Source organism: Gavia stellata, chromosome 3 (assembly GCF_030936135.1).
Source record: "Gavia stellata isolate bGavSte3 chromosome 3, bGavSte3.hap2, whole genome shotgun sequence".
Taxonomy (NCBI): Eukaryota; Metazoa; Chordata; class Aves; order Gaviiformes; family Gaviidae; genus Gavia; species Gavia stellata.
In genome coordinates this window covers 65,542,927-65,687,105 of record NC_082596.1, presented here as the reverse complement: position 1 = coordinate 65,687,105, position 144,179 = coordinate 65,542,927, and the positions used below count along the sequence as shown (strand labels likewise).

Sequence of the window (144,179 nt, the reverse complement as noted above, 5' to 3'; positions counted from 1 at the left end):
TATATCCCGGAGTCCTTGAAACAGGATGTGCGTCAAAAATTATATGTCTTGCTCTGCACTCTGGAAGTTAATAGTTGTTTATTATTCAAAGTAGGCTACTGAAATAAGATCTCGTAAAAATGAAATCACAGTTCATTTCCATAGCTGAAAATGGAGCTCCTCGCTTACTGCAGCTGGAAGAGGTAAAGACAAAGAGAAGTTTATTGTAGGCAGTTCCCCCTGGTTGTTCAGAGCTAGCTGAGACATGAATGGAAACCCCAGAAAACCCCTCACTTTGTACTTCACTGGTTATCACAGATTTTAATATTCGGGGCGGGGGGGGGGGCAGCTGAAAGCTCTTGCTATGGGTTGATTATAATGTCTAGTAAATCATTGCCTCTGATAACTTCAGATTAGCTATCCCTGCCTTTTTTATACTGTCAAATGCAATTAACTATTAACCACTGCATGGTCCACCAATATTTGATTACTCTGAACTGGAGACAAGCTGTCTATAGGCATGTGCATGTATGAATGTATAAACACACATTAAAGGAACTAGGTTCTTTACGATGTTCTTAAGTCGTGTAGACAAAATAATATGGAAAGTGCCAATACTGAGGATGTCTGTTCACTCAGCCCTTATATGTGTGCTTCATGGTATAATTTTTAATTGCACAGCCACATACTAATTTTATTGCAAAGCATCATTTAAGTTTCAGGAATTAGCAGCAATTCCATATTTTGCTACCTTCAAAGCAGTTTGTTATCCCATGCCTTATTTACTGTATGCTATTCAAACGCTTCTCTCAAAAAGGAATAATTAAATTCCTCACGAGATTTTCTGTGGTGACCAGTTCTGCAATATTTGAACGCTTCATGAACTTAAATTAATATACCTCCCTTTTAGCAGTTGCTGTTGGAACTCATCCCAACCTTACTGCTCTGAGTTCTTAGTATAGTGAAATTTTGGCTTTGCCCCTGTAATCTATCCTAGAATAACACACTCGAGCATGGAATAGTGAGGACACTAGTCTGTAACTGAGGACGTGGCATATGTGGTTCAGTCGGCTCTACCAGCTGTGAGAAACCTGAGCATCCTCAGTTACAGCAGAATCTTCATAGAATTTAGCGACTCCAATTGAAGAGGTAGTGATGGAGCATGTGCAAACTGTGATTTTTAACAGATTTATATCACAGCCAAATGTATAACGAGAATAGCAAAAGGCAAAGCCCTAACATGGGGAGCCTCTTCAGATTTTTCAGACTCTGGCTTCAAATTGTAGAGGTGCTAGAACAATTCCCAGAGAAGATCCAGAATGTTTCAAGATGGGCAAAACAACCTGCTTTCTGTTAACCTCACTCTCAGAAACAGCTAAATAGTTTAGGCTGAAAATTTCATTACAATTTGAGCCCGAATCAGACACTGCATGCAAATTACAGCAGAAATGGCTAAACTCTGATAAAATTTAGCTGTCTGCCAAGACAGGCTTATAAAGGCAAAGTGTCGGGCAATTTTGCCTTTTAGCACTCTGCATATACACAAATGTAAAAACCTTGTTACGCGTAATGCCATGCATGCGATATAAATGTGTAGGTGCCATGTGGGTGCAAATGTGCTTGTGCAAATATATGCCAAGATCAAATGTTTTGTCATGTTCAAGATTATCACCTACAGATAGTCACTGCATGTAATTCGGGATCAGTTATGCAAGCACACAAGCCTACTGCTTGTGAGCCACTCGGCAACAACGCTACCTCTGACTCCAGTAAGAACAGGACAGTCAGGATTATAATCTTATTAAAGGAGAATAGATTCAGAAATCATGTCCTACTTTTGTTAAATACAGCACTGGTAGGTTACACAGATTGCTTATGGTTTGAAATGCTAGTTATGTAGCTGGCTTGGAAAAAAGATTTGATTCATTTGAGAAATTCTAAATAATACCATTAACAGAACTTTCTTCCTTAGGCCCATAAATCCAGGTATATATATATAAAAAGCTTGTGTTTATCACCTGTAAAGAAGCTCTTGTCTTTTACTGCAGAGAGCCAAGTGTAATCGCCATGAGAGGAAACAACCCAGTTCAGCAGCAGCCTCAGCAGGAAAGCTGACTGCCAGGTGTGTGAACTGTAAGAATATCTGTGCTAGCTATGTATGCACCAAGGGTTTGATTTGCATTAAAACAGTGCTGAGTTGGAGGGAAAAGAATGAGAGAGAGGATAGGTAGCCACCTACTCCACCACCCCATCTCTGCCTGCTGAAGAGGTTTGGGTTTCACGGCAGAAACACAAATACAGCGTGAAGCTAAATAATTAAAGCCTGGCATTATGGGCCAAAGTAATTTCTTATTATTGGGAGAGCATTTTTTTTGTGCGTAACAGACAAAGCTTATTTTGAAAGGTTTTACATGCGTTCCTAAGAGAAAACATAATCTCTTCTAGCATTTGCAAAACTTATATTACCCAGGGGAAAAAAAAAAATACCCGACACCCCTGAGCACATGGGCTTATCTGCAACCTAATACTGTTATTGTAAGGGTTTGTACAGCTCACTTCCTGCCTTTAGGCTTACACAACAGGATATTTAAATTACAAAGACAATGAAGAAACGAGGCAAAATGCTCTTGATATTAAAAATATTCTAGTTGCTTTACTGCTTTAATTGCCGATGAAGTGACTCGCAGAATTAATGAGTAAACACTCCTAGAGTTGCGCTGCCTAAACAAACTCCAGGCAAATTAAAGGCAGACAGCAGGCAGGTTCAGGGTTTATCAGCTGTCCCACTATGCTGTGAAAAACGTATAACTTAGTATTATAATGGCAGCCACTACCCCTTACTACTGTTAACAGTCTGTCACTGTTTCCTTTGTTAACTTGGTCTTCAGAGTTTAATATCTCACCTGTATCAAATTGCGTCAGGTCGAAACTTGGCACACAGGTGCATCTGCATGGTATGCTTTCTTTTTTTTAAACAACAAAATTAAATTGTATCAATCAGGGCTGGGGAATATATTTTTTTTTTTCCTTTACTTTCAGGCACTGTTTACTCACCTCCCAAATCTGAACACAAACAAAAGTTTAACTTTTCACTGAAAAAACCCCTAAGTATTATTCAATTGGTCCATTGAATCTTTTGGTTCCTATTCAGTTTGTATTGACGGGGCTACTTTTATCCTAGAGGTCTTTATCCGAGTGGGCACTTCTCGGCTTACGCTTTCCTGATCTACCACCCTGGAGTACTAATAGAAACCGAACTAACCCTTACTGGATTGCCATTAGACCCTGTTTTTTGTCTGGCTTGTTTGTCTTTGGGACAGACTTTGTGTTCTACTCAAACTATAGCTGTGTGACTGCCTCTCTCCCATTGCACAGCCAACTCAAGAAACGTGCAAAAAAGCTTCGGCAGAGATTGCTGCGTGGATATAATCCTTGCTACGCACTGTGTTAGGTAAAAATGCCAAAACACAATTCCAAGCACAGGTACCACGCGTGACTTGTGCCATGCCTTGCTCTGCCTGGGTCGGAAAAGGTCTCAGAGTATTTCATTACGGCAGTAATGAGCGCAGCTGTCTAAAAGTACCGACCCATTTTGCAACTACAAAAAATAAGGCTCAGAGAGAAAAACTGACTTATTCAGCAAGTGAGTGGAGTGCCCCTCCAAACGCAGTACATACAGCTGCAACAGGGGTCAGACCCAGCAGAGCGCCTTGCGAACAGGGGAGAGATGCGCTGTTCCTGCATCCCAAGTGGCAGCGATGCCTGGGGAGAGGGGAACATGGTGCACGCTGTACCTCAAGCAGGTAGGCGCAGATGCAGCCGCAGCCAGCCAGTAATCTCCTGGGATCCAGATCAGCCACGGCAGCTCTGCCGGGTGGCGCGGTCCTTCCTCTCTTCTCATTCATCTGCTCAGCAGTGGGCTCTTCGACCGGGCCTGCCCCTGCGCTGAGACCCAAGCTGCGCGAGGTGAAAAGGGGACAAGTCTAACAAACCCTTGGTACAGACTGAGTATCTATTCGTGCGCAGCTCATGCGAAATTCAACGTGGATTAATAGTCGGAGTTCTAAACCCGTTTTGCATTAGCGATGAAAAAAATGCGCTAGTATGTGGATGAATGTAACTCATTCATGGGTTTATGGGCCCAAAGGTCAGGGAGTGGAGGACTCTGCAATAGCTTTGATGGTTACATTCTTCCATTCATATCTCTGATTAAGTTTAAGTGTAAAACTCACGGAATTTCCCATTAACTGTACATCTGAGGAAGCTGCTGAAGGCACTTATGTGAGTCCAGATAAGCAGAAACTTTAGGTTATACGAACTAGTCACACATCCCCTTGCTTTTGATAAAGCAGAAGGACAGTAGTAGATTGTATGTGTGCTAAATAAACGGCATTAGATGAAGTCATGCCTTTTTTGGACATTTTCCACTTCGCATTTGAAAGTCAGGAGGATTTGAAAAATCACATTTGTTTTGAAATATGGTGGGAAATGATTAAATAAGAATGTTGCTGTCAGTCTCTTGCACGCAAATCTTACAGGGTCTGGAAATCACCAGTGAACTTCAGAGAGAGTTTTACCCTTAATATGGACTAAACACATTTGGTAGTCAAAGAGAAAACACTTGGCTACCAGACAAGCAAATACTTCCTTTTAAAAATGTTCTACTGAGCAACTGAAAAATGAGGTAGTTCATGCAAATATCCCATTCACCAGCACTTACTTTATAACGGGATTATGGCTACTACGCCTGCCCTACAGCAGAGTGGTGTAGACTCTGAGTAGAAAACTCTTGAAAGTAAAGCTAATGCAGTTACATACTCCTCGCAAAAGCACTTGTGCTCACTTTGGTTCAGTTGGAAGGGGCCACACTGAAATTAGGAGTGTGCTAAGGTACTGTTAATGCTCTGCCACGATGTCTCCTCCAAGAGGCAGAGGTGGGAACAGAGCAGGTTTCAGGAGCAGATGTCAAGCCGGGCGGTGGGCAGGGGTCTGCAAAACCAGCCAGCTTTGTCCCGGGTCCCACGGCAGAGCAACTCCCCACCCCCTGGCTGAGATCCCCCCAGTCGTCCCTCTCCAGTTCTTAGAGCTGAGGGCAGTGGGGGGAGCATGGGTTCATGTTCAGCTGTTTGCACCAGCTTCCAGTTGCTGACCTCACACGGACTCGGCACTGGGACCACCATCACGGTGGCTGGGATTACATGGCAAGAGAGCGCTGCCAGAGGGCTCCTGGCCTCTCTTCACAGTCCCTTGACCCCTTCTTCCCATTCGTGCCTTACGCTGCCTCTCCTACTGCAGAAGTATGAATGCATGTGTTAGGTCAGATATACCTAGCGGAGCCTTCAGGGAATTAAGCACCAAATGGTGAACCCAACTCTCTTTAATTCTGTAAAACAAACAAACAAACAAACAAACAGAAACTTTAGCTTAGTGACTATGCAGGCACACCAAATGGAGTTGCCAGTACACACTCGTATGCATCCTTCTCCTCCGGAGAGACAAAACATTGGCTTGGACAGTACCGACAGCATCATTCTGTGAGCATTTTTGGCAGCGTTGTTACCACACTTATTTTGCAATGTATTATTTTTATTACACCAAGTCCCACCAAAATAAATAGGATCCTGGACTCCTTAGATGATAGAGGGATTTGGCATGAAATGTTCTAATGTCTTAGGGAAATATATGCGGGATATTACACGGCAACATACTTCATAGCAATAAAAGCAGGACTAGCGGTACATCTTGTATTACGAGAACATTGTTGTGCTAGTGATGTGAAGAGCAGATCTACCGCATTTGACTTTATTAAGCGTAACCCTTTCGTTATATAAAGCCCCTAGGAGCGAACAGGATGCTTGCACCATTGATATTAATGGGATCCTTTGCAATAAAAACAGTACTCAGGAATCTTTTGCACAGCAGAAGGAATCTAAGAGTTGCTGGGGTATGTGATAACTGCTTTATTGAGTGAGTACATTGCCGCTTTTGTCAGAGAAGCAAATGAAAATGTAAATAGGAAGAAAAAAAAGATGAGGTATTGCTCCACAAGAACAACACTCAAAACGAAGCAGTATCTTCCAAACAGTCTGTTCATCTCCTTAGGAGGCAAGATAAGTATTTTAGAATAAAAGTGCTGCTTATTCCCAAACAAGGCACCCACGTAGGGAACTGCTTTAGTTTGGTTATTCTGCAAACAATTCTGATAGCAAAAGCTATGCCAGCCGGCTTCCTTGGAGAGGAGGGGGGAGGAGGTCTTAACTACATTAGGAGCCTTTTGTTGGTCTGATATGGCTATATTCCCTGCCGCACTGGTGTTCAGCAGGGTTTCTGGGATAAAATAGAAATCCAAATACCCCTTTCTGTCTGCTTGAAAGTTTGTTCTGATTTGAACAGAATTTGTGTACTTACCAGACAATTGAATGGTGTAGTTTAACACTCGGCCTTTTCTGTGTTCCTTTTAAAACACAGGGGGGGGAAAGCAAAGGGGATTATACTGTAGGAAACAGAGAAGCAAAAGTGCACGTTCAAAGTACGCTGCATATGACTAAAATATCTTCAAATCCTCGCCACAGAAGTTTCTCAAAACCTCGCCGTCTCTAAGTAAGGCCTTTGTTGACATGAGTGCCTCACTTGTTACTGAATGCTCTGGCTTTATTAGCTTTGGAGTTTAACGGAGGAAAAAGGCAAATGCCTCGCAAAGTCTGTAGCGGACCGACTTCCCTAACTCACTTCTGTCTTTCGAACCCAAGGGAAGCAACAAACTAGAAGCCTTCTGCAACTTTTTGTTAAAAGTTAGGATAATTTTATTCTAATGATCCTGGGCATTTGTTTCAGCCCCTTTCTCTCAGTAGAACTAATTTGCTCAGTTGATTTGTGAATCCAAACATGGAAAAAGGAGTCATGATTTTTTTGTGATTTATGGGGAAATTAGAAAAGTAGCCAATTTGGCATGAAACTGTACAGGGAAGAAAAATGGTCTATCAGCAATGAAAGAAATAGTGGAAAGTTTTTGGAAGAGTTCCCATTCTCAAAATAATTTTCCCCAGAATTGTGCATCTTTATTATGACTTACACTGTTGCAAACTACTGCACCTTCAGACGTAATCATTGTAGCTTTACACATTTTTAATTTATGCCAGTTCAGAAATACAGGCTGGAACACACAGTTTTAGGAGCAGCAGATACAGAGCAACATCTTAGCTACCCGCCCTAATCTAGTATTGCATGATTTGACTTTAAGAGGTGGGCAGCAGTGGCTAATGCCACACATTGTGGGCAGCAGTGGCTAATGCCACACATTTCTGATTCAAATGAGATCCAGAAGGTGGAAAAAAGGTTGGGGAGCTTCCGAATCCTGAGTTTTTGTCTGGCTCACTGAAAGGTTAGAAGGCACTGGCAAACTTTTTCTCCAGGCTGTGAACAGATTTGTGTGGATGGACCTCAGTATAGGTTGCAGCATCTGTGCAGTGAGGTAATAAAATCTGGGATTTAGACTTGAAAGCATCTCTATTTATTATTTGCTAGTTCTTGTGTGCTTTCAGCAAAATAAATATCTGATTCTGGTTAAGTTTTTCTGTTTCTTCTGCTGCTTGTCATTGCAGATCCACATCCTATGCCTATGGCATATTATGTTACAGCCAACCAACTAACTTCCTCTTAAACATGTTACTTCTACTCTGTTGCTCGTGATATTGATGGCTATTTTGACCTTTGCAGTTCTCTAATTACTGAAGCCTTAAAATAGTACACGTCAGGTAAAATACTCTCTTTTTGAAGTTCCTTTTTCCTCGCATGCCTGAGCTGAAAGACCATCTAAACCAAGATTATTCAAACACTTAGACCAATGCACAGAATGTCAAGGGAAATTTTGTTAGCAAGAACAAGCGACTGTTTTGTTCCACTTTTACTTTTGAGGCATTTTTTACTCAGCAGACGATGAGTATCTTTTCGATGCATTTGCCATGCTGTTACAGAAATGGTTCAAAGCCTTCCCCTTACTAACCTCCAGAAATGAACACTTGTGAAACTATTTTTTCTGAATTCCTTTATTTCAAGTTTGTGAAACATCACCAAATTACGTGTTGTTTTGCAGCTAGCAACCAGTTTCCTCGGTTATATCGAGCGGCACATTCGCTGTCTCATCAGAGGTCATTTTTAGCTATTGTACCTCTTTGTCTGGTCCAGTTAGAAAAGTGCACAAGCACTCCAGTACTATCAGTTATGCTTGGAGGAACATAAGAAGGGGGAGGGGGAGGGGAGGGGAGGCAACACAAACTCAGAAATAGCCCATTTCTTTGCTTCGAGAGAGCGCAGCCCGCTAAGAGCCAGGTCCAGCCTGCCAGAAAACCAGCGTACTGCAGTATTACAATTGGTAGCCAGCATGAAACAACCCAGGCCACAGAAATATGCCCTCCCAAAGATCTCTTAAAAAAAAAAAAATCTCTTAAAAGTGGCATCCTTATTGAATTTGTCTTCCTTGAAATTAATTCTACGTTGTGGCCTAGTTCTTTTTTATTCCTGAAGCTATTATGGGCCACATCTGTGGAAGTCTGTATCAGCTATTCTGAAACCAGCTGCTGCTGAGATTCTTTCAGTTAAGCTGAAATTAAGAACAGGTTTGTGGGCTCCCTACCTGCTGTGAAGCCGTGATGTAGTTTATAAAATTACATATGGGTGAGAAAATCTGACTGCCAGGGCTGGAAAAGTTGGTACTATATACGTACAGCATTCGGCATGAACCTAAAATAACCGTGTACGCTGAGACTGTACTTACTTTGCAATATTAACTTTTTCTGCTCTCTTCCTCAGTGTCTTTGTAAAAGCCATGTTGAATAACACGATGTAAAAAAATGTGGGTTTGAGAGGATCAAAGCACAAAAATCAAAATCAGGCTATATCCTAGCAACTGTGTTGACAGTAGGGGCAAATATGAAAGACATTAGAGTTAAAAATGTTGATTCTTCAAGAAAAGTCTCTGGATAATTTTCTGCCATAAGGAATAGCTCATTACATACCATAAATAAGATGATGGAGACAAACACTGATCATCTTTTATCATTAAAGCAACTCCATTGATAGCAAGGGGACAACTTGTATGAGGAGAAGGTAAAGAGGATATGACCACATCCTGACACCCCACACAATTTGTCATCAGATATGCCCAAGTTGCTTATTATGGTTGCACGTTAATAGATCCTTCAGATCCCGAAATATGCGCAGCTCTCCGAATGGAAAATTATTTTCCAATCTGTTTGCTAGATTCGTGCCTGACTAAATTAACGGGGCACAAGAGCTTGACCTCCATGCAGACCCAGAGTACACCGACACGCAAAACTTCACTGGATCATGGTGTGTTTTCGTAGTACAAACTGTGGATGCAGCCTGACGCTGCACAGCTACCGAGGCACGATTAAAGAAGAGCAAAAAGTTTTTGTGGTGCACGTGAGAAGTCGATGTATTTTATCCAAGAGTATACGCTTGTTATTGATTGAAACCATTTTGTTTCAGAGTGAAATTTGTGCCACCCACATAAACTCTGAATGCACACCAGTGTTAGAGCGGCCCATTTTAATTGGAGTCAGAAATGTTAGTTTCTTGTTAAAAAGCATCACTGGGAATGTTTCTGTGCAGCGATCTGCAGATGTACATGGGTATTACAGCCGCCCGCGCCTTCCAGTTCGTAGCTTCTGCGCGTGCTCTTTGTATTTCCGAACACACTAAGAAAAAGTCTGGTTTAGAATGCAGAAGACTAATACAAGATCATTTGTCGTCAGGCTTTGCAATCTCTTTTTTTCTGACCCAATCACACTTTGAAAGCAAAATCTCTGGTTTGGATTAAGATAGATAGATACTGTTTTATTGGCAGAACTGGCGAACTAAGTAAAGCTAAGGGCTGTGCTTAGAAAGGGTTGTTGAGAGACAAATATGACACCAAGGAAAACGCTAGTCTGAGTCTTGAGACGGAAAGACAGATTCCTTTAAAAAATCAAGAGCCTCGAGCCATCCTGGATTAGCATTATTTAGATACATTCTCTAAATTTCAGATAGATTTGTAACAACAAAAAATATTAATCGGCACAAAACCTGAGTAACTCTGAGCAAGCATACAGCAAAAGCTAAAGCAACTGACTCCTCTAGATTACTTTTCACTGAAGATACTGTGTATGTGACATGTATACACGCACACATGCACACACACACATAAAACGTAATCCAAAATTGGCTTGCTTGCTTGCCTTGAAGTATTTATATATGCTTTCAGCTCTGCTTTTAGAGAGACAGCCTTTTTTCCTTGCTGCTCTACGATGGTGTTTCTGGGGAACCTTTTCTTATCTAAACTTCCACCAATCATTCCTCAGGCTAAGTTATGCAGACAAGTCATCGCACAGATTTTCATCAAAATGCCATTTTCCTTACTTGAGAAAGCCTGGTCCCAAATGCTGAACAAATAATTTATTAGACCATAGCAAAAGTAAATAAATGTTTTCCTGCTCCAAGTATTTCATTAGCCAGAATTATTATACATGCGAGTCTATAAATAGCAAAACACGTACTGAGCCATTAATATCGCTGACATTCTCATACAAAATACTGTAATTTAAAGAATTTGAAACAGGAGGACATCTCCTGGAAGATTTCTGGCAAAGATAAAACGGGTAAACAGTGTCTGCAAACAGATTAATCACCCATGGTAATGGTACGTTACTAACAATTTGAAAACTAAGAATATCTTCTCTACTTGAGATTTCTAACGACATCGATGACATGATGCAAATACATTTTGCGTATCTTCTAAATCTGTAAATTCTTACACTGTTCCAGTTTTGCTTTTAAAACCCAGAAGTGCTGGAATCAGCAGAAGAAATGTGAGAAAATCTCCTATTTAAAATTACATGGACAGAGGAACTCTGCTAGTGACTTTCCGTGAAATTAATATACCGCTTGATTGTTTTTAAAGTCTCTGCATCTTCTGAATTTTTAATCGCCTTTCCATTAAAGTGGCATACCCCTCACTTACTAGGCTTGAGATGGGTTCTCCAGTCCTTTCACCCCTGTAGCCTCAGTATCCTATTTTTTTATAGGAACAAGGAGAACAAGACTGGGCCCTATGGAAGCAAATATGGAAAATATTAAGCATTTCAAGCATTACTCTATCAAGTAATACAGCAAGCACCGTGTTGTGTATTCTCATGTTTTACTGTCCAACGAAGAGAATCTATAGAGACTATGAGAGAAAAGGAGTAGGTCGTAAAAATCACATTTTTACGTAGAGGAGTTGGGAAGTCTCATGCACCTTTCATTGCTCTGACTTGTCAATTTTCGCCATATGGAAATTATTAGCTTAATACTGTAGTTCTAAATACTGCCCAGGAATGCTGATATATAATGGATTTCTTACTCTTTGTGTAAAGAAATGCTAAACTACTATATAAACTATCTACACTCCTGTGCTATAGGCATGTGCCCAGGGTGAATTCTTCAGGTTTAGAGAGGTGGTGTCTGCCCTGGTCCACTTGCAGGTAAATCCGGCATCAGCAAACTCGGAATTCCCCCAAAGCACTGCAAACCTGGAGTAACTGGGAACACAATTTGGCCTGCGATTGAAAAAGTGTGCAGGAAAGATGCTGATGCAGAAGGAACAAAATGCAGACATTCCAGATACATTATTTACTATCGAGGCATTTAAAAACACTACCTTAATGTAACGAAGCTGCTTTTGAAGGACTGGCAAAGTGCATTTTTTAAAGCGCGCCCTCTCTACATTTTGACCAGCCGCTATGCACGTCCGGTAATTTTTTTTTCTGTGCATTAGAATTACATTTGATTGTCCCAAATACATCCCACTCGGGCATTCATGCTGAAAGCAGCAACAATTGTCAATGACCTTTAACACGCCTGCTATTCAAATTAGTGCAGATCATTAATCACACATAGCTTACATTTTATGATTCGTGTATCCTTCATTACCAACTTTCCCTCCCGCGCGCTGCCCCCCACCCCCGCCCCCTTCCTTTATTCCGAGGGTTCTGGTAATAAGCAGTGGAACGGGCAGGATTTAAAGCCTCCCCCCCGCGCCCCCCGCCCCAATTTTGTTTTCTTCTCTTCGCCGGCGGTGCCGCAGCAGTTCGCGTCCCAAGTGCAAGACGCGGCTGGAGGGGGGCAGGCGCGGGGCCGGGGCGCCCGCGCAGGACCGGGCCGGGCCGGGCCGGGGGGCAGCCCCGGCGGGGGGCTCGGAGCCGGGGTGCCCGGCTGGGGGGGCTCCGCCGGCCCGGGGCGGTGGCCCAGGGCGCTCCGGGGCGTCGAGATAACGCCGACCCTCCGTCAAAAGTCCTCCGTGTCAATTCTACGTCATCGCACATTACGAGACAAAGAAAGGGGAAAAAAAGCCTCCACACCCTTGATGTCTAGTACCAAGCTTTAGCAGATTAAATTAGGCTTCCCAGCCACAGACTAAACATACTCCCCTCGCCTGTGGCACACGTAGTCCGCGTGATCAAACGGAGCGTCGCAAACACGCAGGAAAACAAGAATGGAACTTTTCAGACATAGGAGCGGTGGTGGGGTTTTGTTGGTGGTTTTTTTTTTAAAAAGCCATATGGCAGATTGATTTGTTCGGAGGTCTTTCAACTTCCCCAGCGTGGCTGTTGAACAGTATTCCTCTTTGATCTTGATTGAGGACTTTAATGTTGTTGTTTCTGCGCATTTCAAGAGATCCATAAATATTTTACCAGTGGAATTCGCCCCCCCCCCCCCCCCAAAATAAGGGAAAAAAAAGTTTCTAATAGAAATGCATCTGGGGCAACTCCAGCCCGCACCTTTCGCGGCGGAGGTAGGTGGGAACCGGGGCGGCGGCGGGCAGGAGCGCGACTCCGCGCCCGCACAACGCGGCGCCCGGCTCCCCACCCCCCCCGCCCCGCTCCCGCCGGGCCCCGGGGCGGCGGCACCCCGCGCCCCAAGTTTGCGCGGCGGAGACAATGGTCGCCGGCGTGCGGGCTCCGCACCGGCCAGAGACCATCGCGGCCGCCGGGGGACGCGCGGCGGCGGGGCGGGCGGGGCGCGGCGGGCGCGGGCGCGGCGCGCGGGCGCGGCGGGCGGGGGCGGCGCGCGGGCGCGGGGCGCGGCGGGGGCCGGCGGGCCGCCCCCGCCCGCGCCAGTGGAGCCGCTCGGCGGATCATGTGCAGCTGGCTGCCGCTCGCATGCGGCGCATGGTTTCACCTTCAGGGCGGCGGGTGGCTCGGCGCGCCCTTCCCCGAACGTTGCCGTCGGCAGCGGAGGAGGTGAGGGGCGGCGGGGCGGGGGGCTGGCCCGGGGGGCGGGGGTCCTCGGGGCTGCGCCTCTGGGGAAAAAAACTTCGAGCCCCCCCCCCGCCCCCCGGGGAGGGGGGACTGTCCCCCGGTCATCGGAGCGCCTCCAAAATGGTAACTTCGCGCTGTTCCGCGAGGAGGAGGAGGTCGGTTTTACTGCAGTGGTGGTGCCGGGGGGGGGGGGGGGGGCTTGCGGGCTCTGGGAGCCTTTTGGCTTTGTACGCTCCGTCAGGGGCGGGGGGGGCGGACTGCAATATTAATCCATTAAGAAACAAAGAACAAATTGCCTCACTTTAAAGTAAAATGCTTCTGCTAATGAAGGTGGGTGATGGGTCTTCGAGCCCCGAGTAGCCACTTAAATTATTAAGTGGGGTTTTTTTTTCCCCCTCCCCTGATAATACTGATTCAGCGTGTGTCTGAAATGCCCGATGTGCGGTTGTGTGTCCGCTCCCCCCTTGTTTTCGAGCTACTCTCCGCTCCCTTGCGAGCCGATAACTGCGTGATCCCCGTTACAGAAGTACACAGTTTATCAAAGGAAGTTGGGGGTGGGCGGGCAGGGAGAACAATTATTCCCATATAGACAGCGAGAAGGGCTCGAAGGACAATGTCTCCGTAGCGATTATTTCCAGAAGAGGAAAATAGACCATTTGATGCGGGTGGGGTGGGGAGAGAGGCAGGGAGTTTAATGTATATGTTAAAAGGGGGGGGGGGGGATCGAGGGAAGGGGGGGAAGGAGAGAGGGAGAGAAAAGAATAGAAATAATGCAGTCCCAGACATTTTGTGCTATAAAAGCTTTCCTCCTCCTCGTCCCTCCCTCCCTGCCCCCGCTACTATCTCCGGTGATAATTAGCATAGCGCCTAGTCGCGATCCCAATGCGAATTAAGTACTTGGGCAAGTTGAGGAAAGTTCGGATGGGTAAACTTCGCTGTGAGGGAGGAAGGTGGGGTGTTAAAACAGGCAGTACGTGTGGGGAGGCGTGTGGAGCATGACAGCCGGCCGTTGTTTTTCCCCTCAAACCAGCTAACCTCTGCAATTAACTGCTGGAGACAAACCCTGCGTTTTAAGCCGAAAAGTGTCGGTTTGGAGTCGGCACCATTTATTAGGGGCGTTAATAAGCTCCCCGCAGCAGACAGGGACCTTCTGGGGAATGCGCATTGTGTGTGCCCACAGCTTATCCTTTACGTTGCCCCTGTGGATACGGAGGCGCTCGGGCACTGGGCGTTCGAATATAATTTTGCTCGGACTGCTTTCTAAACATTAATTCTGGTCTTTATTTAATCCAGATGCAGGGTTCCCCTCCCCTCCCCCCCCCCCCCCCCCATTTGCTGCCTTATTGTTGGTTTACATTTTCTGAAAAGGCGACTGGTGTAACCTGTGGAATTTGAAATGCAAATAAAAGCCTGTGGGAGTTGAGGCAGAACAAATCAGCATTTATAAAGTGAAAAAGATTTAATGTCTTTGAAACCATTGCGAGATTTTTTTCTTTTTTTTTTTTTTTTTAATAAGAACTGAATCGTGACGTCAGGTCGTTTGGGAAAGATTTTTTTTATTATTTTATTTTTCATGTCTGAAACGCGGGTATGCGAAGTGCTTACAGGAAAAACAGATTACAAGATTAACATCTGTTAACATGATCGTTTATCTCCAGCCAAAAATAGGTCAGTCCTTTCTTAAGGAAACACGATTGCTGGGCGCATGATTAAATAATGAAATTAGGCAGATGAGTTCATAAATTAGACGCTGTGCCGACGTGCGTTCGGATCCGACCTGTGACAAAAACGCGTAATTCGGGGTCCGCCGGAGAGCGGTGCGAGGTCAAAGTCCCTTTTTGGGGAGAGGCGCAACTCCCGCAGCCGCCGCCGCCTCCTCCCCCCCCCCCGCCGCCGCTCCCCGTCGCCAGGCGCTCCCCGCCGCCCCCCGGCTCGCCCCCGGCCGCCGGCAGCCTCTCCCCAGCCGGGGAGCCGAACTCTTTCCCTGCGAGCGGAGAAGTTTCCTCGGCGGGGCGGGGGGGGGGGGGGGGGGGTGCCGCGGCTGTGGGGGGGGCCGGGGACGGAGGGACGCGCCGCGGAGCCCCCGCCCGCTGGCGGTCCCCGCCCCGCCGGGGCGGCCCCAGCCCGCGGGCCCGCCCCCCGCCGCCGCCCGGCCCCGCTCGGCCCCGGGGTGTCGGGGCGCGGCGAGGTGGGACGAGGAGCCGCCGGGCCGCTGCCTTCCTTCACCCTGCCCCGGCGCTGCGCGCATCCTCCGCCCGGCCTCGTTAGTGACGGCCCCTCGCAGTGCCCCTCTCAGCGGTGGGGTTGGGCTTTTTTTGGAAGCGGATGCAAAAGCGCCCTTACGAAAAATCTCCCGGGCCTGGCGGTGCCATCGATAGTCTTATTTTTTCAAATTCTGTTTTGAGGCGGATGCGCTGATTTCTAGAGGGAGATGGCAGCTCTTCAGATTTGTGCTCTGGGTGCTCTGCTCTGGGCCGGCTCCTCGGCCGCTGGGGAGAGGTCCCCGAAGCCTGCCCGGCAAAGGGCCGCTGCGCTTTGGCCCCCTGCCACGGACTTTATTTCATGCTTGCTGCACTAAATGAGTTAACAGCCAAAGGGTTTTTCATTAACTCGACTTGGCAGCCGTGTATTTGCTTGGCTCCCCCCTCACCCCCCCCCCAAAAAAAAAAAAAGCATAATTTTAAGCAGAAGCTGAATGGCAAAATGTGGGTTGCTTTTGGGGGGTGTGTGTGTCTGTTTTTCCAGCTCTTCTGTCAGATTTCTTTTGTGCCCCCCTCCCTGTGCATGGCGTGTGGGTGGGTTGATAGCTGCGAGTTCTATTTCACGGGGTGTGCGTGTCTAGGTTTTTTGACCGTCGCTTTCTTGCGGTGCGCCAAGGCCCCGCGTGTCCTGGAGGGGACCAAGCAGGAGGATGCTGACCCTGAGGGAGGGCAGTGACCTGCAGCTGCTTCCCCTTTATCCCCCCCTCAGCCCCACGGGGGTTGTGTGGATGGGGCCGAGGGGGACCTGTGTACGTACATGCTGGGGGGCAAGCTTTTGCAGGCAGGGCAGGTGCATGTGGGGCCGAGGGGAGTTGTTGCACGCGGGACAGGGCTGTGCAGGTGTGTGCATGCGTGCAGGGCTGGGGATGGGGTATGCTGCATCGCTGCGTGTGGGCCAGATGTGCGTGCCTGCAGATTGGGGGGGGGGCTGGGTATGCGTGTGCGCCCCAGGATGGGGATCGCTTGGGTGCGGGTGTGTGTGCGCATGTCTGCAGGGGCGGGGGGGTGCTTCATCGAGGCAGGTGCATGTGTGTACTTGTGAACGTGTGTGTGTGTGGCGCTGGGGCTGTGCCCCACGGACGGGTGTGGGTGGCAGTGGGCGCTGGGTGCAGCCGCAGGCCTGCTCCTCCAGCGAGGCCCCCGCTCTTGCCCCCAGGCTGGCTGCTGCTAGCGGGCTGAAAATAACTGTGTGGCAAGAGGTGTTGGGTGTTTTGGGGGGAGAGCAGTGCCGGGGAGGGGTCGTGGTGATGGGAGCAAAGGTTCCATCAAGGTGGGGAGTATTTTGGGAGTTTCGCATCTGTAGGTTTGTCCGCGGCAGCTGGCTGGGACGAGTTGCCTCTCGGTGAGCACTGCCGCTTTGTTTCCCGCCAGCGTGTCCTTCAGCTCTGTCACAGCAAACCCACGGCCGGCCGGCCTGCTCCTGCGCCGCTCTGTGCACCCCATCTCGTCCTGCTGGGCGGTGAGGAGGCGTGGGCCGCGGTGGTTTTCAGAGCTTCCCCCCCAGTAAAACGGGAAACTGAAGTTGGGTAGGAGCACCTGTAGTGTAATTAGTTAGGATGCAGTTATTTCAGGAGACATCCTTAGTTTCACCAGAGTACCTGCCATAGCCATCTTGAATGAGCTCTGTACAATAAAGTGATCTGAGTTACTGGCGTGGTGTGCACCTTCACTAGCTCCTGGTGTAAAATATTTTTCAGGTATCTCTAATAATTCTTGCCTGGGGTTTGGTTTCAAGTCTTTACTTCCTATAAAACTGAGTGATGTTGAAGTGACATCCAGTAGCGATAAGTACTATGTGGTCTGTGTGAACCATAGGGCATTATAATCCCATATAAACTGTTAGTTTAATATGCAAAGATAATGCTTACAAAAGAAAAAAAAGAGAAAAAATAAGCATCGGTGGAAAGAACATTGTCGTAAGGAATGATCTGACAGAAGGGTACCCAAAACACATTTAGAGAGAGGGGTGGTATTTGTTAGCACGTCTCCTATCTAAGCTCAGCACGACCCTTCTAAATTGCTGCACGCAACTAAAACAATATGCATCAAGAGCTGCATACTGTCGCTGCATGGATGTGAACGACTACTTCTCTGTGCATCATAGAAAAGAAAACAGTTTACATGACTGAGGTGAAAGCTACCTATTGTTATTTGCAAGTGACCTCGGTAACAGTATAGCTGGCTGGCGTGGAGCAACAGCAGTGACATTCAGCTTTTGTAGATTAAAGTTTTCCTGTGACAGTGGCTAACGTCTTTGCTTTAAAAATTAGGCTCATCATATGTTCTTATAGTTGGTCATAGTATTGTCTTGTCACCAAGATTTAATAATAGCAATTATCAGTACAGAAGTGGTCGTTGAAGGGGTGAAAACGATTGTGCCATTGTTCTGAATCTCTGCCTGTTCAACTGCCCTTAAGTGCAGCCATCCCTCATTTTAGCAAACAAATATGTTTATGTCCTAACACTTTACAGATCTCCTATAGAAGCAGGGACATTGGCTTCAGTTGTCTGAAAAATGAGTACCCTTTAAAATGCACCTTGCTGTGGGCGCTTGTGTGGCTGGTACCAAGAGGGAGCAGCCTGGAAGAGTATCATCGGATGAATGATGTCATCACCGACTCTTGCAGACTTTGGGCAGTCTATTTATTCTGATTGTCTTTTTAAAGGTCTTTACGTGGAGGTGGCTTTAACAGAGTTATCTATAGTTAGCTGTGATCTTAACTGGCAAGTTTTACATTGAGATCCCACCTAATGGGGGGAATCTATATTTAGTATGATCCAAAACCTGTCAACTTTGAAAGACCTCACTTCTGTGAAGACTTAAATTCATGCCGAGTACTTCCAGGATTTCTTTGGAATTATATATAGTACACAAAATGAGTCAATGCATAAGCTTTTGTGAGACCAGTGACGAAGTCTATATGCATGTACTCAAACTGGAAGGCTGGGTTTGACTATATTGTTTCTTAAAGTCATGAAAATAGAAAGCTGAAATAGGAAGTGATTGCATTTTACAGGGAGCAACTTGTCCAAGCTTGCAAATTTTACATGTAAAATGTGCCTGTTTAAGTTTTTGAGATACAAGTATGAATTTGTAGATACATACCTTTTAAGCCTGAATGGGGCATTAAATTTCTGTGCAGGAAGGGGAAATGGACTACTGCTGTTTTTCATAGCTGTGTGGTGTTCCTCAATTGGGTAAGAGTGTGTACAACCATTTTATAAATTGACTTGTTGCTTGTGAACCCAGTGCTGTCCCCTAATAAGCACGCCTGCCATTCCCGTTGACTACTGGGAGTTGTGTGAGGGTGGCGCTGGGTGGAATTACAGTTTCTGTATGTGAGTCTGAAATCCTTAACAATATTGGCAGTTAATCAGCTAAAACTTACTAGAGTGGGTGGGGTTTTTTTTTTTTTCTTTCTTTCCTTTTTTTTTCTGTAGCCAGAAAATACTTAATCCAGGTAATTAATCACTGCACGGCAAGAAAAAAAAAAGGTCACATTTATTTGATTATATATCTGCAAAATAAATATTTGAACCTTGGAGCAACATTGCTTTTTCAAAGCAGACAACTTACATGCTGCAAATGTTTGTACACTTCAGTGCTAGGATAAAGCTGTTCTGGCTCAAGTCAGTGAAGGCAAAATTCTGTTTTTCAGTAACCCACTGTAACTGCGCAGTAACTCTCTGGGCGTCATCACTACAGTACTTGCGAGTTAGAAAGAGTTAACAAATAGCAGTATTTCTTGATTGTCACTTCTATGTTAAAAGTAAATGAGATTTCCTTTCCTTTTCCAGCAGGAGTGATTCTAGTAAATATTGTGTTAGTGAGCCTGCATTAAAACATGCTAGTGGATTATGGTCCAGGTAGTTAACATTGCCATGGCTTTCATTAGGATGATGACTTCATTGCAAATGTTTACTTTCATTACCTGTTAGTCAGCAAATGTTCGGTCTCTTGATCAGCTGAACCTGCTTTGCTATTTGAAGCCAATGAGCTCCGTTTTTTTGATGTGATGATTACTCAATGTCGGTTATTCATTTTTTGATGTTGTTTACATCTTGGTTATCTATAGAGGCCCATCAGCGTTGTTAACACACTTCATGTTAGCAGTTTCTCCTTGCGTTCCTGAAACTGTATTACGGCAGCAGTGCTTATGCAAACGGACTCAGGGCATTAAGCATATGTTCTGAGATTAAATGAGTGTGCGGATGGACAATGCTTGCATCTCTTAAGTTGCTGCCAAACTATTTATTGCCTAATAAGTTCTCGCAGGTATTTTACAGCAGTAGCACTGGGCTGCTGTAAGATAATTCGTTTGTTTACCGCTCCTGAGTTGTGAGCTAACATTGCAAATAGTGCCTGTTGCAGGGACAGTGGGGCAGCAGCTGTTCGCACGGCGACAGCGTCACATGTTCATGAAGACACTGCTCTAAGCTGTTTTTAAGTCTTTACGTCGCGTGGGAACAGAGGGTTTTTACTCTGGATTCAAACCCACCTACGTTCTGATGACTACCTAAAATCCATTTTTGCTAAGTTTTCATAAAGCGATTGCTTATGGAAAAGAATTTAATTTGTATCAGCAGGATATTGCATAGCTTAACGCTTGTTCAACGACATCCATGTTTCATTATGGGCTGCTACAGAAGCCAAAGGCCAGGCGTTGCTGTTGTACAGTCGTCGTAAACCCACGGTAACTTTAGTAGAGTGACTCTGAATTTACAGGGCTGTGTGGGGATGAATTTAGCACACAGCACTTAGCTCCTAATTAAAGCTTATAGTATTACATCCGTAATCAGGGCACTCTTAGAATCTCTAAGAAATTACTTTTTTCTTCGTCTACTCTTCTCCCTTTTCTTTCTTACCATCTTGCTGTATGGCGCTGGGAGCTTGCTTCTCCATGTTGGGGCTGTCATATTTACGTCCCAAAGGAAATGTTTTCCAGCAGTGTACTCCAAATTGCAAAGTATAATAATTTTGTGGCTCCCCAAATCTTTAAGGCCAGTTTCTAAAACGATCTAGCTTTTAATCTTCTTTTCAAAGTAAAACAGAAACTGCAAAGCATATGTAATTACAATTTGTAGCTATTTTTAGACTCCTGACATGTTTCATTTATAGTATAATGATAAAAACAAATACTCGGCACAGAGGCTGGACAGACAATTTTCAAACCAAAAGCATCAGCTCCAGCTACCCTGCATGTATTTCATACATGTTTGCTTTGGACCTTTTTTTTTGTTGTTGTTCTTTTTGGTTGGGAGTGTACCGAAACTGTATGTTTCAGTAAATGACTGGGGGGGTGCAGAGAAAATGAGAGCTCTGTGTATCTGGCAGGTCCTGTTGGGAGTGTTTGCTGAAAATCGGATCATATGTCAGTGAGGTTTTAATGTGTTGCGCACACACGCACGCATGCTTTGCTTTTCCAGCAGGTAAAATAAAAGAAGGACGGTGAGTTGGCTTGTCACTATTTTTACACTGCATGTAAGTGCTCATGTTGGCTTATTACAGGGATGAAGCTGACTTAATAGTAATTTTTCCTTGTCTTTTTTAAAAAGATGGTGAGCAGTGAAGTCACATTAGTTCTCAGTAAAGAGAGTGACTGGTGGAAATTCAGGTGTTTCAGTCACAATTGTAGCCTCGCTTTAAAATAATCACGTTTATTTATTTAAAAATAGGTTTGGGAAAGAAATTAGCCATGTTCTTTGTTTTTTTAAAAGGGTAACGTGTGTGCACTCACCATATGGTAGCATTTAACTCATATTGTATGAGCTGACAACAAGTCACATTTATGCTCTGATTTATTTCAGTGTTTCAGAATGTTCTTTTTCTGAAATCTAGTACAATAAATGATGCATGTAGGATTGTGCAATGTAACTGTGTCTTTAGCTGTTTTGCCTCATTGTTATAATGATACCAGGTTCATGAGTAAGCAATTTCTTTTTTCCTCTTCTGAAATAATTTCGTTAAGAAATAGTCGGGCTCTGAATGTTGAAATGATTTGCAGGAAGAGTTATGAACAATAGCCAGTGACACAGTCTGTTGTAAAAGGATCGTGGGGCGAGGTGTTATGGTCTCTGCTGGCTGAAACTAGAGCTGCTCCTTTGATGGTTGAGGATGTGCTTGGAAAGACTTTCTCTCCCCCTCCCGCTCCAGTCTTTGCACAGAGGTTGTTTAGTTGTCTATTTTGATGGATGCATTCTGGCTTCCCTTGCAGTAGACTGTGAGGCACCTGTATTGCTGAGCTGGTACCAGTATTGGTAGCCACAAGTATGATAAAACCATGAATCAGGCAGATTAAGGATTGACTCAAACCATGCAATTAGGGAAATAAGGTCTCTTATTTTCCCTTTGGATTTGGAGCCCCTGGGAGTTGTATTTTCAGGCTTTCTTCCCCCCCTCCCCGCCACCCTAACTGTGCATATCTTCAGGGTTTCAGGAGATGGGGCTCTACTCAGAAGTCCCAAGGCGCGCAGTAAATAGGAGTTAGCCCCATATGGTGCGTCGCGTGAGAACTTGCAAAAGTCAGTGGCACTCCTCGGTGAGGTACCAGTTGCTCACCATCTGTCTCTTAAAGTTGTTTCTTTTAACCTTGGAATACAAAAATATTTCAATGAGGTTATTCACGTGTTTGTGTGAAGTGTCTATAAGCGTACCAAAAAACTGCTAAGCTTCTAATTTCAACGTGGTGTTTGAATACTAATGTATACCAATTAGAAATGGCTGACGTTGTAATTTATGGAAGTTGAAAGGAGCATTAAACACCACCCTTCCAACACTAAATACAGCTTTTCCTCCTGTGTGTAGCTGCTTACATGAAACCAAGGGTCTATCTTCCAGATTGTTGTGCTAGCACGTTGATACATCCTTGGATAAACTAGAAGTCTGGTGTATTACCATGTCAGCCCCTTGGCAACATCCTGTGTATAACTGTACCTTTAGCTGATTAACACAATACTTTTTTGGTGCTGTTTTTAATGACTGCGAATGCTTATTTTAAGACCGTTTTAGAAAGCTTTTTCAACACTACTGAGAAAAGCTGTACGAAATCTATAAATACTTACTTTAATTAGAGTTGCTCTATTTGTCTCTTTTTTTTTTTCTTTCCCCCCAGATAAATTTTACCTCTCTAATGAATGCTGTGATCTTCAATGCATAATTTATATTGACGTTAATAATGGTACTTGGGAGAATGTTTTAATGCCAGTTTGAGAAAACATGACAATTTATGTTGATAACCGTGGTCCCATTAAATTTGAACAGATTTTAGTAGAGGGAGCCGTGACTGTCGGTGGTATGATGAAGTAACCCACTTCTTCTCATTGTGGCAGGCATATTGGAGAGTTCATCTTATCATGAACGGTACATACCAGGTGTCAAGTGACATGCCAGACACACAGCTTTGCTTCTGAATGACTCTTTCCAATTAGAAAGTAATGGCTTTAACGGGATCAGCCGAGTAATCGGAGTCTCTCAGTTCTCCAGTGCCAGGAGGTGTATATTTGCAAATGTTATTTATTTATCTGCTCTTTAATGAGTTGCAAAATTGTTAGTAACCTTGGGTAAATTTGGGGGGGGGGGGGGGGGGGGCGGGGCGCATGGTGGGATTAATGGTTTAGCAGTTGGGATTAAAAATAGTCTCAGCAAATTACCCTGTTGATACTGAAGCCAGAATCTGTTAATGGGGTTACAAGAAGATTGGTTTATCAGTCATTTATTTTCTAGGTTGATTAGGGATTATAGGTTGCCATGTATTTGTATCACAAAAGTAAGTAGTGTAAAAGGCTAGGATTGCTAATATTTCACGTTGAAGTTTCATGCACTTAAAAGGAGGGTGTCTGGAGCTCAAAAGCATCTTCTAGACTGTGGGCAGCCTTTTCCCCGAGATTTTGGTGCTCTGAAGTGGATGTCTAAGGAGCCTGGGTATTGTAAAGGGGTTGGCTTGGCTTGTTAGTAGTCTGAAAAACGGAGTGAAAGCAGTAAGGTAATCTGTGAAATTCACGCAGGCCACTAAGTACAAAATTCTAAATGCCTGTTGCTGAATTGTCTGCTGTTATGTCTCGTGCTGTTTCAGTGCAGAACCTAGGGCATTTTTTTAGTTACGGTAATGTGTATGATGTGTGCAGTCTGTGCAATAGACTGATGACTTCTGTGTGTCCTGTTCTAACCTGCAAACACACTGGCTTCATGCGTACCCCTGCGTAACAAAATCTTTTAACTCCCACCTGTATATTGCAGGTCACGTGTTTGTCTCTGAGCTAGGCATAGAATTGCAAACCAGGACGTCCCCTCTGAGTCTTCATAGAAGATGAGAGCCACAATGGAGTCCTTTAGCTATTGCTCTTGTCTTCTGCTGTCTAGCTCAGGAGACGCTGTGGCTTTCACACCCTTTGCTACCTTGTCCTGCGGTACACCTTGAGATAACCTAGTGACATTTATTGGCTTTTCAATACTTGCCAAGTGAAATGCAATGAAATGGCAAGTGAAGATTTCTGCAACTTTTCAGCTAGATCTGGAGCACTGGAGAAGATTGGTGGAGAGACTTGTAACTGTTGTAATTTCCTTGGCTCTGACAGAAAATAAGGGGGAGAACAAAAAGTTTAAGAGGAGAAATGCTGAACTGGTTTGAAAGAGGATTGGAAGATACTAGCTAAAGAGGAATCTACTGGGGACTGGCCGGTCTGGCAGGCTGAGGAAAGGGAAGGAATTGGGGTCCTTGAGAAGTAAGAAATAAGGCTAATTCCTTACTCTTCTAAAGCCTAGGTCCTCTTCTCCCCTTGCAAAAAAGCTTGTCCAAGCCTCCTGCAGGCTCTGGGACTGGTGTCCAGTGGTCAAGGCTTGTACCACCAGACTGGAGAGGAAGGCAGATGGTTATCCCCTTAACTTGGCTCTTCTGTGCGTGAGTTTTGTGCTCCTGGAGGATGGGAGATGGGAGAGAGAGCGTGACGAACATGGTGAAGGCTGAGCAGCCCAGGGCAGTGTCAGGATCCAGAAGTTGTTGGAAGTTTGGTTTGAGTCCTTTCTGTTCCAGGTCGTTTTGTAGACCAGCGGAGGTTACTCTGCGGCGCGTAGGGACCCCTCGTCGATCCTGCTCGCTCAGTAGGGTCTGAGAACACTGCTGTCAGAGTTGGTACTTCACCTGCACAGGGAAAAAAACCACCTATCGCTCAGGAGAGTCTCTGTCCTCTGTTGTCCCCATGGAAGAGGACACACTCTTAAACTAAACTCTCTTCAACATTTAAGAAAAAGGACAAGATGATCAGAAGTGCGAGTCTGACAGCTAAGAAGATGCTAGACATGAAACAGATTTCTGTTGTTGTTACAAATGCAGTTTATTCTGCTTTGTTTAGTGTATTTTACACTTCAGAAAAGAGAACAGTATTTAAAGGGCTGAAATCCCAGTTTCTCATTGTAATATGCAAAATGAAGTTTTCAGTTTGAATTTTCTCATTAATATTTCAAAAAGAAAATATCTATGTAGGTATAGGGGTATGTGAATGTGGAAAAAATATATGAAAAATAATTTTATGGAGGCACAATAAAAATGTTCTTCACGCAGTCATCCCTACTGTATTTCCATGCTGTTAGGGTCTAGTGGATTTTGACTAGCGTAACTCCTGAGTTTTCTCTGGAGTCTTACAGCGGCTCTGCGAAGTTTATTGAAGACCAGATACACAGAATTACTCCTTGTGTAATTCCACCCACAAGGTTACACCTTGCGTTTGGGATAGCGGAGCTAAGCCAAGATGAGCTGGTTGACTTGTAAAGACGTTTCAGCTGTTTCCCGGCTGGCATCTGCGTTGGTCTCCGCAGAGGCAGTGAAGAGCTGGTGTGGGCAGCAGCTGTGGCAGAAGCTGGAGGAGAGGAAAAGGCAGGGTGTGAGGAGCTGAACACAGCCTTAAAGGAAAAGAGGATGTAACAAGATCATACAGAAATAAGAGGGGAGAAAATCGGTGTTTGGAGGAGCCGTGGATGTCCAGGAAGGCTGCTGATGCTGGAGAACCAGTTTCCCCGCTACGTAGGATCACTGGGTTTCTGTAGGTGGGTGTCTTTGTTCTTTGTTTCATCAGAAATCACCATGGCAGGAATCTGGGTTTATCTGTGTTAAAGTAGTAAAAGGATCGTTGCCCCTCGGTGATGCTTTTCTTCATGAGTGGTGAGGCTGAGGTGGCAGCTGGAGCTCCTCCAGTCATCATGTCCCTGTACAGAGTCTCTGGATGTTGCTGTGTGGGATGGGTTAACATGGTCTAACTGAGATCTTACTTGTTTTATTACCCATGGCACCGGCCTGTCAGGTGGTCTCTGCCATCCCAGAGCAGCATGAGAAGGAGGCAGGGAGCGGGCAGAGCTGTGTGATGCCTAGTGTTTGTCTGGTGCCCACCATGTCCAGTCTTGCTCCATCATGAGGGCTCCTGGGAAAAAATTGTAGTGCACATAGTGGTGGTGTTGGGGGTTATGGAGAGGAGATGTTAAGAAGACAGGGTTGGCCAAGCACGTGTGTTTGCTTGAGTGTGATGTAACTGAATTTTTCTTTTGTGTAGTTACTTTAAGGGACTTAAGACTTCGTGCTCACTGCACAAATCACTGTTTATTGTAGACCCTTTTCCTGTCCCTCTGTCCCCCAGATCTGCTTTGCTCTGTGATCCCACTTTCCCAGCTGCTGCCCACTTCTGAACTTGAGCTGGTGTCAACATTCAAAACCTGAAGGTGGCAGAGTCTCGGGACGAGTGGGTGGATGTGGCATGTTGAGCATGAGAATTTTTGGAGGAGGAGTATGAAGTGGAGCAGGTTTGCGCTCAGGAGGAAAATGGGAACAATCTGAGTGTTGCAAGGGGCCCGTGAGAAGGATGGGGCTATGCCGAGGAACCGGGCTGTTGGCACAGGAGGGCTGGGAGGGTGGCAGGCAGGATGCTGACAGCCACCTAAGGCTGATTAATTTTTAGCACTGGCAGAAAACTTCCTTGGGAAACAAAGAAATTGCTGTGAATGAATAGAATTTGTTAGGACTAGCTAGGTTTGTGAAAGATGCGTGTCAGCAAAACCAGCCATTACAAAAAAAAAGCTCTTGGGAAGTCTGTTGTTCGTCCTCCGTCTTTTCTGTGAATACTCATGAATTTGTCCTGAAAGCACATTTTCTAGACATGACTTTTACTGCTACGACCTTAACTCTGATTACTTCTACAAAGAATGTGCTGGGTATAATGTTTCTCGTCTCTTAAAAGGAAGTAATAACTTCATGTTATAAGCATTATAAAGGAGATAAAATGAGGATATGCAGCAGTTCCTTTTTCCAAACTTCTGTAGTTGTGTTCTGTTCCTTTTGCTACCAGTCATCCTCTAAGTCAAACCACAACATGACGATCAGGTAGAGGTGTGTGGGAACACGCTGGGCATCTGTTTTTATCTGACACAAAGTCAGTGGTTTAGGCTTACAAAAGATTATCATTTATCAGGACAGTATAATTATAGCTGTTGTCATACGGTGGCACCCAGTAGCAGTGATGATCTGTTGCTGCTGTTCCGTCTACAAACACAGAGTAAGAATCGGTCCCTGGACTTGATTGTATCTTCTCTGTGTACATGTGGTTGTATGGATCCATTAATGGGTCATTAAAATTTCTTCAGAGCATATCTGCTGTCAAATTAAATGCTAATAAATGCCTGTTAATTATCTCAACCCTCATCACAGTAACAACTTACTAGAATTGAATTTACTGTGGGTTGTACTAGAGAAGGGGGGAAGCCAACTTCAGCATTTGATCCTCAGCTGGCGTTTGAATGCGTATCCACAATATGAGACAAAAATTTGGCGGCAGTCTTCCCGGTACTGAAGGCTGCCTGTGTGTTGGTGCTGTGGAAGTGCTTTCTGTTCTCCGAACTTGTGTCGTTTCTGTGCGGGGACTGAGGGTGCCATCCAGTCCTGCCCCAGGCTTGCAGGAAAACAGCACCATGGGGCTCCGGTTCCGCATTGCTCTGTAGGTGCCTAGAAATGCGGCCAATGCCAACACACCTGGGTCGTCACAGAAATTAACCTGCCAGCTACCTGGAAAAATAAGGGTGTTTCATCTGTATGTTATCCCTTTTTGTACCTTCTACAGAGGGGTAGTAGTGAAAAGATGACTGTGAAAAATCATGCAAGAGATGGGAGTAGCCAAGGAGGAAAAAGTTTGGCATGCCATGTACCATGGGTGTATTCATTTGAGTACAGCGCTTGCCTGTGGGGTGAGGTATTGTTTATGCAATTTTCCTCCACTGCAAAGATACTCTGCTTTTGCAAACAGCAATGACAACTTTTTGGTTTTGGTAATTCAGCTTATTAGTAAGAGCTGTGTCGCATAGTAAATATGCACAGATACAAAGCTCACTTTTATGTATTTTGTGATCAGTGCAGCTGGGAGTAAAGCGGTGCCATATCCCATGGACATATAAATGGCTTTGTAATTTCTTCTAGACACTGGTCAGAAAATGATCAAATTTGCTTTAGGACCTTGTATCAGCTTGACCCCAGAGACTAAGCCTTGCTCAGTTACTCTGAATTTCATTGGTGTTTCTCCACTGACTTCAGTCGTGTTAATCTAAACTTACATTAGCATACATGAGACTGGAGGTTAGCATTCAGTGTGCTAAATACGTATTGTGGCATAGAAAGCGTAGCAGGATGGAAGGGGACTGAGCCAGCAGAAGGAGAGATGCTAATGGCATATATTTTGTGCTTCTGTATGCTTTACTTCAAGCCTGTACTCCCTGAGTCATGTTTAGTCCTGGTATAGGTAGATATAGCCTATGTTGAGGTTATTCCTACCTCAAGGTCACGGCATAGGGTCATTTATCTCACTTTCTGACTGCTTTTCTCTGTAACTCATACTGCCTTGTAGGCTGGTGATGATTTCATGGCTTTTATGTAGTCATGTCTGCTCCTGTGCATGTTCACACACACACATACACACACATATGCACACACACTACTACAAAATAAAACCTTCAAAGCCCTCACAGAATTATCTGTACTGACATCTGTGAGCACTTCTTACTCATCTGAGAAGTCTCGATGACTTCAGAGGTACTTTCTCGTGAGTAAGAGTTTGCCAGTGCTAGCCGTGGTTACCCAGCCTGATCCCATAGGGTGGTGTCATGACTCAGTCATTCTACGCTTGGTATTGCCTGGGTGCGCGCGCGCACACGCGCACACACACACACAAAGTGTTGGTATTACCAGCTCATTACTTGAAAAATGTGAAATTGTTGGTTTCACTTCTGTTATTGATGCTGGCCATCTCTTTAAAACCGGGCAGACAGAATACATACAACCTCATAGGTACAAGTGCCCCCTTGGCCGTGCGTGATGATGTAGAACACTGTGTGTTTATGATGGCGTGCTGTGATGCGCTTCTGTCCCCTTGCTTCCCCTTCGTCCTGGTGAACTGGATTCTCCTCGACTCTTCGCCATCACTACTTACTGAGGTGGAGATTTCAGGGGTGCAGGTCTGGCCAAGTTGGTCCTCTGTGTATACAGGACATATACCTGGACACTCTGTGAGTATATTTGTTTAAAGTACAGGTTAGTTGTTACGAGAAAATTCTACGTGACTTGTTAGGTAATGGGAAAACAAAGGCAATATTGTCATGATGATGACTTTAGAAACAGATTGTATTCTGTAGTTCCTCAAATATGCCAGAAGATGCCTAACTAAGTATTGTTAAAAAACATACTTGCTCACTAGAATAGCAGCGAGCGTATGATACAGTTAATGCCAAACTTGAAGAATGCATTTTAATACAGGGACTTAAGAATCCTGTAGTTGTTCAGTATTTCTGCTTCTCCTACTTTGGTAAAGAGCAAAAGATTTCCTTTTTTTTTTTTTTTTTCTTCCTTCCCCTACTTCCAGTTTTGCAGAAGTAGGTTGTTTGTAGTCCTCTGTAGTGTTGAGGTTATACATTAGCAAGCATCATATTATTAACCCTTGCAAGTCAGTGTTAATTTTTTGTAATGTAAGCATGGTACATGCCTATATGTGTGAGGGGAAAAAAGTCACAGATTTATTTTAAAGCTTTAAAGGTGGATAAAGCTGTAAAGGTGGCAAGAACCAGAGTGTACCCTAAGGCATCCTTACATTGCCAGTTAGGATTTGAGCTTTCATACAACTAAATTTTATTGTCTAGGTTGAAAGCCAAATTCATTGAACCAAATTAATCTCTGGTGCGTTTCCAGTGTTGGCAGAGTTTAACCAGGGACAAATGTAGTTGTTTGGTTAAACATTAAAGGATGTTATTGACTTGATATTTTTAAACTAATACTCGAGTGAGCTCAAAATTAAATAGGTTTTGAAATTTTTTTCATGGTGTTGCCAGTAATAAAATGGATCTAACTTTATTTATTTATTTAATCAACATACTTGCCGTAAGTACCAAGCTTGTAATTTAACACTCGTCCTTGGTCTGGCAAGCTGATCCATGTAGGCAGATGCTAGTGGCCACTTGGAAACCTATTGAACTTACTGCAAAGATTTGCTCATGTGGGTCAGTGTGCACAACCAGGGGTTTAGTTTCAGAGGCAATTAACGATTCACTATTGCCTAATTTTAGAGCTCAAATAATTGCTTTGCTTATTCAAAAGAAGAAACTCTGCTTCTCTATGAAGCGTTCCTAACTAGGGTGTAAAACCAGGTAATTTACGTTAAATGGCAGGAGAAAGTTTGTCTACTGCATGAAACTGCTATATTTATGTATCAGTGTAATCCGTCCATTAGTTCATGGCTTCAGAGTCCTCCTGGAAGTGTCACAAATCCTCAGTGCCCCCGAGTGCCAGATTTAGCACTTGACGCTCAGATGTAGTTTTCAGATCTGTAAAGTGTCTGGATCCTTGCAGCTCCCCACTGGCTGTGTTTTTCAAGACGCTCAGCTCAGGTGCTTAGTACCCTTCCCAAGTCAGTTGTAATTTATGCTCAGTCAGAGGGGTCTCAGGCAGCCCAGATGACAGGATTGTAATTATCCTGAGGGATGCTGTTGTCCTCAAGGTGGCAGCTGCCCTGTCCAACTTAAAAGCCTAGTTGGGTATAGAACGCAGTATCAGTGTGCAGGTTAGCCCTGCTGCTGCTGCAGGCTGGGGGCTCAGGTCCCGGCTGACACTTCCACTTGGATGCCTGCAGGAAAGCAGAATGCATCTGCTGCACGTGCAGAGTCAGGAACTGAAGTAGCAGGTGGGAGTGTTCGTTGCCGTGGATTTTTGTAACAGCAATAAGGAGAAGGTGAAAGAAGGTTTAGGAAAGCTAAAATGCTGACTTGGGTAAATCACAGAATCACTGAGGTTGGAAAAGACCTGTAAGATCATCAAGTCCAACCATCAACCCAACACCACCATGCCCACTAAACCATGTCCCACAGTGCCACGTCCACACGTTCCTTGAACACCTCCAGGGATGGTGACTCCACCACCTCCCTGGGCAGCCTGTTCCAATGCTTGACCACTCTCTCAGTAAAGAAATTTTTCCTAATATCCAGCCTAAACCTCCCCTGACACAACTTGAGGCCATTTCCTCTAGTCCTGTCACTCATCACTTGGGAGAAGAGGCCAACACCCACCTCTCTGCAACCTCCTTTCAGGCAGTTGTAGGGAGCGATAAGGTCTCCCCTCAGCCTCCTCTTCTCCGCACTGAACAACCCCAGTTCCCTCAGCCGCTCCTCATCAGACTTGTGCTCCAGACCCTTCACCAGCTTCGTCGCCCTTCTCTGGACACGCTCCAGCACCTCAATGTCCTTCTTGTAGTGAGGGGCCCAAAACTGAACACAGGATTCGAGGTGCGGCCTCACCAGTGCCGAGTACAGGGGCACGATCACCTCCCTACTCCTGCTGGCCACACCATTTCTGATACAGGCCAGGATGCCATTGGCCTTCTTGGCCACCTGGGCACACTGCTGGCTCATCTTCAGCTGGCTGTCAACCAGCACCCCCAGGTCCTTTTCTGCCGGGCAGCTTTCCAGCCACTCATCCCCAAGCCTTTAGTGTTGCATGGGGTTGTTGTGGCCAAAGTGCAGGACCCGGCACTTGGCCTTGTTGAACCTCCTACAATGGGCCTGGGCCCATCGATCCAGCCTGTCCAGATCCCTCTGCAGAGCCTTCCTACCCTCGAGCAGATCAACACTCCCACCCAACTCGGTGTTGTCTGCAAACTTGCTGAGGGTGCACTTGATCCCCTTGTCCAGACCATTGATAAAGATATTAAACAGAACTGGCCCCAAAACTGAGCCCTGGGGAACACCACTTGTGACCGGCCACCAAGTGGGTTTCACTCCATTCACCACAACCCTTTGGGTCCGGCCATCCAGCCAGTTTTTTACCCAGCGAAGAGTGCACTTGTCTAAGCCACGAGTCGCCAGCTTCTCCAGGAGAATGGTGTGGGAGAGTGTCGAAGGCTTTACTAAAGTCCAAGCAGACCACAACCACAGCCTTTCCCTCACCCACTAGGCAGGTCACCTGGTCATAGAAGGAGATCAGGTTGGTCAAGCAGGACCTGCCCTTCATGAACCCGTGCTGGCTGGGCCTGATCCCTTGGTTGTCCTGCACATGCCCTGTGAGCGCCCTCAAGATGAACCTCTCCATAATCTTCCCCGGCACTGAGGTCAGGCTGACAGACCTGTAGTTCCCTGGGTCTTTCTTCAGGCCCTTCTTGTAGATGGGCGTCACGTTGGCAAGCCTCCAGTCATCTGGGACCTCCCCTGTTAACCAGGACTGCTGATAAATGATGGAGAGTGGCTTGGCAAGCTCCTCTGCCAGCTCCCTCAGCACCCTTGGGTGGATGCCATCAGGCCCCATAGACTTGTGAGTGTCCAGGTGGCATAGCAGGTCATTAACTGCTTCCTCCTGGATCATGGGGAGTTTATTTTGCTCTCCATCCCTGTCTTCCAGCTCAGGGAGTTGAATACCCTGAGGATACCTGGTCTGGCTATTAAAGACTGAGGCAAAGAAGGCATTAAGTACCTCAGCCTTTTCCTCATCCTTGGTGGCAATGTTCCCCCCGGCATCCAGTAAAGGATGGAGATTCTCCTTGGCTCTCTTTTTGTTGTTAATGTATTTATAGAAACATTTTTTGTTATCCCTTATGACCGTGGCCAGATTGAGCTCTAGCTGGGCCTTTGCCTTTCTCATTCCCTCTCTGCATGACCTAACGAGGTCCTTGTGTTCTTCATTTGCCTGCCCCTTCTTCCAAAGGTGATAAACTCCCCTTTTTTTCCTGAGTCCCAGCAAAAGGTCCTCATTCAGCCAGGCCAGTTGTCTTCCCCGCCGGCTCTTCTTACGGCACCTGGGGACTGCCTGCTCCTGTGCCTTTAAGATTTCCTTCTTGAAGAAGGCCCAGCCTTCCTGGGCCCCTTTGCCCTTCAGGACCGTAATGAAACAATTTAACAAAGGCAGTGCTGACATAGCATAGGTTAGATCTTCTTGCCCCATTGCTCCGCATGCCCCGTCATGACAGCAGGAGCCGGTGTAGTAGGGAAGCGCATTGCTGCTCCCCTCGCCGAGTTTTTCTGCTACAACCCCTATACGGATGTCTTTTGGCCAAAAATTTCTCTCTGGCATCTTTGTAAGAAGCATGTTTTGACACTGCCCGCTTGCATATGCGCTTAGGGGGAGTCACTGCAGTTGTCAATGCAAAGACGACTCTTCTCTGGTGTGCAGTTGGAAGACTCCAAGGCAAAGAAGTCAGTGAGAATTACTTGTTCTTATTTAAAAAATTAACTAACTCTTCCTCCTGAAAACAGCATAAATGTTACAAAATTATGTATCAACATTGGGTTTATCTGGGGGGAGGCAATTAGTTTTAATATGAAATGTTTATTTTGGAAAGTTTCAGGTGAAGGACATCATATTGCAAGTTGAAAAGGTTTAGGCTAATCCAAAATGGTATTTTAACATTTTGAAGGAAGTGCTTGCTGAAGTGTCAGGTATACCCATTTTAACCCAAACTTGATACTTTTTCATACACGATCAGTTTTACTTAGTTGTGTGGTCTCAGTAGGAATGTGCAAGTATTAAGCTCATAAAGAGATCCTCTTGCAGTATCTGGAGACATGTATGGACACGGAATCCTCCCCATTGTGTGAAAGGAGAAAACTTTCAGGCTTTGGAAAGAAAGTTCACACTCCAAGGTCATCTTCAGAGAGCAAAAAGTACACCCTCTTGCCCAGCCAAAAATAGAGGTGTGGGGTTTTGTTTGTTCTTTTTTTAAGCACAACGGTATATGGACTTGGGCATGGAGATGGCACTTCACCGTGACTTGTTGGTGGAGAGGTGACCTTAACAGAGCTCCTGGGCTGGGGTGGTTCCTCAGCCTGCTGTACCCCTTCTTTCAGGAAGGGGTTGCTATGAAATGGCTGAGTTGATATTGAGAGGTGTGGTGGTTATCTTTTGTTTTGTTTTGGTTTTTTAATCCATGTGCATTGTTTCTTTTGTGGTTGTGACACTGATGCCTCTGAAGACCAGGTCTGCTGAGAGACTTCGTTAACATGCTAGATGTCCTGTGCAACTCTGCAAGGGTGAGGAGGAAAGGATTTGGTTGGGGTGTAGCAATTGGCAAGTATGCTAAAATGTGATAAGGCCAACTCAGTGCAATTACCAGGGTGCAGTCAGATTCGTTTGTCCTGTGCTTAGTTACTCTTCCTGTGGTTACTGGCAGGTGAGGTATCCTGTAGTGTAGCAGGCGTCTGCATGTTTGAGCTAGGTCATACACTACCCAATCTTACTGGTCTAATAATCTGGAGAGGTTTTACAGCATAACAAAAAGACTTTACAGGCTTCTTCTGATTAACAAGATCTGTCTCTTAAAGCAGGGGATTAAGATGTAATTATTCTGTATTTATATAACAATCGCTTGTAGTGGTGTATGCCAGGTAGCTTATATAAACTTTTCCTTAGGATTTTTTGTTACTTCATTTTTAAAAGCTATTAGGTGGCTGAGAAGTTGGTTTTACGTTTTTAAAATAATATTTGACAATAAGATCAAGCTATTTTTTCCCTTCTGTGCATAGGATGTGACCATAGCAGTGGTGCAAACTGAAATGAACGCATCGTTTGCTTTATGCTGACCCAGCAACATGGAAGCTGTGACTTGCTGGAGTGCCTCATGCTTTCTGGGTCACTTACCCATCCTTTCAAGTCAACGGGGCAGGCTTCTGGAGCAACCTAATCCCATAAAAAAGAGCCGATGTCCTGTGGTGGCTTCGTTTGTCGCAGCGGTCGTGCAGTGGAAGGCAGAGCCCCAGTGGAGGGGCAGAGGAAGGAGAGGTGGAGACCTGGGGGCTCTTATGCCGCAGCTGTGGGGAGGGCAGGGCTATGCCATGGAGGTGGTGGCTCACCTCTGCTAGAAGCATTGAGACGTTTTTGTTTGAGCTGGGGAGTGCTTTGAAGTCTTCTGGTGGAAAGACTGCCTCCTCGCCCCCCGTCTTCACTTTCAGGTGGGTAGGTTTTTCTACCTACACTTTACCAGAAGTGTAGGTTTAGCTGCCGTGCTTTACAAGAAGATGATGTTTCCTGTGGCAAACAGAAATTGCATACAGGAACCCTTGTTTGATTTCTCAATTCTGAGTCTCTCTGTTCTTTCAGAAGAAAAGGTTTGATGCACTTCTTTTTGTTTCACTTGTTAAGTTTTAAAGATTCAAATTGTACTATGCAAAACCATGTAAAATATTTAACTAATCAACTTGGCCAGCAGAGAAGACCTGAGGGAGTTGGGAGGTTGCATAGGAAGAGGAGATAAAGATAGCTGGCAACGTAAAAATAATGGTGCAGTGAATTTAAGGACACTTTTAACATTTTTATGCCAAAACTCGGACATAAATTTCATTTCAACTGTTGACTGACACAATCATTGCCCCTGTTGCACCAACTGACTAACTGAGAGGAAAAACCTGAGTATCTCCTGTTTGTTGATGATGTCTTGGTGACCTCATGCACTTACGTTCCTGTTTTCTTCCGTTGGGGCCCGAACACATGCAGCTGCCTGTGCTTTCCTCCATCCACAGGGGGAGAGGCATAAACGCCGGACTTCATCTCTGTGCTGCTGCCCATCCTTAATTAAAATTGTTACTTCATCCTCTCAGTGGGTAGAAGTACATCTTTGGACATTGAACACTAGCATCTTAGACTTCAGTTAGAAGTGTAGGCAGCCCTACCTACCTCGGGCTTGTAAAAATTGCTACCCCATGGGTTTTGTCAGGTTTCCTTCTTCTGTTTCTGTTCCTTCTTCAGCACTTGAAACTTGCTGCTGTTTGAATTTTGAGCGTGAAATTTTAGTTGCTAAATAAAACTTCAGTTATTCCTATGAATTATGAGGGAAGCAGTAACACCTTCCTGTTTCTTACCATCCTGGTTACACCTGCTAGGAAACTTAAAGGAAATATATGGAGCTGTCAAGGATGTTAAAGCAAGAGAGCCTTGTTCTTGAAGAGAAGAGACTTGGATGGCTGATGAGATTGCAGCCCTTGGGTGCCACGGAGAAGTAAATTGAAGTCATTATGACATTATGGCAGAGAGTGCATGATCTGCCAAACTGTCAGCGTTTGATGGACGCGGTATCTACTGACATGATGTTGCAGGAGCGCCAGCCAGGTTCTTTTCTGTCAGCATGGTGTTGATACTGCCAAGTGCCTGTTAGTCCCTCGATCTATTGCACGTGTGAAAAAAGCTGCTAATCAATACCATAAATGGGCAATTTATGTTTGGGAATTATCAAACACGTATTGATCCGTCTTCTGGTTATGCATGTGTTACGTTAAGAAATCAGTGATTGAGAGGGCTGACGTATTGTTAACAGGTAAGTTTTCTAAATTAAAACATAAATATTGGCAACGCTTAATAACTTGCAAGATATAAATAGTTTTCTGACAGCTTTCCAGCATCAGTTTCATTTGGGAGCTGACTCAATGACACCCTAAAACTGAGGGGAAGAATAAAAAAAAAAATACCAGGAAGTGATTTTTTTTTTTTAAATGTTTGGTGTGCTTTTCTTGTTTGTTTGTTTAACACTGCACAAAGTGAGCATCCCAAGGAAGTGATTTTACAACCCTGCTATGACTAAATGCCTCCAAAATGAGTCTGGAAGCAGGTTCTGAAAGTGGAGATGCAGCAGAAACAAAGGCAAAAGTTGAAAGAGCAAACGCCGACATTATGCAACATAGCAGATGAGAAATGATTCAATAATGGTTACAAGCATTCACACAAGGGGGGGGAAAAACAGATTCCCACTTAACAGTATTGATTTTACATTTGAAAAATGAACTGAAGCTTATTGCATCCAAGTTGTAGAGAATGCCATCCACAGATACAGGGAGAGGTACGACGGGGAGGTTTTTGCTATGTACTTAGACAGCAAAGTAATACAGGAAGGATTAAATGACTTCTCAGGTGAAGTCATCCTCTATTTAATGCTTGTTGAGAAAGCACTGGCATCTTGTAGTGTTGACTGACTGTATTTTGGAGGGTTAAGGATATTTCTGCCACTGTATGAGTGATTGTTAAAAAGATGATCAAAGCTCCAGTCTTCTATTGGCATCCTCTGATACTATTCTTTCAAAGGGAGTGTGCTTTTTATTTTACTGTGTCATAATTTCTAGGGTTTTGTGGGGTTTTTTTTTGGTGCGGTAGTTTGTTGTCTCTAGAACAATGCACAAATTAGTTATTCGGACAAAACCTGTTAAAATATGGATGACCTAATTATAGACTTCTATATTTGTACTCCTGTGTCCTGGTATTAAGTATTCCCTTATTCAGAAGAGCTGAGTACTTAGAAATCCCATTGCAGTGAACGGGAATTGCAGTAATAAGCACTTTGAAAAGCAAACTCTCCTTGTTAAGCACTTAAACATGATGGTTTATAGAGATACCTGAGACTTGAAAAGTGTTTGCCTAAATTAGTAACCTAGTTAATATCTCCAGAGCCAGTTAACTATTTGAAAAATATTTGCACATCATTTGGGAAATTCAGGTTTAATTTTACATAATTTTAAATATTGTTTTTTTTTTCTTAGAGCAGATGATTAGAATTTGATCAAGTGTTTTAAATACTGCCTTTTTGGAAGAAATTTTGAAGTTTCACACCGAAATCTTTGATTTTGCTTTTTGTTAAATCTTCTGTGACATGATTCTACTCACACTTAATAGGTATGAGTAGCTTTGAAAATATGTGTAGCCCCACTGGACTTATTCAGATTATTTGAGTGTGTGAAGTTGCATAAGTGTTTGCAGAATTGGGCCTTGTGTAAAGTTTCATTTAATGACTTAAGTTTCTTTTTGTTCCGTTCTTAATAACTTTTTTTTTTTAAAAAGATGTCTGAAAACCCTGTATTTACAGCACAGCCTACCCTCTGCATTCGGTTTCAGAAAAGAAAATAATTTTAGGTCAACTTTTGTTCCTGTAGAAGGAAAAAAAGTAATGTGGAAATAGAATGGATTTTGGCTTTATGCATGTTTCGTCAGTGATACAATGGATTCATTCATAAACCTTTAATAAGATGTATTTTGATATTTTTCCTCTCATTGTAAAACATAGGTACAAATTTTCCTGGAGAATAATAACACAAAAGCCTTAATTTAGAGTTATAATTATGAAATTTTGACTTCACCATTTGGAGCAGTTTAATGCTTTTATGTGGAATGAGGAGACAGATGAGACTTTCTCTAATGCAGGCTACTTTAGGACACTAATTTATGTGCATCAGATACTTTTATTCAGGCAATATACAACAAAATGTGGAAATGCTAAGACTACATCTTTTAGGAAAGCATATTTATAAAATAGCAGTTTTAAATACATCCTGTAATACTGCCATACAGTTTGGACACACTGTGAGGTTCAGAACATCATAGATTTCCTCAGACAATGTAAAATACTTGTTATTAAATTTTAAACAGGATTCACTATGTATCCTTTTAAACAGCTGTTCTGGGTAATACCTGGAAGTTTAAGGATTTCAGATGCTTTTTGGCTTGCTCTGCAGAGACAAAATAGGACATTTTCAAAGTAGCAATTAAAGCATACTGAACCCCCATGCACTAAAGGGTAGACCAAAAAGTACTTCCTTCAAAACTAACTCTGTAACCTCTCTCCCTCACTCCCTCTTCTTTTTCCACCCTCTTTTTTTTCTTAATTTTATTCTCTGGTTTTTTTTTTCCTTTCTGGGTATGAATTCTTGAGTACTTACCACTAAAGTATTTGATTAACCCTTATACAAAAAAGCAAGTGAGGAGTCTTGCAAAAAGCACAGCTGAAGTTTTCAAAGGAACCTTCAAAATACGATGCCTATGTCTACTTAGAAAATTTCAATTTACGCCTCTGTCTTTGCCTATTTAACTGCTGCACATCTGTGCACATGCAAGTATATGAAATGTACTGTATTGTAAAACTGGCTTAACATCTCCTTCAAGTTAAATGTAGGCATTGAGGAAAGGTTGCTTTAGGCTCAGGTTATTTTACCAATATTCTACACTGAACTTATATTCAAAACCATTACTGCCTGTAACAGTTTGTGGAGTTGGAGCAATGCCTGAGTGAGAAGAGATGTCTTCGTGTGGCTGGGAGCAAGAATGAGCTGACCTCTCAAAGACATTTTGTCTGTGGAACTCACTATACCAAGTTCTTAAAAGAGTAAAACATTACAGCTCAGGCTAACTGATGGAGAGGTTATGACATACGACTTACGGCATAAGAGCTGCTCACAGCATGAAGCGAAGGCTGCACCTTTCACCTTTGAATAAGGATGCAGTTGCCTACTTAAGAATTACTTTGCACCTTCTAAAGTTGCAGGCATTGGTCTTGTCTCTCATGGCTGTTCTTATGATGGCTTTAGAAAAAGTATTTTTTTTTCCTATGAATCACTGCTATAGTGGCTCAAATTTTAAGGAAATGTCCTCATGATTGTGCGTGCTCTGTTACCTTGGTATCAGATATTAACAGCATACATCATAAAATGACTTTTTACTCCAATAAAATTGATTTTTAAAAACCAAGTGCAGCAGTTAAGCTCTAGGTCAGCCAAAGTAAAGCCACAGAGTGCCTGCAATGTCATTGAAAGTACACTAGCTTGTATGACAATGAGTGGTGACCTGGCGGCACTTGCACTTGATTATCTTCAGAAAATTTTTTGTACAAGAGACTCCAGTTTATATTAGAAACAAACACGGCAGTATTAGGAAAGCAACACACTACTTTGCTCTGCAGTTTATGTCTCATGTGCTTCATTGAAGAATAGCTTTATTAAAACAGTCACTGCTTGCAGATCTTCTCCAGAAAGACCAAATCTGAGGCTTTTTTAAAAATGTTTGGTTTTTTTTTTCTTAATGATGAAACAAGCAGAAGCAGGCAGACTCGCTGCATGTTGCTTCTCCATTCATGGAAAAGATGAATTCAGAACTATCAAGCCAGTTTCCTGTTTAAATTGCTGGGGTTTTTTGTTGCCCAGAACTGGAATTCAGATGAAGCAAGAACCAACTATTTCTCTCTGACCTTGACATGTGTTTGCTTTTCTTGGCCAGCTGAAAAAATGTTAGAACAAACTTCATGTCAAGACACTAAGAGAATAATTAAAACCTTGCATGTAGTTTTTCAGTTGTTGGTTGCATTTCTTTAGGTAAGTGATTCAAATAATTACAAATATAAATAATCATTACAGTCCCGGGAAATCTTCCTGTGGGTGCTAGAATTGATGGGTGAAGAATTGTGATTTTTTTGTGCATGTTTTGTGATAGATATTTGATCGTTGTAGAGACTCTCCGTGGACAGATTTTACTGTGCTGAATGAATTAAGACCAACTTCTGGCTTCAGCCTTTGTTCTGTAAGGTACTTTGAATGAGGAGCGCCTTCAGTGCTCAGCAGCTGCATTTCTTGCTTTAGGGCTTTCGCCAGTGGAGAACAAGAACAATAACGTGGCGAGAACTTAATTGTAAAATGCATAGATGTTGTTTCACTTATTTGCTCAATAGGCAGGAGACATGGGAGTATGAACCAGTGAAGCAATAAGCATTCTTCTAATAAAGAAATGTTTACGAATAAAATAGCTTTTAAATTCAGGATTTCTGTACTGTGCTGAAGATATGTTGTGGTTTTATGCCTTGGAGCTTAGCATGTTTATGTCAAAGGGCTATCAGAGTAGTTTAAATATTTTTGAGTTGCAAATCCCTTATAAGGAAATGTAAGGTGATGCAAGCTGATCGTTCAGTTGTGCTTTCCAGTTATTTAATGTATACGGAAACATAGTTCACTTCAGCTTTGTGAAGAATATCAATCTAAGAATATCAGTACGAAATGTGAGTCTCTTCTCAAAGCTCCCCACTGTGCAGTTAAAGCTAAGCTGGACTGTAAGTCCTTGTTTTTGCAATAGAAGTAGTTATAATGTAGTATCTCACAGCCTAGCAACAGCTCCGTATCAGCATAGCTCACAGCCTTAATTAGGTGCTACTGCACAGGCGTGGCAGCGAAGGGTGCAAATTATTGCAAGCAAATCCCCAAATTTGCATGTGTTGTTTTCGTTTACAATGTTAATGTAGATGACAAACATTATTAACGTCGGGTAATTAAACTGCGCATCTATAACTTTCTGACATCTCTGCAGTTTGTTTTACTTTAGGTTGCAGGAACCATTATGAACTCTGAAAAAGCTGTAAAGAGAGGTTAATAGAAGTTACTGAAAACAATTTGAGATTCAAATGGGAAAGCCTTTAAAATTATTGCTCTCTCTCTTATTCAGATATTTACATATATTTCATGGTTTCTAAGCTACTTTTTCGAGGGCTTATATAGATTCTGGGTTAGGAGAAATACTTCAAAATTACTGTTGGGCTGAGTGTTGATTATAGATGGGTCTGACTCTTTTTAATGATTTAGAGTTGTTATTCAGTTAAATTAGACCTTGCTGCGCTGATACACATCTGGTCATTACTTTCTTTTGGCAGGATTTCCCTAACAGTTTGCATTCATTAACAGCTACCAAGTGACTCTTAGAAAATAATTAAAATTTCATTTGATGGTATTTGTAATACGATGGCTGTATTGTTGCTGGAAAGTGAAATCAAATGCTTGTTAGCCACAAAATCTCTACAGATGAGTTTCACTGTTTCAAACAGAGAAACTACTGGTCTCACAGTGAAAGCTGTGAAGGCTGGTGTGTGTGTGTGCAAATGCCCTGATAATGTCCTCTCTTTCTTCATAGTAGCATGCCATTCACTCAAGAAATCTAATGGTGTTCGTGTACTGAAGCCTCTTAAAGCTTACAACATCTTTTAAAATGTTGTTGCTTAAGAAAACAAAATCCCTGCGATTAATTACGTGTGTATTTTCCTTGATTTCTGTTCCTGCCCTTCGGGTGCAAGACACCTGAGTTGGTCACTTGAGTCCATTTGATGGAGGCACAATGAGGATGTCTCTGCAGCTCCTTGTAGGCAGTCACGGTGGTGTCTGGTTTGCAGTAAGGAAGTCGTCTGTGTTCCTGACAGCCTGTGCGGTGGGAAGTTGTGACACAGAAACAGAGCAGGTAGCAGAGTGGGAGGAGATGTGTCTGTTTTTTAGAGCTTTTTTTTTTTTTTTTCTTATGTCCTGGGGAACCAGCACTATTTGCCTTCCCAGCTTGAAAGTTGTATTGCCAGCTTTTCTAGAGACTGTTGACCTCCCGCATACGTTCATAAAAAGGCAGGGAAGGGAGTCAGCTTTACCTTGGCGAGGCATGTTCCCACTGCTCTGCCGGAGATGCTGGCTGCGTGCTGGGCGGCTGCAGCACTGGCTGTTTTGCAACTCGCCGTGAAAGATAAGGCTTGCCCTGAGATTCTGCGGTCTCATAAAAGCGACTCCCCACCCTTCAACTGGAGGTGGCTGGACTGTAAGATCTGAATGCGGGGAGGCCTTCAGCCTTTTCTTGTACAGCAGCAGATGGCTTGAGATTTGTTATTAATAGTCACGGGAACATAAGAGGGTCTGAACTGGGTCAGGCTGAAGGTTCGTGTTCTCCAGCATCCTTCCTCTGACAGCGCTTGGTGGCAGCTGCTTGGGGAAGGAGCGTGAGAGGTGGGACAAGCCTTTGGTGGTAAATCCTTCTGGGGTACTCTTCTAGTTTGACCAGTTTGCAGCTCAATGACTTCCTAAGCTAGAGGTCATGTCTGTCTTTTCTGGTTTCTTAGCCCTGGGTGGGCTTTTTTTTTTTCATGAGTTTGTCCATTTGCAAATGTTGAGCCTCATTTGAAGCAGTTAGGTAGTGGTGAGGCGCTAGGCGAATTGGGAACTTTCTTACAGTTTTGGGCACCTTGGTTTCCAGCTAATCTGCACCTCGTAGGCTCAGGCAGGGTTTAAAAAGAAGTCTGGTGCAAAAGGAAATAATTCCAAATGTGTAAGGAAGATAAATGGCAGCCTTGCACTTAAAACCGAGAACTGAAGGGCTGTTGTCTCCCTTCCTGAGCGGGTGTAAGTGTCTGCTAAAGTCGGTGCAGTAAGTCAGGATGGACACCCATCTGACTCAGGTTAGAATTTGACTCACAGTTTGTAACCAAAAAAAGCCTTGAGTGTGCCTAAACCTCCTGTGAGCTGACGATCTCTTTGTTAGCTCTGAGATGGAGAAATCCTCATGGAATAAAAGAGCTATATAAAACTGCTATAATGGGGTTCCCAAGGACCAGTTGCCTCACACAAGAGGCACCATGTTGCCCCATGGTCATCAAACACTGCTTCAGAGGCTGGACCAGCCTCAGTGCGTCCAGTCATCTAGAAGGCAACATGAGGAAGCATCTAGGTAGCGGCATGAGACCACCCTTTGTACCTTTGGTTTGTAGTCTGCAGCTTAGGGAGGAACATCGTCCTCATAGATTTGAAGGTGATAATATGGTAGAGAATAAGATGGTGAAATAGATGCTAATCCGGACCTTTATTTTCCAGCATTATTGGTGTGTCTCAGAGGGTTGGCCTGTTGACTTCTCTTCTACAGGATAGCTAATAATTTGGGTCAAAACAACCCAATCCTTTCCTCTTACTGGTTTCGGTGTTAGCAGATGCTGCAGTTGCCTTTAGTTGTACCCAAGACAGACCCAGTTCCGCAAACGACAAACCCAGTGAGACACAACGGGGTTTGTCTACTCCCTTAGAGCTGTCTCATCTTACAATAGTATTATCACTCTCTATTCTACTTATATTCAGGGTTATGGTTTACTAGAAACATTCTGGCAGAAGATCAAGGTATTTTTAGTACCATTCAAGGTTTTGCAATGTTTGTGCCATGTTTGCACCACAAGGCACCTGGCGGATACAACAAAGGACTTGTGTCCTGCAGGAGAAGTAGCTGGAGCCAAGGAGTATATGGCATTGGATGTCTGTCAGTGGGTACCCTGATTGTTGTATTGTTATACAGGCTCATCAAATTAAGATGGTTTTTAACACTGTATTTTGTTTTTAGCGTTCTTAATTTTGTTAAGTCTAGTCAAAAGCATTAAGGAAAATATTTATGAACATAGATCGCAAATGTTGTATACCTAAATCAAATAGTATTTTTTCCAAACTGAATAAACTCGTTTGTTTTCTTTTGCCTAATTTTTTGATTACATGTAAATCCCATGGAGTAAGTGGATGCTACACATGCTCTGTACATCTGACCATCCACTGAATGAGTATGTGGAGGGATTATTCTGTCCCCCTGCATTAGATGTTTATAGGTAAGCTAGCGTAGCCTTCTGAGGAGTGTTTTATGGGTGAAGCGGAGGAGGAAAGGAATACCACATGTTTGCTTCAGTATGGTGTTCCCACTTGTTATGATTTTGTCAGTGGAGAAGATGGGGATCATTTCCCGAAGCCCCTTTTTCTGCATTCCAGTGGTTGCAAAACAGAAGATGTAAGCCTCTGAAAACAGAAAGTTTCTCGGCTTCACGGTTGTTGGAAGAAGCTTGAGACGTGACTGAGTGTACTGTAAAAGCTCAAAAGGCAAATAAGAGAATCCACAGCTAAGTTATGTTCAAAAACCTTTCCTAAGTCTTTGGATGTATCATGATATTTGAGTGCTTGACCCGTGAGGTTTAGGGCTCTGAGTTGGCAGTACAATAATCATGGTTTTTGTTGTGCTTTCTGTGCAAGTTTTAACCATACCTGGTTTTGGATAGTGGTTTTAAGTAACACCTTGACTTTGTATGTTAATTGAATTAATCACACATGGGAAGTTCAGGAGGTACTTGAAAGCCTATTAGTAGAGAAGTGCGATAGAATGAGGAATGATACTTAGCATTTAGTAGTAAAGCTGTATTTTAAGAGTTGTGATGTTGAAAGGAGTTGTCCTACTTGATTACAAGCCTGATACATGGGTTTTATGAAAAAAGTTCCCTTGTGTTTAGAAAATACATGATCATAGATAAGGTGCTGTACTTGTGACCCCATACACAGTAGTAATAATGCTATGTGTGTTTGTCTTTCAAGAATGTGTTTTTTACTGTTAGTCAAGTTGTGAGGCTGGGATTTGCTTTTCATTTTTTTTATATGGCAAGTTTTTTCATGTGAGGAAATCTTCTCTTCATACTATAAACAGTGAGTTTGATAAATGTACCCATTACCTAAGGAAGTAAATACGGGTGTGCTTATCTAAACCTGTTTTTAAAAAAATAAAAATGAAAATCCTCTAAAGTATTAGCAAACACTGTAGCTGACTATTGTAAGCTTGCCAAAATTAGATTACACCTGACTAAAAATGTGCTTTTAGTCGGGTATTTTCGATTAGTTTTGCTTGACATTTCTGTTGAAATAAAAACCTCCTCAGCATAGATTGCTTCTTTTTATTTGTATGCTCTGTGTTTAGCGCTGCAAGTGGAGCAGCCATGGAGTACTAAAGAAAATATATAGTTGTAAATGGCTTGTTTTAGTATTAAGAACTGTCAAGTAACTGTAGTGCAAGCAGTCGTTTATATAGAGAGCAAGTATAATACTGTGCTGTTACATCATGATTATTTAGCACTCTCTACAGTGTAAAAGTATATTAAATAGGGAGTAGGTGAGTAATAAATGGGTGAGATGCAAAAAAGTGAAAGCGATAAAAAAGATGTGTAGCAAAAAATAGGAGAATGGTCTTTATGTATGTGACCAAGACAAAAGACGTTTGTGTGTTAGGAATAGCATCACAAAACATCCCATAATGAACGAGCTACGCTGTAATCCATGCTTATTTGTTGTGTAACAGGTTTAAGGACTTAGTAGTGTGGCTGAAATTCTGCTCTTGGAGTTAAAGAGTCACAGTTACGTTGTGCTTCACTAGTGGAAAATCTACTCGCTTCGGCGTCGCCCTGAAGAGTAAAGGAGTATATTTGTATTTGCAGAATGGTAAAATGTGTGATACAAAGCAGCATGCACGTGCTGGAGGAAAGTGAGTTTGGAAAGCTTTTAAATCAGATTTATAGTCCCAGGTGTAGAAAGAGACTAACCCCTGTGAGAAGAATACCTCACTTAAGTGAGACTTACCACTAGGGATCTTACACTTTAATTTAATTTAATTTGATGTTCCGCATAGCCCTCTTTTTTCCAGTTGCTTGTGAATCAAAGAAATGGAGAGAGAAGTATTTCATTTGGTGGTATGTGCCACTTGAAGCTTACTTGTTGTTATGCTTCTTGCTTGTTGTTACTAATATCCTGTAAATGGATAAAATTGGCTGGAAACCTATGTTTCAGAAAGGCAAAGGGATGAGAGGTTAGTGACATGTGATCTCTGCTTTGTTCATTTCTTTACTATCTGATGGTCTTTTTGTTTCACTAAGGGATGAACTCTGGGTAGGCAGAAGAGGGGATTAGTTTACTTTTGGGGCTCACGGGAAAGAATCTCTGTTTCTCAACTTTTGGCTGTGCCTCTGATGAAAAGAGGGACTTTGATTCTTTGAAAAGGTGAAGCTTGACTTTATAATGATAATTTGCTCTTAGAAATTATTTGAAGTCAGAACATTTGGCACTGTATAAAAGTATATAAAAGAGCACATATAAAAGATCTCAAGTCCCTGCCTTGAGGAATACACATAGCGTTTAGAACATAGCAATATGTACTACGCATATTATGCATTAGGGGGAAAAAACCCAACAAAACCAAGTGATGGATTTAATTTTGGAAAATGATTTTGAGTCATTTATGGAAAATATGCTTTTAAGAATGAATAAAAAATAATGACAAACCAGTTCTAAATGCAGTGTTGAAACACAAGGTTGTAAGGGGAAACCGGTACAAAAGATGCAGTAGGGAGAGTGAATCACTGCCCACACAAAAGAGAGTAGGGTGGAACTGTGGAGGTCCTTGAAGGAGAAGAATGGCACTTGCACCTAACACGAGAGACATTTGACCTGGGTGTTGGCATCCTTTGGGTTTTGGAAGAGCACTATGCTGTTAGCAGCACAGTTACTTGAATAGACCAGAGGGGAACAGATTATGAGCTTGATGGCTGGAGATGACTCTGTAGTAACTGAAAATAGAAAAGCCTGAAGAATGGACATCTTCTAGGGAAGAGGACAAAAGGGGCAAGGAGGAGGCTTTTAAGCTTGTGCGGAAATGCCCTGGCAAACAGGGAGCCAGTGAGCAGGAACCAAAGCTGTGCAAGTGAGGGAGAGCTCAAATGGAGGAATTAAGTCACGAAGAGCCCAAACAGGTTTGAGAGAGAGGAGGCGAAGGTGCTTCTGGAAGAAGCAGAAGCGTTGGGGAGAACTGAGAAAGCAGAGGCTGAAGAGTGAGCAGACAGACAGGGAGTAGTGGGGAAAAGAAGTGGCCTTTAAACTGTGTCCGTGGGATGGCAATGGCCAGGGAAAGGGACCAAGTGCCTAGCGGCTGCCTGCAAGGTGATCCAGAAGGGATGTGACAGGCAGGTGGTGTGCATGGATAGCTGGGGCTTGGAGGCATGGTGGATGACAGAGGAGGGGTGGAGCTGGGAAGGAGAGTGGAAGTAAGGAGGTCGGTGCCGCAGAAGTGGTGTGGCTGCGAGTGGGGTGGACAGGGACACGTGCTGCGGCGGAAGATGAAGCGACACATATATAGTAATGATGGTGTGTTGAGTTCTCTGTCGCGAGAAGTGTGTGTGGGGGGGGTGTTGGTGTGTCTATGGTACATAACCACGTTTCTTTGAAAGGAGAAATAAAGTCTGACTATAGTATTTGGTGATGCAAACAGATTTGTGTTCTTGGTGTGTGTAATTCATGTTTGTCTTACCAGTTGATAGATCTGTCTTGCAAGATGTAGTTGTAGTGTATGGAAAAATAAACAAAGGGGCAATAGCCTATGCAGCAGAGTTTTCTTCCTTGCAGGCTTGTTTGCTTGTTATCCTATGAGTGGTAATTTCAGGGGGTTTGTTTTGTTTTGTTTAAGTAGTTGCTCAGCATTTGTGTGCTGAGGCTGTAGAACAGTTTCTAAGCAGGGGTTGGGTTTTGTTCCTTTGGGTTTTTTCTGCTCTTAGCTCTGCCTTCCTGTTCCCAAGGCCAGCAATGAGCTTAGGAATGGTTTTGGGGATGGATGTCCATCCAGGCCCTTCTCTTTCATGGAGGATGTAACACAGGATAATTTTCTGCACTTGGGTAAGTTTCTGTCTGTCTTTGGATTTCTGTGGAAATGACTTGTATGCCATAGGTGAGGGATTGGCCCAAAGATTCAAAGTCTTTGATTAAATGGCAAGGGGAGGAGGCGTTACATGTACCTGTTAATGTAAGGAAAGTGAAGTAGTTCTGAACAGGGTTGTCAGTGTTTATCTTGTGATATCGACAAAGTCCTGACCTGCCAAAATCTGAAGCATGCACTGTGCAGTAATGAGAGCAGAGTTAACAATGTTGGTAAAGTGTGCCTTGAAATCGTATTTATAAGCAGTGGATGGAATCTGTTTGTCTCCTTGGATGATACATTACAGTGATGTTCCACAGAGATAGTTTGGCACTTCATACCAAAATAAGCCGGACCAACTGACAGCTGAAAGATCTGATTTTGGGTTTGATTTTTTTCTTCTCTTGGCTGGGAGCTTTGAAATCCAGAAAAAGTAATCTTGTGCTTTGTATTCATTTGCTATACAGGACTATTGCTTTCTTTCCTTTGTGTTTAAAAAAGTAAATAAATAAAAAAGAGAAGAAAAGTAGTTACCCTACTGTGTAAGTCAACTCATGCTTTATGGTAACATCACTTTTGTTGTACTGGCTATACCTGTTTGCTTTTCTGTGCTGACAGTGATGGGCCAGTCCAAGACTGAATATATTTCACAGCTGGATTTATCCCATATGTAGTGGAAGTTGCTTTTAGTGATGAGGACTACGGAAAACTCTAAAATGAATTAATGGAGTAATGAAAGAACAGCAGACGTCTTTAGAACTGCTGGTGAACTTAAGAAACTTGTAAAGCCCTCTTTTAAACTACTAGCAATCACCTGTCTTATTACCAAGTGTAAAATAAGCCTATCATCACAAATCATGCTTGTGGATGAAGTGATCTTCAGGGGTACTGTGTACCTTAGCGAAAAAAGGTGAAATGAAGGTATTTCTGAGACACTGGCTATCCACAGATTGGCCTTCAGCACTGTCCTCTGCTGGTTTGGGGCTGGTGTCACTGTGCCAAAGCTGTGTGCAGTTTAAGCAGTGCAGTGAGTCCTGAGTCTCAGCTGGTGCAGAGGGAGCTTCAGCTTGGCTGGTTTGGGATCTCTGAAGTGCAGAGTGTCTGCGCTTGGGCCTGGGCATAGTCTGCATGCTTGACATTCAGAAATGTTGCAGAGAATGGAAAAACTGTGATGGAAAGTCTTAATTACCTGCTTAAGTTCTTAAACGTTTAAGAAAGCTTCCTAAAATAGAGCTTGTCCATGTTGTTTTGTACTTCGCAAGAGCTTCCAGTGAAATGCTTATATAAAAAATACATATATAAAAATCATACATTAAAAAAAAATTATAAAAAAATATGTAACCCAACAACTGAAAATGAGGTTTTGGTGGTGTTCCATGACTTTTGTGTTGCTTCTCAGTGCTAAACAGTGCTGCCTCAGAAGGTAATGTTTAACAGAATGCTTTTATGGCTTATTGCATATGATTACCGCTCCTTGTATTTCAGGGCACAGTTCTCCCTTTCCTCTCTGCCCTTTTTCTCTCCCTCTGTCCCTTTTTCCTTCCCCCTCTCCCCCTCCTTTTAATGCAATCTTTTTACTCTCTTAAAATGGCTTTTTGAAGAGATAAGGAAATGTACCCCAAAAGCTTGTTTCAGTGCTTTACAATTCCTTTATAATACTGGGGGCAGGGGGGAAGTAAGCAAAAGACTTGCTGGTGTTACTTCAGAAAAAGTTTTTCATTATGGTAAGGTTTTAATAGTTAATCAAACAACAGTGCTGTAATTCTAAATCTGTTAACAGGTTAACGCTTGGCAACACTTGTATTTATAAGGTAATGATTTTACTGTAGCAATTTGAGCAGTAGGATATATTAGGTATAAGAGAAATTAATTTATTACCTTTAATTTCTTAATTCTCCACACAGCTTATTTCATAGCAACTTACTGTAGAAATAATCTTTGCCTTCCATTGACCTGCTGAACACATAGCTGTAGCTAGTAAATTTGCTTGGTATTAAGCATACAACTTTTTGCATTTGAGGTCTGCTATGGGCAAGTCATTACAGCACTGTATGTATGCACTATGGCACTGATGTTTGTTCCCCACTGGTGTAATTGTTAGTTGTGACAAGGAGGAATTTGGGCACTTAGGACAATGTTGCTTCGTGTAACTTTTGCTGGGGTAGGAAATAAACAATTCAAATATTTACTTTTAATTATGCTCATGTTTTTCTTGCATTCAAGTCTTGATTTACACAGCACAAAGGCATTCAGGTTTTAGCTAATGATACAGCTTCTCATTTGATACAAATTGATCTCATGGCACTGTGCACTTACAGCAGCTGAGGATGTGGTTTGTGTGTAGCTTGCATTGATGGGGCAGATGAAAGAGGCAGCAAGAAGGGGTGGGTGTGTATGTGTGTGATGTACTGCATTCCAGTATTTTATACCAGCTGACGATCCAGTCCTTATTCTTATGCAGACAATGTAATAATAATAAAACTAAGTATTTCATTGTCATGACACTGCATATAAAAACATACACATTTTTTCCACATTTTAAGATGCAAACCGAGCGGAACATAACAGAGCGTATTAGCAGGAAAATACCCTGCCCATACAGTTTGAAATCAGCCCCCAAGCTGCAGATTTAAAATGGCCATGTTACAACTCTGTAAATTGGTTTGCAGTGGAAACCCAAAAAAGATCATTAAATATAAAAGCACTTTTGAATGCTGGGAGAATACTGTGCTACCCGTGTGTATGTGCATCTCCATAGACATGCATGAACAGACAGTATCAATGCCATTGATTTGAATAAGGAGGTAATACACAGTATTGAGGTGACTTTGCTGGTATTTGTAACTGACCTATTTTTTGATTTGATACTATCAGAATTGTGGATGTTTCTTCAACTTTTCTTTTAATTTTTAGTACTTGAGAATACTAAGACGCTAAAGTAACTCATTTGGTGGGTGTGGCCAAATAGGAAAACATTATTGTTAAATTGAAGTAAAACGGAGAGCTTTTTTTGTTTTTTATTTGAACGTAAGTTGATGCTTATATTCAGAATTAGCAATACTGTTACAGCATGTCAAAATAAGAGCTTTTGACTTTTGAACATGTATCATTAATGACACTAGGAAAAAAAAACCCCACATCTGCACTAGTGCATTTCTTGGCTTTTCTAGGGCTGATCAATAATCACATTGTGTATTCATTCCCCCAGCCCCCCACCCTGTGAGGTCAACTTTAACTACTAGTCTTTATATTTCAGAAAAAGGACATAGACTGCCTTATGCATTAATAATATTATTAGTCTCAGTGTTTCCTTTGGATCTAATTTACTGTTACCCATCAAAAAATCAGTAACTTTTTTTTTTTAATTTAAATACTTTATCTGTAATTTTTCAGGAGCCCTTTTCTCCTCTTCTACCTTCCAGTGCTGTGTTGAGAGGTCTAGGTAGGAATTGGACTGAGTGAGGATGCTGAGGTTTGCTATGGTTGTGCTGTTTAAATGGATCCTCTCTTGATTGTATTGTAGCATGTCACAGTGACAATGGGAGAACAACAATTTCAGGGCCTCATGTCTGGATAGTAACACAGCTGCTGCAATAAAGTCTTGTTATGGTTGACCAGTCACATTTGGACAGTTATTTCTAATTAGAAGTTCTTACTTATGTTGCGTTAGAAAACAGTTTGAAGCAAACTGGTAGATAACTTGGATGAAGTTAGTTCATTTTCTCCTTGCCTTGAAAGATTAGTGTTGCTTTTTTTGTTTTGTCCTGCAGCCAGAATAAGTAGTCTTGAAAGAATCTTGCCTTTAAAATAAGCTTGCCTTTTTTTTTTTATTTTGGACTATAATGTAGTGGTCTCCAGCGACTGCTGTACAATAAAGGGTTATTGTGGGTAGTTCTGTCAGTGTTAGACATCACTACTAGTTTTAAGTCTTGTGATGGCATTTTGTGATTTCTGCATTGTTGTTTTTTTCCATGAAAGTACTAGTGATACTGGTTCCCTTTTATTCATTTCTTCCTATTAGAGGGGAAATGTAGTTTGTTCATAATGGATTATTGATTGGTCTGCGAACAGCAGAAGCCCCAAGGCCTTGTCATCAATGGTACTTACTCTCCCAATAGTGAATGCATCGCTTCATGCAGCTATTCTCAACCCCAGTCTGTAGAATATAAGCCTGTAATTGTTACTCTTGTGCAGCACAGTTTTTAGGGAGAGGAACTCTTCATTGTCATTATGGGATTTTCCCCCTCAATTTGTTCAAAGAATAGTCCCTTTGTTTTGACAGCAAGATAAAGCTTGTCCTGGATGTTAATGATATATTTCAATTCATTGCTTAGAATACTACAGTGTAACTAATAAAGTACATTTCTTTGTCTCCCAGAAGACAAACATGCATAGTATACTAAAACACAAAATATGTACTGAGTGGGTGACAACTCTGTTTCTCAACATAGCCCATAGCAGTGCAAAAGCAAGCTTCCCCCCCCCCCCCCCCCCTTGCTCCTGAACTGCTTCTTGAGGAGCCACAAAATATCTGGGTTATGGGGGTTTTGCTGACTTTGTTTTGAGAGATCACCTCGCTGCAAATGCCTACCTCCAGCTTTTTCACCATTAGCGTTTCTATCTTTATTTCAGCGTATTCTTTCCCGTGCTAAGGGTGTGGCATCAGCTGAGAAAGGCCTGACTCTGCTTTCACAGCCCTGGCTGCTGGTCTGAAGCCTGCTGCAAAATGTCATTAGCTCATGGAGGGAGAAAGACACACAAACACATGATGTATTTGGAGGAGCTCAAAATAATATCTCAGGGTTCAAACAGCAAACTTTTCAAATGGGAAGAGCTTCCCCAGCTGCAGGGGAGGGCTGGTTTAAAATAATTAAACAAAAAAGTATTGCAAAATGCTGCTGAAGGATTTTTATAAAGCCTAAGCGGAAATAGGCTAATAGAAATTCCTTGTTTTGTTTTTCCAGGAGCTTTTTATTTTTCCTTTCCAGTCTTGTGTCAGTTTTGGCAGGCTTAAACAAACTTCGGGAGGTCTGTTGTCAAGATTGCCGCTTTTAATAACTGAATACGTTTGAAAATTTGATGGTCTTCTACAGATGGCTCGGGATTTTTGCATAGCTTTTTACTGGGTTAGTTTGGATTACTCTCAGAAAATCAATTCAGGGCTATGCTGCCTTTACCTAATGGCAAGTTTAGTCTATACGTTGCAGAATGCCAGGATTTCCTGCAAATTCAAGTATGGGCTTACTATTTAAAGATATGCTTTTGCTCTTCTTCCCTCTGGAGTAGTCTGAAGGATGCTATCAGCTCAGGGCAGTGAAGAGTCTATAGGCTAGTAGAATGGTCCATGAGAGGCATTTCGGTAGGACTGGTGCCTAAATGAGGATGGTAGGATCGAGCCTTTAATCAGAGTGGTGGACTGATGACCCCCATGGGATCTGGGTGTTCAGAAGAAGCCATGTTCCCTCACAAAGTGAGGAGGAGGGTGTGCAGGTAGAGTGCGGCTGGCGCGTGTGGAGGGTGGTGTCTCTGCAGCTGGGAGAGAAGACACAGAGAGGAAGAAAGGTCTCTGCAGTTCAGTGAGCATGAAGGCTGGTGGAACGGTTGTGAAACGTTTTCTATCTTTCATCCACTCTTTTCCTGCACTTCGCTCTCTTTCGGCCTCTTTCCTCTGAACAGCAAAGTCTGTTTGGCTCTGGGGCAACCTGAGCCTTCTGAAATCAAGAGAGATCAGCTCTCCAGGTTGCCGTTCATTGAAAGAGACAACTTTCTCAAATTCACCTAGATGTTTACGTGCTATGTCCCATCATTTCATCACCTAGAAGGAATCTGAGTAAGATTTTTTTTTTTTTCCTACTAGATCATGCCTCATAGTGTGTTTTGTTTTGTTTTTTTTTTTTTTAAGAAATTGTTGCTTTTGGTAGAGGAACCCAGTGGAGTGATTGCAGTGTATATTCAAACCTCTGGGAGGTTGGAAGAGCGATATTTCTCCGGTGCATTTATCTTTCAGATGGGACTCAAAATGCTTACACCCAAACTGAAAGTTTGTTTTAAAATATACACTGTGCTATTTGAATAGTTCTATGTAGCTTCCCAGATTGTATGTTCTTGTTTATTACTTACTGAAGAGTTTTCCCTTCTTGCCACTACAGTCCATGCAATATGATTTTTAAAGTCAGGTTTAACTGAAGAGAAATTAAAAAAGAATGTATAATCTTCTGTATGTTGGAACAGGAGTAATTTTCTTGTATGTTTTCCTCTGTCTTCACTGCACAGGATATTTATATGTAAGAAATTGATTTGCAATTACTTTTTCAGTGTGGTATCTATTGCATTCTATTTGTCAATTTTCTTGTTGTTTATTTTCAATTTCTTTTTTTATTAATTATTTTCGAAGAGGCACAAAAGGCCCTTGAGAAGGTCTGTCTCACCCTGTGGGGAGTCCTCACAGCATACCTGGTCCTCTTCCAGAACATGCAGGTGGCATGAAGAGAAGAATAATAGGTATTTCAGAGTGCTCTGCTCCTGTTTTATTTAAAGTGCTGCTCCCCTGTACTTTTACGCATGCTTCACTTCAAGACTGCACGAGAGTCTTGCAGAAGTTGCGAGGATGATGCAGCCGTGCACCGGCGTACCTGCCGCGCTGCCAGCAGGGATAGGCTACCACAGGCTCGCTGGGGATGCCGTGGCTGATGCTGGGAAAGGCGCTGGGGCTCTGTGGTGAGAGCAGGTTGCTTTGGCCAAATGTGTTTTCTCTCAAGCCAAGAACTCTGTGTGAGTTAGTTTTTAAAACCAGAAAAGTTTTGATGCCTAAACGTTTGAAATAGAGTCGATTCTGACAAATACGTGGTTTAAGCTTGTAGGAAAGCTTGTTTTCCCTTTGGGGCGGGTGGAGGGGTGGGTGTAAAAAAAGTTTATTTATATTTGTTCCCATGTGGGTCACAGCAAAGACTCTCTGTGAGGCACGGGGTGCAGGAACAAGCCTTACAACTGAAATATCTGGCTGAGCAAAGGCATTTCTCTGCACTCCACCCCTCCTGTTTTTGGGTCTTTGTGTTTCTCTTCCACCTTGCTTTATATACCAACCTGCATGTAAACAGTGATGATGTTAAGTGCCTCAGGGTATTTTAAAGGGACTGAAAATGGCTCCCGGATACTGACCAAAATAAAGTGAATCTTGCTCCTTACAGTTCATATGCTCCTTACAGGAGAATATCAGTCCCCCTCTAGGAGTTGTATGGCATTTGGCATAGGCTGCAATGCCGTTAAAACACACAAAAGATTTTTAAAGACTATGTATTAATTTACAGTTTACATTCACTTGCATTTCCTTACGGCTTGACTCTGTGTTAGTGGGGATCTCCATGCTGTGACAGTCTGGGAGAAATCTGCAGGCTGGATGTGACTCTGCTATGGATTCTGTGTGACAAGCCGGTGCTAAGGAACTGCAGGGTGAACTTGGACCAAAGTGATGAAAAGTTACTGGCTACCACCTGAAATTACTGTGAGTTGAAACATTTTTTAGTAGCCTTAGGGTAGCTGGGGGTGGCCACATTCCATGTGTGCTGGAAGAGAATTATTTCAGAATACTTCCAAATTTGTAATTATTTCAAAATACAAGTATTTTTATCATTGCAGTCAGCCAGAAAGAAACAAGAATAGCTATGGCAAAATTTTACTCACAGAATCACAGGATCATTAAGGTTGGAAAAGACCTGTAAGATCATCAAGTCCAACCAGTAACCCGACACCACCATGCCCACTAAACCATGTCCCACAATGCCACGTGCACACATTCCTTAAACACCTCCAGTGATGGTGACTGTATCACATCCCTGGGCAGCCTGTTCCAGTGTTTCACCACTCTCTCAGTAAAGAAATCTTTCCTAATATCCAGCCTAAACCTCCTCTGGTGCAACTTGAGGCCATTTCCTCTTGTCCTGTCACTAGTCACCTGGGAGAAGACACCAGCACCCACCTCTCTGCAACCCCCTTTCAGGTAATTGTAGAGAGCGATAAGGTCTCCCCTCAGCCTCCTCTTCTCCAGGCTAAATGAGCCCAGTTCCCTCAGCCACTCCTCATAAGACTTGTGCTCCAGACCCCTCACCAGCTTCGTCGCCCTTCTCTGGACACGCTCCAGCACCTCAATGTCCTTCTTGTAGTGAGGGGCCCAAAACTGAACACAGTATTCGAGGTGTGGCCTCACCAGCGCCGAGTACAGAGGCACGATCACCTCCCTACTCCTGCTGGCCACACTATTTCTGAGCAGAAAAGTAATCAGTGTGGTCTCATTTACCAGTTGACATCTTCCATCCCTTGTGCCGTTTTTGATGTTGAACTAATTGTTTAATAAGTAATACCAGGGTGGAAATTATTAAGCCAAAATGTTATTTTCTATAGGTAGGATTCTTTACAAGTGTTATTTTCCTCATTTTGAAAGTTCAGTCTTCCGAATTGAAGCTTTTTTCAAAGTTGTCATTTTTATTATAGTTTTGTTGCTTCTTTCTGATGAACACTGGCTTTGCTGTTCTGCAAAGAGCCCCTCTAAAAGAATTACTTTTAAGTGGCACTCAATTGATGTGAGGAGCGAGTTGTAAGGTGTTCATATATGTTTGTGTCACTCAATTTACCAAAGCCTAAGGGAGATCTCCGCACACTGTGTAAAGCCAACTCAGATGGGGTGAACACCCTTCTTCCCCCTGGAATTTCTGTCTGTGGAAGATCAGACTTGAAATTTTGTGAGTCTTAAATGTGTATGAATTCAGAGAATTCAAATCTAGGAATACTTTATTTCAGCTTTTAAAGTTAACGAATTGTGGTGCATTGGCCAAGCTAAAGTAATAAAGATGAAACAACTTTCTCAGAATATTTTGGTGAAGACGGTAACAATTCCATTAAGTATTTTAGACCTATAACATAATTCGGTAATGTTTTAACTCTGACTTTTTCCCCCTTCAGGCCTAATTTCATATAGGGCTAGGGGGATCTCCTGCGAGCAGCTAATATCCCTCTTACTTAAAGTAATGCTTTCTTCATATCCTCATTTTCATAACTAGGTTTCATTAATGAAAATGCTATAAATAATTAAAGTGAAATATGTCAAGAGTAAGCACAGGGAAGTTGTGGCTGAGTAAACAAAGGGACTCTGAAGCTTTGGATTTATATGTGCCTCAACTGCTGCATACAGCAGTTTGGCTCTAAAGCTCTTCTGAACTTTCAGACAGGAAGCACTGTAGAAAGTTGAGTTAAAATGGGACCTACATTTAAAAAAAAAAAAAAAATGTTGCTAGTCTAAAAGTCAGCTAACCAATAAGCAGTGTTCTCACTGGTGTAAACTGTAGAAAATGCAGAATGTAGAAAACATTGTAAAAAAAAAAAAAAAAAATAGCTGGAAAAATCTGTCCCCAGAGTTTGCTATCTTTTTTTTCTACAATTGTGCAGAACATTTCAGAAGAAGCTGTTGCTTGTTCATGTATACTATTGTGTTAAATGCAAGAAGTTACGCTTGTGTTTCTTCTTATGATTTAATGAGTTTTAGGTTTAGTCTTTGATTACAGGACAATATGGGTTGTTAATTGGCAGATTTAGATTACGTGTCAGATAAATAAGATGCTACTCTGAATTGTTTTATTCATCAGTATGATTTGTATTTGCTGTTTGGCATGTTCATACCTTCTGCTACAGCCACAACTTCCAGTTGCTGCCATCCTTTATATACCCAGGGAGTTTCTTCTGAGGCTGCTCCTCAATTTGGTTTGAAACGGCTAATATCAGAGATTAATTTAGATATTCTTGTGTGTACAGTTCTTGCTCATATGGACTTCTGAGTTTGTGATCTGATGCGATTTTTTTTGTTTGTTTTTTTAGTCGTAATGAATTAGTCATAATATAAAAATGCTTCATTCGAGAAATGAAATTGCATTTGTAATGCATCCCGTAGATACTACTGTCAGCTCTCTGAGGAAAAGGTAGTTTGGGTGGATGCTCTTGATAACTCTTAACATGCTGAACGGATACTAGATATGCGGAAAATCAAACCCAGAAATTAATGGTCTTGTAGCAAATGAGGAGGTTAGATTAACTTAAATATAATGAAGTTATTCTATAGTGTGTAACTGAGATGAGCATTGCATCAGTTCTGCCTTGCTTTTTGTCAGGCTCACACTGGTGATGTGGTTAGACTATTTATTTATTTACATATTGAAGAGACTCAGAGGTGAGTACAATAAGAAACCTTGAAATTTGCAACTGTAGTTCTGTAGCTCTTTATTTATTGAGTCATAGATATCAAATGACAGATCTATTAATATATAGTCGTCTTACTGCTCTACATATTTTTAGCTGTTTTAAGAAGCTGATGTTTTCTTAATGTAGTAATAGATTGGTTCTCTTTTATTGGAGAATATGGTATTTGATCTTAGTCATGTGGTGTTTGTCGTACTTAAAAATCTTCCCTCCTTCCTATCCTCATTGTTTTACAGTGTGGTAATTGGAAAAGAAACAAACTATGGAGATCTTAACCATTGGGTTTTGCCGTATACAAGGTGGAGAATTGCTGGTGTGTTGCATCTTGCATTGCTGAGGCAGATATTGACCCTTGCTTTTAATCATGACAAGATACAGAAGCTTTTAAACTTTTATTAATCTGTTTTGTTAATCAAAGCTGGTTGGTTTGTTTGTTTATGGTTAAGATTCTGTTTCATTGAGGTGGGTGGTGCTGTGGTTTCCCATGTGTCTTGTTGACATAAATCACTCACTTTTAAGATCATTTGATACCTACGCACATTATCAATTTACTTTACTTAGACTGAGACTAAATATTATACTTAGAGAGTTTTTTCCCTTCGTTGTTCATCAGGAAATAACTTTTAGTTTTCCTGAATGCCTTGTCAGGCTCTGGATTCTTGTTTTCTCTCTAATCAAAGCACTGAGCGTCCTCAGCCTCTGCGCCTGCTCTGTGCATGCCACATCAAGCACAGCAGAGCTGTTTGAGACGCAAAGTAATGCAGTTGCCAACAGGAATATGATACTTGCTAAAGTCTCTAGGAGAGCCTTTTATCTTTGGCAAGTAAGTATTTTACATGAAATGACACATGATGGTAAAGCCACAGATTTAAAGTGTAATAACCCTCTCAAGAAATGTTTTCCTCATTTAAGGTGTATTTTTAGCCATTTCTTCCTGGTTTTAAAACAAAAAATATTTTTAAACTTTGCACTTTATTAAAGACACTGCGATGTCAGTGTATGGAAATCAATGTTTGCTCTTTTTTAAATTTTACTTGTTTATTAATGGTGCTTGCCATTGAAGTCTAGAATATCAGCAAAAGGAGAAGCTGCTGCTGCTCTGAATGTGGGGCGAGTGATGGAAGCTGTTGAGTTAAAATATTAATAGGTTTAAATATATTTAAGAATCTACTTATACAATTTCTATACATTCGTGTGATTTTGTTCTTGTTTCAGGTGATGTATGCTAGCCGCTTACAGAGCACACGGAAATAAATTGGTGCTTCGGACTCTCTTGAGCAGCTGAAAGGAGAAACGTTACCCTGAGAATGAAGCAATAAAACATTTCTCTGCAGAACCGTATGATTGAAAACGTGGTCCAGCCCTCCTCTCCTGCCGGACATGCTTTTGTCCTCCTGCCCCGCTCACCTGATGTTGCAGTAATACAGATGGATCATAGCAGAGAGGCAGAAATGGAGTTACGGAGATCCTCCAGCCCAGGCAAGCTAAGCAAGAATGACATGGATGCTGACAAGACCATGTGCCACAGCTGCTGCATCTGCGGTAAAAGTTTCCCTTTTCAGAGCTCCTTGTCGCAGCACATGAGGAAGCACACAGGCGAGAAGCCCTACAAATGCCCTTACTGTGATCACAGAGCTTCCCAGAAGGGCAACCTGAAGATCCACATCCGTAGTCACAGAACAGGCACTTTAAGTCAGGGGCATGAGGCGGAGATGGGAGAGGCGCAGCTGGGGGAGATGGGCGTTTCAGAGGGCCTGGGCGGGTGCACCAGCCCCACTAAAAGCACGTCTGCCTGCAACAAGATCTTGAATGGTACCACTCGGGTAGATAGCAGCAAGATCTTGTTGAGAAGCAGCAAGAAGGAGGTCACAGAGGTGGCACCAGCCGAGGAGGATGGCAAGCTGACCTCTTACCAGTGCACCTTCTGCAAAAACAAATTCGAAAGGAAGAAGGACCTGGAGCAGCACCTGCACCAGGTCCACAAACCGTTCAAGTGCAGATTGTGTAGCTACATGACCCTGAGGGAGGAGACGCTGTTAAACCACGTAGAGAAGGACCATATAACAGCTCAGGTCCCAAATGGGGAGGCTTACGCCGAGAACTGCAAGAGTGAGCTGAGCGCGGGCGAGTTTCCATGTGAAGTCTGTGGTCAGGCCTTTAGTCAAACCTGGTTCCTGAAAGCTCACATGAAAAAGCACAGGGGGTCATTTGATCACGGGTGTCACATTTGTGGCAGGAGATTCAAAGAGCCCTGGTTTCTCAAAAACCACATGAAGTCACATGGCCCCAAGACCGGGAGCAAAAACAAACCAAAAAATGATTTGGAGCTCATAGCCACTATCAATGATGTGATACAGGAGGAGACGATTGTGACAGGCCTGTCTCTGTACGAAGTTTGCACCAAGTGTGGAAATCTGTTTACAAATATGGAAAACCTGAAAGCTCATAATGCTGTTCACTACCGGGCGCAGTGGGGCAGTGCCGGGGATAAAGCCGAGGGCTTAATTGATGGGAGTCTAAGCTCCTCGGTCACGAAGCAGTTTTTCTTGCAGTGTCTCAATCTAAGGCCGTCTGTAGGGCTGGACAGACTTACAAGAGGACAGCCTGGGAAAAGAGTAGCTGAGCTGGATCCGGTCAGTAGCTACCAAGCTTGGCAACTGGCCACCAAAGGAAAAGTAGTAGAGCCCTCAGAGTACGTGAAGTATGTGGGATGGGACGAGGCCCTGGCGGATGCGGACGTGACTTACGATAAGGATAAGAGAGAGTATATCCTTGTCAACCAGGAGAAGCGCAAGCGAGACCAGGACTCGCCCAGTGCTTCCAGCAACCCGAAGAAGAAGAGCTGCACCAGTGGGCGCCCGGAGAAAAGCAGCAGTGCCCCGCCGGGGGACGGCTGCCCGCTGGCCCAGGGGGACCTGGACTACCGCCCTGCATCGCGGCAGAGCCGGCGGGCCGCCCAGAACAAGTCCACCGAGTGCTTCGAGTGCGGGAAGATCTTCCGCACCTACCACCAAATGGTGCTGCACTCCCGAGTGCACCGCAAGGAGCGGAGGAGCTGCAGCGGGGGCGGGACGGCCGCCCAGCCTGACCGCTATGGCTCCAGCAGTGAGGAAGGGGACTCGGGGTCTGTCAGCGGACCCAGCACCCCTGGCTCCGCATCCGCCCCAGAGGACTCGGCCACTTCCGGCCTGGGGGAGGAGGGGGCTGAGGAGAGCTCGGAGGAGGGAGCAGCCGACCCCTCACTAGGTAAGATTGCTCCCAGCCTTGCCCTGCTCGCTGTTGCTGGTCCCTGTGTCTCCTGGTGCGGGACACGGCGGTGAGCGGAGGGAGGGATGTACGAAAGCAAGCGAGAGGCTTAAAGGCAGTGTGGTGGGGTTCCGTGCCCACTGAGCACTGCTGCTTGTCTTGGCATGGCGACTCATTGTTTCTGGCGCAGGTCACAAAAGCCAAGATCAGAGAGGACATCTTCATAAAGTGCAGGTGAACTTGTATTTTGGTGAAGGACACCCGAGAAGTATCTTAGTTGCCTACAGCAGTGCTGTAGGGTAGTGTCTTTCCTGAACATCTCAGGGGCTGTTTTTCCCTGATTTATGGGCATCCTGTGCACCATTCTGCCTGTAGCGTGCAGGTGTAGCAAGGGCACAGCCCGTGTGGTGTAGCCCCAAAACGCATAAACTTGTTAATCGCCAGCATGAGAGGCGTCTCTCTCCTCTTCTCTGCTTCGCTTCCCAAATTGTGTTTTTAACTCCAAAGGCTATAATTAATCTCTCTGGATTAAAGCAGTCCTTTGAGCCCAACACTACTAAATGGAACAAATTATTCTCCAAATAGCAGCAAAGTAAATATTTAAAAAAACACCATTAAGCACTTTTGTATCTTCTTTTTTTAATATTTTGTTTTTTGTTGTTCACCATTCTTTGTTTACAATACCCTCTTAGAAATGTGAGATTAACCATTCTTTCCTTACTAGCCTTGTGCTGTTTTTTTGTTTATTTTCTGTTTGGTGAACAACAACGTTTTCCTCTCATTTTCATTCCTTTTGTTGTGAGGAACATAGTTATCTGTAGAGTTAAACTCATTTTCAAGACCATCCTGGATGGAGTAATCTGCACCATTGTGGAAGAGGGTGGGTTTATTCAATTAGCTGAGTTCTTTCAGGATTTTATATAATGTTGTGCTTTCTCCACTGGCTACGAGACCCCGCAGCAGCAAAGCAATTTTCCAGAATTGTGTGTTAATAGTTACATGTTTTTCATAAAGTTTTGAAGCAACGTTGGATTTTTTTTTTTTTGTCATTAAGCTGCTTTCGTGAAAGTCCCATGGTTTTAGGACAACTAAAGTTGGGGCTGTCACTGCTTGGCAATATAACTTTCAAAATGTAAGGCGTAGAGGGAAGACAGCTCCGAAGAATTGGAATTGTAAAAAATTGAACCCATCTGTTTGTCCTTAAAACTTACAAGAATGGTCCTAAACTTGATTTTTGCTACAACTTGGATCAAGACCCTGATGGACAAATTGGGTGCACACTAGAACAGAAATGTAAACTAAACCAAGAACCCCACTTTTTTTATGTTTTCTTGCCCTTTCTGTAAACCACAACTCCAAAAAGTCCTAGTGACAAGCTGACTTAAATGTTTTCATCATGATTACTAGCCCATTTAAAAGACTCAAAATATGGCTTTCCCATCTGCTTTTGGATTTTGGTCACTTAAACGAAGTTCCTTATGGGTGCATACATACTTACTTTGTGTGAAAATCCATCAGCTGCCGCCTGAAACACCTTGGTGCGCTTGACACAAGATGCAGTGGTAAAACTGCAGCTTTGTCTGGTGTTAAATGGGGCTGCCATGTTTTACCAGTGTCATGTACGGTGCCCTTATGGAAACTGTCGTGATGGAAAACCATCCATCTGGAGATGGTGAAAACACTAAAATGCTCTTTCACATGATGTTGAAATAGGAGAGCTGTTCTTATGCACTCTCCATTCTAAGCACTTTATTTTTAACAAGAGGAGCCGTCTCATCTCTCTGCCCGTCCTGCTTCTTGCGTCAGCTCAAGCTCTGAGCCCTTGTTGCAGGAGTGAAGGGTGAGAGTTAAAGTCACACAGCAGTTTCTCTCACAGGAATTAAGGTAACTGGCTTAACCGATGTCACTAGCCACCTGGAAGCTCATTTCTTGGGTGCCAAATTGGTCCTTACCTTCTTTAACTGTAAAGAAGCAGCAAACTGATGGGCCTAAATAAAGGTGGATCTTGGAAAAAGGGCGTGTTTGCATTGATGGGCCAGGAGGGTGGCTGCTGTGTTTTATATTTGCTAAGTCACAGCTGAAGAGCTAATCAATTAGTTAATTGGATAAGAAGAAATGCTTCAATCTTATGACCAAGAGAAATGTTATCCTTGGTTCTTAATAGAGTTTATTTAAATAAAATCACCGTGTCAGTGAAGTGAACATTTTTTACAAGTGACAAAGATTTTTTGGATTTAAAAGAAAGTTGTTTTTTGGGGTTTTTTAGTTTTGTTTTTTTTTTTTTTAAGGAGTTGTCATAGGTCCGTGCTCAAGACTTAAGTTTCTCAATTTTCTCTTTTTGGTATGCAGATTTACTGACACTGCCCTTATATTGTTTTCTAAGGCACGGGGGTCATTCTGTCCAGCAGGCCGTAGGATTAGTTTTACTCCTCTGCAGATTGCTGATTCAACTTGAGAGGCTTTCTTTTCCTCCTCTGTGAACAGAAACTTGAGGTGTACAGAATATAGGCTGAATTCCGCCCTCATGTATGCTTCTGCTAAAATCAGGTGTTCTGGTATGGCCTTGAAGCACATTCTGTCCTGGAAGTGCTGTGGTTTTCTATCCTCTGCTGCGGCTTTTTGTAGTTATTCTCGCTGTTGAAGCTTTTCCATCAAGAACCATGCTTCAGCCCCACGGACAGCATCCCTCCCCAGTGGAGGAGGGCAGGCAGTGCTGTTGGTTCCTGTTCCTGACATGCCTTCTACCATATTATTTTTACTCAGGCTGTGGTCAGGAAAATCTTGGGCTACTCATAAGGTTATATAGTATCTGTATGGTTTTTTTACTTTCATATCTTTACTCCCCCCCTCCCCCCTTGACATGTTACTGTGTTATCCTGGGTCAGAAAAGGGCCTTGAGACTGCCAAGTATTGAATGTTGTGGCCTTGACTCAGCTGAAAGTACTTCGTTGTGCATTTAATTTTTAATCATCTGAGTAGTCCTGTTGACTCACAGTGTCTTGCAGCAGAGAAGCTGGCAATGCACCTCCGTGGTGACTTAGGGCCAAAAGATGTTGGGTCTGAGAGTGACTAGGGCTGGGAAGTACAGATAGGGCTTATTGGGAGAAGAGCAAGAATTTCACCTTGCATGTGAAATAGGTTTGAGAGCCTGCAGGGCAGGCACTTCTTTGCTCTTAACACATGGGTAATTTGTCTTTGCTGTCTACATAGGGTAACATAATGATTTCTCAGGCACAGGGGTAGTGTTTGCAAACCCAGGTTATCAGCTGCCAGGGGGTAAGCTAGCTGGTTATAAAGTGTTTTCCATCTTGTTGGAAGGAGGGTAAAAATTAGTTTTCTAGAGTTAGGTGTGGTGTACCATGTGATCCTGTCATACATAGATACATGCATGAAGTGTATATGCTTTGTGTGACAGCCACATGGGAAGAGGTGGCCCAGAGCACATTTGTACGTGTATTCAAAATATTCAGACTTTTAATATTTTCGAGGTCCTTCTTGCCCCAGATGAGTCTTTGTTTTTATTTGGCATTCAAGCCACTAGCAAATTGTACCTGAATTTCCAGAGTTGCATGCAAAGCTGTTGGAATCACCTGTGAGTTGTTGCTCAGCAATTCCCCAACTTGAGGCTTTTTATTTTTTGTGATTTTCATTTTTAAGTAAAAGAAACGAAACAACCCAGAGCTATGACTGAGAGAGTAGAGGGGGATTATGCATGTGTTGATAAAAGTGGAAGGGAAAATACTCTATTTTTTAAATCTTTTAGCTTCTCAACTGAAGTGGAGTTTCAGGTATGCCAAAGAAATAATGCAGCCTGTGTGCATTTGGTGGTTAGTATTTTAAAGGCTTAATGTGGGCCCCCTCATTGTCATGGTGTGTTTAGCAGTGAGGGTGTTACAGTTTGTTACATTAGGCACTATGAACCAGTCCTGAAATGAAGAAGGAAGTATAATTTTGCAGGCTGTGACTGCTGCTGGCAGGTGGGAAGATGAAGAAAAGAAGTGAAAATGATTTAAATACCGCTCAGCGCTTGGCAAACGTAGTAAGAGCACAGGCCTGTGGTACCCCAGTCAGTAAGGGAGTGCCGTAAAGGTGGTACTTTTTGCCTGTAGGCGCCAGACTGGGCAGGAAGAAAATGTTAAAAGTAATCTAGGGAGGGGGAAAAAAAAAAAGAAAAAGAGAAGAAGTGTTGCTTAGGAATAAAGGAGAGGAATGCTTCTTCTAGCCTGACCTTCGTCAGGGAAGGATGGCAGTGGCAAGAGAGTGTGTTGCACCTCAGAGGGAATGGTGCTTCTGGTGAAAACCATCTCCTCCATTTTGTTTCCTTTCTCTCCTGCCTCTTCTCTCCCTTTTCATTTTCTTTTTTTCCTTCTGTCAGACTCCTCCAGATTTTTGAAATGCTTTAAGGAGAGACTGATTCACTCTTACTCAACACATGCTGTTTTTATTAAGCTGGCTAACGCAGGAAGGGGCTGATTGCGAGTGAGAACTGTTGCGCTAGGCCCTGTACGAACGCAGCTTTAGGCCCAAGGAGCTTGTAGTCTGACTAGGTGAGGTGGACACTGTTGCTAGACTGCACAGAATATGAAAAAAAAACCCAAACAATGAATACAAAACAGTGGCGTGTGGCTGCGTTTGGTTTGTGTCGGGATTTACCGGTGGTATGGTAGGACTTACTCAGGAGACGATGAGCTCCATGAAGGGGTGAGACAAGAGGTGGGAGTAGGGTGCAGGGAGGAGAGAAAGGGGAACGCAGGAAGGCAGAGCGGAGCAGGACCTTGGTGAAGGGAGCTGTGCTGTGCGATGAGATTCTGAAGAGGAAGGGAGGCTGAAAAGAGGTGTGGGATGTTGTTGGGGTTCAACCCTCCAAGGCAGTGCTAGGGTGCTGGGTGTCTTGCACTGAAGCCGTGAGGGCTTGTGACACCCTGCACTCGGAGGCAGGTAACTCCAAGAGGATTTCCATGTGAGAACCAGGAGGTCTGGAGCAGTCACAGGAACGGGAGACAGCAGCAGGAGCACGCCCTGCCCTGTCTACACCTGCTAGTGGACCCACCAGCTTGTTGTTAACGATCTGTTAAAAAGTCTGAACTCTCAACTCCTGCCTTGGTTTTAGCTTAAACAAAAAAAAAAAGGTAAGAGGAGCAGTGCCTGGTTTTGGAGCTCTTCATTTGCATCTGTTATATTTTAAAAACTCTTAGAAATCCATGGCCAGACACTAATCTAACATTTTTATTAGTAAACTGAAGGAAAAGAGACAGCTGCCTGTGAATTGCTTACAGGCTATACAAACTGGGGGATGTAACACATACCATTTATCTGAGGCATGTTATAAGAGAATCCTGTATGTAAATTGGAATGCTCGAATGGAAACATAAAGGCATTAGTAAATTTTGTGAAAGAAGAAGGGTAGGAGAGATTTATGAAGCATAAATTTGGACTTTGTTTTGCTTAGATATAAATTATAACAAATTTATATAAACAAACTTTTCATGAAAAGTACCTAATTTCATCAGGCTTTTGATTTAAAATAAAAGTAAAAATTGTCCAGAGTTGCTTTAATTTTCCAGTAAAATGGCAAGGCTGTAATTTGGGGGAGGAGATGAACAGTAACAATAAAACAGCTAAGCAAGTGAAAATAGAAAAATAAAAATGTATAGTAACTCCAAAGAAGAGAGAAAGATAGTCCTAGTAAATGTTTTCTGTTGCCAAAGTGAGTGCATGAAACACAGCTGCCAGTACGCAGTACCAGGACTTCATTGTTCTGCTTATATGAAAAAATGTTCCTCTGTGTGCAGGGGAAGTCCTCTCCACTATTTAAAAATCAAACATTTTTACTACGTATCTTAATCAAATAATTATACTTTAGATACTTCTCATGCCAGACTCTCACTTTCTGTAAATCCTACAGTATAATGCCATTGAAGGCAGTGCTGTTGGGACATTCTACACCAAATGAAGATCTTGTTCTGTATGTACAATCTTAAGTATGTTGAAGTGGTTTAGCATATTTATTTTGCAGAATAAGCATACAACAAATTGGAGAATGTCTCAGTGCTGGACAACTGGTAACTACTGGCTTCCAGTAAGTGAGGTAGTTTCAAGGAAGAACAGTGTCTCAGTGGCTTCTGTTAGATCCCCACCATGAAGATAAAAATGTTACACTATGATTACACACTTCACCAGTTAATTTTGGCATTGCTGAGGAGTGGTTGTTGGACTATAAAGCCACCTCAGCTTTTCAACCCCAACTAATTGTTTTGGTTGTTAACGCCAGTGGGATTAGTGCTAGGGCTTTTGAATACAGCAAGTTGATGATATCAGATCATAGGGGAAGTTGGGCAGAGGCAAGGACCCCATGCTTGCAGAAGTAAGATCTGTGATGCATTGTTTTGGACTTTGCAAAGTTCGAACTGTTCCTTAAAGCAAATTCAGTGGATCAGGACTAGATCAGTTACCTAGTTTGAACGTGCCTAATAATACCAGTTAGAAATTTCTCTTTTATATCTACTTTGCTGTAATGCACGTAGTCCAATCATGATGCACGTAGCAAAGCCACATGCAGTGTGGTATTTTCTCATGATCTGAAGTTTCTCTGCAAAGCACTGCGTGTTGGGGCATCATTTTTGACCAGTACAGGCCTACAGCAGCACTTTATTACCTCTTCCCTCACCTTTGGGCTCTTGTACGCTCCTCAGGACTGCAGAGGATATTTCCTACATGTGAATATATTCCTGTGGTGCTGCCATCAGCAATAGCTTTTTGCTTTCATATGTCTTTAACTGTGGGTTGATATGAATGGGAAGAAGAACTGAGAGAACAGAACAAAATAGAAATAATGCTGATCAACCCAAGGAAATGGATAACAAGAAAAATTCTCGCAGCCAGAGTCACTGAAATGTGTATCGAGGGGAGAAGAAGAGAGAAGAGTCATAGGATATCTAGAGGTGTGGTTAAAACATCCCTTGGCATGTGTACATCACATGTGAAGTTGCTTGGCCCTTCTATATTTTAGGCTGATGGTGGGAGCTGTATTTCAAGAAGCTCATGCAAAAAGTGTTTGACTGGAACAGGGCAGCAATGCTTTGGGATAATGCAAATTATTTAATGCTATACACTACCCTGACTTCATACCAACTAAGGAACGTTTAACAACTGCCCTGTAGGCATCTTGGGTAATTTCCACTGTATTCCTGATTACCATGCTCTGCGTTACTAGGTCCTGTTTTACTCAGTCTCATGTAATGTGGGTGGCCAGCAAGAGCGTTAAACAGTAATTCAAGTTCCTCTTGCAACAGGGCAGGGTGATGAGGAACAGATAACACACAGTCAGCTCAAGTCAGAACTAAGGCTTGCTGGCTGAGCTTGAGATACTTCAGTAGATGAATGACTTCTCATGACAGAGATTGCCTTTGTTGTTGCTCAGAGAGAACTTTTGTAGCATTTTGAAGTTATTAATCCAACTGTTGCATTGCTTTTATTCCTTGCAAATGTTTCCGTGGGGGTTTTGTTTAAGTACCGAAGAATTTTGTGCAAGGTATTTTGATACAGCATGTCAAAGATACTTCTACTGTATTTCGCCTTAATTGTTAGTGTTCCTTTTTTGCAGGTTACCATATACAATCAAAAGCGATACAATTAGACAGAAGTATTGTTTAGACAGTTTATTGTAGGTGTAGGTCTGTGATATGAGTAACCAAAGCATAGCTTAGCTTGGAAGAAAATTTGTGCCAAGATGCTAAGGGTGAGATGGGTTTACCCAGCCTTTATTTTGTCTCTTAGAAAGCAAGGAAGTGAGTGTGGTTTCTTAAAGGTAGGTGATAGTAGGATAAACTTTGCCCTGAAGCTTATGTAATATGCCCAAAGCAAGATTAGTTCTTCATACTTCTTCTGCAGCTTTTGGAAATGTTGTCACAAGAGCTGCTTCTGAGGATTGCTTGTGTCTGTATTTAGTCCTCCCTGAATTGCCAAGCTTCACTCTGTGCTTACCCAACACTAGCATTTTAAACAAATATTTCCAAGGATGTGGAAAGCTATTAGCCCCCTTGGTATCAGTTTGTGCATTCAAAAATACCCCTTTATGTTTAAGTCAGTTGCACAGGGGTTCCAGTTTTCATAGTAGGCTTTTAGATTTTCCTCATCAAGCATTACAAACATCTGCATATAGGGACGTGCACTTGGGAATCTAGCTGCACAGTAACTCACCTTTCTCAAAACCCTCGCTTCTTGACACCTACCATGGCCTTGCTGCCTTGTAAAAGCCAGTTCAGCAATTCCGGTATTTCTTAGTACTGGATGTTTCTGTTACATCAAGCTATAGCATGTGAAATACTGCTTTGTGACATTTATAAGTCATTTATAGTGAGATATATATAAGAGATATATATAAGACATTTATAGTCATAAGATCACATTGTGTAGTGCTTTTATTTTCTAGCAGTCTCTGATTAGTGAGTGAGGATTCCGTTTCCCACCAGCTAGTAAAACAAGATTCAGGCAATGAAATTTGCAATGGTAGTGTTTTTAATCTGATTTCCAAATATTTCGGTAGCGCTGTGGCTGGTTTTAGTGGGATTCTACTGATCTGTAAACGAATGCCGACGAGGGACTTGTGTAGATGTCTTTGATGTTAAATCTTTTTGCGGCTCTTGACATTACGGTTCACAGTTTGCCCTTCATCCATCTTAAACCAAGAGTCAGGTTTTCTTTGTTAATGCATTAGGTTTGGCAGTAGATGCTCTCAGTGGATATGGTGGGCTAAATTCTGTGGGAGCTGAAACCTGGTGGAGTCCCAGAGCTGCACAGGGTATAATAACAAGTAATGGGCAGTTTGTCCTAGTGTTGGTAGGTAATTTGTTTTCTGCAGGTGCATTTTACAAATACAAGTTTTACTAGGTCACTTGACTTGACTTTATTACTTTTTAACCCAGTAGTCTCATTCAAGCACTGGATTGCTTTGACTTGAATAGGCCTGACTGTGGTACCAGTCGTACTGGTAAAAGTCAAGAGCAACTCAGCTGCAGTCAAGGGAATACTTTACAGTGAGAGCATCAATAACTTTTTTTTTCTTCTCAGTTTTCTCTTGATTGCCTACAAGATTTATCAGCAGTAAACCTGGATTTTTGGGGAGATGAAAAGCATATAGTGAATTTTACGGAAACTGGAGGAAATCTTCGCATTTTTCATTATAATTTCCAGTGCCCTAGTCCTTGAATGAGACTTTTGGATCCTTGTTGCACTTGATGCGTGACTGCTACTGTGTCGTATTTTGTGAATGATATCTAGACATTATTTTCAAAGCCTGGAATGGATTTGTAAATGTGTAGGGAACTTATTTTCATGGTGAATTTGTTTTCCTTGTTTATAGACAGCATGGGTTTGAACTGGCAAATTGCTGAATGCTTTGGCCCTGATCCAGCAAAACTTGTAACTGCTGGCTTGATTTTAAGCATGTGAGCAGTCAGGTTGGAATCATTGTTAACCGCTTTGTTGAACCACTTGGCACCTAATGGTTTGAGGTTAGAGAAGAATAGAGAAATCTTGCTTTTCTGTAATCAATGCCAGTGTAAATTGCATATCCTGAAATGTACTGTAGCGTACAAACTACACAGGATAAGGCACAGGGGAGGAGTACGTCTCAGAATTGTCTTTTGTGGATACTCCGTTAATGGATTCTGTTATGGTTTAGTGATGCTGAGGGCAAAAATCCAACAGTTCGTCCTTTTAAAGTGCAGAATCTCTATTGAGAAAGTGTCCATGTGAAAGACAAAAGTACGTTCTCAATTGATGCTTACTGTAACTTGGATATGGGTGCCTACTTAACATGGATTTAGAGCAAGAGATAGTCCTCCTTGTACAGGACCCGTGGAGGAATATTTGCCCTCCTGCTTTTTAAAACCTTGTTTTCCAGGATGGTAATCTTAAACCTCAGAAATTGCTTCATTATCTCTGTTACTTCAAATAACAGAAAAATAAATAGCCATTAAAATGATTTTTTTGTCATATCACAGCTGTAATTTCAGTCTTGTTTGGGAGCCATAAGTTAGGGGTAGTTACTCCAAGTCAGATCTCTTTTTTTTTCTTTTTTTTTTTTTTCTGAAAGGATACAAAATCGCTGATTTATTTTATTTATTTATTTTTAAGGCTAAATTTGGGTTTAGTTTGTAATGTAAGACACTCCCAAACCTTGTGTTTCTTTGAGATAACAAATTCATCAGGCATTTGAAGACATCAGCTACACCTAACAGCACTTCAGAGGTGTGTGTTATCTCAGGATAGCATATGTCTTGTGATGTCTTACTGCTTAAACAGCATTTGAGGCAAGCTGCTGTCAGCAAAAACTAAGTATTTGGGGGGGGGAGGGGGAAGGCACAACCACAAGGGAAATATATGGGTCTTTTCAGAAATGTGAACCTCAGGTCTAAATGGTTTTGGTTCCCCCCCCCCCCCCCCCCAGCCCCGTGAAACATTTTCAGTGTTTTTTTAACAATAGGTTGCACGCCAGTGTCATGGTGATGAAAGACTGAGTGCAATGAACCAGGATGTAAAAGACTTCATCTCTTCCCATCCTCGCTGTACCCCAAAGTAGTGGAGCAGATGCTGCATTTGGTCTTTGCCTTTTGCATGTTTTGCTACGTGTGTAGCACCATTGAACCAAAGGTGTGTTCAGTTTTCTGTGAATTTAGCCTTTACTCAGTAGGCAGTAAAGCCTTTTTTTACTAGATAATGAAGCAAGTAGATCCTTCTCTTCCCTTAAAAGAGAATTCGGGAAGTACCACTTACACTGCACATGGAACACATTAATCCTAAACATCCTTATAATACTTTGCAGAAGTTTCTTGTCCTTACAGATGCCTGTATCCACACGCACAGCAACTTCCCGGAAACGTCTTAAATGCTGTTGAAGCCTGGAAAAACTTTAAAAAAAGATAGTCAAACACAAAATGGCAAGTAAAGTTGTAACAGGAAAAAATTAATCTTTACTTGGATTGGTCTGGGACAACAGAATGGGTGCATGTAAATGAGGATCACTTACTTGCTACTGTAGTGCTAAATATGTTTGACAAGGAAGCCTCAATGCTGTTTTTTGTGTGGAACTATGGAGTGTTGTTTTTTTCATTAGTTTATACACACAGACATGACATACTAGTTATAATTCAAACATAATCACTTTATTTTGCAAGTGAATTTGTTAGGATTTTTTATCTCTGGTGTTATCAGCATGCAAGTGCCTAATATTTAGGCTCGTAATGGAAAGGAGGTGTTATTAATGCATAATGAAATTTTTATGTGCTGGTAAAACTTTCTGCTAGAGTGACCTTTCTTGGTCAGTTATATTAGAGTAAGAATTTTTTTTTTTAAAATCTCATAGGATGTATTCAGTAAGTTGAAATACTGAGTTCACTCAACCAAGGCATCATGCAAAGTACTCTTCATATAGTATTTACTCAAATTCCAGTTTTGCAACTTTCTTTGAGGCCTTCAGGAGCCAAAAGGAAAGAAACATGATACCTAGGGAGGTGAAGGTTGGAATGGGCCAAAAACATAATGTAACGAAAAACTCCGTCAAGCTGAAAAAGTTTTGAGAAAGGCAAGGCAAAAATTCAGAAAGTGTGTCAGTGTATGTAACAAGTATAGATTAATATATATAAATGGGAAAGGGATGATGTGTTACTATCAGAGATGCATCCAAGTGATGTAAACAGCTTCTCCTGGAAGCTTATTGATACTTCCAAGCCGACCTCTGATGCTGACACCCCTCCAGAGATCCCTGTGGTAGTGGGGAATGGAGGGCATGCAAGAGCGCAGGCCAGAAATGTGGTCTTCTGCAGTAACTGCCCTATCTGTGAATTCTCTTTCCAACATGAATACATTTGGTCTGATGCACAATATTGAAAGTACCACACAGCATACACGTTGTAAGATAACCAATCGACATTTCTTTTGTTGAGGGTCTGAATTTAGAGTGAGACAAAGTGCTGTTTCCCGATGTATGTCAGCAGTGCTGTGGGCGAACCGGGCACTCGGGCTGGCACTGCCGAGAGCTGGGTGCCGTGGGGCGGTGGACGGGACCTGGCTGGGGGCATTTCCCTTTGATGCAGCTCGTTGCGACGATCACGTGGAACCAAAAGAAGTGGTAGAAGCGTTTGTCTTGAAGGGGTTGGTCTGGATTCAGGCTCTTGTCAGCTGCAAACCGTAGGTGTTTTATGTCGGAATGGTAGCAAATGGGATCCTTGGGAGCAGCCTTGGAAAAAAGCTGAATCAATGGCATAAGGAAGTAGGCTGGAGGTAAGCCTGTTATGTTTGCGTAAGCAGTGTCATGGCGTTAGCTTACTAATGGGAGAAGGGCCATGAGGACGGATGAGGCCTGAGGCAGCACATGCCAGGGAGGTTGGCACGCTGCAGGGAATCAGCCTGTGCAGGCACAGTTGGTGCTTGAAAAACCAGTGTTGTTTAAAGGAAGGAAATGAGTGACCGCAGAGCGCACGTGGAGAGAAAGTGGGGCACCAAGGAAGGAGGCGCCACAGCTGAGTGTCATCCTGTTCACGTTAGGGCGTGGGAGGGCATCGGGGCAGGAGGTTACACAGTGCCCCTGCCACAACCCCACATGAGCAGTCCCAGCACTTGAAGCTGTGCACGGCGGCAGAGTAGGTGAAAGAAAAACAGGTAAAAGTTTCTTTCAGGTCCTGAGAGCAGAGGAAACTGAAAAGGGAAGGAGAAGTGATAACAGTGAAGCATACAAACGAGGGGTTCCGTTTTGATACGTTGTGTGTCTTAGTGTTTCACCTGGTAAATCACAAGGATGATTATATTCCTTTCTACCTTTTCATCTCAGTGCTTGAGTGTCAGGAAATGATCTTTACGTTTGGAGAAATACTTTGAAGGAAGACATTTGCAATTCTTCTACGTCTGTTTCACTTCGGTGGTGTGCGGGGAAATGGAATAAATATGTTTTTATCAAAAGTGTCATTGAATGGGAAGATTCAGAATGATAAAGTGCTGGACTTTGAAAACATGACTGTTAAAACTGGTATGGCTGGACCTCTTGGCTTAAACGTAGCATGTCATTTCAAAGGCACTGAAGCCAGATACATAACTTGCCCCAGATGTTTAGATTCAGTGGCGCAATCACACATGGTGTTTTGAACAAATTTGCCTATACCCTAGTAATGGGTATTTTATGAATAATACTGTAATTCCAGACACCTTTCTTTGCCTATATTTTCACACAAATAAATTGGCAGCAATGGCAAGCACTGTGTTTGTCAAACCAGCTTCAAAATCTGAATGTGTTTGTTTTCTTGTTACAGATACTTGAAAGTATTTGCTATGTTTCTTTCCTTTAATGAAATTAACAGCTTGTTGAGACCTAAGGTTGCACATTGGATTCATAATCAGTTTTGCTTATACAGAATATTTTATTTTCTGCCTTTCTTTCATTTCGGGGGCATTTATATAGTAACAGAACTTCCATTAAGTCCTGCTGTTTATTCTTTACCCTTAAGCTATAGCCCTTTGTTGCAGCATTGCAGTGTTGACCCTGGAACCAATTACTGTGCATAACAACCAGAAGATGATGAGGCTTATTCTGTAGCCGTTGTTTTCCAGTAGTCTTGGTGTATGTAAGGCTCTTGTAGTACATAGACCAGTAGGATAAATCTGTTTAAGAACTTTGTAACGCTACCTGGCCAAAAACAACAGTAAAAGCAGTACAGGAGAAAATAGGCTCCTTTGCTGATCTCTTGTTTTACAGTCCCGAGAGCGCAGCTGGGAAGGCTACAGCATTCTTCCTACTTTCGGAGAGTTGGGATGTTCTCCATTAGTTTTGATGTTTGTCTTTTCCCTGGAAGCGAATGCATGTGCAAATGTCATACAGATGTTATATGAAAGCTTAATTACGCCTCTCTTTACTTTCAGCTGTGGTGCTGTTCTGTTTTGACCCCCGCCCCCCCACCCGAAAAGGCTTTTCCTGAGAAGAGAAGGGAAACCATTTTCCCATTCTTCCCTTACTCAGGGGTTAATTATATTCTGCACTGTGACTGTACCTTAGCAAAAGCTGAATGGAAAACCAAGACTTTTTTGACAAAAAAGCAGAAGTTTTTAGGCTAGCTTAGATTCTCTGTTCTTTTTTTAGGAATAAGAAGTCCTTACCAATTTCAGCCAAAAAAAGAAATCCCACCCTGAGGTTATGTTTCATCCATGCACTTTGCTTCTGAGAGAGCTTAAATCCCTCTGCTATTTCCTCATGTTTGGTTGCTGATTATTGACAGCCAGCTCGGTTGAATTGTCACAGGTACAACTGTAAGCAGCTAGCAGTAACTGAAGAAACACGGGTAATCCCACTTAGGAAATCCCCTAGTAGCTTGGTGCTCACTTGAAGCGTAAGACCAGAAATACAGTTAGTGGCAGTTACAAAAAAGGAAGAAGAAAAATCTTAGCTCATGAATCAAAATTAAAGGGATAGTCTCTGCTCTAATTTCTGGGCTTAATGTGTTATCACAGCCCTTCTCATAGAGTCTTCTGTATCTGGACTCCTGAAACCAATGAAGAAATAGCTTGAGTACTTGAGTATGCTCTTAAAACTAATACTGTACTCTGGTTCTGGGATGCCAGGTATGCAGTCAGATTCGATAAACAAGTTTATTTTTATTTTGCTGTATCTATTTATGTGTATGCCTTTGTGCCCATTGACTTTCATGCTTTCACAATTGCCAGTATAATCTTTTCCCCCTTTATTTTTAAACACCCCCTCCAATACAACAAAATAAAACAAGCCATTCTTTCAACATGTCTGAGACCTGACTTGTTTATATTTTCAGATGAGAAATAACAACAACAGTCTCATAATTTTTATGAACAAATATAACATGGAATTTTTTTTTCAGTCACCTGAACCATGAGGTAATGAGATTGTCAAAATGAGCTGTTAAGCTAACATGGCTTGTCACTTAGGTTTGTGGAAGAAGATTAATTGAGCAGATCTGAGACAATTTTGGTGTTTGTTTTTTGTTTTGTTTTGTGGTTTGGGTTTTTTTTTTTAGTATTATTTTTTCCCCAGAAGTGGAGCTTCCTGTCTCTTTCTGGAAAAATGTTCATCTTTGGGGGGGGGGGGAGAAATATGTGAAATGCATTATTTCACATGCCATTTAAAAGAAAAAATTAACAACCCCTTCTTGTCCATCAGCTCTGTTGGTTAAAAATGCTACTTTTTTTTTTTTTCTTGGTTCTTTTAAGGAAACAGTTTGCATTTTCACAGAATTATATATATGATTTTTTCAATTAGAAAGAAGCCAAGTGACAATGTCACAGAATCTTTTTCAAGTGGAATGCTTGGCAAAGTCCCCAAGGGAAAAGTAAAAGAAAACTTTAAACAGGGATCAAAACAGAGAGTTAAAGAGTAGATAATGGTATATCTGAGAACTATGACAGTGTTTATGACCAAAATCTTCCAGCAGGATATCCCACTGTGGGTTACTATTTTCAAACATACAGCTGTGTCTAATTATCTAAAGCTGCTGTACAATGCAATTAATGTTGGGCACCTGAAGAGCCAGGTAACAGGGCAGCTGACCATGTATGTGAACAAATAACCTAATGTGTGCATACAAATGCTTGAGGAGCACATTTAGATGTTCACAAACCTTTGCAAGCCCAGCTTGTGTGCCAGTCTGGATACCAATACATGGAAGTCGAGTGGGGAAACAGCAGAGAGACAGCCAGTCAGTTGGGAGCATAGTGTTTAAAGTTCAGGGAAAGCATTTCTAAATTCAGTTTCAAGCCATAAATAAAAACAACCCAGCAAATAGTTACTGCAAAATTAGAGGCATTGTAACTTTTTAAAATTTCTGAACAGCTGATATCATGACCCTGTATTCTTTGTTATTTATGGAAATGTGTTACTTGCCAGATTGTGAAAATGGCTGCCTGATTGTATGTATATTATTTCTGAATTGCTTATAAGTCAGCAGCTGCATTTTCACGAAAAGCTTAATGAAAATATAAAAGATGGAAAAGACAACATCTCTTTATTAATACCTAGATATGAAATTCTTTAAATGCTGTAAGCATTCAAATCATTTGTGTGAAACAAAGAGGCTGGAAAAGCTTTCCCAAATAAATGACTGTCATAAAAGTTTCTTTCCATATAAGGCTCATATTTCAGACCTAAGCCTAACTAAAAAGAACAGAAAAATACAATCATCACATATTAATAAATGACTGCCTTTTGATTGTGCAGTAATTTTACTAGGCTTTCTTTAAAATGCAATTAGCTTTTTCCTACATTATGAAGTTCATTTGAGCTTTAGATCTTCTATTTTGCTCAGATGTTGTAAGGCAAAGCTAACCCTCATAATTGATTTACTAAATGTTGCTGTTTGTATTTGCCTACCCACATCAAATATTGTACGGGCCTTTTGACTTTGTAACTAGCTGAGGAATTACGTGGAAGCAACAGAGTTAAGTTAGTGATAAATTATTTGTGTGCAGTCAAATCTGTTTCCCTCTCCGTCTTCCCTTCTCCCCACGCTGCCACCATGCCAGGGGCTCAGCCAATTCAACTGTAGATTTCTTAGCAAAAACCGTTCAGTCTCTTCAACTGTCCTGTCACCAAAATGGTGTTTCAGACTGGGTTCATCCACTTGCCTGGACGTTTGTATCCGTAAGCCTCAGGAGTGGAATAGCTGAGTCCACCCCATCAAAAGCAACCACGTGTTAAGGTGTCTACAGCCTGACTACTACATGCAAGCCATTACACAAGAGCTTGGTGTGAGAAAAATACTTTGAAGTAAAGATGGGAGCGGGATTGGGTTTTGCTGTTTACAGGAAGTGTGAGAGAAGGGGTGCTGCTGTTCTGTTCAGGCAGGGTGTTAATTAGTTTCTGGTCAAAAAGTGGCACCATGGAGTTGGTGGTGGAAACGATGAGTGGGAGGTTGTAAGAAGTCAAGTACAAAACCAGTATTACTGATCTCGGAGTCCACAAGACCGAAGTATGCAGGCTCCAAAACTCAGTCAAAATAAAATTTGTCTCCTGCTAGGAAAAAGTAGAGATTTGAACAAAGCCTTCTTCAGGCCGGTTTCCTAACAGGCTGAGTTGGAGAGAGGACAGCTTTTGGCAAGGAAAGTTCTGAGTTTGTCAAAAAGGCTGTAGCATTTTTTTGCTTCTGTCAGATATAAGGCTAAGAACTGTGTTGTCTACAGAATATATACTACTAATTTGCCAAAGCCCAAACAGGTTTTCTGACAATCCTTACGCTTCCAGTGTACTCTGGCCTGCCTTATATGCAAAGAGAGCGCCTTAAGGCTGGTGTCTAGACAGAGCCTTGTGTTTCAGCAAAGGAAATTAAAAGCAGGCTCTGATGTCCTTAAATTTGTGGAAGAATCTTTCTTTTGACTACCTGCCTCTCATACTGAATGGCAAAAATGTTATATTTCTGTTGGGTGCTGGGATGTGTGAAGGTAAGGAAGGTGTTTCAGGTGTTGCTTGTCAAAGGATGTAACTGTATCATGGCTTCTTCAAATGCCGCTGATGAGCTGCTGCTGTAAGGAGTAAACAGTGGGGCTGCTATTCTTAGACAATCCCATTCAGTGTCTCAGGCTGTCATTGTAGTACAGGACTATTCTGACATTATAAACCATACAAAGGCAGCTCAGTGAGCTTGACCTTCTTAAATCTAAGATAAAATTATGGTCTGTTTTGCATCCTGCAGTATGGGCTTAGAGAGCCAAGATGGTGATTCTTCAGTCATGCTGATCTGTAAATAAATTGCTCTATCTTACAAGGCAGTAGTTAGTAGGACTGTTAGTAGTTAATAGATTCTTATTTGGTGTATTAACCTTGCTCCAAATTTCAAAGGTATGCTGCCATTTGCTACTGTTGGAATTAGTGCCATCGTGGAGTAAGTTACTTGGGTAATGGCTTTGTCAGGATTAATACAGTGTAGGTTGTGTTGCAAGTCTTAGTTCCTCAGGCATCCAGTGTAGTTTGTAAATACAGCAATTCCTGGTTTATTATTATTTTAAAAGTAACATCAAAACCTTGGTCCATAATGGTAAGGCTCTTTATTCTTTGATTGTAGGTCAAAGTCACTTTATCAGGAAGATGCATACTAGGTGCTCAATGTAAAATATGTAAGGGAGTGTGAGGCAGATGCACTTCTCAACCTTCAACTCAAACAACCAAGCTTTTAAGAGATTTAAGACTGAAACCTCAAGTTCAGATTTAGCTGGTGTATTTTATTCTTGGCAGTAAATTGTGCAAAATCGGTAGGCATGAAATGCTGTTTTGCTGCTTCACAAAGGGTGGTGCCTCGGGTCTCAGAAAAATTCAGCTTTTGTTTTCAGATAATTTGCATTCCATCATCACTGCTTGCATCATTGAAAATAGTTCCCTATAGTGCCCCTCCATCCTTCATCTGCAGTGCTCTTTGCTGTTGGTGAATGGCAGGTTTAGAGTTTTGAACAATAGGCTGGGACTCAAATGGATAACCTCTATCAATTATTCATGGTAGATGTCAGAGTAGCCAGTGTACAACACTAATAACATTCATACCTTTCTACTGTAATATGAACTGTAAATGGTAGAGTGATTGATAGACTACAGATGACCTTTGGTCATTTTTATTAATTCCTGTGGCTGAGTTCTGTAACCTGTTTTTCATTGCTTATGCTGTGGGGCCACTGGGGTTTTAATAAAAACTCCAGCTGTCCAGAGCTGGGAGAGGCTCTGAATTTAATCCTTGTTATCTATTTATAATCTTTGGACCCAGTTCTCCTTCCTTTGAGGTTAATAGTTGTATCATCAGTGGCTTCAGCGGGATTGTAACAGGCTTCTTGTACATATTTAGAATAATATTAGGTGAAAGAAATAAAATGTGTTTGGGGGATTCTGTACTGTGGCTGATGGTGAGCAGACATGAGTAGAGTTGTGGGGAGTTCTCCTCAACAAAAGCGGAGAAAAGAAGGGATGCTTGCCCTTTGCTTATGGCCTGTTTATGTTTGTCTGGTAGGTTAGTACAAAAAACCAGATTGAAACAATACGATGGTTGAGGTGTTTTGCTTCCTAACTCTATGCATAAGGGAGATCCATTGTATAATCATACATTAACGTATACTGTGCTGTGAAGAGCCTCAGATGCAAAGTTAGCATTACAGAATAAGCTGAAGTTTTAAGACCATTTAAATCAGTTTACTCAGTGTCCTACTGAAGAAGTGTTTTCTGAAGTCCAAAATGAGAAAAGGCTCTTTAATTTTGGATTTCTTTTGCTTACGGAGTACATTGCTTATAAGCACAGTAATTTGGGTTTTTGCTAATTTGTTCAAGAATGTGCTGTAGGTACAGATCTACAGCGACGTAGTTTTGCATTTGAACATGCTGCTTACCAGGAGTTCACATGAAGGGCATATTTAGAAGATAAGAATAAAATTCAGCCAGACTTGGGAGAAATCAACGCTGGCCCCTGTACTGGAAGACAGAAGGGGGTGAGGGGGTAGTCCTGGTCAGTGACAATAGCCAAAAGTAGCCCACAATTGGAAGATGAGCAAGAAACATCTCGCAGGAGACCTAGATGCACTCTGTGTTGCAAGCTCTGCTAGCAGGATTGTCTGTATTAGGCTTTACAGCAATGTCACCCCCTGACCATTATAGGTTTGCTGGAAGGGACCCCTAGTGCAGGTGCAATGTTGTCAGCCAAATGGCACTCTTAACTGGGTTTTGTGTAGAGGAAGGGGATTTTGGGTGTAACAACACAAATAGCAGCTTTGCTGGGATATCTGCATCCATGCTGACGGTCCTGTGACTGTCGGTTTTGGCTCCTGGCATGGGCTTGGCATAAGGATCCTTGCAGTGACACCACGGCTACTCTCGCCATCAGACCTGCAAGGCAGCGCTTCTTGGTGAGGGATGACGGGGATGGCAGTGGCTTGCATTGCAGTAACAGCTACTACGCCACTGCTCCGTTGTGGGTGAGGGTGCTGTTGTACTTGGCATTTGCAAAAGCAGGGAACAAAAAGCATTTGGAAACACTGCCACCCGAGCTCAGAAGGTCGCTTCAGTCACGGGCATTAAACGAGGAACTCTCTTCCCTTCAGGTTCGTTCCAGGGAAAGAGCTGTGGCAGGTTTTTGCCGTATGTGCTGCAGGCGTTCAGGAGACTGAACCTAATGTGTTAGGTTACTAAGCAGTACTGCTGGCACACCTGAATCCTGATCCAGCTGCTCTGCCTCCCCCGGCAGCCCTGGAGCGCCAGTCACTCTCCCTGGGGAATGCGGGTCCTTGTGCTCTGCTCCCTTGTATTCATGATGGGTCTTTAGTCTAGCTGAAAGCAGGGCTGTTCTCCACTCACCAGTCCACCTTAACAGAGCGTTGGTGGTCAACATATTTTGTTGATCTGTGTGATTCCAATTCTGCAATAATATGCAGACTAACCAGATGGAGGCTTGTACCTCTTGTGATGGTAAAATTAAGCAGAATCATTGATAGCTACAAGAGTGATGATGGAGACCCGGGCGCTGTCAGAACAATGTGCTTTGAGGCATGCTTAAATCTGTTAGGACAATATTGCGTGTTGGTGCATGCTCAGTACACAATTCAACAACATGGCAAAGCGCGTCCGCCTCTCAGTTGTGAGGGTGGATACGGGATGAAGACTAAGCACTGCTGAATTAGACTCAGCAAAGAAGGGGCAGGTCCTGCTCTATTCAGAGGCACATCCAAGAAATTTTAGTCACAGGTCCAGGTGTCTGTATTTTTAGGTATTTGTTTTGGTTTTTTAATAGGTGAAAATAGGATTTTTCTAACTTTCTGAATAAAAGAAGGTTTTTTAATTGGAACCTAATCTGAAAACTTCCACAGAATCAGTGAGAAACAGCTGGAAATAACAGGGGAGAAGGCAGTGCCATCTCTATTCTCTTCCTGCCACACAGACCACCGATGTACTGTAGATCCCTGTTCATTTACAGGGACCTATTTAAATGAATGAACTTCATGAATTAATAAGTGCAGGGGGGAAGAAACCTGCATTACAAAAGGTACTTTGTTCTTAGATGTTGAGAGTAAGAGTTCAGTTTGATATTTCATAACATAGTGCTGACTGTTGTGTGCTGTATTTCGTAATACACCACTAGAAACATGAGATCGCACCACAGATTCCTGCTATTAAATGGTTATTCAGACGTGTTGTGCTGCCAGCAGCTTTTTGCTTGCATGTGAATTATTAGGTGTTTGAATTAGCAAAATGTGGATTAGCAAAGTTTTTGCTTTGCTAGTGGTACAGCACACACTTTAGCCATTTGGTCATCAGCTACAGTCACTCAGTGTTTGACCTTCTCAAAATAATGCCTGCTAGTGCCTCTGTAATTAAACATCTGTCAGGGTTTTCAAAATGCCCTATGGGTTTTCTTTTGTCCACCCCACCCCACCCCCCTACCCCCCCGCAAGCCCCTGCTTTTAGGGGGAAAAATGGCATGTGTAACAGCAAAATCTATTTTGGCTGTTTTTGCAGGAGGGCAAACTTAAGAGATCAGTAGCTTTCTTCTCCATTTTGGCTGATGTAAATATGCAGTAAATTTATTGAGACATCCGGCGCAGAACTGGTGTGAGAACAGAACTTTGGGCCTCCTGTGGCAACTTGAGCAGATGGGTGCTTCTTACTATTTCTTAAAAACTGAAATGACAGGCAGATCAGGGTTTAAAAATCGCAGCTTCTGTTGCATGCATTAATTAAAGGGGTTTAGTGTAATAATTTTATCTTATTGTTATAAAGCATATGGTCAGCTACTTTCAATTTTTAAAAGTACTCAGCCCTTCTCTGGGAGCCACGGCTGTTTGTTCAGTTAAATTCCTTCTGATTAAAGCTCCCTGAATAGTCATTGCCTTCATATACCAAGACCAGCTCTGTTTTCTCCATGCTACGCTGATAATGGGGTCACTGGGAGATTTCTGAATTACAAGTTCTAACCGAAGTTACAGCGCTTCAGGGATGCTTCACCGCTCAGCACAGTCTGATGCGCCTCAAAGTACCATTGGAGCACTTGGGGCAATGGTTCATACATTTCTATTCCTGACTTGTTTTGCTCACAGGGGAAGCACTGTAGCGATTTTGGTTATTTCCTATCAGGTCCAAAATATAATATTTTTTAACGTGGAAAGAAGTTGGAACCCAAACTCTGCAGTGATCTAGCAGTAGTAGCATTTTTCTTTTAAAATTTTTTTTTTTATATATGCCTGCAATAGCCTGTCCTTTATCACTTTTTCCCTGCAAAATGTAAACCCACAGATTTTTCAAGTCTGAAAATGGCATACATCAGGAGTGCCGATTTAGCAACCTCAGACAGGAGAGGTAGGCCTCCTCTGGGGTCTTAAGCTGATGGGCTGTGACAAGGTCGCTTAAAGAAAAAGGCCCTTATTGTAACTGTCATGCAAGTTTTATTTGAAAATGTCAGTCCTATGGATACTGTGGATTTGTTACTGGTTTTGCTTCTTCCAACAAAACTTGACATTCCCTGGAAGAGCAGATGTTCGTGGTATGAACTCCTTCTGGGGAATTAACTAATTAAGAACGTCGAGCTTCTGCGTTCTTCCAAACTGTGTATCCCGAGGCTGCCGTGTGGTGTCAGGGCTCTTCTTTTGCAGTGGTTGATAGACATACAGGTTAAGACTGTGTGAAGACCTGTAACCGTCTGCCAAGCTGGTGATCTGGTGCTGGAGTTCAGCAAGGGAAAGGGGAAGAGCTGCTAGTCCAACAGCTTTCCTATTTTCCCTTTAAACTGATGATCAGGAGATGTGGTGGAGATGGCATCCATTTCCAGCAATTTGCTGGAGAGCCTGTCCTGGTATCAGTTCCGGGAGTGAGTAGGCAGAGGTAATTTATCCTTTCCATCTCTGGCCAGCATCACCTGGTAAACACGGGCTTTGCATCTGGGATATGCAGATACTGTCATCAGCTTTGAGACTGACTTAGTGATGAGTAGTAAAATGAAGGTGAACACAAGTTGTGTGTCTCTCTCTTTCTTTCCTTTTTTTTTTTTTAAAAAAAACAACTTATTTTTTGGCCAAGTTGGGAAATGCCACTCCCAGCAGTTGGGAGCAGCACCTCGCAGTAGCTGAGTTGTTGTTCTTTGCCTTATTAAGCGCTACAGCTGCCTGTAACAAGCTATTAAGCTGTTAGGGCAGGCTGATCTATCTTTAGACTGTATTGACCCATTATCACCCCAAGTCTTCATGACTTAGAGGACAGGCCACACCAAATAAGGGATTTCTTAGATCCTCTTAGATGCAGGAAGGAGCTTGGTAGAAAAGGAAGGTTGGCACCCACGCAGTAAAAGGGGCTGTTGATAGCATGTTACTGGCTTTGGGGGAATGGAAAACCTCCTCAGAGGGTGTTTCAAAGAGAGGTGTGACTTGTTCAGTGGTGAATCTCCATTTTTAGGGTGCAGCCATCTCTTTCAGAGAGAGTCTGCAGGATGGAGAAAACTAAAATCGGCAAGGATTTGGGGTTGAGAAGACTGGCCAGAGCGGTAGAGACACGCTTCACAATCCCTCCTGGCACCTTTCAACTTGGATTACAAAACCTGTCAGCCTAGAATTTGGAAGCAACTTTAACTGAGCTTACGCTGATACGTTAAGTTTCTCATACTTAGTTTTAAAATGAAGGCTAGAAAAAATTCATGAAAGCCACTTAAAATGAGTCTAAGATCCAAATATGCAAATTTTGAAAGTACTGTTTGTAGCAGGGTGATATTATAATGTTTAAATCGCTGCTTTCCACAGAAAAGAATTCATTTCTTGTGATTCAGTAATGTTGTTAGACAAAGTATTGCTGTGTTTTTTGTGGGTTTTTTCAGCCTAGTAACAAGATGACTCAGATAGCAACCTGGATAATTAGGTTACATAGAAACAATTTCTATTAAAAATTTAGTTTTATATTCCTAACATTACAGCTTAAGTTTGTTACCAGTAGGAGTGGATCAATTTTGAACCAAAACAGGGTATGCATAAAAAATTCAGCTTCATTTTAAAGGCACTTCTCATTGTAAATACAAGAGTACAACACTGGAGTAACAATGCATTTTTTAGGTAAACAGAATGAAGAGTTTTTTAGAAGAGCTGCTATGGTACTTGCATTTCTGATTTGTTTGAAAACAAGGATTGTATTTTACCACAATATTAAAAGTACTCCATAGTCTTAAATGCTGTAAGTTGTTTCTGTTGAGAAGATTTCCAGGGTAAAACTTGACTTCACTTTGAAGTCCGAAATTAAGCAGCAAGAAAACATCTAACACAATGCAAGTGCCAGTGATATCCAGCCATATGAAACTCCTGTTAGTTTAATTGAAGTCTGAATTTTATGTTTAGGTTGAGGGAGCATGAATTTCTTGGGCAAGAGTTACTGCCTAAAGGAAGTTTTTTTGACTTTCCATAAGCACAGATATAATGCACTGAATGTATAAAAGTTGAGGAAAAACTGAAGAGTGGTGTTCAGAGATGTTGGTGGAAGAAGAGGGGCAAAGAGAATGTAAAGGGCTGTTTGTTTATTTTAAATTTACTTTTTTTTCATAATGACTGGGACTTTTTTTGCTCTACATAATTACTTAGAGCTTCACTGCAATTAGTTAACTTGAGTGGAAAGAAGGAATAACCAGGCTACAAACTCTGATCTAAATATGCAGTTGTAGTAAATGACGAAGACTGGATATGACGAGGAGTTTCGATCAGTATGGCTGTTCTCACTGGATTACATCTTCAAAAACTGGCGGTGCATCAGCTTACTAAGTTCCCAAACTGAACTTAAGCCGGAGACTTTCACATGGAGAGTTGAGTCAGGTAGAGGACAAATCTTCTCAGTTAGTTGGAGCTAAGAGACACTCTCACTTCTGAGTAACAGTGCTTCTCTTCCAGAGGATAGACCACTGCAATCTCGGAGGGATTGAACAATTTTCTCATGGTCGTTTATGGGACTAAAGTATGTGGTAAAACAGAAAACTGTAACTTGGAATGTCTTTGGATGCCTTTAACTACAAAACCATCCTCCCTTTGAGATAGATTTCCCCGCCCCCGCCCCCCCCCCCCCCTTGTGAAGCAGACAATGGAGCAAGACAAAAGGGCAGAGAAAGACTGCTGGTGAATAGCAAGAGGGGTGTGTTGTCAAGACACTGGAAGGGTGTGGGGGAAAGAGCTCCAGAAGGTGTCTTTTTGGTTTTGATTAAGGCAAAAATAGGTGTAATGAGCTCTTCCATGGGCTGGATAATACAGAAGGATAGACAGGAAGATTCAAACAGGAAGGACAAAGGAGAAAAGTGTTAGGGTAAAGTCCTTTTGTGGGAACTCAGTGGAGATTGAAAGGTTGACCCAACTTCATAGTTGGTGGAAGGTGCTTGCTGCTGAATTCTGCATGCTGCCATGGAGGGTGGCTTTCACACCTGTGACCTGAAACACAGACCACTGGTATCTAGAAATCGTGCTATGGATTCCCTTCTCATGGGAAGCCTGCTTGCAAACCCCAAACAAGATGAAAAGAGGTACCTCATAGCATAGAATTTCTTAATTACAGACAAAAGAAAACTTTAAAGGTGCTTTTTGGAAAAAAAAAAAAGGGGGGGGCGGGGAGGGAAACTGTTGACAGTGAGCTTGGGAAAGCCAGTATTTCATCAACAAATGTACAAAATTAAGACAGAGCCTTGGAAAGTCCCTGGTAAGCTCTGTGCTCATTTATGCTCTGATTTTTTGGAGGAACTTTCATTCTGTAATAATGGAAGAATTATTATGTTAATTAAACCTAAATCTTTAAACCAGACAATTTTTTGAGAATTTAGCTTGAAAGTGACTCTTTTTGTTAAACTTTCATAAAACATCCTTAAACTGCGTGTTCTGATTGTGCTACTGTTGCTCTCAATTTCCAAAGAATCAAATGGAAGAGTGTAGCATCAGGGTAGAGTTGGTGGTTTGCTCTCATTCCTCGATAGGCTGAAATGGAAAATAGATGCTAATCAAAGTACCAAGTGCACTTGGGAGCCTAGTGGCAGGTAGTGTTTCCATGTTTTTCAGAACATGATGAAATATACTTGTCTTCTGAAAACTATGCCCTGTGAATGAAAGCATATGAAGTATGTTTTAATGCTAAAAAATAGGAGTACCCAAAATCCTTTATTGCTTTACCAAACCTAGGCCTTTGTATCAGAGACTCCTCCCCCTAAATCCTTTATTTTTTATTTTTTTTTTTTTTTACTGAGAGTAAAGAGTTGTCTCCATTTATCCAACTCCAGGTCTTTCTCTTAGGCTTGAAGTTGAATTCAGTACATAAAACCGTACTTTTTTCTTTTCCTTATTACATTTGGTGAAATCTGAAGTTTTTTATTCACATGCCCTCTCCAAATATTTTAAATTTAATAATGTGTTGCTGCAGCATCTTAGCTTCTCTTCTGACCATAAACCAGCAGTCTGGAGTAGTTTAAAACTGACTTGGTTGCAAATGTTGGATACCATCTCCATAGATACCTGCTTTCTTGTGCACATTACTGCTCATTGGTTTACTTTCCTGTTAGTTGTATGTATGTAAGTGAAGCTTCTCCCACTCCTACCGCACATCTTTAATCTGCAAGAACATTCTCTCAATTAGCACTCAGCAGGCAAAGGTTTTTGCATTTGTGAGGTCTTTGTATTCTCCCACATTTCTGTATTTTCCCCAGTGGCTGCGCTAGGAAAGTTCAAGCGATATCCTTTCCTGCAGAGAGATGCACGTGGGCTAACTGATGACCATGCATCAAGAATGACTCTCTGAAAAGAAGGATGTTGGCGTTACCTCATCCTATTGCTGACTGCCTAAACTCTGGCCTCTTTTGATGGGGATCTTTCTAAGTAGCAGGAGCAGTGAACAAAAGTCAAAACCTCTATGTTGGAGGTTTTCTGTGCCCTAAAATGGATGCTTTTCTACCATTGCAAACATGGTGCTTCCTGAAAAGTAACCTGTATTAGCCTATTGGGGGCTATTTATTTCAAGGGAGTTTTAGTTAAAAAAAAAAAAAAAGGTGTAATACAGCACATTATCTAGAAAACCCCATCAAAATACTGTACTTTCTGTTCCTGGTGTTTCTGTAATTACATCCCAAATCACTGGACCAGACACAGCTTCAGCTGTGAGAAGGTTTTCATTCTCTTCATTTTCTTGGTGGTGGCAAACACTTTGACCTAGGGTGAGTTGCTCATCATCGTTAAGCATGTCGGCACACCTCAGTCCTGCAGGAAGCGTTTGTTGTTTGAGAAGATGGACCCCCCCCTGTGCCCCACAGCACGGGCAGGCACCCTGACCTTGGTCACTGCGTGACCTGCGTCCCCATCATGCAGAGGTGTAACAGTGCATACGGTTTTGGTTATAGATGGCAGAGGAGCTCAGCTCAGAGATTTCCCTGGAGTTGGGACCAGGTTTCCCAGATTCACAGCTGGTGAAAGGTGTCATGGGAAGATCTGTGGGGTGCTGGCTGCCCCTTCCCAATCCTGTGGGTAGTTCCCCTCTTTCGGCGCTGTGAGGTGCTTCTGTCTCTGCCCTTCAGAAGTGTGGTGGTAGGCGCTCACACCGCCACTGACTCGGCTGGCATGATCCATGTGATCAGCTCAAATTCAGTGCAGGAATGGTGCTGCCCCGAGCAGGTGGTGAAGCAGGGAGGAATCCCCTCTCCCAGGACGCCTGGGCATGCTTCTGCGGGGTAAGCCCTTTTTTTTGGTTGTTTATTTTTAATTTTTTTTTTAATTTTATTTTTGTTTTTTCAACTTCGAGGTGTTCCCGCAGCAGAGGACCCAGCTGAGGCCGTGGGTGCTGATGGCAGCTCGAGGGATGTATGCGCATGGAGGGAAGCTTTCCGCCTGCGCTGAGTTAGCCATGCTTGGGGCTGGTGGTCCTGAGCAGCAGCTGAGGGAGCGCTGTCTGTCGCCTGTGGGGGTTTTTTTGGGTGGGTTTTTTGGAGGTTTTTTTTTTATTTTTTGTTTAGTTGGTTGGTTTTGTTTTTGTTTGTTTGGGTGTGTTTTTGCGCTGTGGGTAGGGTTTTGGAGCAGGAGGCCCAGGCAGCACAGGGACCGGTGCGATGCAAAGACGACGAGGCGCTTTTGCAAGGGGTGGCGGTGGGGGTTGGGTTTGGAAACGGGCTCCAGGCCGCGGCGGCCCGGCTCCTGCGGCAGCAGCGCCGGGGGGCGCGGGCGGCGGCGGCGGCGGCAGCGGCGGCGGCGGCGGGGGGCTCATCCGTTGGGCGGCGGCGCCACCTGGCGGCCGCGGGCGGAGCGGCCGGCGCCGAGTCCTCCTCCCTCCTTCCCTCCCCCGCCTTCGTCCGCCTCCTCCTGCCGCGGGCCGGCTCGCCAGCTCCGCAGCCCGCGGCTGGCCGGTGCCGGCATGCTGCTGAGCCAGGGACTGACATCGGCACGCAGGGAAAGTAACAGCGGCTTTAATGGCAGTGAACATACCAGAGTTTTCTTGTAGGCAGTGTGCTGTAAAAGTCTGATTTAACTGTGCTGTTTGGGACGCAGGAGCCACGATGGTGGCAGGGAGAGGTCAAATGTGCTGCACATGATGATAAATTCATAGAGTGGGATTTTAACTGAGAGCAGTACCTGTGTGCAGATGCAGGTGCCAAGGTGAAGTACACCTTAGTAGCGCCGAGAGTGTGTTACTTCATTCATGGGGATGGGTAACTCCGTTAGCTACATAACCTCTCTCGTAACTGCTTTGAGTCACTTTGGAAGCTATGTGTTTCTTTTGATTAAAGAACTAAAACTGAAATCGGCTTAGTGCAATGTCTGTGCTGTAAAGACTAGTTATCACCTGGACCTTGTGCGTAGTCAGGTGTGCGGGTGGATTTAAGTCACAGATTAAATGCGTCTTAGTGGATAGATTTAAAATGACTCTGACTTTGAGGAGGATTTTCAAATCGCTTTATTTTCCTGACGTTGGCCTAATCTGTATCTTGGCCAGAGTAGCTGTGGTTGTAAGTACTTCTTTGTGTGATGCTACTGGGGACACACATACACACGCACACCCACACCATGCAATTGTTTACCTCTCTCTTTTTGGAAATACCTGCGCAAACATCTGTTTTTGTGTATGATTTTCTGCTATTCAAGAATCTGAATTAACCAGATTAATTTCTTAAGCCCATTCTTCTTTAGGCAAGTTTTATTTCTGTCTGGAAACAGTCTTAAGCAGTCAGCTGTGGTTGGGATGGGGGGTGTCCTGCCTTTTGTAACAGGAGGGTGTGAATAAAGGTCAAATAAGTGATGTAGGTGATCTGAGGAGCTCTGCCTTTATTTGTAACTTTATCCTTCATAATTTTTTTTTCTGTGGAGTTTTATGTGCGTAACAACAGACCCTGCAACTGATACACAGCTCGGGCGGTGGGGAGGGAAGGTGGTTTGGTTACCTCAGTTCCCCTTGTCCCTCCCCAGCGCATGGTTTAACCCTGCTGGAGTTGCTCTGACCAGACCTGTTGTATACTGCTGGGAAAGCAGATGGCCTTCCTGAGTTCCCAAAAAAAATCAGGTCCCTGAAAGACCTGAATGCTGGGGAATAATTAACACTTAAGCTCCTCAGGAGGAGAGGTGTCAGTACTACTTCTTGCAAAGATAGACAAGGCCACAGCCCTCACCCAAGAACCGATGCAGCTTGTTCCCAGCTGGGTGCTCCTCCATCCCACCAGGTTTGCGTGCCTGAGGAGAAGAGCTTTACACTGAAGTGGCAGGCATCTTCATTTAAGGACACCTCACGGAGATAGCCGATCATCGACATTTTAAAACCTTCCTTTATTAATCCTGTGGCAGGCGTGGGGATTTTTCATGCTGCTTTCTATGGGCTTGCTCTCAATATGGACGCAAAAGACGGCAGCGAGGTTAACTGAGCCTCTCGCCCAACATGGTGTTTGCAGGCTGCTGCAGGTACACGTGTAGAAGCTCTTTTCTATCAAACTAAGTTTGTAAGTTGCCCTTGAACATACTTTCCTACTTTCTTGTAAGGTTTGTAACAGAACAAGGGCTGGGGAAACAAAAACAATATGAAGTATTTTCTAGCCTTTCTGGCTGTGTGTGTTTGAGTTAGGGGGTTTTTTTGTTTTTTTTTTTTTAAATCCTTTTGAAAAGGAGAAGTTCCAAATTAAGCCAGCCTGTGGCAGTGTTTTTCAGCATTTCTTTTGCTTCTGCTGCATTTAAAGCTTAAGTCTTGGTGCTAATTGGAAAAGTTGCGAAGCTTCCTATGCGCTATATGCAATAGTTAGTTTCAGTATTTAGTAACATTTTAGCATTTTAACACAGTTTTTTAATTATTAAAATGAGAGTGTGATATAAATAATCATGACTCACAGGTGCAGAATTACTGTTTTGTTGTCTATGAAGCTTATTTTAAAAGTGATGTGTTGCTATTGCCATTTTTCAAATGGATTTGATTTCTCCCCCTTCTTCCTCCTTTAGCATAACGGTGTTTCTATTATTTGGAAGATTCATTAAAAGACATTTACAGCTGATTCTTCTTTTTTCAATACATCTCTGAGACATCCCCTTGTCTCTTGACCTTTCTGAGCTACATCATTCACCGTGGGATGAGTCCCATCTGACTTCCTTCGCAAACAGAGGGCTGCTTCTTTTTTGCAATGGGAAGCCTACACACCAGAGATTAATAGATGCTGGAATTTCTTACATCTTTTAAATGACATTAAATTACATCTTAAAAATTATTTTTTTCTTTACTCGTTTCCCAGATTAATAGGACTTTAAAAAGTAAGAATTTAAGCGAGCCCAGAACTTTGGTGGTCTTGTGAGCTCTCAAATTTACCTCTCGTTATAAAAGTAAAAGAGTCAGGAAAAATACTAGAACTCCAAATCCCTTTTAGAGCACAGTTTGCCCGCAGGCAGCTGCCCTTTCTGCTGCAGTGCTGGTGGCAGTAGGTTGCAGCCTGCTTTGTCTATTAGCTCTTCAAGGGGATTATGGAAGTTGCCAGTAAATGGCTGATGTCTTTAGTGACCTGCGTAAGGCTGTCACAGAGTTGTTTCAAGCTAGGTCTGAAAGGCCATTTACTTTGCTGGAAGTGCCTCCCATAGTTACTGTTACCGTTTCCTCTGTTCCTATACAAAGGAGCAAGGGAGGACACTGGAAAGAAAGGGAAGGGGAAAGGAAAGGCTACTTATCTAGCAATTAGCCAACCTGCGAATGCCACTGCCCTGCCCAGTCAATAGGAGCAACTGCTGCCGATGGTGAGGTGGAGGCTGGGTGGAGGGGAGATAGGTCTGGCAGGCAGGACCTGAAGCCTATTCTCTTGAGGCCTTTGGCTCAGGGCTGCATGTTGTGTGGCACATGTGCAGTGCGTTTGGTGCAGTTCAGCTGCAGTTTGTACTGAGATGGTGGCCTTGGCCAAGTGGCCAAAGACTGCCCTTGTGGCTGCGGCCACATGCCCCCTGGTAGCTTTGGTTCCCTTCGGTCTGTCTGGAGCAGAGCTTATCAAATTAGCTTTTGATCTGTCAGTAGGTTAGAGCCTTCCTGTACCTTGAGGAAACTCTGCACATCCCACACCCTGCTGGGCTCAGCTCCTCGTTTGTCCTGTGGCATCCTTGTGGCACCGTGTAATGGTGATAATTGTGATCCAGCAATCTTGCCCTCATCGAGGGCGTCCAGTTTCCAGTGACAATAGTTCAGTCTTTCTAGTCTGTGTCTTGGATTTGATCTGACTTGCTTCTTTTCCTATTCCAGCCATACTTTCTTCCACTATTTTCAAACTCCTCTTTCCTCTGAAAGCCTGAAAAAAAAAGTCAACAGAAGGAAACAGGTTTTTTTACCCAAGTACTGTGTAACTAGAGAATCTTTAAAAACTCGTAATACTTTTAAATTTATAATCTATATGCATTTTTCTGTGATGTGCCACTGACTGACGTGACTGACATGCAGACTAGAGATCCTTGACTGCCTTAAGTCTATGAACAGAGCCACCAGCTGTGGTAGCATGGCCTTCGGCAGGAGAAACAAGGTAAATTAGGTCATGCAGAGCTCCTTATTTCCGTAGCTGTGCTGCCTCTGTTACCACGCTGGGCTTGCTGGCTTTAGCTTAGGTATTTCTGCAGAACCCTGGCCTGCAGCACAGCTGTACCCTCTGTTTTTAGACTGAGCAGCTCTAGTAAAAGGCTTTATGATGTATGGCAATACGCTACCCATGCTTAACAAATGATAGGAGAAATTAAATATTGATGAGGAATGTTAAGCTGTATGGGGTGGCTGCCAGTCCACAGTCCTGGCCTGGAAAGCCTTTCTCCTTAATGTACTTGAAGGAAGAGGAACAGGTGGTGGTCAAGAAGACGCTCTGGAGCAGACATTGTGGCAAGTCTGACTGTTGGAACGAAAGGGAAAATCTCCAGGAAGATTTACAACTGTTTGGGTCTATGTTTGGAGTGGCTGTACAGGCAGGCTGCCACTTGCTTAAAAAAAAAATAAGAAATCTGAGTCATAATTTTCAATCTCCTCTGCAAGTAGTTTTGATGCATCAAACCCAATTGCGCTTCTCTTTCTGTGCCTTAAACTAAAAAAAAAAAACACGCAAAAAAACACAACACCCCCTACTCAAATCCAACCATCTCAAATTTAATTACATATCCTGCTGTGTTAATGGTCATATGCCCTTTCTTTTTCCTCCTTCTACCTGCACCAAACTTAACAGGCAAGGCCACACACGCAGAAATGCTTAGTAGCTACAGAACGTACTGGAAGTATTCTGCTTAGGTTTTGGATCAGTTCATACAGTATTGCTGTTAATTCTGGAATTGCGACAAAGCTGTATTAGAGTCAAATTGGTATCATCTGGCCTAATCGTTTCCTAATTTTGCAGAGCATTCCAGGGCTTTTATATCCCATAATTTTCTTTAAGTATATTATGAGCAGCAACATTTAAGGCAATGCCAAATTGTACAGTTTTCATTTTGGCAAGCAGTCCCTGAAAGTGTTTTTGTATTGGTCCTGTGTATGTATTCATCTCTCCCTCTATTTTACTTGTAATTTATAGATAAGTACTTACCATTCCCTCACCGCCTTCCAGGATCTGGGTGGTGATGTGGGACTGTGAAGGTTCTTGTACCTTTTAAGCTGATGTAGTGCCTTCGCTTCGGTTTGGTCTGTGAGTGGGAGTGATAGGAGTAATAGACCCTTTCCTCTGCATCTACCTGTGCACTTTGAAGTTAGTTTCCTAAAGGAAAAAAAACAGGTTTGAAGTTTTGTGAGGTGGGGACAGAGTTGCAAAAGCCACGTGTAACTTGGATAATACACTTTGGTTTCTCGGCACCGTGCTTTGCCCAGCTATAGCTGGAGCAGCCCTGTGTGAGATGGGAAGACATGCATAGAATCATAGTCATTTAGGTTGGAAAAGACCTTTAAGATCATCACGTCCAACCATAAACCTAACCCTGCTAAGACCACTACTAAACCACATCTCTGAGTGTCTCATCCACGTCTTTTAAATACCTCCAGGGATGGTGACTCAACCACCTCCCTGGGCAGCATGTTCCAGTGTCTGACAACCCTATCAGTGAAAAAGTTTTTCCTAATATCCAACCTAAACCTCCCCTGGTGTAACTTGCAGCTATTTCCTCTTGTCCTGTCACTTGTCACTTGGGAGGAGAGACCAACACCCACCTCTCCATAGCCTCTTTTCATGTAGTTGTAGATAGCAATAAGGTCTCCCCCTCAGCCTCCTCTTCTCCAGACTAAACAACCCCAGCTCTCTCAGCTGCTCCTCATAAGACTTGTGCTCCAGACCCTTCACCAGCTTCGTTGCCCATCTCTGGACACGCTCCAGCACCTCAATGTCCTTCTTGTAGTGAGGGGCCCAAAACTGAACACAGGATTCGAGGTGCGGCCTCACCAGCACCGAGTACAGGGGCACGATCACCTCCCTGCTCCTGCTGGCCACACTATTTCTGATACAGGCCAGGATGCCGTTGGCCTTCTTGGCCACCTGGTCACACTGCTGGCTCATCTTCAGCCGGCTGTCGACCAGCACCCCCAGGTCCTTTTCTGCGGGGCAGCCTTCTAGCCACTCGTCCCCAAGCCTGTAGCATTGCATGGGGTTGTTGTGGCCAAAGTGCAGGACCCGGCACTTGGCCTTGTTGAACCCCATACAGTTGGCCTCTGCCCATCGATCCAGCCTGTCCAGATCCCTCTGCTGAGCCTTCCTACCCTCGAGCAGATCAACACTCCCACCCAACTCGGTGTTGTCTGCAAACTTGCTGAGGGTGCACTTGATCCCCTCGTCCAGACCATTGATAAAGATATTAAACAGAACTGGCCCCAAAACTGAGCCCTGGGGAACACCACTTGTGACCGGCCACCAAGTGGGTTTCACTCCATTCACCACAACCCTTTGGGTCCGGCCATCCAGCCAGTTTTTTACTCAGCGAAGAGTGCACCCATCCAAGCCATGAGCAGCCAGTTACTCCAGGAAACATTGGGATGCTCTGGAAGGTCACAGGGCGAAGAAGCGCTATGGGGCACGACCGGGCAGTCTGGTCCCTTGTCCCAGAAGGGGCTGTGCTGGGAATGTGAGCCGGATGCGGCAACAGCAAAGGGATTGGATGCGTTAGTTGCAGCCTTCCTATGTGAGGCTGGACAGACCAGTGTCACCTCCCCTCAGCCCTCGATTTAAAGGACAGGCTTTCTTCTCAACTGGCAAAAGCCCCACTGAAGCCTTAACTACCCTTGGGTCAAGCTAGTGTGGGTGAGGGGTGAAAAAGGCACTTGGAAGTACTCTGATAACAGGAGCTACAGCTTCGCCTGCAGATAAGTACACATTATTTTGTGGGGTTTTTCCCCTGCTGCTGGGCAGAGATTACCCTCATGGACCTCCGTGAGAAATATGGAGGTGAAAGGTAAGTCATCGTTAGCTCTGCCACTGCCCAGAATTCCTATACACCATGTATATAATGACTTACAAAAACATCCCACTGAGGAGGTACAGGGAGACATGATGAACACTGGAAATGTCCTATCTGTGACACGCTGCCAGCAGCAGCCATTTTACGCACACGTGCACTTTCACTTCATTATGTGCTCTGCTTTGGATGCTTTCCTTCGCTCACCTTCAAATAAAGTCTGTGTTGACTCTGGAAAGGCTAATACCTGGGACACAGATCCCAAAGCATCTGGTGCTAGAAGAGAGTTTGCATTTGAGCTTCAGCACAAAGCTTTTTCCACTTGATGTGCACCTGTTCAAGGCTGAGGGTGATGAAAAGATACTACGCAAGGGGCAAGTGGAGTAATTTGCATGTGGAGCCACTCTTGCAGCCAGTTGGCCTTTGGGAGGCTTGTAGCATCGCTACCCTAGATAACAACAAAGCCAAATAGTCTTTAAGGAAAAGTTATATACAAGTAGCTGGAAAGAAAAAGTTCACTGTGAACTTTCAGGCTTGTTTTTCCTGATGCTTCTGGTACCTAACAACGTGCACTTCAGCCTGACAGATTTTGGACCTGATACCCTTTCCCACCTAGTTCCTCAGTTACTTTGTTGGTGCCTGTTTGCTGATTGTGCTTGAAATTCCAATAACCCTGCCGGCATTTGCATCTGTGGCTGTGCGGATGGGGGATGGTTTCAGGCCTTCCCCCCCCCCCCCCCCCGCCCTTTTTTTTTTAACAAAGAAAAAGATCCGTGAAGTGTGACATAACTCTAAAGCATTTCTGCTGTGCAAAGGAATTTGTAATTTTACTGAGCTAGGGAATACCTTGTAGAAAGTGGTCTTTTGTGTGCTATACTGTAACTGTTCTCAGACTCAGATTTCACTCATCTTAAAAGGTTAAGTTTCATATTTAATCAACTAAAATTTTTGTGGTTTTTTTTCCGATCACTTTGGTGACCTTTCAGATTCTTTCCAAAATACAAAACTAATGCAATCAGTATCTCTGATGATAATAACAATAACAGTCTAAAATAATTCAGAAACCTCAACATGTGCAGTCCAGAACTGAACAAACTTTATTGAATTAGTTTGATGGTTGCCTATTCATGTTTTTTGCTGCCCAGATTGTAAGAGCTCAGTGGGTTTTGTTTTCACAAGCAGCAGGTGTCCACCCAGACAATGCCGGAGAGATTAGTCAAATGGAGACTGGGGAGTGTTAGGAGTGGTGTGCTCGGCTGGCCTGTCCTGCATTTGTCCCCTGCAGCGTCCCCCAGTTCTGCAGAGGGAAGGAGGCGAACAATATATCGGGGCCCTTCAGCTACTTGCACACTTGGGGCATGGCGGTATGATATCTTAAGTGTTCAACAGCAAGGGTAAAAAGTAACTTGTGGGTAAAGTTAGAAGTCGCGGGGGGTAAAGTTAGTGAAATGAAGCAAACCGGACTTTGGAATAAATCTGTACGTCGTTGTTCCAGGAATGGAGGGAAGCCTGAAAACAAGTGTGCAAGAAAAACAGCTGAAAAATAGCATGGTCATAAAAAAGTTGAATTTAGGGCTCCAAGCACTAGTCATTTAATCATTGTGGCAACAGTGGTAGTACCATTTGGGAAGAAAAGAGTGGAAGGAAAACAAGGTAAATCTTGTTACTCTAAGGTGCCTAAAAGAATTAAAATTGCTTTGGTAGGATGATAATAATTATCCTTCCCTGGGCCCACTCCCAAAAAACAGGGATACAAAACTGCAGTTCTTGTCTCTCTACTTGTGAGATCATGCTTTTTCATAGTTGGCATCCTTTCTCAAGAAATACTTGGTTGAAAGCTGACAGTTGCTATCATGCATCCTTGTGCTGAAATTGTCGGCTGTGAGATTAAAAAGTCAATGAGAAGTCATTTTAGGATCTATAAGGTTTAGATGCAGAAAAGGAGACTGGAGATCGTGAATGCAAACTAAACCAAAGGGCTGCTAGTTCTGACTGGTAAACCCATGATCTGGGTTCATTGGCTAAGGATGGAAGTATAGTGTTGTTAGAAATGTATAGCTGGTCCCCAACATTTAGCCACAACAAAAATAGGGGGAAAAATGCTGAAGAGTAATAAGGAAAAGCAGTGTGGTATAAACCAGAAGCACCTCGCTCATGACCAGACGAAAGCAGGACTTCTTGGGGCGCCTGGGACTTGTTTTTCATGTGCTCCCCGGCTGTGACGCAGGACAGCATTACTCCCCTTTCCCCTCGCATAGCTGAAGTGAAACCTCTGCGGGGCAGGGTGAGGTGAGCTGCCTGACTGATAAACCATCTGTATCAGGCAGCATCTCAATCTCAAGAGCTGTGTTGGGTTTCTGCCCTGTTAAAAACCTCAAACCTCAGCCAAAAACACACACCGTCAATTCTAAAATTAGTCCAAGAGGAAGCAGGGATGTTGAGCATGTGCTTTCTGCCCTTCAGTATCGCTTTCGTACCTGCTAGCCTGCCCCATCCTGCAGTACCGAGTACTCCAGTCTAATCTTTGGTCATCTCTTTTTCTGAATTATGGAGGAGCTGGTGTAGCTGCATCTGAAAACATCTAACAGCATGTAAAGCGAGTTGAGCTTTGCAGATGAGAAGCTGGATCTCTCATCAAACAGCGTAACTTTTTCTTCCCAGTATCTCATTGCAGTACGTGGCCTTGTGCTGTAAGAAAACGTAAGAGGGTTTGTAGGAGTTGTCTCTCACGTCACACCCACTTTGCCACCACGCTGGGAATCTGCCAAGTGATGCAGCTGGAGCAGAAAGCAGGGGAGGTGGCAGATAACATGTGACGTAATGAGAACTGGACACGCAGGCAGCTAGAACAGGGGGCATGGCTGGTGTAAGACAAATCATCCTCTGCAAAACAGTTCCCGTTTCTCTTTGAACAGTCTGACCTCTGCTCAGATGATAAACCTGCTGCTAAGGAGGGTCATGGGCTCACCTTTGAATGCTTCAGGAGTTCTTTCCTTAGCTAACCACATAGGGAATTAATATGAAAGGAACGCTGGTTTTGACATATGTCTACAATGCAGTTGTAGTGTGTGGATGTTAGCTTACGAGGGGTTTTGGTTTGCTGTGCTGGTAGAGTGAAGGCAAGGAGTAAGTCATGCTTTCTGCCTCCCCGTGAAAAGGATGGATTTTTATCATGCGTTGATAATCCGTGTTTCGTCCATATAGGTTTTACAGTCCAAGCAGTGTTCCACCTCTTCCCTTGACATTGATTCCGCAAGCTGCAAATACACATAATTGGTTTTTTTTTTCTGTTCATTGTGAGTTCTCCTGCATGCAGTTATATCTGATTGTTGTGATAGACTCCAGTTCTCAGAATGACATAATTCTCTCTTCTGGAGCTTGGCGCTCCTGGGGAGGCTGCAGCCATGTGAGGGACATTTAACTCTTCATCTGTATTTTCTGGTTGGTTACTTTTCTGTTGCAGTTCTCTGAACTCCTTCTGATGTGTCCGTATTTGCAGATGTGCGCAGATATTCTGGGGGCATGGAGTATTTTTGTTGGACCTTCCTTTCACAGGATAAAAGACCTCAATTTTCTGCTGCACACCTGCTTTTTGCCTTTTTTCCCCTGCTGTGTCCTATTGTGCTGTGCTTACTGTGGGCTTTTACATTGTACCCATTACTATGGCATATATATTTTGGTTTTTTTATATATACATAAAAAATAATGTGACCAGCATGGCCATCATATAAGTGTCTTCTTCAGAGGGGTAGTTTTATTTTTATAATGTGTACTTTTATTTCTGAAAGCTAAGTCGAAGAACCTCACCTAGTACACTCATATTTAACTTGCCATCTATTGTAACATCTGTTATTTTCAACATTGCTGTTTCCCAGATTTCGCCCTCCCACTGCATGGGGTTTTTTGGATCATTTCCCTTCACTTGTCTTAGCCTGCTTTTTTTCCAGAATGAATCTCATTTGATTATTTTCAGACTGCATTTCTATTCTCTCTAAGTCCCTGTGCATTATTTCCTTGTTCCCATTTTTTTTGCAGCTCCTCCAAATGCGGTATTTCCTGGAGGTTTAAGTTAGCATGCTGTCTAGAGTCTCTTCTGGATCATTAAAGAAAATACCAAGTGAAGTAGGACCTAATACAGGTCTTTGCAATATTGCACCTTCTTCCAATGTTATCCTTTGCTTTTATCATGATTTATTTGCAGCCAGTTTTCAAATCGAGTCACGGCATTCATCTCAAAGTGCAAATCACTATCAAATGTTTACTAAAAATCAAACACATCACATCTGCTCCTTTCCCTTCGACTCCTAGTGCTGTAACGCTAGCCAGAAAAGGGGCCAATTTCTAGCCAGTTCTGCTCTTCTGAATAGAAATCATGGTTTCATTGTCCTCAGGCTTGTAGCCTGTTTTACTTTATAGGAAGCCTCATGAATTAAAACAGCTGTGCGGCCCATTCTGAAATTCAGTTCTGTGGAGAAACAGAGCTGGGAAGGAAGCAAGTAGAGTTTATGCATGTGAGGGGGAGAAAGAGAGAAGAGGGATATGTGTGTGTGGGGAGAAGGGGAGTCACTTTTATGGGCCTGTGTAAGATACGTAACTAAGTGACGGCAATTAGATATGTTTCTGAAGGACTGGTCGAATCCCTGAATGTTCCTGTGTTTCTAGGCCATGGCTTCCCATAAAGTTAGGTGTTCCATGCTGGCCTGCTTCGCTCTCTTGTGGTCTGTGATGCCATCGATACTTGAAGCCACGGCCAAACTGAAGGCACAAGATGGCATCAGCAGCCACCTCCTAGCTGGGCACCTTGTAAAATTTGTTGCTTCAGATGTTGGCTGGGTATCCATGACACAGAAAAACTGTAACACTTCAGGGATGTGGTAAAAAGACCTTTCTTACTTTAAAGTGCAACAGGTAAATGGCTGTTTTGGGTAAGAAACAAAGAAATTGAGACAAATATGAGGAGATGGCAGGGACTGTAGGATAAAAAGTGAGAACATGCTTAGCCAAGAACTCTTTTCGATGGGGAATGTGAGTTATAGTCCCTGGAGACCATGCAAAAGGCATCCCATTCATGACTTTTTGCTTTGACCTGGCCATAATAAAATCTCAAAAGTTTCTGGTGACAGTAATGCCTGCACTGCGCTGGTTAGAGCAGTATTTTATACCAGTGATTTAAAAGGATTGTTAGTACCCCTTTTCAGCTGGGGCAAGCGGTTGGGAGCAGGCAGAAATAAATTTAATCTATTTTTCTAAAAAGGCTCTCCCTATATTATTGGGTCGCATACCATCTCCTCTTGCTCCTGCCTGCATCTCTTCCCCCCTGGCTTTTGCTACCTGCCCACAGCCCAGCTTGGGCCATCACCCATGACGGGGAAGATGGCACGTGGCAGCGTTTCAGCCTGGGTGTTGGTAGCTGGAGTGTCAGGTCCCTGGTAGCGAGCAGGACGGGGCTAGGGAAAAGCTTAGGCTGTGCTTTGCGCTGGTGAAGAAGTGTGAGTTAGCCTGCAGGTGAAAAGCATGCTCGTCCAAATCTTGGGGAAGGGGAGTAGGAGTGTGGTCTTGTATTGTTTTTTTTTTTTGCTAGAAGTGCAGCTTGAGCAATTAACACAAATACTTCTATTGAGGCTCCTGATCTAAGCTTTTAAAATTATTTCTAGTATGTTCAGTATTGTTCGTGTGAGACATCAGAGGAATTGCATCCAGCAAGACGCTACAAAATGATGTTAGAAGCAATGTTTTGTATTAACCTTACAGATTTTCATACATTGTACTGGCAGCATATGCTTTCAGCATTGTGGCAACTGCAGGCCTAGATACACCTTCGAAATGCCTACATCGTTTTCTGTGCTACATTTTCCACCTGGAAAACCCCTTTTGCTTTGATGGCTGCACTAAAGCAATAGGGCCAAAAGGACTGTAGCCACCTCTAGGTTTGCAGTCCCAGGCTTTATACCTGTGGTTATTGGGGCACACAGGACTGTGGTCTGTCTCTCTGCTTCCTCCTCCTCCCCCTGTCCCCAAGTACAGACCTAAACTGAATAGTCCAGACCTAAAGACCAAGCCCAGACCTAACCCGTGCCACCTCACAGTCTGTTTGACTTTGTCCTCTTTGCTGAAACAGCACGGTATGTAGATTTTGACCAAGTCAGAAAGCATCAAGGGGTGTCTGGGGTGTGCAGAGCAACCTGGGACTCACAGGCATCTGCCCTTGCTCCCCTTCATCACGGCTGTGCAGGTGGACCAAGGAGTGGCTGGAGCCCCCCGGGCTCCGCAGCCCCGAGAGCAGAACGCGGCTGGCTGTGGTCCCCCACCTCCCTCCTCTGCCTGCTCTGCTCAGCATAGCCAGTAGGTCGGTTCAGTCTCTGCTGAGTACTGCTACGACCAAATGATTTGTTTTTGCTTTGCTTTATTATTTACTATGATGATCAAAGGAGTGACTCCTTGTGATCGTAAAGAGAAGCTTTAAAATCTTATTTAAGAGCACAAATATTTTGGGCTTTGACAGATGTGCTTTGAAAATAACACAGATGTGCAGTGTCAGATTTCACCACTGCATGCAGCGTCTTTGTTTCAAACTGTAAATTTGGCTAGTAGTGCTGGGCATGTGCTTTCCCAAAGCCTTGCCCCCTGCAACACAGGAAAATCAAGTCTTTGGGTTGTGGGATTTTTTTCCCCTGAATTTACCCACTTAGAGAGTTTGAAAGGAAAATGATCTTAGCAGAGTGAGCACTCAGCCCTGCAAGGCTGCAGATCTATGGGTTATTTTTAACCTAATTACCTCGAATTAAACAGAAGCTTAAGAATTTTTTGCTTGGATTGCAGACAAGGCTAAGTAGACTTTATTTGCAGTGAAACTCCAGCCGAAGACATGCTTCTTCCCTTGCGCCGTGCAGAATAATGCCTGTGGCATTGCGCTGCACTAACGAACAGCGCTTGATTTTTCTCAAGTGCTGGCTTTCATGAGTTGATGTGAGAGGATATGCAGCTCTAGAGCAGTTCACTCCTTTCCCATTCTCACCCCTCCTATGGATGCGGTGATCACTTTGGACTGGTGACATTTTAGATGGAGCATGGTGTCCTTACACTTGCCTGGCAGTGGCTCATTAACTGCATGTTAATTGAAACTGAAAGTTTGTCAGATGATTCAATTCAGTTACATGTTAAATGGATTCAGTGCAGTAAGCATTACTGCTGTGATGAAGATCTCTGTGGAGTTGATTTGTGAACTGATTTGGAGGGTTTCAACAGCTTCATCAGCGGCTCTGAGAGATCGGCATCGGGAGAGCGGGCAGAGGTAGCTGTGCTCCCACCAAAACAAACACTGCTCTTCTCTTTCCCCCTAAATGGCTTTAATTACTGCCCAGTATGTTCCCTTTCCAGGATATGTGTTAAGTAGATAAATTTACTCTGGAGAGCTGAGAAGCGAAGAAGAAAATGGAAAGAATTGAAAGTCTGGTTTGAATTCTGTAATCTAAATGGCTGGAAATGTTGAATTCCTTATCTGTTTGTGGATCGAGCAGTCATAAAATTTTCCTAAAGTTTGACTCAAATGTAACAGTATGTTAAAAAAAAAGTAACTGCTTTAAACTAACAGATTGAAAATTCAAAATTTACATCTTCCATAACTCATCTTTTATACTTGGCCACTGCAAAAGTCCCTCTTAAGTGAGCGATTTATTCTGTGTGCTGTACCTGCTTATATGCTTGGTTTCCGTGTGGAGCCAATTTTTATTGCTGAGTTATAAACCCTTTGAAAATAGGGGCTTGTAATGGAAGCGCTGACAGACCTTTAACTAGGTCAGTCTTATCTGGCTCCATTATCTTTGCTTTTGTTAAAGCATTAAATGGTTGCATATTTGTTTATTGTTCTTGCAGTCCCAGAATTTTAACATGGGTATATTATTGAATTGTTCTTTCTTCAAAATGTCATGAACTTGTAGCGTTTAGAGAGTTTATCTAGATTTCGCAGACATCTTTAAAAGTAAATTGAACTGCTGTGTCTTATTTCAAGATTTTCTTGCTTATACAGTGCATTTAGTCTGTAGCATGTCATTACAATACTAATACCAAAGTTTGCTTTTTCTCCTGCTACCTTACTATAATCTTGAATTTTGCTCTGTCTTTTGGGCTTCTTTCTGCATAAAATGACAGTTATGTTTTTTTGTTTGTCCCATTCAGATGAAAAGCCATACCACTGCAACTTTTCTGAGGAGGAAGCCCCAATGGTAACATCTCAGTTGGATGAACTCCCAAACCTGGGAAGCCGCAATGCCAGAGAAAATGAGGCCAGGGAATCTAAACCAGAGATTCCTGCCCTGGTGTCAGCACTGGAGAGTGTCATCAAGGAGCCCTTTTTGAAATACCAAGATCTAAAAGGCTCTGCAAACATAAAGATGTCAGCATTTCACCACAGCCAAGGGTTTCCTTGCTCCAGTCGCGTTGCTAGCTTTGCTTCAGGTGTGGGCCAGACATCTTCAAACATGGTCATGGACTTGAAAACGTCACTTGAAGTGCAGGCTAGTCACGCTAGAGAAAATTTGCTAGACCTAAACAGGGAGCATCCTCTGATAGAAAAAAGTGCTGAAGCTCAAGAGGTAGCTCCACTTGATTTGAGTGAAAAATCAACAAGGGATAATTCATGCAATAAAAATCTGAATACATCGTTGCAGGCTGCTTTAGTTGTCTACCAGTGTCCTTTCTGCAGTCACAAGACCTACTACCCTGAAGTCCTGTGGATGCACAAAAGAATTTTGCACAAAATCAGCTGTAATTCGATGGTCCCCCCTTGGGTTCAACAGAACGGATTCAAGAGTATTAAAAACAACCTGGTCTTTCTGGCAAGGAGTGGGCGTACTGGCCCCCCTCCTGTTCTTGGCGGTAAGGAATGCCAGCCTTTGCCCGTTGCCAGATTTACACGCACTCAAGTGCCAAGTGCATTGCCAGGGTCCAGAAGCAGCTCTCTTCCTGTCGGCATGACTGCGAAGTCTGGGAGTACGCATCAGTCAAAGGATGGCCATGCCTTCGGCCACTGTGGTCCACGCTTATCAGGTTTGGATGGGTATAGACAGCCCAAGTTAAACCATTCCCAGGAGCAGTATAGCATAGCAGCACAACAAAAAAGTAAATATGAAGCAAATTCCAAACTTATGCAAATGGGACCCTATAGCAGAAGTGTAACGCCTACTCAGGCCGTCATATCCAGGCTTAGCACACAGCCCACCAACAGTAAGCAAGTGGAAAAGTACGTGGTTCCCCAAGGAAGTACTAGTTTTGCCCCTCCAGGTAAGCACTGTGTGACCGACTCCATGAAAGCCAAATTCAACCCATCGCTGCAATATCATTCTCTGTGTAAAAGCGAGCAGTACACTAAACACGAAGAGCCATTGGTGCCTCAGAGAGAGTCTCATGTGAAGGCTGGAAATGAGATGAGGACATTGGCAAACTGCGCAGCAGTATCACAAGCGAGTCCACTGCTGCAGCCCCAGCCTAGTGCTGCGGGAGTTTCCCCGCCTTTACACTCCAGCAAACAGGATCTGGGATCAGACGGGCATGAGAAACGTTTGGACATTTTAAATATCTTTAAAACATACATTCCAAAGGACCTTGCTTCATTGTACCAAACCTGCGGTGCCAACAGCCCTGTCCTAGATCACGCAGGTAAGATTTTCACAAGCCCTTCCATAGCTGAGGACGTGGCTTGCTTGTTCCTGCTTTGTTCAGAGCCACAACATGCTGTTTCGCAGTTTCTTCCTTCTCTCCCTTTAGCGGTTGGGTTTACAAGTTCATTGTTTTTATAATTCCTGGATAGGCTTGAATAGGTTTGTTTACCGATCTCTACCATTGCAGCATCCCCCCTCGTCCACTGTGTGACATTTCTGTCGCAGGTTAAATGTATCTGGTTCCACCTGGAGTATTACTGTTCCTTTGTCCGCTCGCTTCAAGCAGGCTAAAGTTACACAGATGTGCTGTCACATGAAGATCCCCCTGATATGCTGGTGCTGGCACACATCATCATCTTTTTGCTTCAGGCAAAATAAACATCCTCTGGGGCTTATCTGTGATGTTATTTTGGAGGTTTTGTTCAATTTTGTCTGCAAACAAGTCTTCCAACAACACAGAGATAATTACTTGTCAGTGTCCTTTGTCTTTCTTGACAGAAGTCTTAAGATCTTCCTTGTCCATATCAAAGACTGCCATCGTATTTTTCAAATGATTCTTTTGATCTATTTGTCTGTTTATAATTAAAAAGAGGTAGGGCCGAATATTGCTTGCCAATTCACTTAAGCAGGAAAGGCAGTTGTGCAAATAGCCAGTTTAAAAGTTCAGGGACTAAAACAGTATCAGAGTTCTCCTTCTCTTGCCAGTCAACTGCCATGTAAAAAGAAGAAAAAAATAAACCAAACCTTTGTATTTGCATTTGAAACAATACTCTTCTGACTATCTCCAGAATTAGTTTGTCTCAGTGGAAACTGAAAATTACACTGATAACTCTTGAGATGGGTGGGGAGAATGGGAGATAGTCCCAGCTCTCACCATTTGTAAACCGTCCCATTTTTTTATACACTTCTTCTCTTAGTAGAAGTTGTGCAAGAACTAACTCCACATGGAAAGAGCACGCGTTCCAGACGGGTGTTCTAGTGTCCTCACCTGACATAATGCTCTCTGTTTTGTCAAAAGCATGGGTGAAATGGAGCTTGTGACCCCATTTTGCAAGTGGGATGAAACCCAGGACATTTGGAAGCTGGTAGTCTAAGGACGGCTATGGTCTAGTGCCCAGAAGGTGTGTACAAGTTGACCAGTCTGGCAGCTTTGAGGCAAGGAGGGAGCCATAGTATTTGGTCAGGTCTTTGTGGAAGGCCTTTTGGAGGAGACAGGAAGGCCAAATCTATCTGAAATAGTCCATGAGGTGCACCTTTCAGCTACTCCATTGTCAGTTTTGGTCAATCATTTAAAAAGTAATGCTGTGTAGGAGCTGACTGTTATTCATTACTATTCAGTAGATTGTTTCGCAGGTGAGTAGAGGCTGCGTGATGATCGCAACTAACATCAGGCTCCTGGTTTTTGTTAAGGAAGCAGAGGAGGACATGCTCCGTTTCTAAAACTGCAGGGTCAGTGTTCCTATAGCTGTCCAGCTGACTTTGGTTTTGCCATCCCAGTGCCTAGGAATGTTAGCTAAAGTTTCTCCCTGCCCGCTTCCTGCTCTAAATACCAGTTAATTGTTCCACCATCAACTTGGAGTACCTTCACGTGGGTGCCCTCCTTGATGTTAGTTAATACTACATTGTGTCAACCTGCTCAGAGAAATCTTAGCTGATCCAGTGAGCTCCCAGCAGTGTTAACAGGGATGGAGAGAAACAGTAAAAGCCAGGAACTAGAAGCTGACTTAGTGAATGCAGGCACCTGAAAAACCATGAGGACTGTTGGAGCAAAGTAAAGTAGGGACAGGGTTTCCAAGGAGGTCTCTATTTACCTGCTTTTTAAAAGAGCAGTTTTACTGCCAAACTGTTTTTCTGGGCAGTGATTTCCAGAGACACTTTAACTGGGAGTTATTTAGTGCCCATCTCTGCTTTGAAATATCTTCTTTCATTCCAAGTGTTTTACAGCAATCAAGTTTTCAGAATTTGAAACTTTGTTTTTTATGTAGCTTGTCTTTATTTTATATACAACTTCCAGGTTGTTGATGGTTCTCCAAACCAATTGGCACGATGGCTGTTTTTCATAGCACTAAAAAAGCTGCTGCAGGCAAAAGGAACAAGATCCTACCAACTGCGAATAGAGGAGGGTAAATGAACCTTGTCTGAAATAACACACAGCCCTATACTGAGCCCTGTGAGTCAGTATGCATCATACAATTAAGTCTTCATATGGCAGTGTGAATATGGCAGTTGTGACATAAACAACAACGAAAAATCCCACTTAGGTTTACTATTTGTCACATGTTTTTTTTCCCCAATTGAATGTTCCCGATAGGCTTTACTTGGGTGTTTGGTATACTACCTCAATCTTGGATTGTAGTAGAATATTTTAGTGTGTGGTATGGCAGTGTTCAACTTCCCTTAGAGTGACTGGATTTATTTCTGGGATCCTTTCCTTTTATATTTGTGTCTGTTCCAGTGTGTCCTTGGAAAAAGAGTTGCTGTACGTACTGTTGTGATACAGCTCCAAACACAAAGCTTGCTGTGCTTAGGCTAGGTTTGATTCACACTGCCCGATCTTCCCAAATTCTTGTATAGAGAGTCTTATTGTTACATTTAAAAGTGGTTATTTATTTTATTCATGATACTTACATGAATTGCCATATTAGGAAAGGATGGGTTATAGCAGCAGATGCATTCTTTCCCTGGGGCTCCTTTGAGACCAGCTTTGAGCATGGGTTTTGCAGGAGCTCCCATTCAGATAGTCACGTTCATTTACCTTAATTTGCTAACACCTGTAGTCATCCACCCTCTTTTGTTCACATACAGGATAACCTGAGTGATGACTCATAGGGGTATTGCCTTGCAGCAATGATGCCCATAGCTCAAAGCTCTGAACTATCAAAAGCCTTATGGTGGTCCTTAGGAATTGCAACAATGGCACATATACCTGGAAGCAATCAATTTTTTCTACCCGTTTTTTAAATAACTATGAGAAAGTGAGTGCCAGGGAGGGGTTAGGTGAAAGTCATAACCTGCCCACCTTCGGCGTTTGTACAGGGTGTTAGCTTGCAACAGCATCCTCAGCCTGCCTCATGCACGATTCAAGTGGGAGCAGTGTTTCCATGAAGGCTGTTGGATCGGGCCCATAATGGCTGCTGAGACAAGTGTATTCACCTTTCACAGAGGGAGACTTGGGGTAAAGAGAGATTAAATGTCTTTCCAGAGGTGGCAGAAAACCACCTGAGGGACCCAGGTCTCCCAGGCTCCACGGGAGCCACTCTGCTGATAGCATAGCCCTGCCCTGCCTGTCCCTGCCTGTCCAGCAGCAGGCACAGCGGTCTGGCAAAGGCCACGTCTGGTCCCTCAACACACTTCGCCCAGCTTTGCTTTCAGGCTTGCAGCTGTAGTTCTGACCAGTGAGGGGAAAACGCTAGTAACAGACCCGACTTGGTCTGGTAACAGTAACAGACCTTGACTGCCTTACAAGGCAAATCCATGTCATTATAGTATGGTGAAGCTCTCATTGGAATTCATGTGATTTTTTTTTTTCCCCCCCCTTTTGTGTGTGGGTATACATGATCTGAATTTGCCCCTAAATCCATCTTGTATTTCACTGCCAGGAGCTTAATTGTTGGGTGTGTGTTCAGCTCCATTATACAGACTGTGCTGCCATCTGCAGGAGGTGCTATTATAAAAAGAGATAACAATTTGTGAGTGGTTTTTTTTTTTTTCTGCCAGACATTTCTTTTCAATATATGCTGTGGTAAAAACCATCGCAGGACACTTGGTGCTGTACCAGAAGAGTAAATGGCAGCCCGTTGTCTTTTCCATTGATTTCCAGGTACAGCATCTATATTTTGGATGAGCCCTCTGGCATCCTGCAGTTGATTTTTCAATTGTGGGGGGTTTTTTTGTTGCCACTTTTCTGTTCACAATTTTATTCTTTTTAAATGCTGTAACGGGGGGAAAAATTAAAGCAAAGCTGAAACTTCACTTCCGCTGACAACCCCCTGAGAATTTCTTTAAAAGCCAAAGTATTCCAGTGGCAAATGGAAACATCAACTCTTTCCTTCCGAGGAGGGCGTTTTACCAAAATAGAAAAGATGATGTTCAAACGTACATTTTTTTTTAATAATAAAAAAGCCCAATAAAAGTCAAATGTGTCTTTTTTGATCAGCAGCAAAAAGACAAAGACCAGCCCTTTAAGTCAGATGCTGTAAACTGACCTTTGGAGAAAAAGGAGAGGTTTGAGTGGTTTTCCACAAATGCTAATGGCCTAGAAAACATGTTTACCCAGGGCTGGGGGAAGGCTGCTGCGCTGCTACCAGCTCAAAATGTCCGGAATGACACTTTCATTCACAGATGTCTTTCGTCTGTGCCTCAGAGGTCTGGGGTCAAAGCAGCACCGGCAGGCAGGTAGGCAGGGGCGAAAGGTTTGATCAGTCTGTGATGGCTCCACTCGCTCTGCATTTGTCTCTGAGGTATTGCCGCCCGGGGGGGACAGTCGGGCTCTGGTCCTACTCACTTCCTATTATCCATGTGACTTGTCTCCGCCACGCTGGAGTCACTTTGATTTGCCTGATGTACTGCTTGACAAAGCTGGGTGATGGCTGAGAAGTGGATCCAGCTGCTCTGAAAAGCGCACACCTGACATGCCAGTCCTGGTGCGGGCACATCATGGGGAGCATTTTTTAATTCAATGTAATTTATGCATTCTTGCAGTCCTGTGTGTGCCTGGCCTGTCAGCCAGTGCCTAGATGAAGGCTGACAGTTGTCATCCAGGGCCTGAAGGTAGCCTCACATAATGACACATTAGACATACTAATGATGTTTTCTTCTGGCATAATGTTTTCTTCTCAACTTTCCTCTCTCCTCTCCCCCCCACCTCCTCCTCCCTCCCTCCCTCACTCCTGACTACAGGGATGCTCAGGACACAAACACGCCAAGGAGACTGCGTCTGCAGAGAATGTGGAAAATGCTTTACCCAAACCAGTCACCTCAGGACTCATCAGAGGTCCCACGCAGGTACCTTTTCACACTTGCTCTTGCTTTCTCCCTGCTTGCCTGCTTTCAGATCCAGCTAACAAAATGCCAAGGATTATGTTTCACATACCATGTTAACCTAAGTTAATTCCAGTACCTAAATCTAATAGACAGGGGTTTTTTATTTTTACGACTGTTGCTCTTGTTCCCTGGATATTGCTTACCTGATCCCTGCCCGAACTCCATAAAATTGCAATGCATTTAAGATAAGTCTGTTTGCAAATCTTTTATTTTAATTAGAGAATAGGGTAGTCAGAAATGAATATGCAAATGAATTCTGTTGCCACCAGCACAAATAGAAATCAAAGTACCCCTTTCAGCACAACATAAGGCTTTGTTTTGCCTCATCGTTGCTGTTGACAGGAACGTTTGTGCGGGAAACGAGATTTTTCCGCAGACCGGTCAGCCCTAAAATGGGAAATCCCTACCAGCCATTTTTAACCAGGTAGGGTCTGTGGTTGAGGCTGTAGAAGGCTAAAGCCACGGGTGTCAAGAGACCTCCTGAGCATTGCACGAGACAGTGAGACTAGCAGGTTCCTCCTGAAAAGTGTGAATGATGCATACATAAGCCAGTCTGATGCAAAATGACAGAGGCCAAATGGTAAGTAATGCAAGAAGAGGGTCCCTTTACACATACACTGATAATTAATGTTGTCAGTGATTGCTTTCTTCAGCGCCGAAGTCTGAATTAAAAAGGGCAGTGGCCCTAGGCTGCCATTAGCAGACTCTCTTACAGTAAGTGTTACGGTAAATTGGTATTTTCCGGCCACAGGCTAGTAGCTGGTGTCTTTTTTTGAACGTGGTTAATCTGTAATGGTCTCAAATAATGTACATGCACTAACGAAGCTTGAATGTTCATCTGTTAACAAGCCCCCTTGTTCCCACAGTGGTATTTGAGTCTAATGGACTCCGAGGTACTGAAGTTCACACCACCTCCGCAGATGCCCCAAAACAAGTATGTTTTACAATTAATTGGATGTTTGGTTTTTAATGTGGTAGCTGGGAAAAAGTTGCACAGTTACACTCATCACTAAAGCGCTGACTGTTTTATAACATGTATAAATAATAACGTTGTTGCTTGATTTTTAGCTCTTAAATTTTTTAAGCGTTTTATCAAAGTTTGTTACATAGAGAGTCAGTTAATTGTAGAGCAGGTAGTTAGTGTTTAAATAAACATGTTACCAGCTTACTGGGGAGTGGGTGGGATAGGTGACTCTGTAATGCGCAGTGATATGTAATAATGAGATAGTACATAAAGAATTCCTAGAAATAATTTGCTTTTACAACTAACACATTTTCTGCTGCAACAATACAGTTAACACTTAGTCTGTATTTTTCTGAAGAGTATTCATACTCTGATATCCAGTATCTGGCCTTTGAAAGGCTTTCAACCTCCAGTTTCTGTGGACCCTGTGTGGTGGTGTGCTTTTCTGTTTCTAGTATACAGAGTTTCCTGTCTTAACAAACACTTCTCAGTGCTCTATATTATACATGACAAAGCTGTTACACAGAAAACCATTAAACTGAATTTGTTTAGTGTACCTTATGTCTTTGGAGACCAGTGTCATAACCTGGACCTTCCCACTCTGTCTTCCAGTTTGGCAGCTGCATTTCAGGGTACACCTTCTCATGGGCAGTTTTCTTTCATTGTGAAACAGTGTTCAGCATCACTCACTTTTTCTTTCATCCATGTTTTTAGTTCAATTTTGATTACAGCACTTTTCTTGTCCTCCTGTCTCTTACTAAATGATTGCAGATGGTTTTGGCCATGCTTAGAGAATGCATCTCCATGCTAGTCCTGCCTTCGTGAAGTTTAGGAGTTGGTTTCTACTTGCTCAGTAGACATCCTTGCTGGGCGCCACCACACTGCATAGTTCATAAGCTGCACCCTTCATAGAGACTCTTAGCACCTTCTCTGTTGCACTAGCATCTTTTTGGCCCAAAGGCTGCTGCCACAGGAGTATCGGAGTTGCCGTCAGGCCATAGGAGTGGCCGACAACTCTCCTCATAAAGTTTTCAAGATGGCATAGCACTCAGTAGTTGTTGTGGGCAGTGTTTCCTTTGCTTTTGTGGGACAGTAGCAGTGAAGTTATTCCGTAGTTGGAGAACTAGGTGAAAATGCTGTCCTTATGATGCTTACATAATAAAATCGTGCAAGGACATACTTCTCAGTAGAAGTATGCGACAGAGTGGAACGCTCCAGCTCTGCAAACTAGCTCAACTAGTCTTTGGTTCTCATTGGTTTGGTAATGTAGATTTAGTAAACCTAAGCATCTTTAAAATGCTGTTTAATGTTTTCCTGCTCGTGGTTTTATCTCATGTGTAGTTGAGATTGGGTTCTGAAGGCATCTGGGCTTTTTTCCTCTGAAAGACAACGTAACGTCAAAGTTGGAAATACATTTCCAAAAAATTCTGAAATGGCCGTATCTATCCAAAAAGAGATGTGGCAGCTCAGTCCACATCTGAACTTTTTTCCTAATTTGGGTTATATTACTGCACAATAAATATACTCATAATCTTTTCTTTGTAAACTACTGCCATGCCAGAATTTATTGACTAACTTCTTCCACAGCAAATGTAGTTTGCTTTTGCAGTCTCAGTCTATGTCAATCTGTCTTCAAAGTATTTGATTAAATTACAGCATCTCTCAATACAGCAGAATACTGGGTAGGGATTAGCTTCATGAATCACTTTGTCTCTTGCCAGTTACTATTTCTTCCACAGAAGCTGCGGTGTGATCACTTCTCCAGGAGATAGTTCCCTTTCTTTTGTCTTGTTTGCTCCTCAGTATCAGCCTTTGTCTCAGTTTGTCAGCGTCTGTGTCGCTTAGGATTATTCAGTTGTCTGCTGTTTTGCTTGTTTGCATCGCGAGCGGGCTTTGCGCTCCCCCAGAAGACTCCACCTGCGTAATCCCTAGGCGTTAGGGAGGGAATACACTCATTTCTACCTGCAGCTGTAGGGGCCTTTAGAAGCACAGAAACAAGCTCTCACTGAGAATGATGCCTGCAGCATTCTAGCAACTTTACGATTTCCCACTTTAAACATTGTCATTCCATGTCTTTATTTCATTTCTTAATTGGGGACAGATCTATTCGTGAGAGTTTATGGTGTGAAGTCAGTTCAAGTCACAGAAGCGCTGCGCACACGCTCCGAGGAAGAAACAATAGTTACCATGCATGGTAGCTTGAGAATGAAAGGGGGGTTTTTTATGTTAAGTGGAAATGATTCACTTTACGTAATGTTTCCTCCTTACAGGTAAAATATCTTCCCCTGAGTAGTCTGCTAAAGAGTAAAAATATTAATATTAGTATTTCACAGTTGTCCCATTCCCTTCAGTTGTCAACCAGAAGATCATCTCTAAAGGTTTTCTTTATGAAAGAATGTTAGGTAGGGCTTTTAAAGTCCCCCAGCATAGTAGCTTACAACGGTGCTACATTATATAGCAGTTTTCTCACAGAATAATGTTAATTCCACGCCTTAAAAATAGGGTCTACAGCCAGGCTTTTTCAAACATGAACCAGCTAATTTTATATTTAGATGTCGAAGTAAGAAAGCTACTTTAAGGCAATGAACCACCAACCAGAGATGCAGGTGTTCAGCATCACTGAAAAGTAGGCCACCTATAGGGACGTGTAAAAATGACCATATACACCCAGTTTTTATAATATTAGCATTGGGCTGAGTTTCGTGCTTCGTTATCAGCTCCAATGAAATATAAACAAAACATAGGAAACAAGGTGTTCATCTTTTTCATAACATTATTTACTGTGGTTTCTTACTTCTACCTGAATGCTTTAAAAAAAAAAAAAGCACATTTTTACATCAAATGAATTTCCTGTGAACTCTGGAATATTTCCTACTCTTCTTTGTGTAAAGGACAAAAAAATGCTCATTAAATACCCCGAGTCAATACAATCGGTGCGAAGTCATCTAGATTCTCTTGAAATGCTGCCATATTAAAACATACTGAATATTCTGAATATTTTTATAAATGCTAAATATCCCAATATATCCATAATTAAGCTTGCTTATCCACAATGAATATGTATCTTAATTTGGAATACACTAAGCAGCATCCAAAGACCTGATTTAGTAGACATGAATTGGGGGACCACGCTCAGATTGCTTATACATGGCAAGACAGAAGCTGGCTCCCCTTCAGAAGGATCCGTATGACCATGTGAATCTCGAAGCCGCTGCAGCTCTCAAAGCAGAGCCCTCCCAAAGCACGGTGTCATTTCAGAGACAGTGCCTGATGCTGCGACATTGCACCCAGAAGCCCAATTCTGAAGTGCATTCAGTGGCACAGGAGTCAGTCTCTGGCCTGCTTTTGTAAAATGGTGACAGTAGTGGTAGCAATTTCTAGTACATATGCCTTGCGTTTAACATCTTCTGTTTTATTTTTAAAAACGTGTAAAAACTTGGCTCACTTTAGGAATATAGTTTATCCTCTGTCAGTGCTCTGTCAAATAATATGCTCTAAAAATTTTAAGGGACAAGTAATTGGGTGTTCAAAAGGCATGATTTACTGGTTAGCAACGAGGAAGAGTTCTGTCTAATTGAGAGTATATATATGTGAAGCATATTTGCAGTGCTGGAGTCAGTCACCAAGTTCTGTGTCTTTTGTGTGAGTGAAACAAGCAAAACCCCCAAAACTCCAACCTTTGACTTCTCTGGAAAAACAGCCTTTTGCTCATGGAAAATCAGTTAAAAGCTAAAGCCCAGGAAAAAAATGAGCTGTTGGTATTGTGGATATCTCCGGCTGAAGCTTTCTGCATGCCAGAAGGCAATGAGAGTCCTTTTCTGTGAAAGAGCTGTGGACACCACTGTTCTTGGGCCTCGTTCACTGAAAAGAGAGGTGCATAGTAGGTCCTGTGTGACAGGGGTAAACCACGTTCATTAAGGAGTCCATAAGGCTTGATTTTCTCCACTATAAATATTTTAAAATATTTCTTATAAGTGTTCAATACTTGAGATAGAATAAATGTGAATAGTCAGAATTTGGGGGATAGACAGACTGGAATGAACCATCAAGAAAACGGTTTATATATTGCAGAGGGTCTAGGTAGAAAGGCTGGGGGCATCTGTTACCTCTAATCTTTTTATAGACAGCATCACTACAGCACTGCTTGTCCTAAAGCAAGTTTGGTGAAAAGGGAGGAGCGAAAAAAAAAAAAACAGATTAAAAAGTTACTTAAACCATTGGTTTCTGGGTTTGATTGGGTTTTCTTTTTTGCATTTGAATTTTTAGCACTGTCTGTTAGAGGTCCTATTTATGACATTCGTTCATATGAAATGTCTTGCCCCAGTTCCTTGCAGAGTTTCTTCTAAAGATCATGATTAATAGTTCAGTCCTCATTATTGCAAATGTTATTTTTAAATAGTTATTCTGAGAACAAGAATTCCATTAATCAAAATAATAGATAATGAACAAATAAATGGCAACCTAATTTGTCTCGTTCATACATATGGAGATTATAATGCAAACAATCAAGGAATCATGGAGGCTGCTGTACCAGCATCTGAGTAATATGCATTTACTGTATGTCTGTTAGTTTATGAGCATTATAGACAGGATTAGCAGCTGTAGTTCTTGTCCCAACACTTTCCCCTTGCCAGCAAACTGGAGAGGTATCTGTGCTCCAAACTGATTATTGTGATTTATTTCAATGTCATGCAATAATCTGTCTCCAATATATTAAGATGCACACAAACTGAGATTTTTCCTGTTAACGGGTGAAAAGCCCTAGAAGTAGGTATGAAAGCAGCTTTTGGCATGGAAGCTGTAGGTTTCATAAATGAAAAAGCCCTGCTTTTTTTTCCCCTCTAAAATGCTGAAAGTGAAGAAAGCCTGCTTTTTAAAATGGTAAATTTTTCATACTTCAGGAAGAATTCAATCCAGCTATGTATCAGCTGGTTCAAAACCTCACTGGCCCACTAACATATTTTAAACATGCTGAGCGGTAGCTTTTGATCTTGTGCAAAACACTGGTTTGATTCCACTTCAGATAGGTAGGAGGGTAGGCCTCCCTCTGCCCCCTTGGGATGGTGCAAATACAAGGGGGTGAGCCACTGGGTAGGTTTTGGCACAGTGAAACCGAGAGCACGGCCGTGCGTCGGGGGGGTCCAGTCACCCACCCCCCCGCTGTCCCTGGCCCCTCTGCATGTCCCTGTCACGTGGGAGGAGGACGGAGGACGGATTAGCCTTTTCGCAGGTCCCCGATGCTGCGTGGTCCATGGGCGGGTAGCGCCTGGACCTGCAGGGCATGCCTCCACCACCCAGCACCCTGCAGAGTATCCATCCCAAAAAAGCGCCCCTAATTACACCCCTTTTTTTAGTTCTTACCCAGGGAAACTGGGGCAAGGTGTCTGCCATCCTTTCCCCCTCTCTCCCTCCCTCCTCCCCCAGCTTGGCAAAACCCTGCTGCGCTCCCCCGTGTCCGTAGAGCCGGTTCGATACCAGACGTTTTAATGATGAATGCCTCCTCCTGGAATTGTGGCTCTGTCTCTCAGGCATGATGCAGCCGTGCAAAAATGTAAAGCATCTTTCTTGGTTTACTGCAGGAAATTCAGCATCCAACTAAGGAAGTTTTATCACATCTCTCATTCAGTTACTGTTTCCTACATTTCAAATATATTGCGGTCTGTACAGCAGCTTTTTTTTTCTTTAATTTTGTTGCAAATCTTTCCGACTTAAACCAAACTTTGACTGGTAAATGTCATGAATCTCAGGCCAGGTTTAATTAGGAATTTTCTAAATCTATTAACAAAAGAGATGCACTTAATACATTATGTCAGCCAGAGCTGGGCTTTCTTTAGCTATTTCGAGGGCTGCCATAGGCACAGCTTGAAACTCGCTTGGATTTTACATGGGTGCCGTATTTTATGTTGCATTAATTTAAAATGGTCTGTTTCACTTCATCAAGACTTTAGCTTAAGGATAATGCATTTATGTAAGATTAATCTTGCCATGTTGTTTTAGGATCAGGATTGTAAACTGCATTGTTCCGACAGTGATGTTCTAAATGTCATTTTAAAGCTTTTCTTGGGAGCTGCAGGCTCCCACTTATTCATGATGTTATCTTTAATTTCACTTGATTTTAGAATATCCCTGCTATTTTTTTCCAACATGGTAATTATTCATGAAAATTGGCTAAAAAAATAAAAGGAAGATGACAAGGGGGGGAAAAAAAAGCTGCCTTAGCATTTGACAGACCTGCACAAGAATTCAGTTTTTCTTCTTTCAGCTGCTTCTGTGACCTCAAACTTCAGCCTTTTTAAAATGCTGATCTAGTTATGAATCCCTTTTGGCTGGCTCAAAATTCTGCTTTTTGGAGGCCTATTCTTCCCCTCCTTGTTCTCAGCCTTCTCTGAACTGCTCCATCAGAAGCTATTACTGGTTCTTCTAGTCTGTCAGGGACTTTATATGGGCCTGACACACTTTGCTATTGCTGGAGATGCTTAAAAAAATCCAAAAAAACTTCTGATGTGGTGGGCCAAAATGAATGTACATGATGTTAATAAAGGGTAACGAACGCCAGCAGGGCTTGCTGGAGGGTTGCGCGTGGGAGCGGAGGCGAGAATGAGCTTTTCCCTGTGTTGTCCTTCTTGCAGGGCAGAGACCACGGCGGTGGGGAGGTCGCCCACACGCTGCCTCTCCGGAAGGGAACCTAGAGCCCCGGCGGAGGAGCCCCCATGCCAGCGGCCCCCACCCCGATGGGCAGCGCCGGCAGCCCCCCGTGCAGCTGCCCCGCACCCCGGCAGCTGCAGAGCAGCCTCCCTGCCAGCCGTCGCCTCGCCCGGAGCCGCTGTGCGAGACTGAAACCAGCGCTCTGCGAGGAGGGGGGTGCCTCTGCGCTGTTAATCATTTTAAAATAAATGAAGATGCTACACAAGATATATATAAATTGACGTACTAATCAGTCCCATGGTTCCTTATTTCTTTTATAATAAACAGTGGAGTTGGCAAGCACTGTGGCAGCACAAGGCATCTATATTAATCAAGAGAAGTTTGAGACACTGGAAAAATTAAACTTTATGTGATTTGGACAGCATGAAGAAGTTAAGCACTGTAACAAAAACCTCCCTGATGCTCACAATGACTATTTGATACATTTGAAAAACAGCAGTGGATTCGAGGGCTGGAGAAGTATTAATTAATGAAACTGCCACTGCCTGTCATACTGAAAAGCAAATTAAAAAAAAAAAAAAACCAGAGAGGAAGAAGGGGGGGTGCAGGGAAAAGGTGGCATTCGGTGCTGAGAAAGCAATGCTTGATGAAGGATTAAAGGGACTAAAGAGAAAGACCGTCATTCTGCAATGGTTTGTTTCATTGCAGTTTGGGGACCACTTGCATTTCTAGTGCTCTTGCTCTTGACTGCGCACCATTAATAGTATGTGAATATGGAAATTGAAACACTTCCAGAGAAAAGCTTCTATTCGGCTTTGGAAAAGAAAAGCTAGTTGAACACTAAGGAAAAAAAAACAGGCTTCTGTGTTTTACTCTCAGGACCTTTTTTTGTAACAGGGCTACTTTCTTCGACCTGATCACAAAGGAAGTCTTCACGTTTGAAAAAAAATAATAAAAGCACTCAGCTGTCTTAACACCGCTGATCTGTATGTTTAGAAGAGAAGAGGTGTCACTGAACAAGTTCAGGCAGCTCTGGGCCCATAAGGTACTCTCTGCTCCTACATTTGGTTCAGCAGACCAGCTACTGCTCCTCCCTGGGCCCAGTGATGTTTTGGAAAGACGAGGAACTTCTTTTGTGGTGGCAGGTTAATGTTCATATAAATGTGTCATGTCTTGTACTTGGTGATCACTGGTGGTGTTAGGAAAAAAAGAAAAAAAAAAAGCTTTATATACCTCTTCTACAGTAACTCTTTAACTGCAAGTTTTCAAGGTGGGGTTGTGGCACATAACAGGTTGTTAAACCATGCAGTGTAAGCAATTAAAAATGTATTCCACAGATATAAATATTTCTTTTCTTATTGCTGTGACACTATGTGTGATGGTAATATTTCTGAGAGTTTCAGATTTTGCACATATAATTTTATGCATTATCAAAAGTTACTGCTGCCTTGAAAGAAAATGTTCTGTGAAAATTTTTGCAAAAGCTTTACTAGTTTTTTTTTTTAAATTGTAACATTTTGTAAAGGCAGGAAATGGATTAAAAAAAAACCTAGCATGCTAAATATATTTTTCAAAAAAGCAATAATTTTACATGTACAGAAATGATGCTAACCTTTAATACAGGTGAGAGCAACAGTTTACTTAATACAATAATGGAATAGTGCTGTTTTTGTAGAAATGGGCTTCTGACACAAAGATTTGTTTAAAAAAAAACAAAAAGCAAAAAAAACCTTGAAGCGTGATCTTTCTGTTCTAACAGTTTAGGTGGGTGGGGGCGTTGCTTTTTTTTAAAAAATCTAGTCAGTAATTGGTTCTGGATACTACTTGCTACTTGTTTTAAATTACTTGACAGTTTTTGTTACTTTGCAACATTTGCAACAATGCAAATTAACTTTCTTATATATATTTTTTAAACTAGTTTTTCCTTATGTTATTACACCAGGTGTATACCAGAATTCTCTGTAAGTCTCGGTGTAGTTAGGAATGTCTGTGCAAATACTTTTATAAGTGACTGTAATTAACTGTTCTGTGAAGTTATTTTGAGGGAGGTCGCATAGACACATTCCATTGTACACGAAAAAAAAGAAAAAAAAGGAGGAAAAAAAGAAAAAATGAAATATTTTGCTGTGTTGCTTAATGATTATCATTTTGGGTTTGCACTAGCTTTCTCGGTTTGTTTTGTTTGGGTTTTTTTTGTGTTCTGCTTTTGTTTTGTTGCTTTTCTGAGTCATATTTTCCATGAGTGAAAGTAATGCAGTTCAGGAATGCACAAAAGCTAGTTGCTTAGTCTGTTTGTTTGTGTTTTAGTTATTAAAAACTCTTCTGTACCCAAAATGGCACAAAAGTGTAGTGTACATTTGTAATTTCTCTTTTTTTAATAGTCTTTTTTTTGCAAGCTGATGTAGAAAATCATATTTAGAGCCAAAAGCTTTTTTCTGGAGCTTTTCTTCCAGAATTTCTGACAGAGAAGCTAGTGCTGTCACTGCCATTGCCAGGGTACTAATCAGCAAAGTTTACAATCATAATTTAGCTCCATGAAGAACAACAGTAGGGGAAATCAGTTTAAATAATTATATGCTGTGTATAGCACAGAAATGAGATTTTCACTTAATTAAACAAGAAGTAAGAGTGGGTGGGGAAAGCCAACCTTAAAGCCCATCTGTTTTCAGAAGCAAATCCCACAATTTCTTTTTTCTTCTTTATCATTGTATTGTATTGATTTGTTATTTTAGTTAGGCCATAGTATTTAAAATGAGTTGTATTCCTTATTTATTTAGTCAATGGGCTTTGATCAGCTCTTTTAAGCAACATGGTAACTTTTTTTGGCATGATACACTCCTGTAAAGCCCTTTTATGACTGTTACAGGGACTTTCTACTACCTCTACCAATCTACTGTTTCTTCTTCTTTAACAGGTTTTTATGGTGTTGCAAGTCTAATGTAACTTAGACAATAAAGGGTTTGATTATCTACGCTGCAGATTCTCAGTGTATCTGCTATCGCTCTCTCTCTTTCTCTCTCCCCCTCTCTGGTTTTTGTACGGTTTATTCTAGCTGAAGTGCAGAAGACCTTTTTTATTCTAGCTAAAGTGAAAGAAGACCTTCCTGACAATGTTTTTGTATCCTGAATGTTGCACACTGACCAAAAGTCGAACTTGGAGAAACTTTTTCCACGGACCTAATCAGCTACTACATTGCTATCATGCTGTTTGCATTCTTGAAATTCCTTCCATCAGTAATGCTATGGATAAATTGGTACATACTGCAAAATGGAAAGCAAATTAGAAAGCCAAAACAGTTTTTAGTTTTGTATTTCAAAACCACGTAAAGTCCTTAGTGAGAAGCCTTCGCGTAAATTGCTGCCCCCATCCTATGGAAGACTGCTTACATGAAAACAACTAGTTAAGAAAATTATTCTGTGGAAAATAGCATCTTCTGTTGCTGCAAAAAAAGTGTTCTGCTGTTGACTGTCAGTCAGTTAAAAATCGGTCACCGGAGGGATTTCCAGGTGTTGACATCATGCACGTTTCGTGGTAGTCCCTGTAAACGTGTTGCCACCTTCTAGTACTCTGCGGTGCTGCGTGTCATGGAGCACACACGTACATTTGTCACACTTGACATGTCGGAGCGTGTGTGATGTTTTGAGTCGCCTTACGAAATTCCATCCTTGTAGTGGGAGTGCATTCTCCCGTTCGCTCGTTTTCATGGTGAAAGGGCCCATGACCAGGCCTGTGTTTGGTTTTGTTCTCCTTCCTTGCTTTATTTCTGTGCTGATCTACTTAGAGGATGTCTCAGCAGCTCTAACAGGATGGCTAGGCTTCATTGACATATTTAGAGATTTCTCCTTGAAAAACCAACCTGTGGTGAGAAGACATGGAACAAAGCAAGAGGTACCTTCTTTATTAGGTTCCTGCCACACAAAATGCGTTGGGTTAGAAGTAGGAAAGGTTGCATTTTATGTCAAATTTCCCGCTCCTCCTGCAAGCCAGTATTTTTTAAGCCAGCAGTAATGTGCGAAGGACTGAATTGCTCGGAGTCCTCTTCTGTTGGGCTCTCTCCCTTCTCTTTTGCTGTGTTTGACAGCCCCATACTTCAGGGTAATCCAATGGTCGGAGGCAAAGCTCGTGTGGATTCACTGGGAGCTGATAGTGCAAGGAGTGCCTGGTTGATCCCAGTATTTGAAGAGGAACTAAAATGAAATGGTGTACATTAATATGTATAAAAATTCCTTCCACTGTAGTTTTTCATTAATTATAAATTATGAAACAATTGTTTCTGGAGCAGCTAGAGGTGTAAAACAGTTTAAGATCAGTGGGACCATAGATGTACTCCCATATTAACTGCTTTCTGTGGGGCTGTGTGTATGCTGGCATTCTTGAGAAGCACTATAACTATGTGTTTACATCCGTGCTTGTCTCAAGGTAGACGATAGCTGTTACAAATTTATAGTGATACCTACAGGTTTTTTTTCATTAGTGCTGCTTCTGGGAGCAAAAAAAACCCAACCAACAAACACAACCCAACCCTAAACCCCAGAAGAAGTTTCCTGTCATTCAAAGCTGGTGGACAAAGGACAAACCACAGATGGAAGAAAATCCTTATGTGCTGGATAGAAACAAGTGTTACTTCCAAATTGATCACGTGTTACTAGGGAAAATGAAGGACACTTACTATTGAGAGAGAGAAAAGGATGTTGTGTTGGGAGTAGGAAGCAGGCACAGAACAGGGGATTGATTGGTTGTGGCTTTAATTAAAGGGATCAAGAGCATTAGTGTGACCCAGCTGTATGGGCTTGAGTACTGAGGTGGATGTTGCCCCCAGGGCCATAGGAAAAAGAGATGGGAGAAAACACATGAAAGATCAGTAAGGGGCTAAGTTTTAACCCTCTGAAGTTCAAATAAGTAGAAGACAATGTATGAGAAAGGCTAAAGCTGAGGACAGGACCGAGGAGAAGCCAGGAGTGGAGCGAGAGGTTTGCAGGAGAATTACCAAAGAGTGGAAAATTTGCCAAAAAGAGTGAAGTCAATAGATCAAAAGGGTGTGGAGATGGAGCAGAAGCTCTGAAACCTAACCAGAAGAGTTCTGTGCCCATTGCAGACCCCATTGCAAAGGGCTTCCATTTGGATGAAAGGGAGAAGGGATGTGAAGGCAACTTCTGGGGAAATGGATTGGAAAGTTGAGAAAATAATCACATAATTTAAACTTGGTGAATCATCTTATTCTGCAAAAATGTTCTTTTGTGGCATAAGCCTGAATGATGTTCTGACAGAAAATAAGGGAATACCTTTTTGGATCTTTATTCTCTTGACTGATGGGTGAACCAGAGTTAGGAATATAATTACGAGTAGTTGAGGCTGGACTGAAGGGTCTTTCCAGTACCCAAGTGGTTTTGAAAAGCATATTGCTCTTTTCGAGAAATAAGCAGACTGATTAGCCCCAAGCAGGAGGGGAAAAAAAAAAACAAAACACAAGGGAGGCAAGAAAGCATGGTGTTGGAAGCAGATGCTGAACTGGAGCAATCCTTTGAGGATGCTAGAGGGTACATTCAGATAGCATTCTCTAATACAGAATATTTTAAGATGCCTCGTAGTATGCTGGATAAAAGAGCTGGGGATGCTCAAAGCTGTTAAGAAAAAATGTCTGATATTAAAATGGCTTCAGACACTTGGCTCTCTCCTTTGTGAAGTCCTTTGTATCTCAAATTTAAGTTGTGGTTCATGTAAGGTTGGTACAGATGGCTTGATTTGTTTGTTTCTGTATCATCAGTGTTATCTACAAAGGTGAGTTACTTGTCAAGAGTTTAGAAAATGTGAGGTACCCATGTTCCTTTTCTGTAAGTGAAAATCTCTGCGTGTCATATTTCATCATCGTCAACCCAAGTACCACAGGAATCTTAGAAGATTTTTCTAAGCAGAGAAAAATTATTTATTTATCTTCTAAATATTCATTGTTCTGGTATGACATAAAGTAAAAGGGACACTGGTCCTTCAGTTCATCTTACTCCCAGAATTCAACTTACTTTTCTGGGACAGGGCACTGTTGTGCCTTGCCTGGGACAACGAGCCACTAGTGAGTGGTTTCTGAGACCTATGGCTTGCCACAGAGCATTGGAGCGGCAAACGTGCTTCTGCTAGGGATCTCCCTTGGCGAAAGTAGGTCATGAACTGAACCATTTCTTGCTTTTACCACAAGTTTTCATGAGAGTAATGCGGATGCGGCAGGGACGCTGGGTCTGTTCTTCCAGATGGGAGCCAGTGGTGGGAGGTCACTGTGGTCGGCTCGCCCATGGAAGACCATGGACTTAAATGGTAACTGGTTTGCTTGCTACTGCTCTCCCAGACTTTTCTTCATCCGTTCTTCTTGTTTGCCCACAGAAAGCACAGATGCAGGTGGTTGCTTGTGCCATGGTGGAGGTGACATCTCCAGAGCAGTGGTGAGAAAAGGCAGCTGGGAAAAGTTTCTGTTGGCAAGAAGTCCACGTCAGGGGCTTGCCGAGAGTCCCGTCCCCTCTGCTGGGGTTTTTTCACCACCTCTCCTGTCAAATGGCAAATCAGTTGCTGTGTGGCCATGCTCCCAATAAAGTGCAAACTCTGCTGTGGATATGGGAATGATTTTTTTTTCCCCCAGGTTTTTTTTCTTCTCAAATATTGACAGAATAGAGAGCATCCCTGGACTGCATTGTCAGAGAGCCAGTCTAGAGGAAGCCTGCAGATGCAGTATTAAGCACATTTTCTATCTGTAGGAACGGTAGGTCTGTTGGCAGGCTCTAGGGGCTCTTTGCAGTGGTGGGTTTGTGGAAATTTGCTAACTAGAAGGTGGAATTACGTGCAAATTTGCTCAGGTGCTTGGGCTCTGGTTGCTTTGCCGTCCCTGCCCTGAGAGGGCAAGGCTGCTGGCTGCCGCTGGCCCTGGCGTGGTGAGGGGGAACATGCGCTTGCTGCTTCCCTGGCAGTGACACACGTGCACGGCTCCTCCTTGGGCTCCCTTCCCCGACCCGCTCGCTTCCCCAGCTCACAGCCAGCAAGCAAGAGCAAGCGCAGCTCGCTCACGTCCCATGACCCCATCCACCAGGACAGAGCCGTGAAGGGAACCGGGACTGGTCTGAGCCCTGCTATCGAGGAGGGTGTCTCTGCTTTGCCACAGCTGTATTTGGGGGGGGGGTTGTTTTGCACCAACCATGCAATGGGAGCAGCCCAGCAGCCAGCGGCCCTGAGCTCCTTTAGCTGGGGAGACGTTCCAGACCTCCCTGGAGGACCCTGCGCGTGATGAGCGATTGAGACTCTGGGCAGTGATTTCTGGAAAGGCTCATTGCAACTCTGCGTTCACCCTTTGCAAGTAAGGGCTCCCTAGCATTTGGCCAGGGGTCATCTATGGGCAGAAGTGACCTGCAAGAAGCCTGCAGGAACTTCCTGAGCTAGGTTGACTGCAGCACTAGAGTTAAATCCAAGCAGACCCAAGGGAAATTCCAGTGAATTCACCATTCGTAATTGCTGAAGATAATGTGATGGGTGATTTTATAGATCTGGTTCTTTCCTCAGTGTTGTACGTAATGTTTTGACAAAGCAATTTGCCAGTTACAGTGTTGAGGGCAGGGGGAAGGACAGGTAGTGAGCAAGTGTCAAAAATGACATAGGCTTTTCACTTGCTTCTGGAGAGGCTGATGATTTACTTCACAGCACACTGTTTATGGGCTACTCCATTTCCTATACTGCCCCTGGAAGTTTTAGTGCTTTCTGGGTTAGAAACATCTAAGGAATTCCCTGCAAAGTTACTTAAGTTATTTTTATTTTGTCTCCTCTGACAGCACATGATGTGAGAAATTACATGGCTTTTAAGGTGAGGCAAGTAGAAGGGGAGTAGTCCAAGCAGCAGCAGTGTTGCTGTCCTCAACTGCTGCTTTTTGAGAGCATGACATTAAATTATTTGGTAACTGAGTTCGTCCTCCTTTGCATTGGTTCTGTTAAACAAACAGTGACTTTAAAATGAGGCACAGCTGGAGGCACCATTAAACCCACCTGAATTTTCCTTCTCAAGTTGTATTTTCTGAGTATTTTTCAGAAAAAGAGTCTTTATTAAGATTTGAGAGTTTTTAGAAAAACAAGCTCCTAAGTTTAGAGGAATTATTTTGGTTGTAGCCAGAATTACAGTGCTTCAGGAATTTGAACTTGGAAGAAACGGGTGAGTGCTGCGGTGGCATGGGAAGAAGCACCAAGGCTGTAAACCTAGCTAGATGTTGACTTGGCCACATTATTACTGAGGCTGGTTTGGTAAATGTGACTCCAGGGAGTACAGGTGCCTTGTAGGGCCTCCTCTGATCATTTTTCATACTACTTTTGGCAGAATAATTTTTACAGTTTCCTTTATTGTATAAAGGGCCTCTTAGGTAGGTGTCTGTCTTGTGCCGCACACAATATGTTCAGAGACATTTCCTGATGCAAAAGCTGCATGTGGGTTGCCATGCAGAAGTGACTCTGAGCTGGGCTTGAGGGCAAATTCACCCTCTGCCCACCTCACTTACCTGCTTGAATGCCTTTAAGCTGCCTGTGAAGCAAACTAGTTGCTGCTTTGAGAAGCAAGGTGCAATGCACAGGGGACACACGCAGTGCTCTGAAGGCATTACCTGGCATGGGGATGGGCCCTGGCACTCTTGGTTTCAGCCAGTCAGCCCTGAACTTCTGCCCTTATCGCAACCAAGATACAAAACAAATAATGCTGGCTGGGTGGTGGACATTGCTTGCCAGAAGGGCAGGTGGGTTCTGTAGGCACTCTGGCTTCAGACTGAGCCGAGGCTGCCGACCAGGGCAAGTTAGATGTGAGAGAGCAGGATTTCACAGCTCAGGTAAGTGTGTAGGTGTGTAGGAAGGCTATGGGGGAGCCTCACCCCACACAGGTCCTTGCATAGTATGGTATGCTGAGCCACAGACAGCAGGGAGTGCGTAAAGGATGTGGTGACAATCTCTCCACTGCGCCGGTCCAAAGGAAGAGTAGCTGCTCACTGCCCTACAGCCATCTGTAAAGAAAGATGTTGTGTCCTTTTTATGCTTCCAAAAGATGCTCTAACGGGAGGGCGTTGAGCTGAGGGTCTGTGGAGGCGCAAGAACTTGACAGTCTTAACCTGCCCAGGTAATGATGTGGAAAGTTTGATACTTTGCTGTTTTTACAGAGCCTTTAATTGTTTTTAATTATTCTGTCTATCTGTGAGTCCATGTCACTTTTGTACTGTTGGAAGGATGCAAGCTGTTTCTGATAAGAGACTGAAAGCCTTTGGAGTTCTCTCCATCCTTTGCCAACATGGAAAAAGCGCAAAATATCTTCTCCCACCTGCATGTATTTGAAGCAATGGCATTAACATCAGTGGGGTTTTTGCATAGTTGCATGGCTGACTGTGAGGACAAATTTAACCTCCAGTCGATGATGCACAGAAACTTGATATATGCCTATTTTGCATAGTCACTTTATGAAGGGGTTAGAATAGGGATTGCAGGATGATCACAAAATGGTCCTGCTGCCTACCCACATCTGGGGAAACTGTGACACCAGCCCTAAAGCCAAGCTCTAGTTAAATCAAGAGATTAGTGTGAAGCTGATATTATACGTTAGCTCATAATGTTTTAACTGAAGTTTCTTCTTTTGGCAAGAAACCCATCTTGGAAAAAAACCATGAAAAAACAACAAAAAACTTGCAATAAAGTAGTCTCAGAAGATGGAGGTAAACAGGTGTAGTCCCAGTGAATCAATTGCGAAGAAGCAATGAAAATGATACTTAATATACTTTAAAAGATTTGGCTTTAGTATGGAAATGATACCAGTTGAAGTGAAAGCAATACTATCTACGTGGGAAAGTGGCATTGAAATATTCTTTCTTTCTGCTGCCTTTTGTCAATAAGAGGCTTGAATTATGCATTAGCAAGCTATAGAGTTATGGAAGATAATACAGCAAGGTTATGAACCCAGAACAAAAGAAGGGCAAACTAGGTTCAACTCGATAATATATCACTTGGAACGTATATAAATGGTTATAATGCTTTGCACATTATAAAGACAGTAGTCACATACTTAAATGAGAACAGAGCCATTGCTTCAAGATTTTCTTCAAATACTAAGTTGGGCATTGTAATTAGTTCTTCTTGGGAAGCCTTGCAATGTTCAGTATGTTTAGATTTTTGTGGAATATTCTAGAAAATTACTCTTATGTAGATATACTTGAGATGTAGGATTTTACATAAATATCAAGTTGTATTCTCATAAATGAAATTTTGAATCGCTGGCTGTGAATAGTCATCTCTTGAAATGGGAGTGCTCTTCGGACAGAGATGGCCAAAGCAATACTAATTCTAAGTGCCAAATATTTGGAGGAGAAACTATAAGTAAAGAATTATTCACAGCATTTTTTTTTTACATCATTAATTTTTTATAATGTGCTTTGCTCCCTACATTGACAAAAAGAAAGGGAAGCAAAATCCATTGGATAATCAATTTGCTATCTGCTGGTAGTTATGAAATGGCGCGTTTCTGCAAAGCCTTTACCCTGAGTGACGTCCAGCTGCTGTTACCCGCTGAGTGCTGGTGCTTCTCCCGACCTTGGCATCCGCCCCAGCCCACGAGGCCTCATCCAGCCCGCCCGGTGCAGGGTACTCGTCAGCAGCAGCGGGGGAAACAGAGATGCCCACACTTAAGCTTGGCCTCAGCAGCCCCAGGTTTATTCGTTATGTTGCTTTGTATATGTACACGAGGCGCACTGTTCCTACGTCAGTTTTGTTTGGAGCTAGAGCGCTGTCTTTCCAGTTCCTGAAGACGGAGTGGCACGGCGCAGGGGGATGTATGGGGGGACAGAGAGCCACCATCGAAACATCGCGTTTCCCAGTGGTCAACGGGATGATTCAGCTGGTGCTTCTCTGGGCCCCCAGACACGGGATGGCCCCAAGAGTTTCTGCGACGTCAGCTTCAAGGCCGTCTGCTGCCCCACCACGAGTGGCACTTGGGCTTGGGCAGACGCTGGAGCTGGGTCTGTTCAAGTCCTTGTCCCCAGCACGGAGCAGATTTGCTTTGCAGTTGATGCAGAGCAGGGAGGCTGCCGTAAGCCTGTTGAGATACAGCCTTTCCCTTTCTCGCTCGGCTTTGGAGGCAGGTAGGAGCCCGGCTCCCTCGGTCTTCTGTGCTGGGCTATGGCCACCTCCAGTCCTCGCTGCACCCACTGCTCGAAGGTGCGGGCATGGCCACCTGCTCCCAGAAGTGCTCTGCTGTTGAAGTTGTCTGCCCTCCTTCTGCAGCATAGGGAAAAATGATTGTATGTTTTTGTTGCTCTTGCTAGTAATGTAGCTAAAATTATTTTTTTGAAAGAGGATTTTGGACAGAGATCAAGTAGAGAAAAGTTAACCACAATAGTTTTGGGTTTGTTTTTTTTTTAAAGAGGATTATGGACTTTGAAAACAAGGTCTTCCAATGGCTGAATCTGTTTACTAAGTCAATGAGAGACATCTGATGTGCAGTCGCAGTTCCGTGAGCTGTATCATTAAACAAGTATAAGTTAACCAACCTCAGTCCACTGTTATTTGCTTTTAATCACAGCCGAGGAGCTGCTTAAGAAAACTCTTGGGAAAAGCAAACCATTTCTTGAAGAGAGGACTAGGGAGTCCAAGGTAAGCATTTACCAGTTGCCAAGAATCTTTAGATCCATTTAGTGTCTCATTATTTGGTGAATAAACCACCTGGCATTGCTTAGAAAAACATCAGTGTAATTCCTTTCCAAGACAGAACTAATTGTATAGCAGTGTGTGGCCATTATTTTGTTCCACACCCAATCTGAGGCTGGGAGCACATGCCATATAGTTTCATTCTCTTTTCGTTTCAAAAACAATGTCCTTAAAAAACAAATAATTGTGGGGAAATGGTACTATGTTTGGCTACTCAGGCTAGCTGCCTTGCTTAAGAAAGGTGCCAGCTGAACCCTTACAAAAGAAGTAAAAATACACACACTTACCCCAGCATTATTGTGTTCTGCAGTGGATGGTTATGATGAGGAAAACAGAGGAGACTTCGGTTTTATCCTTCTTGCGGTTACTTTTCGGGCTCATAGATGAGGGCTCCATCGTCTCGCATTAGTCATCAAGAAGCCTCTCATTTTTTTCCTCCTCATTACACGGTTATAGACTCCCATGCACATAATCATGAAGACTGCGGCTCTTGGTTACAAGAGGAGAGTTAATTCCTGACGTTCGATCATTCTCATTACCTGCAGATTTTGGAAACGGATTCTGAAGAGTGTTCGGTGGGAGCTGGTTGGGATGTTGCAGGGATGTACGTACAGTTCCTTAATTTTATTTAGTCGAGGGACTGCTGCATATGGCACTAGGCATGGAGGCTTTTTAAATTTGGGTTTCATTCCTTAGCATATGGTGCACTGCCAGTAATTAAGCCTGACAGTCATGGATGCACAGATCACTTTGAGTAAGCGATTTCCACTTGGAAGAAACAACGTCTTGGGGCCACCTAGGGAAAGAGGTAAATGCATCCTTACCCTTATTGTATAGCCAATACCAGTAAAGAGCGTAGCAGGGCTGAGTTCTCAGGTACTGATGTCCTGCAGGTGTGAAGGTCACAACTTCATCCAGCTGTTTGCTTCTGCTTGTGCCTATCTCCTTGTTGCTGAGGTGTAGCTCCCCCCAGTTGCCTTTTAGGGAGTTTCTGGTTTCAGGCAGGCTCTGGGAGAATTGGGAAATTGTGACCTGTGGAGGGCTGACGGCTTTTTCCTGACTGTTGCTAGCTGCTGTGATACAGAATGTCCTCAGTAGCTCGGAATGGATGCGGAATAGAAAGCATGAGAACGTACAGCCTGTGCAACCTAAGGGTGCAGTCTTTGGTGCCAGTGTCCATCCATGAGAGGCTGGTGCTAGTTCTCTTGCTACCCAGCCCAAATTATGCAAGGGTTTTCACAGGATTTTTAGAATTTTCAAACTCTTGGAAAATATAGTCAATTTAACAGAAGTAATGTTTGGTCCATAAAACAACACAGCTTTTAAAAAAATGTCCGGTGAAGATACAGGCAGTTTCTGGGTAGAAAGTAATTCATAACTTGGGTGGTTTCAGACCAGTTTTGGGTCTCCTGCAGGCTGAGGGAAAAAGGTGCTGCTGCTTTCCATAAGAGTAGGAGCCTGTCCTTGCTCTTCATTTCCAGCACTTAATATTTTCACCACATTCATATTTTTATATTTTGCTTTTGGAAGACACGGGGACAGAATGATACTCCCTTTCCCCTGATCTCGCTGTGATTATCTAGCATAAATCTCCCTTTATAATCTTATCACTGGGCAATTCGGTTATTTTAAATGTGAGCCTTCTTGCCCACTAATCAGTTCATCTTCAGGTTTTTTAAAGCGCTGTTTCATAATTCTGCACATTCCAATTGCTTCTGAGTGTCCAGCCCAGCGCTGCCTTCACTTAGCCCCTTCTCCTTCCTTTCCGACAAGGCAGGCTCTTCCTCTCGCTCACAGTCTTCGCATTCCTTCCAAGTTGATGCACATAGTCATTTGTAATCAAGGCTGTAAATTGTATTTAAAGCTGTACTCCACTATCCATGGATATTTGAATCATAAATGAGAGTATTGTCCTGCCTGTACTCTCACTTATTCTTTCAACCGTAATAGATCCTTTCATTTGTGCTCAATTAGCTTTTCCACTCCTGCATTCAGACCCTGAAAGTTTCCACTCTTTTCTTCAGGCCTTGAATGCTGATGGTGTGGCCACGTTTGCCTCTACCCCATAATTTGTTTAGCTCTTTACTGCCACAGATTTCATTGAATATGGTTTGTTTGTTTTGACAAGTCCAAACACCATGACTACATTGTGCCATAATATAAAAATGTTCCCTTTCATTATTGCTGGGGTGCCACGGCTCTGGGATGGACCTCTTAGGTCTTCGGGCTTTTATGTCTCCAGGCTGAATGTAACCAGAATTTTTCTAGAAGACTGCCTTTCGGTCGTTGGGTTTTTTTTATTCTGATAGAGCAGCGAGCCAAGTCACAGCAATCATGTGTCAGGAAGAGTCGGTTTTAGAACAGCACCCCACAGTGTGCAAGTACACGGAGTCCTCTTCCTCTCGCTGCAGCACCCTTACGCTGAGACGCGCAATCCAGCCCGGTGCCATCCCCGGCCCTTCCCGGCGCCCGCACTGCCCTCCCGGTCCCGGGCAGTAAAACCTTGGCGGTGCCGCCGGCTGCACCTCGTTAGGCGTTACGGCTGCCCTGGGACTTCAGCCCGATGCAAAATATGTGGCTCCTCGTATTGGTAACGATTTGTCCTGCTGCCAGCACAGCTTTTCATGTTTGCTGACATCTACGAAGGTGGAATTAGAGAGAGTCTTCTTGCGAGCGAGTGTTTCCTTTTCCCTTCACGTTTCCACCCCTGGTTTTTGTTTCTTTTTTTTGGTCTTTGTTTTCTGAGAAGAAAAAAAGCAAAACTGAGACAATTAGCCAGCTTCACTTCCTTGCTTTGTACTGCAAAATGCACAGATACTTTTTCAGTGTGATCAGACAGGTTTTATTTCTCTTCTCCTTCCATAAATGTGGGCTGATTTTTTTTTTTTTTTTTTTAAATTGGTGTTCATTTCTGTTTTGAAAGTATTTTTAGGGGAATTCTCTTTCAATTTGAACAAAGCTGGCACGTTTAAATGAATGTTTCTCTTCGGTACTGAGCCCTGCGATAATGTTGCAGGCAGGGTAATTGATGTTTATTTGAAATTAACATCTCAGGAATTATTTTGTGATCGTCTTCCCCTTGGAAGACGATTGTGACCTTTCTTTCCAGGACTGTCCATGGATGGAGGGAGAATCTATTTGGAGTCTGTTTTGGATAAAGTTTGCCCTTAGTATTTGTGAAGGTTTCTAGTAGGTTCAAGCTGAATATGACAGAGGAACCGACCTCTAGTTTATTTCTCTTGCTATAGATAGGCATCCCTGAGTTTCCCTAAATTTTACTCTAAAGTTCTCCTATCCTGGGATACTCTAGAATTAAAAAATACAATTAAAAAAAATCCGTATCTCTGACAGGCTAAAAGGAAGAGTGTTTCACTTTGTGTGCCAGTGCACAAAAAACAGGGAGGGAGCGGGACAAAGACAGTGGAGGTGTTAGGATATTCATCTGGGATGTGAATCTGAATGCAAGCCAGGAAAATACACCAGCTAGCAAGACCTTTACTGACCTGCATTTGGTGGGGAGGATTTAGGGAAAGAACTCTGTCCCTAAATCTCACCAGTAAGAGATGACAAATGTAAGCAATAAAGTATTATGCTTGGGGCTCTACACCAGGGGCACTAGAGCTTGTTGGACAGAACTTTCTAGAGCAGCCAACTCTAACATTAACCCATTTGTGAAAACCAAATGTAGCTAGATTGTCTTTTCATATTTAGGGATATCCAAAGTATAAGCCTTTGTTTTCATTTTTTTTTTTTCTTTCTTTTCCCCCAGGTAGAATGGACTTGCAAACTCCCCCAGACCTCATTTATTTGACACTTTTCATTTGACAGCTCTGAAATGTTTAGTTTTTGTGAATCCACAATATTTATAGATCCCCAAAGAGACCTATATAACTAACAAAAACGTGGCATAGCTATTCAAAGCCTTTATATGTATGTATGTATAAAAATGTCAGTCGCCATTCTTTTCTGTAGACACTTTTTTCATTGTCTGACCCTACTCTTCTACACAGAAAACCCAATTTGAAATCCTATCATTTCCTCTTGAAAGGAGGGTCAACGTGTGCCTCTGCTGATATGGATTTTTCCACCTAAACTGACCTTGTGCAGCATTTCTACTTAGTGAATTAAAATCAGTGGAGAGAGCTGGCTGTGTACAAGTCTCAGTGGCCTCATTTTATTATACACACTTTAAGGATAGACTGTTAAGGAGGAACGTTGCTTGGATGATGGTGAATAGTGATTCAGGCAGACAAAGCACAATGGAATTGCTCGGTTCATATCCCAATCTGCAGATTTCCATGGCTGCAAGTCCTGTGCTATTGTCCCTCTTTATACATCTGTACCCTGCCATATGTTTACATCGCATGTCCAGAGTTACTGCCGCTTTTATACTGCATATTTCAGTCATAACGTCTAATATTGCTATCAATATATTATTTTTCTTTGGTTTTCTTTTGGGTTTGGACATTATCTGAGTTTCAGACTAGGAGTCTGAGACAGCAGGGAATGATTCCCTCTTCTCAGTCCAGAAGGTCACCATCCTTTACCACGACAGGCGTGTACCAACATTATAATCATTGGTGACGTCCTACCACACTCCAGCAAGGTAGCTCGCTCTGAACGTGGATTTGGATTTCTGCATGGTTTTTATTCCTTTGTATCCCAAGTTCTGAACAGTTTAAGGATGGGCTGAGAGGGAGGTAGCTGGACGTCAGGGAAAGAGAACACTGGAAGGAAAATGCAATGCAAATCAACAAGCATCATTATCAGCAGCATGCCAGAAGCACATTAGAGGGGCTTGGATGTAAGGAAGTCTGAGCCTGGCTGGTGATATGGAAGGGAGGATCTCTGTTTTCAAAAGTGGTCGAACACTGGAGGAAAAACAAAAAGTGGTCCGTTCCTGGTGGCTCCTGTGCTTGTTTCAAAGCACGCTTGTGCCTGTTCCCTTTGGTATACGTCCTTTGGACATCTAAGAAACTGGAATTGCCTGGAAGCAAAACAGAAGTTGTCAGGATATAAAAATGCACCTATTTCGCATTTTCAGATTAAAACTACTGGTATGCTACAAATGCTAGCTGTCCATTACCCCCATGCACAGACGTGCGGTGGCACGTGCTGCACCCTGCGCTTCTCACTGACCAGAGACCTCCAGGAGTTCTTGAACCAGAGATGAGACGTTAAGGATGGATTTTCTCCTCTGAGAAGAAGTGAGACTCTTACCATTATTTTATCATAGTGTTTTGGTATTTAATATACAAGGATGTGGCAAAGTACTACTGTATAATCTTCTAACAATACCCATTTTGTCCCATAAAATTATTATATCCAGTCTTAAAATGTTAAATATGTCACTATTAGGGTAGAGTATCATAAAATTCAGTTTATAATATTAAAACTCAAAAATGACACAACGTTATCAATCACATTCCTTGGTAATATTCAACTTTCTTCATTTTTCTTTAATTTTGCATTTTAGTATAACAAATTGAGATTAAAGCAGCAGCCTCCAGTTCAAGGTCTCTCGGCAGTGAATGGCAGTAAAGTTAAAAGTAAAGTGATAAGAAAACAAATCACACTGAAATCTAATATTTAATAACATTTCAGACAGATTACAGAGATTTAAGACCCTGTGCTGTAATCAGCATTGGATCAGGGCAGATATGCTAGTAATTGCAGAGGGAAATGCTCTCATCTCCTTGAAATAAATGCAGATCATCAGTGGAAGACTGGAAATATACTGAACAGTATAAAACTGAGATTTCTTTCTGGTAGGATTTTTTTTAATTTCTATTGTGCTCCCAGAACACAGAAATCTGTGTTACGTTGTTTACTTTTAACTGAGGAAATTGTATATTCCCCATGCACTTCCATTGCCCATCACCTCTCCAGTTGGTGCTGGTATTGCACATCTTTCATCCGAACTTTTACATTTCTTGAACAAGTGTAGGGAAAAATTCCCTAAAAATGAAAAAAAAGCCCCCAAAAAGGGCTTTAAATGCTCTGATGCATTTCTACTTATTTTCTACCTTTTTTTATATCTTTATCCTGTATTTTATTTTTAGACTACGGGAATGTACCAAAATTGTACTTTTATTCAGCTCATAAAGGACTAAACCTCCTTTTGAAATTTGTTCAGCTGACAATGAGCTGATGGCCAAGTTGCACAATAATGCAAAAAAAAAAAAAAAAGTTACACTTGAGTTAGTGGGGCTTTCTTTGCACGTAATGTACATATCAATTACTTAGTGATGCATTATGAGGTATAATCTAATTCAGCATGTCAAACTTTTCAACCCAATTTATAAATTCAGCTGCATCAGCCTCTGCATCATTTACATCAAGTAATTTTTAGCTTCTCTAGAAACCAGCTCCTATGGAAAAAAATGGCTAGATTTATTGTATGTGTTATACTCTGGGAGCTAGTTTGCTCAGTGAGCAAAATGAATGCAGTGAGTTTCACACAGCAGAACTAGATATTGTGTATTGTATTTTGTATGCGGAGCCTTTTTCTTTCTTTACTCACTCTTTCTTTCTTTTTTTTCCCCCCTCCAATAGAGCTATCCAGTCTTGAATATGTCAGTGTGCCTTGAATGTGTAGTCACATTCTGAGGTATGTCTTTGAACTCTTCAATGGCGCTTTGCATTTCTTTCAGACCTTTTATGGGAAGGAAATAGAGAACTGCGGACTAAAATGCTGTGCGGTTGCCTCATTATTTCTCTTCCATTAAAAAAAAAAAAAGAGTTAGTTTTTGTTAGACAGGGACACCTCCGTTATATAGTAAATTCAGCATCTACTGTGCATGGCTCCATACTGATACTTGCAGACAGCATGGGGTATGGCGTACCAATTTAGAAAGCCAAGGCAATAGTTCTGTATCTATCTCCTCCGAACAAAGAAATTATCATTCCCAGCTAGCAATTACTTTGACAAAAGGATAAATTGATTTTCAACATATATCTCATTCCTGGCCATTTTTTGAATTTTAGTTTTTAAAACAGAAAAAAAACTCCCAAACCTTAGAGAAAGATGAAGACTAATGGCTAGTAATCAGAGGATAATAAAGTGTGACCAGAAAAATTAGAAGCTCCCCTGCAGCTCTAATTAAGCCAGTAGGAAACATATCTGCAGAAGGATGGCAGAACAGGACCTGTAAATACATGCTCCTCTTGAGGGCAGGATTCTGTCAGCCTTCCTCAGGCAAAGTAACATTTTGGTACCTAAATGGTGACGAGCAGCAGGCAGTATGGGGTCACAGCACGGCATTTGGCGAGTTGCAGCTAGAAAAGCTTGTGCCGCAACACTCGATACGCAGCGCTTAGGCTACAGCCAACTGCCTCCCTACTGCAGGGAAGCTAAGTGTGAGTGTTACCGGCCAGATAGATATAAATTAAAGAAGATATTTAAGGAGAAATTTCACAAAGGATTATTCTGGCATATAAAAAGGAAAGCAAATAAAAGTTTGGTACAGAGGAGTACTCATAGCGATTGTACTAATATATTTTATGAAGTTTCTTTTAATTAAATTTGCAGGTTAACATTTTATTTCTACATGTGTTAGGCATGAATAGGACAGAGGACAGTCTAAGACAGTTTTTCTTGAATTGAGGCAAATTTTTTCCTCATAGTTGCAAATATATCCTTTGCTCAGTGACTGTGTTTATCTTTTAAGTGGTGGGGAGTATGGGTTTACTATCTCAATTAGTTCTCCGCTCTAACACCCATAAAGTGTAATGCACTAAAAAAGTTTAATTTTTAAACTCTACTTATTTTGCACATGCCCTTTCGACAGAGACATTCCACAAGCAGATATCTTTTTATACTGTACATGGGGCACAGCGTCTGACAAAGATTACTGTATAACCTGAAGTAAAAGTATTGGTGTAAAATACAAGACTGTATACACGGGATTTCATCCAGAGCACTCAGCCAAAAGAAATACTGAACCACTGCTAAATCATCCTAATGAGTTAAGTATTGTGTGTGGTTTTGTTATTTTAAGCAAATGCACTCGTATTTGTTTCTGGAACTATAAGGGATCAGTCAAGCAAATGTTTCTGTGAAAGGAAAAAAAATATATGTTCATAAAACTTACACCGCCCTACTTGCTTGGTGGCAAAGTATTTAAAATAATTGCTCAACGGAAGACTAAACATTTTCTTGGAAAACTCATTTAACTCAAGAATTAGCCATATAGGGTGTCCACTCCACTGTGTAAAATAATAAACTTCATTCTTTCTTTTTCTGTTTTACCTTTAATGCATGGCCACCTTTATAAAATCCATATGTTACACATAACTACGAATTTTCATTTGAAAAAACCCCAACAACCCAAACCTACAAAGAATTAGACTTACAAGCCTAAGAAAAACATTTGACTGGTTTCCAGTCTAAACTGGGGGCGAGGGAGTGGAGAGAGGGGCAAGGTAAGAATGAAACAGTACGTCTCAGCCTAGGCTCAGTGTTGGGTTGCCAAAACAGGGGCTCTCAATAGGAACAAACAGAACTGCCTCAGCCTTTACTGTTTTCTCCAATTTTCTGTGGGTATAGGGATTAGGTAACTACTGCAGTTCATACAGGACTTGTTTTCCTCCCAGATGTGAAACATCTTCCAGACAGCTTGGTTGGGAGCTTTGGAAACATTTGCTACTCTCCCTTCTCCCAAACCAACCTCCCAGTCATCCAGACTGTGATGGGTATAATAATGGGGAAAAAAAGGGGTAAGTCCCGGCTATTACCATTGTTCGCTTTTGAATAGGAGTTGGAAGTTTTCCTTTGCATGCTTTTCACTTGCTCTTGTGGGTAGCGAAACAAGGAGGCATGAACACAGCACAGTGTTTCTGGGGCGTAACTCTGGTGGGTAACACAGCTTCAAAGTGATTCTGGTTGGCGGGGGGCTTCCAGCCAAGGACCATTGGACAGGCAGCCTGGGGCAGTGGGGGGCACAGCAGAAACATCTTCATTATATGTTTTGAGGTCTCCCAGATCTCGGCTCACTGAGAGAGAGAGTTCATTACTGGTATATTTTAGGGCAGTCATACATGCGACCCAGTAACCCAGTGGGTTCTCCCATCAGCCACGTGTTGCTGGAGTCCATGGAGCTGGGACCATGCCATCTCCCGGTTTTGAAATGCTACCCACTGTCTCGGTTCTCTGTTAATTGAGGACTGTCCTTCTGGAAAAGCCTTCAGATGGTTATTTATGGCAATGTGTGAGACTCGCAGGAACAGAGAGAGGGACCCTCCCTGCTGCAGGCTACAGCCTTTTCCTGAGTCTTCACCAGGCAGTCTCAGTCCCAGCAGCACTGGTTTGCGCATACACAGTATGTAAATACATTGTTCTGGCTGGATGTGCTGGGTTCACTCCCCTTCCCCCCAAAAAAAAACCACAAACCCCACCACTTCTTAAGATATTTCACTGAGCAGCACCTACAGCTACAATAGATTTAAGGAATTTGCACTCTATGATATAGAAAGACCAAACGCAGTATAGAATTGGTTTTTTGCTTTTCTTTATGAATCAAACACTTCTTTAGTGTTTAAAAATCATAAAAAGACACCATTCTGTTTAGGGGATTTTTTAAATAATCCTTCTCACCTCTTTGAGATAAAATACATTTCAGCTAAGTGTCTTACTGGTGTATTTTTTCCAGCTGTAGTCAAAAAGACCTACTTTGGCATAGATGTCACCACTTGGAAAAAGCAGAGACCTATAAACACAGAGAGCATGGTTTCAGTTTTATCATTACAGGCTAAGGCACAGTGTGTCCATTACCAACAAACAGCTGGAAAATGAGACAATGACCAAAAGTGGCATTATTGTGTTTCTCATCGATGCTTTACTGGCCAAGTTCAGAGAGGTGGAGACACTCATGACAGAGACAGCTCAACAGGGATTTTTCACTTCATGTCACATGATAGTTTTTAAAAATTTCTGCTAAGAGATGTCAGGGGTGAGCTAAACAGAGTCAAGTGCAAAAATCAGTGCACATGAATTGTTTAGGTCCCAGTTCTGCACTACAATATATGTGTATACCTACAAATTATAAATACATCTATCTGAGAAACCATGCCTTTGGTATTTGTTGCCTACTTTATCTCTGCCACAGGTTTCTGTCTTGTAGTGAGGTCAGTAGATGTTTGTGTAGCTACTGCAACCTCCTCTTTGCAGGAGGGGACAGAGAGTCCTAGCCGGACACAGTATTGCAGGCAGTTTAGGAGATGGTGATTTCCTCTCCTCTGTCTCCATTTGTTCACCTATGCTAGAGCCTGCTCTGTTGAGCAGCTTCACTCTCAGCCATCTGCTGAGTAAGGATATTTCTACACAACACCTTTTTCAGGCAGAAGCACCCATACTGCCCACGTGCTAGGCTGACCAAAAGCCCTGTGGCTACCATGAGCCTGAGCTCATCATCCCTGCAGGCAGGTTAGCCACTGCTTGGTGTGGCACTGATAAACCCACCTGCAGGCTGGTCTGTTGGGAGGGCAAGCAAGTCAAGCCGTGGCAGCTCAGATGGAAGGCAGAAAATGCTTTTGCAAGCCAGGAAAATATCAGGGGGCTGCATCTCAAGTCTGCTCCAGTTTCCCCACTCTAATGCCTTCTTTAGTGTTATTGTTTTTAGTGAAATCTAACCTTGATTATGTGGCAGGGACCTATTACGTTATTTGACTGTCGGGCGCTAAATACATTTGCAGTACAGTATTTGGTTATAAAATGTTAACAGCATTTGCGGTATTGCCATAATAGCTACAGATCGCAGCTACTAACAAGGCCGTACTGTGCCACTCATTTTACAAATCTGGAGTAAAAGACAGTCTTGTCTCTGAGACTGTGAAGTTTAAAAAGAGACATGTCTGAGCGCTGAACATAAGCACGGAGAAACTCAGTAACTTGCCTGAAGTCTTAATGGCCAGTCAGTGAGAGAGCCAGGGATAAAAAACATGTTCCCTGAACCCTGGTCGTGCTGTGCTCACTTGATCACTTCATTTTTAAATAAATCTGGTGTTTAAAGTGCTGTTTATGATTATCATTCCCAGGGAAGTTGATAAGGTCAATGCACAAGCACCTAAGACAGAAGAGAGTTATATTTGAAGGCGCCGTAGTGCACAGGCACTGCAAACACGGACAGGGGTGGCAAATTTTGAAGAATGGTGGTGTAATAAACTGAGTTAACCTGTGAAGTGGGAAAAATATCAGACCTTCTTGTCTGAGCAAGTGTCAGGATGTGGGAGAGTACTGAAGCAGAGGAGGGAAAAGCACGGGGGAGAACATACAGATGTGTCTTCTGCTCTTGCAGTCTCCTATACAGGGGAAGGTCGCAGCTTTCTTAAACACAGTGAATGTGCTGCAGCTGTAAGGCAGACAATCAGAATAATCCACTAAAAACCATATGCATATATGGGGATATATGTGTCTGTATATAAAAACACAAAACTTTCACTTATCGTAGAAAGTTGACCAAAATTGTATTTATTTCCTTATTTAGTTGAGAATATGTGATTCACATTCAAGTTCCAATAGAAGCTAAAAACATCTCATCTAACTAAATCACAGTGGGTGTCTGGTACATCAAAACTGCATGTGTAACTGATGGGGCTTGGTAGGGATCTGGTAGCAACTCTTCTAACCTCAACAGTGGCCCTTTTCATTCAGTAGCAGGGACCGATCAGCACTAGAATTTATTTATCAACTTCAGTTTAAACATGAACAGTATCTCAAATATTCTCCTGAATATTGTACTTTTATATAACCAGGTTTTGAGAAAAATAGTTAAAGGCTAGAGGATTTACTCGAGGAAGAGCTAACAAATATGGTATTTATCTTAATGAAATGATTTTAAAATTAAATTTATTTTTCATTTTTTTTAATACAATTTGTAACCGTGCAACATGGGATTCAGTCTTCTCTTGCTGAAGCTGGTGACATAGCATTCCCTGACTTCTATGTAAACAGATGGTTACCTCGGGTCTCATTTTAGCAAAACTTTTGTGTTCCAGCTTAACTAAAGGTGGGCTAGAGACCTGTTGGTGTTCAACAGTCTAAAGTTGGTGTAAAAGCTTTGATGAATGGGGATTAACTGCTTAACTAGTAGAAGAAAGCAAATTCTCTTCAAATTGTTGGAGCTAGTTATCTTTTCCATCACTGGTCCATGTGGAACAGAGTTTGTTGTGTCAGTCAAGTTCTCTTTCATCATATGACCAAAAAAAAATCTCTGTTTTGGAGTGCTGTTCCCTTTGTCTATTTGAACTTTGAATAAATGTGCATGCCACAGGCAGCCAGAAGTTGTCAGGCTCAGAGTCATCTGTAGGCTTGCCTTCTTACTTGCCTTGACAAACAGCTGTATAAGTTAAGGGGTGTCCGTATGCCATCTGTTCTTTTCAACCAACCATGTGAGACAGTTTGCTTTCAAAGTGGTTTTACTGCTTTGATCCCATTCCACCATGTCTTTTACTGCTTCTTACTTTCTATTCTCAATTACTTTTCATTGTTTCCCATTATTAATCCCTTCTTACCCTTGATATGTCCCCCAGGGCTCTTATTCTGCGTGTGGTAAGTACTGTCCCATGCATGAAGCTTCTTTTGTCATCGGGGATGACTGATGATTTTTTTCTGAAATCCCATGAAAGCTCAGAAAACCAGCTCTCATCTGTGTCCCTGTAGAGCGACCTTAACACCTATCAATGCACTTTTAATGTGTTGTTTACTTGAGGTATTAATGCGTGCTGGAGCAGTGCCACATCTGGATGAGAGTGGCAGAGATCCTTCCTTGTGCATTTGAGGCTCTCCCTGTGTGGGTCAGGTGTACCAGATATCATGTTCACCTGGCAGTGTCCTGCCTCCTACAACAATGTTGGAGAATCTGTAGCATTTCAGGCTTTCAAAACATGAATGGCAGACATGGCTAGACCCTTGATGCTATTTTCAGTCTGTATACGTCCTGTGGTTGATCATTCTCCACCTCAGATTCCCATAGGAAATGTCCTCAGCTTTGCTCCTGAGCTCATGTCATCGTTGACTCTGGGTCATCCTCTTTTCTGATCCCACAGAATGCAAAATTACTATCTGCCTTTCCTCTGGTTCTGCTGTGCACTTGGATATGTGAAAGGTAAAATAAGATGGAGCACCTGCGATTCCATCCAGCTGAGTTTGGTAACCCTGGGGCCTTATGAAGCCTGATCAATGAAGGTACCCATGCCAGACCTGATGTTGCAGGAAAATGACATTTTCTAAGTTGGTATTTCTGCCTTCTGCCTGCCACAGATAGGCTTTCTGATGTCTCTTATGATTGAAAAGGTATTGCTCCTCTGTGGTAAGAAAGACAGAGCCAAAGGGTCAGGTTTTCTTCTTGGTGTATGACTAGATCTGTGCTCTCAATTTCAGCCCCTAATGCCTTGAAATACTTTCTTGAATTGAAAAAGTCAAGTTTACTATCATCTGAGATGCAGTTCATGTGTTTGCAGTCTTTCCCTATTGCTGCCAATTTAAAGGTAAGATTGTGTTCGTCTCCTCCCCTGGAGGGTGGGTTGGTTCCAAGCCATTGCAGCAAATCACCCAAATGCGGAGTCTCTCTGCCCTTTATGACCGAGTTTAATTTAAACCAGGAGATACATTTAAATGCTTGACCTCTTTCCTCCAGAACTGCAGCCTCCAGCTGAAACAATGCACAGCCGTGACATCAAAAGTCAAGTTTTATAGTCAGAAGGCCAGGCCATTCAGATGTGCTCAACTTGTTCCAGGCAGG

At 42.8% G+C, this 144,179-nt stretch overlaps 1 protein-coding gene across 1 annotated transcript; it reads left to right on the top strand.

Moving 5' to 3' along the window:
• The first annotated feature begins 59,639 nt into the window (after positions 1 to 59,639).
• On the top strand, positions 59,640 to 118,800 carry ZNF516 (zinc finger protein 516). The gene is made up of 5 exons (XM_059815528.1): positions 59,640 to 61,578; positions 104,617 to 106,095; positions 110,997 to 111,101; positions 112,007 to 112,074; positions 118,734 to 118,800. Exons 1-5 carry the CDS (start codon positions 59,673 to 59,675, stop codon positions 118,791 to 118,793), a joined length of 3,618 nt encoding a protein of 1,205 aa, XP_059671511.1. The 5' UTR covers positions 59,640 to 59,672; the 3' UTR covers positions 118,794 to 118,800.
• Positions 118,801 to 144,179: the final 25,379 nt, after the last annotated feature.

What these genes read in the sequence shown, in the direction of transcription:
- ZNF516 (XM_059815528.1), top strand. Translation starts at nt 59,673, where the DNA reads ATGATTGAAAACGTGGTCCAGCCCTCCTCTCCTGCCGGACATGCTTTT. An exon ending in AGCAGCCGACCCCTCACTAG is followed by an intron (nt 61,579 to 104,616) that starts GTAAGATTGCTC and finishes TGTCCCATTCAG; the next exon opens with ATGAAAAGCCATACCACTGC. An exon ending in TCATCAGAGGTCCCACGCAG is followed by an intron (nt 111,102 to 112,006) that starts GTACCTTTTCAC and finishes TTGTTCCCACAG; the next exon opens with TGGTATTTGAGTCTAATGGA.